The sequence below is a fragment of the Oncorhynchus kisutch genome, linkage group LG26, assembly GCF_002021735.2.
Source record: "Oncorhynchus kisutch isolate 150728-3 linkage group LG26, Okis_V2, whole genome shotgun sequence".
NCBI classification, from domain to species: domain Eukaryota; kingdom Metazoa; phylum Chordata; class Actinopteri; order Salmoniformes; family Salmonidae; genus Oncorhynchus; species Oncorhynchus kisutch.
The window spans coordinates 21,567,741-21,692,957 of record NC_034199.2 but is presented as its reverse complement, the minus strand read 5'-3'; the positions used below and the strand labels follow the sequence as shown (position 1 = coordinate 21,692,957).

At 42.7% G+C, this 125,217-nt stretch overlaps 6 protein-coding genes across 22 annotated transcripts; 3 read left to right on the top strand and 3 right to left on the bottom strand.

Annotated features, from left to right (window-relative positions):
- Nucleotides 1–20,058: 20,058 nt before the first annotated feature.
- LOC109870690 (tripartite motif-containing 13) lies at nt 20,059–24,252 on the bottom strand. 5 transcript variants are annotated; one of them, XM_020461279.2, is made up of 2 exons: nt 22,793–22,914; nt 20,059–22,094 (listed from the first exon to the last, which is right to left on the bottom strand). In XM_020461279.2, the coding sequence occupies exons 1-2, from the start codon at nt 22,868–22,870 to the stop codon at nt 20,934–20,936; spliced, it is 1,239 nt and encodes a 412-aa protein (XP_020316868.1). In that variant the 5' UTR covers nt 22,871–22,914; the 3' UTR covers nt 20,059–20,933. The 5 variants fall into 5 exon arrangements, with proteins under 5 accessions (XP_020316868.1, XP_020316870.1, XP_020316873.1 ...); XM_020461281.2 differs by having other exon boundaries at nt 22,177–22,847; XM_020461284.2 differs by having other exon boundaries at nt 22,655–22,836.
- A 28-nt stretch (nt 24,253–24,280) lies between these two features.
- On the top strand, nt 24,281–53,613 carry LOC109870692 (SPRY domain-containing protein 7). Its single transcript, XM_020461287.2, has 5 exons — nt 24,281–24,646; nt 24,817–24,933; nt 38,796–38,962; nt 52,277–52,379; nt 52,780–53,613. Exons 1-5 carry the CDS (start codon nt 24,550–24,552, stop codon nt 52,875–52,877), a joined length of 582 nt encoding a protein of 193 aa, XP_020316876.1. The 5' UTR covers nt 24,281–24,549; the 3' UTR covers nt 52,878–53,613.
- Nucleotides 28,647–34,164, bottom strand: LOC109870691 (uncharacterized). Of its 2 annotated transcripts, none has more exons than XR_004205620.1 (9): nt 34,097–34,164; nt 31,058–31,119; nt 30,640–30,893; nt 30,440–30,547; nt 30,200–30,294; nt 29,628–29,816; nt 29,287–29,517; nt 29,009–29,161; nt 28,647–28,933 (listed from the first exon to the last, which is right to left on the bottom strand). XR_004205620.1 is itself a non-coding variant. In XM_031805616.1 (9 exons), the coding sequence occupies exons 2-7, from the start codon at nt 31,113–31,115 to the stop codon at nt 29,408–29,410; spliced, it is 825 nt and encodes a 274-aa protein (XP_031661476.1). In that variant the 5' UTR covers nt 31,116–31,119; nt 34,097–34,141; the 3' UTR covers nt 28,647–28,933; nt 29,009–29,161; nt 29,287–29,407. The 2 variants fall into 2 exon arrangements, 1 of the variants encoding a protein (XP_031661476.1); XM_031805616.1 differs by having other exon boundaries at nt 30,200–30,305; nt 34,097–34,141.
- A 5,759-nt stretch (nt 53,614–59,372) lies between the features above and the next one.
- LOC109871384 (importin subunit alpha-4) lies at nt 59,373–74,762 on the top strand. The gene is made up of 17 exons (XM_031805552.1): nt 59,373–59,578; nt 65,236–65,280; nt 67,893–67,982; nt 68,607–68,636; nt 68,775–68,827; nt 68,925–69,020; nt 69,634–69,719; nt 69,839–69,925; nt 70,063–70,232; nt 70,698–70,742; nt 71,930–72,061; nt 72,412–72,540; nt 72,731–72,835; nt 72,933–73,004; nt 73,258–73,420; nt 73,508–73,602; nt 73,694–74,762. The coding sequence occupies exons 1-17, from the start codon at nt 59,510–59,512 to the stop codon at nt 73,790–73,792; spliced, it is 1,566 nt and encodes a 521-aa protein (XP_031661412.1). The 5' UTR covers nt 59,373–59,509; the 3' UTR covers nt 73,793–74,762.
- A 7,846-nt stretch (nt 74,763–82,608) lies between these two features.
- Nucleotides 82,609–90,022, top strand: LOC109871042 (RCC1 and BTB domain-containing protein 1). Of its 11 annotated transcripts, none has more exons than XM_031805544.1 (13): nt 82,609–82,806; nt 82,908–82,936; nt 84,153–84,381; nt 84,536–84,686; nt 84,863–85,029; nt 85,532–85,690; nt 85,847–85,954; nt 86,034–86,176; nt 86,279–86,367; nt 86,549–86,675; nt 87,237–87,388; nt 87,609–87,739; nt 87,971–90,022. In XM_031805544.1, exons 1-13 carry the CDS (start codon nt 82,684–82,686, stop codon nt 88,109–88,111), a joined length of 1,749 nt encoding a protein of 582 aa, XP_031661404.1. In that variant the 5' UTR covers nt 82,609–82,683; the 3' UTR covers nt 88,112–90,022. The 11 variants fall into 11 exon arrangements, with proteins under 11 accessions (XP_031661404.1, XP_031661403.1, XP_020317403.1 ...); XM_031805543.1 differs by having other exon boundaries at nt 82,610–82,806; nt 86,276–86,367; XM_020461814.2 differs by having other exon boundaries at nt 82,612–82,806; nt 86,279–86,469.
- Nucleotides 90,023–93,483: 3,461 nt separating this feature from the next.
- On the bottom strand, nt 93,484–105,384 carry LOC109870633 (uncharacterized). Of its 2 annotated transcripts, none has more exons than XM_020461200.2 (17): nt 104,994–105,384; nt 103,574–103,678; nt 103,274–103,407; nt 103,078–103,112; nt 102,553–102,629; nt 100,858–100,928; nt 100,689–100,738; nt 100,491–100,555; nt 100,354–100,376; nt 100,069–100,133; nt 99,863–99,941; nt 98,529–98,563; nt 98,389–98,435; nt 96,377–96,449; nt 95,841–96,230; nt 95,627–95,698; nt 93,484–95,406 (listed from the first exon to the last, which is right to left on the bottom strand). In XM_020461200.2, exons 1-17 carry the CDS (start codon nt 105,111–105,113, stop codon nt 95,330–95,332), a joined length of 1,518 nt encoding a protein of 505 aa, XP_020316789.1. In that variant the 5' UTR covers nt 105,114–105,384; the 3' UTR covers nt 93,484–95,329. The 2 variants fall into 2 exon arrangements, with proteins under 2 accessions (XP_020316789.1, XP_031661410.1); XM_031805550.1 differs by having other exon boundaries at nt 94,984–95,406; nt 96,377–96,461; nt 104,994–105,368.
- Nucleotides 105,385–125,217: the final 19,833 nt, after the last annotated feature.

Here is a 125,217-nt window from a genome sequence, read left to right as displayed (position 1 = left end):
GGAAGAAATAGTCAATTCTGGGGTATTATACAAACCAAACAGCAATCCAGCAATCCATGTTACCATCATCATTGGTTACCACCCTATGTAGGCTATTCCTACAATTCTGCATAAGGTTATATACAATGCATTCGGAAGTATTCAGACCCCTTGACTTTTTCCATATTTTGTTACGTTATTCTAGAATGCATTAAGTAAATGTTTTCCCTCATCAATATACACACAATATCTATCACATAATGACAAAGTGAAAACAGGTTTTTTGACATTTTTGCACGTTTATTAAAAACAGAAATACCTAAAATACATAACTATTCAGACCCTTTGCTATGAGACTCAAATTTTTTTAGCTCAGGTGTATCCTGTTTCCATTGCTCATCCTTGAGATGTTTCTACAACTTGATTGGAGTGGACCTGTGGTAAATTCAATTGACTGGACATGATTTGAAATGGCACACAACTGTTTATATAAGGTCCCACAGTTGACAGTGCATGACAGAGCAAAAACCAAGCCATGAGGCCAAAGGAATTGTCCATAGAGCTACAAGACAGGATTGTGTCGAGGCAAAAAATCTGCAGCATTGAAGGACGCCAAGAACACAGTGGCCTCCATCATTCTTAAATAGAGGATGTTTGGAACCACCAAGACTCTTCCTAGAGCTGGCCGGCCGGGGAAACTGAGCAGGGCCTTGGTCAGGGAGATGGGAGAACCTTCCAGAAGGACAACCATCTCTGCAGCATTCCACCAAACAGGCCTTTATGGTAGAGTGGCCAGACAGATGCCACTCCTCAGTAAAAGGCACATGACAACCCACTTGGAACAAATATTCTGTGGTATGATGAAACCAAGATTGAACTCTTTGGCATGGCTGCCAAACATCACGTCTGGAGGAAACCTGGCACCATCCCTACAGTGAAGCATGGTGGTGGCAGCATAATGCTTTGAGGATGTTTTTCAGTGGCAGGGACTGGGAGACTAGTCAGGATCGAGGGAAAGAGGAACTGAGCAAAGTACAGAGAGATCCTTGATGAAAACCTTCTCTAGAGCGCTCAGGACCTCCGACTAGGGCAAAATGTTCACCTTCCAACAGTATAATGACCCTAAGCACAGCCAGAGCCGAACTTGAACCTGATCAAACATCTCGGGAGAGACATGAGAATAGCTCTGCAGCGACGCTCTCCATCTAACCTGACAGAGTTTCAGAGAATCTGCAGAGAATAACAGGAGAAACTCACCAAATGTAACAGTGCCAAGCTTGTAGCATCATACCCAAGAAGACTCGAGGCTGTAATCACTGCCAAAGGTGCTTCAAAAAAATACTGGTTACAGGGTCTGAATACTTATACAAATGTGATATTACTATTGTTATTTTTTTATACATTTGCAAAAATTTATACAGGTTGTTTTTGCTTTGTCATTATTGGGTATTGTGTGTAGGTTGATAAGGGGAAAAAACAATTACATTTATTTTAGAATAAGGTTGTAATGTAACAAAATGTGGAAAAAGTCAAGGGGTCTGAATACTTTCCGAATGCACTGGAATAGGCCTCTCACTCACTCTTACACACACTCTCTCTCTCTCTCAGTTAAAAAGTGGTTGTGCTTATAGAATAAGGCTATCTGACAATTTAAGTGAATAATGTATCTAAACTTATTTAGCATTGTGTGCTATAAGCAGGCGGCAAGCGAATGGATCCTGCAAAGTCGCTCAGTCAGTCTCGGCTACTCAAGCCTATCCTAAACTTGCGCAATAGGCTGGTGTCTGTTCAAATAGCCTATCGTTGTTCCTTGAGAACTCCGTCGATCTTTCATGTGTCTGCGAGAAAGTGTACACTTCATAGCAGCCTTACAAATTATGCAGCGGTTCAAGTTGCCATGGCAGGAGTGACTGAGAGGCGACCAGTCTCTCCACCAAACCAATGACTGTAAAAAATAATTGACAAAGCCATCGATCACGTGACAACATTCATTCTTATGCGAAGACTCAATAGCACATTGAAGCCAAATTCAGTCAATTAAGATGGCATCTCATGGAGACATAACATGCGCAGTTTGAGCTACTCCAGGAAGTGACATTGCAGGCTCTCCGTGCTGCCCCCTCTCATTGAGTAACTGTATTTGAAGGCCGAACAGGGTACTGCAGGCTGCCATTAGTAACTAAATTATCCTTATAACTGCTTCTTAGTGCGATACTTTTTTTCGGTCCAAGGACATGCATCTAGTGCATTAGAAGCAATTATTGGTACTATGATTGTCTTCTAAACATTTCTTTATTTACTTATTTACAGAAAGATTGACCACGAAGATTGCCATTCCCATATTCACAATATGGGGGATCACGTTTTCTGCAAACAATGCCTGCAGCACGGCGTTCGCGGCCTTTCACTCCGGTGGCTTTAATGAGAGTTGGCAACCCCCCCCCCCCCCCCACCCCCCCCTCCAACTGAGCTGCGCTGCTGCTATGTTTAGTTGGGGAGACTGCAGGTCTTTCCCTTAACTTTCTGTTAGGCAGAAAGCTTTTGACTTTCCCTATCACCGAAATGTGCCCAAACCAGAGAAGACACAAGCCACAAGATGTGCTTTCTTTGAAAGTCTACATCCATGAGCGCCACAGACTATGCCCCCCCCCGCCATAATGTAGTCCGGCAGTTGCAGTCTCCTGAGTCTTTCATTCAAAGGAAGCTTAGAAAAAAAGACATGATTTTTAGTCAAAGTGTTGCCTACTGAAAATCAATTGCGTAAGCCAAAAACATCCGATTTGTCGAAAGGTTTAAAAGTAGCTTGAATCCATACCCCCGTGCCTAAAATCGGGTTATTTTATCACCCGTTCGCATTGTCAGGATGGATTTCGTATAGGTAGCGTATCGTACTCTTTTGCTGTTGACATCGAAACTGGAAAATATTCGCTTTTTTAATCTGAATTCTTATCTTTCAAACGCCTCATCTTTACTTGAGTAATACGTCTGTGTTCAAAGGGACCATTTGTGTTTAAGTGTGACAGTATGACTATATAGGATTTTATACGTTTTAAAACGGGCTGTAACATTTTCTTTCGGAGCCTAAAGTGTTAATTCCCCCCCCTCCGTTGGCCATAGAAGAGAACGCTGCGTGGGCTGCAAGATCATTTGAGAGTGCATTTTGTTTCTCCTCCAATCCGATACACAGAGCTCAATCCCGATATGCCCAATGGGAAGAAGGGGTGGCTCTAACGAATTTGAATGAAGAGAGTATCTTTCGGCGCCATTTTCGAGTGAGCTGCGTTTGCTTCAACAGCTGTGAGGAGCGGCTGCTGAGAGTAGGCGAGTCGAGCGCTGGAGCTGTCGAAAGAGAAGAAAATGATTTCCAGACACTCAAAAAATATCACAAACATATTAAAATTATCCCGGAAAAAGAACACCGATGGATGGTGGACGAATTAAAGGAAAATAAGTCAAATAGTACGTCGTATCGCCCGGTGGAGACGTTAAATGGTTAGCTAGTGGATGCTAGCGAGAAGAAAGGGGTGTCTGACTTGGCTACCTTGAGAAATGCAACATTTAGAAATACATTTGCGACAAATTAGTGGACCTTTCTAAAAAATAATTTAAAAATTGAGAAATTATTTCAGGGTCAAGTGAGTGGAGTATGACCGGTGGAATGTGGATTTGTTACAGTTATAGTCCGTTTTTGTTACGTTCAGTTTGAGCGGGAGGCGCTGAACGGGCTGTCGGCGCGGCTGTCAACATGCACGGCAAGCTGTGGCTTTATCGCTCCCTTTTGAAGACGATACAATGATTTACATTAAGGGTTGTAAGGCTGAGGACACCGTTTTATATGTTATCCACTTTTTTCTATTTTTGAGGAATATAAGTATAAGTAGTCGCTTACCTACTAATTTGCTCATGTTTTCTAGTTAACGTTAGTGGATTCGCCTGATGGAAAGCTTTTCACAACCTCTTATGGTAAGTGTGTGTGTTGATTGCTGTTTCAACTAACAAGAACGTTTAATAACCTGCCACCAAATTGACAATTCTACCAGCTTGTGATACGTCTATTTGCTCATTGATTGTCTCGTTTGTTTTGACATCCCGATGTTTTTAGCCTAATGAATAACTAGCTACGTTGTGTAGGTAGTCTAATTGTCTGTCCGAACAGTTGCCAGTTTTGCTATCGTTTTAATGTATCTTGACTTAACATCTTATTTCCAAAGCGACCAAAATAAAAATCAGCTGGCCTAGTTAGCACTTTTTTTCCTATGAATGAGATGGTGTTTGCTCAGTCAGTCGTTACAATGTGGCGCTCGCCTGTGATTGCAACATACGGTTTAACTTTTACCAAACTGTCTACTGTAGTCAGTACGTGAGTTAAGACAATTAAAATGTACAAGCGGTGTTGTCAAGGCTGCGTGAATGTCTGATACAATGCTATGTTTCAGTCTTGATTGACTTGCACTAGGTAGCCAGAATATTAATCGCATTGAATAATAATAGTATGCTATAATGTAACGTTTGTTACCAGAGTGAGTCCTTTACTGCAGTTTAAACTACCAATTAATTTACTTGTGCGCTTTATTCCGTGGCGGGGGAGGCGGCTTGCTGACACTAGACCGATGCAATATGGTAGGCTCTAATACGAGTCATACTATTTTCGTCCTGTCGTTCACTGTACTGAAATCGTGGCGCTGTGTAAAACTTTATCCAACTAGAAAAAAAGCGTGTCGTATTGTTAGGCCTGCTCAACAAGGAAATTATATTATTTCCCCACGAAATATACACTTCAGTTCTTTTAATCCTGCCCCACCATGGCCTTTAGCTACTACAACTCTTCATACAGAATAACCTACTTATTTCAGTTTACTTTTTAATCCTGAGCTCCTTTCCACCAAGCAATTATAGTCATCTGATTATGTTTTGTAGCCTACCAAACTACTCAGAATTCCCCCTTCCTTGTCGACAAAACTAAAAGTGGCGACTGGTCTGCTGCAGTAGGGGTCAAATGTCTTAATTGATGTAAAGGTTTCTACTCTTGTCATGTGATGTCAAAATGGGGTTAACAAGAATTAAAACTTGGGCCAGTTTCCACGTCTCTTGGTCCCAAGCACATTGCATTTAGACAAAGTCTCCCCTCGGGAACTCTACCTACTCTAGAGTTGAGGCTTTTCTAATTGTATTCATTCGAAATTGAATATGACCTACTCTTGCCATTTATTTTTCTCAAGGAATTTCCCCCCAAAAACAGAAGGTTTGATTGCTTTTCTTTTAAAATATTTTTGATTTGGTGCAACCCTGTCCCTGGGTTTTCTAAACTGCTCACGACTTCTACAGCATAACCAAATATCTATTGAAATGGCTCCTGTTGAATCCATGTATTAAGTGACAGCCTGACTCGTATGTACAGGGAAATATCAATTATACTTTAACTTAAGACAAAATGTCTATTGTTACTAGCTACCATTGTAGCAGAACAGAGAGGATAGAGATGTATTTGATTTTGTATCAATTAGGCCACCCTATGGTCAGTTAAAGCAGATGGGAGTTAGTTTTAAACCCTGGGCTTAGACAGGAGTAGTTCTAATATAATTTTGTTCCTGTGATCTCTGCTAAACCTACCGTGAGGGGAAAAACCCTCAAAACCACATTGTGGAGGTGGTAATGCATGAAGCTTTTTTCAGTTTTTTATTTATTTTTTACAAGCCCAATCTTGAGCATATGAAGTTCTCACGTTGTCATTCTATAAGGAAAGGCATCAGAACTTGAACTTTTGGGTTTGTAGAATGCACCATGTGAAATACACATTACTGTTTTGAGTGCTATCAAGTGAACATTTTCCCCCAATGTCGATTATTGGTATGTTTGTGTTGACTTAAACTGGCAAGTGCAGACTGGTGTCAAGTATTCATTTGCCCAGTTTAACTCTGTTCTCCAGAGAGAAAGGGGAAAAAGAGACCCTCCAATGCAACATGAGTGTAGTTGTGAGTGTCATATGCAGCCCATATCATGCCCACTACGGTAGTTTTGTCTTGCAAATTTTTATGAAGAAGTGATACTGAAGTTAGCAGTGCAGCATTTGCAGGAAGTAGACACAGTGGCATAGGAAACATTTTTAATTATCTGCATCAACAAAAAATGTAGGCTAATGGATATGGTTGGATGTCAAATATTGGTGCTAGCTATATCATTGCTGAGAAAAGGGATATATCTGACCAAGTGTTAGTCAGGTGAGCCCGGTAGTGAAACACAAGTGTTTGTGTAGTTCTAGAACGTTAATGACATTTGGTGACTCATCATTCTGTATTCTCAGGCCCCTCTGGCAAAATGGGCTCCCACCCCCATTTCCTGGTGGAGTTGTGCCTCTGCTCTCCCGGCCTGCTCACACGTGTGATAGCCGGTCTGTAGAGAACCACCCCATGCAGCACAAACTCTGTAGTATTTAAATTCACCATGATGCGAGCAGGTTTTTACAGGTTTTGTTGGTTATTTTCAAGGACACTGTCGGAGTGTGGTTCCACAACTATGCCATGTCTAAGGCAGGCCATAAAGAGGCAATAGTGGTGACTCCCTCATAAAACAGGATACTACTTCACAAGTCCTGATAGTTTTTACTCTTAACTGGTTCACTGTGGGGAATCCATGTTTGAAATTATTTGTTGAGTATTATGGTATTATGTAAAATGTAGTATTGATATGTTCTCCCCACAAAATGTATGGTTGATGTCACAAGTGCTTATATAATGTGGAGCGTATTAAGTTGCTTCTGTCATGCATACATTTTTCCTGACTTGTTTTGCATTGGCGTCAGTCTTTGCATAGGCCACAGTGCATCCTAGTGTCACATTTGCACACGGCAGATTATTACACCTGCCCCTTCTACTAAATGACGATTCCTGTAGTGTAGGCCTACTAAAAACGATATCTCAGGATGGTGTGATGGGCAAATATCTTAGTGTTACTTTTTTATGCTGATGAACTGGCAATGCCACATGTATATCAGTGAGGGCTTTGAAAAATGTTGGTGAAGTTTGTGCAGTTATTTAGTGTGTGTGTATATCTATATCACACAGTCCCTTCAGATAGTCACACCCCTAGACTTTTTACACATTTTGTTGTTAGACTGAATTTAAAATGGCTGAAATTGAGATTCACTGGCCTATAGACAATACCCTATGTCAAAGTGGAATTATGTTTACAAATTAATAAAAAATGAAAAGCTGAAGTGTCTTGTGTCAAGTATTCTACCCCTTTTATGGGAAGCCTCTAAGTTCAGGAGTAAAAATGTGCTTAAGTTTCATGGACTCACTCCGTGTGCGATAATAGTGTTAAACATTTTTTTGAATGAATACCTCATCTCTACCCCACACACAATTATATGTAAGTTCCCTCAGTCGAGTAGTGAATTTCAAATACTGATTCAACCACAAAGACCAGGGAGGTTTTACAATGCATCACAAAGAAGGGCAGCTATTGGTAGATGGGTTCTGAAAATAAATAACAGACATTGAATATCCCTTTGAGCATGGTGACATTATTAATTACACTTGGTATCGATACACCCAGTCACTACAAAGATGGAAGTCCCTCCTAACGTAGTTGCCAGAGAGGAAGAAAACTGCTCAGGGTTTTCACCATGAGGCCAATGGTGAATTAAAAACCTTTAGTTTAATGGCTGTGATGGAAGAAATTGGATGATGGATCAACAACATTGTAGTTTTTCAACAATACTAACCTAATTGACAGAGTGAAAAGAAACCCTGTACGGAATAAACATGTTCCTAAACATTCATCCTGTTTGAAATTGGGCACTAAATTGCGGCAAAGAAATTAATTTAATGTCCGGAATACAAAATGCTATGTTAGGGGCAAATCAACACTAAGTCTTGAGTACCACTCTTCATATTTTCAAGCATGGTGGTGGCTGCATCATGTTATGGTGAAACTTTTAATCCTAGAGCGAAAACCTGGTTGTCTGCTTTCCACCAGAAACTGGGAGATGTATTCACCTTTCAACAGGACAATAACCTAAAATGTGGCCAAATTGACACTGGATTTGGTTATCAATAAGCTGGTGAATGTTCCTGAGTGGCCAAGTTAGTTTTGAATTACATCTATTTTAAAATCTACGGCCGAACCTGGAAATGGTTGTCTAGTGATGATCAACAACCAATTTGACAGCTTGAATAATTTTTTGTTTAAGAATAATGTGCTAATGTTGCACAACTCAAACTCACAACTGTAGTCGCTGCCAAAGGTGCTTCTGAAAAGTGTTCACTTGGGTGTGTATTTCATTTTCAATAAATGTGCAAACATTTCTAAAAACATGTTTTCACTTTGTCATTATGGGGTAGTGTGTGTGGATGGGTGAGGAGAAAACATTGAATACATTTTGAATTCAGACTAACACAACAAAATGTAGAATAAGTCAAGGGGTATGAATATTTTCTGAAAGCTGTCTGTGTGGGGATATAGTACTGTGCAGTGCAAAACTTTTTATATCCCAGTAAATATTGCTCAGTCTGTATGGACAACATAATGTGTTGTGGTCACTAACGCTGTAATTCTATGGCTTTGCTGTGCGGACACCTTATGGTGGTTGTATGGATGTGCTAGACTGCTGATATTTCTAAATGCAGTATTTAATGTATTAGTGATGCCGATAACATCACTCATTACATTTGAACTAATGCTGTCTGGTTGCACCATTTTTAAATCCTCCACAATAAGTTTGACTCCATCCTATTGAAACACATGGTGTATTTTACAAGTCAATTCAGGCTTGACTTAAGGGAAGCTACTGGTAAACATGGCTGCCCCACTTAAGATACTCATACTTACAGAATATTATGTCGTAACATTTTAAAATATCGTTGTCCTTTTTAGCTTCAGCCTTCCAGTTAGGCTTTTCACTTTCTTTTTTACGCTGGTTGTAGTCAAACGGTTACAAGCGGTCCTTGAGCATAATTGTGTAAAGATATCATTCATATTGTTTGTATGGGTGCCAGTCCACACAACTGTAAGATGGCTATGGGATATAGTCACTCTCTTTAGGCCACATCAAATGAAATATCTTATCAGTCAGTCAACTGCGTGGGGGAGATGTGAGAATGTAACCATAGTGGCACTCTGCTGGGCCTCTTTTCCTCTGGGTTTGGGGTTGTTTCATGATGTCCCCACTCCACCGGCCCCCAGCATCACATAGCGGCATAGCCCTCTTTACACGTCACGAACGGGAACTGTGGATAAATATTTTTTTTTGTATCAATGTGTCTCTTGTAGTTATATTTTGGGGCCCTATGCTAAACCTAGCTTGTGGGATGGGGAGGGAGAGACTGTCATAGGACTCAAATGTGGGAATGCATCGCAGAACAGCTTAACTGTAAGTTGGGGTTTGTGTGTGAATTTAGACACTTGTCAGAATGGAGAGTGAGTTTTGGCCCAAGCGTGTTGATGGGGTGCACTGTGTACGTGTGAGAGTGCTTTGAATACACTGGGGGTGTGTCTCTTAAATCCACACACCCCTCTTTTCCTCTTTCTCTCACACACCCCTCTTCCTCTTTCTCTCACACACACTGAGCTTGGATCCTAATCTCCCTCACTGCTAGTTCTCTGGCCTGCTCCTCTCATGGAGAGATGACTCATGTTGATTACTAATGCGACAGGCGTTGGTTTGGTGTCAGTGTTTATGGCCGGGTGAGGGTTGTTTCTCTGTCATTTCTCTGTGGGTCCAGTGCCGAGGAGGCGTCGGTCGGGACTTAGCTCTGAAATGGCCGGCGTCACACTGCTTCTGCTTTGTCTACTTCCTGTTGATGGCTTTTCTGGCCCTGCAGTGGGGAGATGGAGCAGCTCTATTGAAGTGGTGAGTAGTCAAGAGAAACACCTAGTTCTAGTGTTTTGGTAGTTAACCAAGTTTTGTGTACAATGTACATTCATGTGTTTGGTTTACCGTACAGGCAGGGCAGGTGTGAGCCTGGGATTTTCTACAGTTCTACACTGGGATGTTTGCTATGTGAGGGGACGGGTGTGTGGGGCATGCTTTTTCTCCAGACGCATGCTGGTCATGGGAATAGTTGTATGGGAAGCCCTCTCCCTAACCTTGACTGGATGTCTCCCCCCCCCAGTTTACTATACATGCATCTGGACTGGTATGTAGAGTTGAGATAAGGCTGGTTGTGTTAAGGTTTTCAATTGGGTTTTATGTTTTCCACATACAACCGGGTTTGAATTTTGTTTATACCTCTCCTCTTCTGCATTATCAGATGGTCGGCCTGCCAGGATTTTTTTCTCATCCCTAGTGTTCTCAGTCCTCAACATTAATTGACTTAAATATATTGTGTAGTGTTTTCCAGTTGATCTTTTTCCTTTATTTTCTCTAGTGCTGTGTTGGAGTGAGGAGGGCCCTATTGTAACAGACCCGCCTGACCGTGAATGGGGAGATTGCACACTGGGCTGATTGGTGCTCTGAGGTCACTCGCAAGTCTCCATTAGTGGAGTCGCGTGAAATGAACAAACTGTGTAGGCTTGGTTTGTGTGAGTGTGTACCTTCTCTGACATTGGTGTTGTGCAGAGGGAACCCCAGTCAGTCAGTTAGCTCTGTGGTCACTCTGCCTGCCTTGTGCTCTACTGGGCATGTGTTGTGTGTTGGACAAGTGGGAACGGACTGCTGGAGTTTTTGCAGGATTAACACCCACAACTGCATGACTGGTGTTTCTATGGCTCAGAAGGGATCCTATTTATAGATGTCAGGCCTGGTGTAAATTACTATAAACAATAAACTGAACCTCTACCTCCCTGCCTGCACACACCCCTGTCCAAAACAGTTACCTCTGGCTAGTTACTCACCACATTAAACTCTACTATTTTAGGGTGAAATTAACTCTCTAAAATACATGAATACACCCAAACCAAGTGTGGAATGGTCAGCTTTAAGTCCCTAACCATTCTAGATGAATGCTGAGAATTGTGATTTTGGTTTAATGTGACTGGATTTTGGTAGTTGGGTTCTGTTAATAGTGATTATATTCTGTTCAATTTATTGTAATGATTTTATGAAAAATGCAGTGTCATGTGTGTGGGAGAGGGATAGTATGAAATGTGTTTGTAGGTTCTGTGTCATTGAATTCAAATGTAGGCCTATATTATATTTTAAAGTGATTGTCATCTATAAAAAGTCAAACATTCTTAGATAATGGACAAGAACATGCCTCCATACACAAGTACCCAGTTCTGCCAACTTCAGTCTAGTTACACCATGTAGTTACACCATGTCATGGTGTAACTAGACTAAAGTTGGAAGTACATCTGGGTTATTGTGTATGGAGGGATGTCCTTGAAAATAAAGCCATAGCTAAGGAAATTGCCCTATTATGTTGAGTTTGACTTTAAAAAATAAATAAATAATAATATTTATCTAGTGTGACATCTAAAATGGATGTGAAGTTGCATGGGACTGCTTTCAAAACTAAAATCCTTTCCCAGAATGTAATATCAGGCATGTATAACTTGTCCAGTTATTTGAAATGTATTTGCATGTTTGGTACTAGTTGCTGTCTAAACTGAATTATGATGTAACTGCTTTTTATACTCGACAGCATTGTGCATACAATCCTCATAACCTACTTAAAATAATCAAAGAAATTATAACTTTTCCATTAACTAAAGTCTGGATGTATCAACTCTAATCAAATAAATTATTTAAATGATAATCATTCTCCCATTGAATAACAAAGCAACATTTTAACATTTACATAAAACAATTGTCAGTATAGTTTAGAAACTTCTTAGAAATGTACCATATAGCCTACACAACATACACACATAGCAGAACAGACTTGTGTTACAAATGAGGCTAAACTAAATTTGCTCTTGACAAGAGAAGGGTTTGTGATGGGGGGGGGGTCTAGAGCGTCCTGCCCCTGTGGAAGGGGGTCACTCGACCTTTGCCCCCAGAGTCAGGTCACTCTGAGTTGCTTATTCAGGGTGCGAGCCATAGGAACTGGTTAAAAGGCTGAGGAACAGAGGTGACAATGGGAGAGAGCAGGGAAAGGTTAAAGCCATAATGGTGTGTGTGTGTGGATATTGGGTTGTAGTGACAACTGGTCAAGGCTCCTCTTGGCCCACTGATGCAGTCTGAGGCCTCATTCAATCACCTGGTTCGTGAGTTAATTTATGATTTTTCATGAAGGTAAAGCGGGAGCGAGAGAGACCCAGAGAGTGAATATCTCAAGGAGTGGGAGTGGTATGTGTGTGGAGTGCACAAGTGTATTATTTTTCTTTCTTTAGATCAAATCGGGTTAGATTTATTTTTCAATCAACCGGGAGAGCGGGAATGCAATTTAATTAGACAAATATGACATGCCTGACGTGAAATGTAATCAACTGAAATGAAGTAAGTCTATACTGTAGTTGCTGGTATGGAAAGTGGGTAAAGTGGTACAGATAGTTTAATTCTTTATTACGATGTACACGAGTCTGAAGCATTAATATTATTCAGGCAATAATTAACACTTCTCATGTTTGTATTTATATAGTGACCAGAATACACCTTTGCTACCGCAGATCTTCAATAGAAAATGTCTATGGATTTTCACATTTAATTAGTGTTCTAGATAAACCACTATAAAACTTGGACCTTATATTTCTAGTTTTCTTGTCAGCGTCATGAAATATAGGCCAGTTGCAATTGAGGCCCCCATTTCAAAACCTCTTTTAAAAAGGACATATTTAAGTGACCTATCTAGAAGTCATTTGTGGTTTGCTTTGCTGCACATTTAGTTGTCAGTGGCTATTTAACATTCTCTGAGAAAATTTGTATTCAGTATGAGGGAAACGGAAATCTATTAATCATTAGTTTCCTTGCGTGTCTTTTGACACACCTTGTCCAAATTAATATTTGTGCCTCAGAGAGGGAGAGTGTATTTGTATCCCTCGCTCACACTCTGTCCTGGTTAAGTACTTTCTGTTCTATGAACACTTAGCAGAACACAATGGAGCAGGCATGATCTCTTTAAGCCAAAAGTACTCCGCCACAGAACACCTGGGATACTGCCATCAATGATCAACACTATCCCCTGGTCATGTAGATTTTGTGTATCATATTTCCTGTGGAGTCTTGTACAGGTGAAAAGGCTTCAAGTTGAGGCTCACCAAAATCTTAACTGAAATGGTAAAAAATATGAAATACTGAAAAGATTGTGTTAGGAGGCCATAGGCTGTGTTTTAATTTATTAGAATTTCAGATCGTTGCGTCCTATCAGCTGTTTAGTCCTATTTCACCTTTTTGGGGTGGTAAATGACTAACTAAAGATATAATTTCTCATATGGTGTAACTTGAGTGAAAATGAAATCCTGTAAGAAAATCCTAGGCCAAATGTCTTTTTAGCTAACTGGCAGTGCTGCTGTTAATTTAGAAGTTGTAGTGTAATTAAACTGTAAGATGCCAAATGTGTTTGTTCACTTCTCTGCTCCCACCCTGTAATACCAGGGCCCATCTCCCGACACAGCACTGTTAACGCTGGGTTATTTCCTTATACACCCACAGTTGCCCAAGATGGCGTCATTGTTTGTTAATCATTATAAACACCCGCTTAGAGAATAGAAAAACCACACATTATTCTCTCATTTCTGATGTGTTTTCCAAATGCTTTATTTTAAACTCTGACAAGGTCCAGTTGTAATTCATGGTGATGGACTTCATATCCTTGGATTTTGGATGCCTCTGTTGTACACACAGATTTGTGGTCATTTTTCACACACAACCCAGTCCCCTTCTAATAAGTTACACCAATCATTTATGAAGATGCTATCGCTGGCCAGGGGGGAGTGGATCATCAACTAATTAATGGTCTTCCAGACGTCCCTTTTTTTCTGTTGGTGACATTGATCAGAGTTGTTGAATTGTGCCATAGTGCATTAGTGATATTACCAGAGTGGTTATCGGACCTGATCAAATCAGCGGAAGCAGGCGATATTTGGAAACTAGGGTAACCATAATTGTGCCTATGATGCTAGTTAATACCACACCATAACTGGTGTATCACATTATAAACCCTGTTTGTTTGCTGCTCTACTTTTCAATAGGTTCCCCTTTGACCAGATGGAAGTTGAAGGTTGTTTCATTCAAACAGCAGTCAACCATGTTTTTTTCCCCCAGTATAATAAATGTGACTTAGCAGAGTTGGGGACTAGTCTGTCAAGTGACTTGGACATTGACATTGTGATTAGATATTTCTGTCCCTTTGTCATGCTGTGGTTCAGTCTAATATTACTTATGTTCTACTGATCTTAGGGGATATAGTGAGTAATGAATTTTCATTCTTGAACTGACTGATTACTTTCAAAATGGGCATTTTCTAGCAATTGCCAGATTTTTATTGTTGAATAATTAAGATGTACATGTCTGAGCTGTAATATTTGTAATTTTGGAAACAAAATGCTGTATGCAGATTATTTACTCTAACCCAAGCCTTGGGGCCAGATTTATAAACGTGGCACTATAGTTTAGCTAAGTATAACTGGCCTGATGTGCGATTTGAAAGTGAAGTGATTGAAACTGCATCACCCCTTCAATTTAGCTGATTCAGTCTCAACCTGTCATAATACACAAACACACGTGATCTGTTGTAGAAGAGAGAAAAGGTACAACCTCAGTACTTTGCCTTTTTTATTTAGCTGATTATTTACCCACATTCTCTTCTGTGATTTTCAGATGGTTTGAGAGTCCTGGAGTTCCTTTCAGACACTGATAGGCCATCTGGATGCTGCTTTCGGGTGATTCCTCACAACTTGAGAAATTATTATTTTAATTTCCACAATGTAATCCATATAATGTTCCTTTGGAGGAAGTATTGTTGGCATATATTTGACATTTTGTATCTAAAAGCATATTTGAGAAATAATCGATCCGTGTTGGCCTACCCAGACACCATAACTGTTGCTCTATATGGGGCACAAACATAATCTTCATGTCATTTAAAACCTCATTGTGTGCTCTAAAATGAACATTTACATAATTAAATCTATTAGGATTTTGAAAAGTATGAAAATGATACATTTCTCATTGTGTTTTATGGACTGTTTTACTGACACAGAAGGTAAGAGTGGGATCTCTGGGACTTTTTGTTGTTGTTAGTTATGACCAAATATATGTGGGGTATGTAGAACTCCATTCTTCCTATTGCGAGTATATTATACTGTACTGAACGCTACTCTGCTGTTCTGTACTGGCAATAGAAAGAATGGAGTTTACATACCCCACATATATTTGGTCATAACTAACAAAAAAAAGTCCCAGATATCCCACTCTGTAACAGTCTGTCAGTAAAATATGAGAAATTGAAGTCTCTATTTGTGATACTTTTCAAAATATGAAATGTACATTAATCTTGCATAATGAAATGTTTTACTCATTTTAGTGGACACAATGAGGTTTCAAATGACAAGGTGCATTTTGTACCCCATATAGATCAACAGTTATGGTATCTTGCAATGCTTCTGGGTAGGGCTGAAATGTCAAATATGCTAACTTGGATTAATTATTTCTAAAAGCTTCTAAATACACATTTCAAATATATGTCAACAATACATCATCCAAAGGACCATTTTTATGGATAAAATTGTGACAATCCCAAAAAAATCCCTTTTGTTCTAGTTTCATGTGGAATTACCGTTTCTTTCTCCGAAGTGTGAGGGGGAGAGAGTGAGCCAGAGGATGAGGGTATGCAGGAGAGGGAGTTGGAGAGGATGTGTGTGTGTATGCAGGGAGTGAGAGGTGTGTGTGTGTGTGTGTAAGGGAGAGAATCAGATGATGAGAGATGGAGCTGGTTGTGGTGGTGCTGTAGCAGCACAGAATGGTTTGTGGGTTACACAGAGATGCAGGCCGTACTGTGCTGCCGCAGTAACGCCTGGACAGACAGCATCTGTGGAACTACCCGGAAGAGTGTGTGGGAGAGTGTGTGTGGGATCCGACTGCCTCATCACTGGCTGCCTTGCTGTAGCAGCACGTAAATATTGGAGTTAAAACTACTGCTGAAGCCTCCAGTATTGAACGTGCTGCTGAAGCAAAGCTGACCGCTTACCACCGTTAACTTATGGCGAGTCTGCATGCATCAGTCCCTCTACTGCGCATCGCAGGAGAACGGTGCACAGGAGAAGACACCGAATGGAGAGGGACGCTGTGTGTCGTCATAATGACAGGTACATAATTATTAGGTTAAGCAATTGTTTTTGTCTATTTAACTTTTTTACATGTATGTTGTATTTTATAGTTCATTTTTTGGGGATTATGTTCATATATTTGTATATACATGAACATTTTATTTGCACATTAAATCATACAAACAAGTAATAATTTAGACTGGCCCGTGTTTTTTTTGTATTGAAACGCATTTGTATTGCATTCTCTAATAAACGTTTTTGAAATTATGCACGTTTTCCTTTTTTATATTCTCACTATATTAAGTTCGCACTTCGCAGTGTTTTAAAGTTACCGTACAACAATAGACCATCATGGTGTTAATGTGTATTTTCAAGCCAAATGCTAATTATATCTCCATGCACTTATCTTCAGAGAAAATCCAATTATTGAAACGATACAAATAAGCAACTTAATTTATCAATTGACCATATATTTGAATTCTATGAAGGTTGTGTATAGGCCTCTTGCACCAGCTTTTGGTAAAACGTTTTACTGTGCTGTAACAAAATCTAGTTTTTCAACCGCCTACAATGCCTTTTTGTGGGAGAAGAATACACATTAGAACCTTCACCTTTGCACTGCTGAGCAAATCAATTTAGCATTATTTTGGTCAAGATAGGCCTTGAACAAGAGTTAGTAAAACGAAGTAGCCTCCTAGCCTGTGTATAGGCCTCAAGTGAGCCGCACTGTACGTTCCACTCTCTAATTTACATCCATTCAGTTTGACTAACAGGCTATATCGGCCTATTCGGGTAAATTAGCTTTTTGGTTTCTGGGAATATTCCAAACACTAATTTCCAGCTGATCCGTTTTAAATGTAAACTTCATGTGTATAATAATTGAACCCTAATTTCGAAGCTTTTGGGGGTGGTTGCCTATTTTGACAATTAAATGAGGCGGAGACAAATAGGCTTATTTGGCTTAAGTGAGAGGAATTTTGCAATTGGCTTGTATATTTTAGCAAGTTATGGGCAACCGAAGACTCGTAAACTTGTCCAACTCATTGTGGCTCGCCTTCAATTAGCTTATATTTATAGCACCAGTCTTGTGTCAACACCTAAACAATCGCGAATGTTACCTGCGAGTTTCACATCACACAGCGAGTTTCACACCTGTATATAGCGGTAAGGTCACCGAATAGGCGTATTGGGACTGACAGATCTGTGGCTAATCGTGGGCAGAAAGGCATGCTATACTGTAGCGTAGCATATATGCTACTGATGATAGGCATAACTTTGATAAAGGCCAGTGATATATTTACAAGCCATGGCCTACGAGTTCCTGCAAGGCCATGCATGGTCACACTCGCCAACTTGCAATCTACCGAGGCTAACGCTTGATCTATACTTTTTTTTGTCAATGTCCTTCAGATTATTGTGGCGTTGCAGCGCGTGATCAGCCTATTAAGTGTTCCTTCCAGGGAATTTGGCCAATTTGAAATGTACCAATGATATTCCCTAAGTGACCTGTCTATTGGCCTATAGCGTGTCTATATTATCAGCAATTTAAAAGAGGATAATCTACATAGATAATATATTGTGCCAGCTAGCATAAACAAATCAATTTGATAAATTCCTATATACAATCAATTATCACACATGGAATAAACCCCGTCGCCTGTTATCAAGATGAGTCCCATTATATATCACTTGTGGCCTAAAATCTCATTTAAAGTTCCAGGCTAATGCAGTCAACCACCAAACCACGCCCTATATTCTAGTGTGTATTTTGTATTATTGTGAAACTTTAGCAAAATGATTTCGTGATCTCTGGCTTGCCTATAACAGGCTTGATTTTTGGGCCACCGTTTTTGTAGCCTCTACCAGACTTTCAACGTGAGCGAGGCCTGGAAGCCGAGGATACGGTTATTGTGACAAGCAAATGGTGCAGAGGATATGCATGGTTTGAGTCCATATCTTATTTTAGGCTTATTCTAACTTTTTAAAGCAAGAATATAAAGCAATATGTTAATTTAGTATAATACACACATAGGCCTAGCCTACACACATTGCACTATAGACTACCATCCCGAGATGATCCGTGTCCCACACGTTTTTATAAGGCTATTTAAATCATATTTAAATGATACATATGATACATTTTTTTGCAATTAAATGCTTAGCCTAAAAACTTAATTGCTAAATTACTTCTACAGACCTATTTCGGGTATCGACTTTTGGTGGGTTTTCAGGGGAGTTTACTTAATGTAGGCAGTTGGTGTATAGAATGCTTTACACTGGTCAAAAATAGTTCTATGCATTTATCATTTACTTCCCAAACTTTGTCACTGCACATAATTAGCGAAAAAAACATTGCCATTTTAATTACGGGTATTTTCTCTTAACTATTTTGAAGAGCACCCATCCCTTTGTCATGACTTTTCCATGCTTTATTTTGTGAAATTATTCGACAATATTTAGTGAGAGGCCCTAATTGTACGTCTGAAGATGGAGTGCCTTTCAAATATAAAATAACATGTCTGTCTGGGAATAGAAAAGTGTTGGCCACGCATTATAACCTCTCGTTGCGCGTTTGGATTTAAGTGCGCATCTGTTCCTTCATATAAGACAAATCATTTTACTTTAGAAATAATACAATTCACTAGTCAGACTCGGCCTAAACTATTGCATATTCTTAAACACCTAGTGTTCATCATAATATAAACTAAATATCTACATTTGGTCGATAACTTTTTGGGGGTTATAAATATTTCAGTGGACATGTTTTATTGTAAACAAAGGCCTCTGAGACACAGTTCTGTTGATTGCGCAATTTGCGCACCATATGCAATTAGAGGTATAGCGTATATCAGCATTTCCCAACCTCGGTCCTCTGATCCCAAGTGGTGCACGTTTTTTTTTTTTTTTTTTTACCCTAACACCACACAGCTGATTCAAATGATCAAAGCTGGATTATTAGTTGATTATTTGAATCAGCTGTGTAGTGTTAGGGAAAAAACAAAACGTGCACCACTTGGGATCCGAGGACCAAGTTTGGGAAACCCTGGCCTATATGTTATTCCCACGGAATGTTATCCAATATGTTGAATTTAGTTGGATTATGAATAATTAATTGGAATTGTTAGAAAATGATTGTTATGTAAGATCATTATGCATGCAGGCACCATTTCATCAGGTCATGTCATCACCCAATATTTTGGGTGCATCATTATGCCTAATTATATAATATATAGGTATATTTGCATTTGTTTGAAGTCGTATTAGTTATATTAATTTAGTTATTATAGGAAAGAGAAAGACCAACTTTACATTTTCATACCTTATTTGCCCGGCAACAGTCGGGCTATATATATACATGCTGTGACGTTGGTCCTGAATTGTGGTCAGTGCTTACATCATAGGTTCATGATAGGTTTGTTGTCTGATCACGGGATTTCCGTCAGGATTTCGTTCCTTCAGAAAAGTCCAAACTGCAGGACATGACCAATGGACAGTAGAGCCTGCACGTGCATTTTTATTGGACCTATATACATGCAGTGCTGCAAACTTCAATTGAAAAGTTGTAGGCCTATGACATGGTTTGTTTTCTATATGTTGGAATAAAAAAAATGCGATGAGTTCTAAGAATTGCTCTTTTGTGATCCACTCGCAACATGCATGGATTGCATAGTTGCCCAGTGTAGGCAACAAGTGCCATCTATGACAACCCATGACATTCAAAGTTGAGCACACATTGACAGGGACTGGTACAGTTGAGTCTATCTGTATTTCATCCCAGATGTGTAGGCTATAATTTATTGTTGCCTTTCAATTTTGCAAAAATATAAAGTCTGCATAAGCCAAAACGTTTTTTTTTAATAATGAAAATTAAATTGCTATATAGCCTAACGTGATATTTAGACAAACCATGACGATGTCTGTATAGTTATACAACATTCAACCTTGCCCCCCGTGGAGGTTAAATCGCACAGTGATGACGGATCCACAGGGAAGGCCAGCATCAAGCAATAATTTAGAACGCCTGAGCCGAGTGCATGGCATTTCATAATGTCAGTATTTCATCTCACTTGAGCAGTGTGCACACCAATAGAGAAGGCTTCACTTCTGACGTTTACCGGGAAAAGTGCACGTGCATAAAACAGCAGGACAATTTTTGTGAAACCCCCTCAGTCACTCAAAAATAAGGATGTAGAAAAAGACCAAATTGAAGTTTTATTTTTGGCAAAAGATGAGGCTGGTGACACGGGATGTGGCGTTATGACAACAACAGACTGTCCGTAAAACTTAAGGCAAAAAAATAAATCAAACTCAGACTTTCTAGGTGTAAATATTAGGCCTTTGCTAAGTAATCTAGCCTATGGCATGATCGTTATTTACTTTAATATGCACATGAGGTGACTCAGGCTTTGACTTGTAGTTGTTAAAGTGTGTGATCATATGGCTTGGAGAAGGATGGCTGGTGCTCCAGGACAGAGCCGCTGCTTAACATTCACCAAACAAGCTGTTCTCAAATCTGACAACATTCAATGTACTGCAATAGTGTTTTGATTCTCGTTAAGTGTTATGGTTGTTCTGTTTATATATTCTATATAAAATACTAAAATCATGATACATATGTGCTTGTAAATACTTGAATAGCTTTCTAGTGTTTTATATAAATCTACTTAGGCTTATAACTTTTACATATAGGCTTTCTATCAGACTGCTGCAGATTGCTTCAGATCCAAAAATAACATATTTGGAAATCTAAAGCAACCTACTACGTCAAAGAAATTAGCCAGTTGTGTGAAAGAGGTTCAGGATACATTTCAGCCACGCACCCACCAGGCATCCACTACCTCTCTCCAGCACTGCCACGCACCGGTAGCAATCTCCAGCCAGCCAGATAGCACGGGCAGGCAACTATGGCAGAGCGAGGAGACTTGGGCTGACACCACGGTCAGGCTGTCCAGCTGCGGAAGCACCAGGGCGTATAGTAACAGGCACACAACAATCATGATGACTCTCCCCAGCGTTCTGCCGCTGGCACGCTGGGTCGTTGAGCAATACGCGCTACTCTCTTGGGGGACCGAGAGCTTGTCCAAATCTTTGAGCTTCACCGAGTCCCAATTTTTGACGTCGAAGTTCCGGACCATGTGACCGACATCCATGTCTATCCGGGAGGGTAGCGTCGTTTCCCGGACAACGCGCAACTTCTCCCTGAACTCCTGCATCTGCTGGAGGAAGCAGAGGGGGTCAGTCACATTCCTGAAGGACTCAGCGATGCTGAGCGCGCGTCTCTGCTCCTCCAACGCAGCGCTTAGTTTGTTAATCTCGGGATCGTAGGCTTGCATCACCACCAACTTCAGCGTCTCGAAATCAGAGAGGATCTCGTTCTTTTTGTGGTCCAGGGTGCTGATCAGTTTGATGAAATAGTCCGTTACTTTCTCTGCATCCCTGGAAACTAACTGCAGTGCATTCTTCTTACTGGCTTCCAGTGTCTCCAGGCAGGTTATGGTATCTGCGCTGCGCCAGTTCTCCACTCCCTGGAACAGCTCCTCAAACGCAGCTTTCTCCTGCTCATATGCGTCTTCCAGGGCACAGAATTTATGTCCTTTATGGTCGCCAGTTGTTATGCAAAATCCACAAATAAGTTTAAAGTCTGTGGCACAAAATATATTAAGCGGTTGACCACTGTGGTGTTTGCACAGCACCATCCTGGGTAAAAGTCTGATTTTGTTGTATTTCTCTACAATTCCGCGTAAGGAGTAGTTGATCTGGAGGGTGTTTATGCCGTTTTGAGGGGTCTCCTTGCGGCAACTGGGACATTTGAATGGGGGTCTCCAAACAGGTCCTCGGTTGTTCCCCTCCAGAATCCCCTCCAAGCACTTCTTGCAGAAGCTGTGTGAGCACAGCAGAACTCGCGGGTCCTCAAAGAGACAGCAGCAAATTGGGCAGGTGAGATCCTCCTCGAGAAGCTCCATGGTGTTCTGAAAAAAAGAGACAACCAGGATTGAGTGGAGAACTAATCGAAAATAATAGGTCAATACACTATTCATCAATCATACATACCCGTTTATCTACATCACCTAGCAGCGCAATGATTCAGAGCCAGTGATGGTGGAAATGCACATCACTAGAATTACACACAACACTGGCTAAAACGCACGAAACTCCTGCGACTGGTGTTAAAATTCAGCCACCGTCAAAATGAGAAGCGTCGATGTGTCCGCGTAAAGATGAAAATAGAAAGCGCTGTGGAACATCATGCCAGTTACATTGGCTATTTGTCTGAAAGACGCTTCGCCACGGACCCTTGCCTAAGTTCAACGACCTACTTTTTAGTGTTCACGCTAGATTTGTTTTGTTTTCTGAGACGACATATCACGCAATCGTTAAAGTTGCACGCACAACACAACCGTTTCATCCAATTGTTCTATATGCAGAAGAGATGGTAACGATTAAAGTTCCCTGCCTCAACGGTAAAAGCCCGCTGAAACGTTTCCTTAGCAGTAGAAGCTATGCTACATAAACACAAACTTACACTTACGATTACCACTCAGTATAAACGAGTTGCAGTGTATAATTTAGATCACACACGAGTATGTCCTATTGGCAAGGTATTGGGTATGGTTATGACAGCTTTTGCAGGCGTAAAGCAACATGCAACTGGGGGGGAAAACCTCACCAGCTGCTGAGACGCACAGTCCAACATACTTCTTGTTGCTGTGCAGACTTCGCCCTTTCCGGGAGAAAAATTAACCATTTCATGATCACAGTGCTATGCTGTAGTGAACCTTCCAGCTCCAAATAGCGCCCGATACAAGGGGCGCGCAGAAAATGAAACCATCTCAGTAATATTAATGGACAACGGTTTTACGCACACATTTTTTAACGTTTCACAAACAAGATGCGTTTTCTTTTTCAGTACGAAAAATGCAGAGGATCCCTGCAAGTTGGAGTTGGGAGGGGGACTGTTGCCATGCAAAACATTACAGCATGAAAGACTGTCACAACCACTGTTTTTAGTCACCCGGTTTTTGTTCACTGTGTCTATCGCCCCACTTTTATACATCATTATGAAGTAATAACGATCATCTATTAAAGCAATAAGGCACGAGGGGGTGTGGTAATTGGCCAATATACCACGGCTAAGGGCTGTTCTTATGCACAACACAAAGTGGAGTGCCTGGATACAGCCCTTACCCGTGGTATATTGGCCATGTACCACAAACCCCCGAGGTGCCTTATTGCTATTATGAACTGGTTAGAAACGTAATTAGATCGGTACAAATAAACGTTTTGTCATACCCGTGCTATATGGTCTCATATACCACGGCTTTTATACCACGGCTTTCAGGCAATCAGCATTCGTATGTATATATATATATGTGTGTGTGTATGTATGTATGTATGCATGTATATATATGTATGTATGCATGTATATATATGTATGTATACGTATGCACGCGTATATATGTATATATATATGTATACATATATACATGTGTATATGTATATAGGTGTATATATATATGTATGTATATATATGTATGTATATATATGTATACATATATATGTACATATATATATATATAGATAGATAGATAGGTAGATAGAGATATATGTATATATATATGAACATCAGGTATGAGTTTAAGTTTGTAAATTAATGTTCAACTCCACCATTGAGTTTGAGTTTGTAAATGAATGTTCAACTCCACCAATGCTCAGTGCATGGATACAAAGTAGCCAATTGGAAGCACTATCAAAGGACTTAGTGATATGCTACTGAAAGTGCTCCTTACATTTGAAAAAAAAAACTCACTACATATAGGTCTACCCAGCAACATTAGGGGTGTTCATTGTAGGCATTTTCCCCTTTTTTTTGGCAGGAGATGGAATTGCCACTCCACACACGATCATGTCATGTGTCCCAATGCTTGACACATTGATAACCAATAGCTACTAAGTCACGTGTAAAAAAAAAAATATGTTGACCTTGATTTTCTTCCCTTGTTTCCATGCCATCAGGAGCATCTGCGTATCTTCGCAAGCAATGCGATTGGACGCATTTGAGAGGAGAGTATGTTTGGCTCATGACACTGTGTTATGGATCCCACCAGGTGTCCCTGTTTCATAATGATGGTAGCTTTTCTCATGAGCTCTTTCAGAGCTCGTTGACTTCGTCGATGTGACTCTGTTTCCGGATAATATTTCAGCTCAAGGAAGGTTTCCACTAGTTACCACAGCCACAAATTGTCTATATCGTAAAATTCATGAAAACTAAAATTTGCTTTGTGTTCTTAATTTAAGGTTAGGCATAAGGTTAGCAGTATAGTTTAGGTTTAAAAATCACATCTAAAGAAGTTACATTGTAGAAATACACGAGGTTTATGACTTTGTGGCTGTGGTAAGTAGAAGAGACCGTGTAAAATTGCTGCAATGTTTACGTGTTGTCTGGGATGCTGCGGAGATGGGGGAACGGGGCATCTTCCTCTCAAAGAAATGCCCACCGTCCAGTTAGACACGCATCATATGGGTGAGAGGCAAAAACTTTCCGACGGTTGTTTTTTAAGCTGTAAAGGCCGGTCTGGTTAGCCTAACTTGGCTAACAAATCAACGTAGCTTGCCAGGGGTCTAACATCCACCTGGCTGTTTTCGGCACTGCAGTCGTAAATACAAAAATATTTAGATTTCTTTCTCCTTTAGGCACCGATGTAGTCATAGTGAAGAGTGGCCGGAGAATATGTGGCACCGGTTGTTGCCTTGCCAACGCTCCCCTGCACCAAAACAAGAGTTACTTTGAGCTCAAGATCCAGTCCACAGGTAAGTAAATGATTGAAAATGTGTCCATATACTGTCCACCTGTCTGTCCAGTTGCGATATTAGCATGTAACACTTTTTTTAATGTATGCCAGCAAAGCCACTACACAACACAACACTAAACAATACATGAATTGCACTATTTTTGTAATTATTAGTATTTTTTTATTTTATTTATCCGTTATTTTACCAGGTAAGTTGACTGAGAACACGTTCTCATTTACAGCAACGACATGGGGAATAGTTACAGGGGAGAGGAAGGGGATGAATGAGGCAATTGTAAACTGGGGATTATTAGGTGATCTTGATGGTTTGAGGGCCAGATTGGGAATTTAGCCAGGACACCGGGGTTAACACCCCTACTCTTACGCCATGGGATCTTTAATGACCTCAGAGAGTCAGGACACCCATTTAAGGTCCCATCTGAAAGACGGCACCCGACACAGGGCAGTGTCCCTATAATGTTGACAAACAGTGCCCACAAACTGTTAGGGCCTTAATAAAACTGTCCCAACAGCAGAGTCCCAACACCTTACCACTGCTACACCTGGCTATCAGCGGAGCCTTGTCTGACAGCGAAACAGTTAATTTAGCCTCATTTTCTGCCTGTCAGAAACGTAGGATAAATAAAGGGGGCATATACGCAGACAATGAAAGTGCTTACAATATTAGATGACATTTCTTTAAAACAGGCTATAGGCTACATGTGCACCACCAAGTCAGAACAGTAGGCTAAATTGAGGGTTAAAGGGACCAAATTATAAGGGTGAGAAGCATGGGCTACTAACAGCTTACTACACAACAAACACTTATGTATACTGTAGCTATGAAAGTAATACTATCTCCCTGGCATATTACATGATTTATGTAGCAGCATACAAGACATTTCTGGACTCACTTTGTGAGTGTGCTCACTTTAAAAGGAAGGTAACGCGGCAGTCCTTAGTGGGCAAATTTTGTCATCAAAGTCTGGCATTCTCTGAATTTATGGTGCTTTAAACACAACTGGGAACTAGGAAATAAACAATGTTGAATCATGATTGCATCAGTGAATCCACAGATTACGAGTTGAAGATAAATACTTTTACTTAGAGTATTAGTATATTAGTAATTGACTGACCCGGTCTCTCCAGATCTCCTAACAGTACTATTTCTAGGGTCAATTTTAGATCAATGCTATGCATTTTCAGCCATTCCTGAACCTGAGGGCAATACCAAAATAAATGGTTTATTGATTCTGTATCCTCACAACAAAATCTGCAGAGCTTTGATGATTTTATGCCCAAAATATTCAACATTTTGTTGGTGGCAAGAATTCAATATAATAATTTTAGCTGAAAAGCATGACGTCTTGATTCTTGTGTTGTTTTATATATCAACTCATACACCCTGTACCATGGAATCTGTACATAAAAAATCTCTTCCCAACTATTTTGCAATCTGTATGGCACAGTTGTCAACATCCTGGTCCTCAAATTAAACTGGTATGCTTTCCTATTTATGCTATTTTTATTCCTCCGCAAGTTTTGATCCTTTATATTGGGCAGACAGACCAGTTCCCTACCACCTCCCGCTGCCACCCGCCTCCTCCATTTTTGGGGTAATGCTGTAATCAGTTGGCTGTACTCTTGGATTGAGCAGACCTTCCTGTACAATTCTGATAACTCCATGAAGGACACAACTATAACATTCCAATTTACAATATCATTTAAGATCAAAATACCCTTTTCAAACATCTTTCCCATAAATACAGGTATTTTATCAACCAGCACATTTGAGTTCAGCCATAATATTTGTTGTAATATTTGTTCCGTCTTTTCAGGGTGATGAAATTGAAATTGTAGCCAGCTCTGCAATTCTTGTTTGAAAAAGAGAGACTTTTTTCAAAATATCATTTTCAATAAATCAAAAATGAGACATGGCAATCTGCACAAAGGAGAAAATACCCTTTTTAAACAATGGATGAGCTTTTCTTATTAATCTACTTGAGAACCATTTAGGGTTCAAGTTAAACTTTTGAATAAGTGAAGCTTATAGAGAGGTTTAGTGCTTTTATATTCAATAATCTAAACCCACCCAATTCATATACATTATATAGATAGGCACGCTTTATTTAGTCTGGTTTAGCGTCCCAGATAAAGCAAAATATGTTTTGCTCATATGATTTGAAAAACGAATCATCAGGAGTAGGCAGTGCCATAAGTGAGTAAACTGAGATATGACTAAGGAGTTAATCAGGGCAATTTTTCCATAAATAGACAGGTATTTACCTCTCCATGGTTGCAGGATCTTGTCTATTTTTACAACTTTTCTATTGAAATTCATTGTGGAGAGCTTATTTATATATTTTGTGATATGAATACCGAGTATGTCTACTTCACCATCAGCCCATTTTATAGGTAAACTGCAGGGTAATGTAAAAGTTGTATTTTTTAAAGATCCAATACGTAATATTGTACACTTATCAAAATGAGGTTTTAGTCCAGAGAGTCCAGAAAAGTTATCTAGATCTTCAATGAGACATTGCAGGGATCTAGCGTTCGGACTTATTATACAACTTGAGTCATCGGCATACATGGACACCTTTGTTTTTAAGCCTTGGATTTCAAATCCTCTGTTATTGGATCTGATTTTAATAGCTAGCATTTCGATGGCCATAACGAATAGATATGGTGACAGCGAACACCCTTGTTTAGCTTCTCTTGACAATTCAAAACTATGATTAAGTAGCCATTATTTACTATTTTACACCTGGTGTTGCCATACATTATTTTTTACAAATTTTACAAGAGAATCACTGAAATTGAAAAAAATCCAGGCATTTATAAATCAAATCCAATCTTAATTTATCAAATGCCTTTTCAAAATCCCCTATAAATACCAGGCCTGGCTTCTTAATGTTTCATAATGTTCTATTATTTCTAGTAGTTGTCGTATATCATGTCTTCCTTAATTGACCCCCTTATGAACAGAACAGATTTATACCAGTTGTGTCAGGCCACGTATTGACTCATCCAGCTGTAACGCATAGAATTCACTGGCTTGTATGCAAAGCAGTAATAGTTTCAAAACATCTCCTGCCATGTCACTGATGCGACACGGCAATGAAGGCATTGTCTGTATCGTTTTTTGGGGGGCCTTTCCCAGCCATATCTGCGGCGGCAGGAAGAATTAAGTCCTCCACAATAGTATGGGGCTTGCCTGTCCTAGCCACTCGGTAGCTCACCATATAAGACGCTTCTAGCCCCTTCTTATTAATGGTATGTGTTGCTTTTATTCATGTCGTACTCCTCGAAAGTTGTCTTTATTTTCACTCAAACTCCTGTGGCTCATTTTTCAAATGGTCATGTTTAGTTTCTAAATGTCTGTGCAAGAGTGAAGGTTTCCCGTGAGAGAGTAACAGTTAATGTGATTGGAAGTTAATTATTTGACTAGGCTACCTGTATTTGACATTTCGCTGATTACTAGATGGTTGAATTTTATTTTGGGCAGTGAAAAGAGGCTACTCAGGCGAGAAAAAAACCCAAATGTAAAGCCCCGTTGAAAATATTAATGTACTGTTAGAATTTTTTTTTTATAATATATTTTTTTATGTGAATCACATTTTTATTTGGCGTACCCCCGACTGCATTGCGCATACCCCCCCAGTTTGGGAATACCTGGTATACAGGATGCAATTTAAGTGCTGCAGCTATCTAAAGAAACAGAGACATTTCTGAAATAAAAAGTTTATCTTGACAAAATTAACAGAGGAACATTTGACTGAACATGAATTAGTCCACTAATTCATGTTCCTCACAAAAGAGTGTTGGAAATCTCTTTCCAGATTCTGACGACAACCTATTTCTGACATAGTTTACAGCCTTTGTCAGAGCACATTGTTCTATTGGGCTTTCGGGAAAAAGATTTCCAACGACCTGCCTCGAAGCTCCTTGTTGGGGGTGGCTGTTGATGAAGAGCTGCATGCAGGTAGCTAGATGCTGTTCCTCAAGTCTGTTTTGACCTGAAATAACAGAAAGAATAATAAGAGATGGGTGAGGGACAAAGATGATCTACTTTCACATTTAAATATTCTTACTTGTTGCATTGCAGAGAAGTCCCTCTCACAATTAACGGAAGACACTGGTATAGTCAGTGCGATTGCTACCAGCTGGGTAAGACGGCGCTAGAGCTGCCCCCAATCATCAAACTGCGAGGCCAGCTTTGTCTTTGCCGTCAGCTGGTCCAAGCCCTGAAACACAAAAAGATGTACAACATTAAAGAAGAGCCAACAGAGTGGGAGTTCAACAGCAAAAAGGGTTGGGCAACACTGGCCTAAAATGTTGTCTTCAAAAGATTATCACACTCATGCCATACCTTGAATGCTCCAACTAGCACATGTTGCTTGTAAGAGGGCCACTCTTGCAGCATAGCAGCCTCTGGCGCTTGCAAGAACTGCCTGGAGAGGAGGGTCAGGTTAAAGGTGTTTATCTTCTCACTAGAGAACACAGCCTGAGGTCCCAACACACTGAAGGCCCCCAGAATCTCCAGGTGCTGGAACCTCCAGTCTAGGCTGTCCTTGAGGCCAACAAGATATGGATTCATGACCTAATTACAGCACAAAACAGAAATTGAGTGATTAATAGCTGTTTTAGTTTATCCAACACAATTGATGTAACATTGTTTTCATCACAACATTTGAAAACAAATGTTTTTACCTCCTCTCTGAACCGAGCCCAGAATTGCTCCCTGGTCTTGGTCTTCTCCAACGGGCCTCTCCCTCTCCTCGATGTTGAGTTTGCCCAGACCCATTGGGTCATCGAGGTCCTGGTGGACTTGGCTCAGAAATGACCCCTGGGAGCACCAGAATGTTTTATGGCGAGGAGTGATGCCATTGTCACAGGGACCTACAACACAAGTTGTTTTGCTTGAAGTTATTATAATGAAGTGTCAATATGTAACAGTATAACTTTAGACCGTCCCCTCGCCCATACCCGGGCGCGAACCAGGGACCCTCTGCACACATCAACAACAGTCACCCACGAAGCATCCTTACCCATCGCTCCACAAAAGCCACGGCCCTTGCAGAGCAAGGGGAACTACTACTTCAAGGTCTCAGAGCAAGTGACGTCACCGATTGAAACGCTATTTAGCGCGCACCGCTAACTAAGCTAGCCGTTTCACATCCATTACAAATAGTGCTTAAATATTTCATTGCGTAGTGCTGTCCTGTGACTGTTAAACCGACACATTTGTACATGTTTGAACATGAAGATAGAAAATAATGTACCTGCTCTTTTATGGCCAAGAAGTTTACATCCTCCTTTCAGAATACTTTTGAAAGCCGCGTCAGGCGTGGCAGCACGTCCCCCTGCAGGTAAAGTGCTGCCACAAATCTGAGAGTTAGAAAAGTTTGTCACTCCACAATGATACATCAATTGACAATAGAAAACAGGTTTTAAAAGCCACATTGTCGACCACTCAAATACAGTTTTGAGTCCACTATAATCTATAATACATGTAGGCCTACCAGCGTAGCAGTTGGGCACCGGTTCACCTCAGCCATTACTGCGCTGAGGTTTCGCTGAAGATTAGCCACGGCCAGGTGCTGGGACAGCCAGCAAACATCTTTCACTTCCTGCAAAATACATGTATTTTTAGTGTAGATGCAGTAGGTAAACAAGAGGAGACCAGAGTAGCCAAGTGAAGAAATGTGATGCATAATCTCACCTTCACTTTTAAGTACTGAAGTCCCAAGGTCGCTGAAGCAGCTTTCAAGACTTCTGTCTTGTTACTGCTTTTGGCAAAGTAACTATGGAGCTGCTGCAGGTGCTCCTTGATAGTGTCCATATAGGGGACCTCAGCTGATGCATCTTTACAGGCCAGAGCAATGCAGTGGGCAGCACAAGCCACAGGCACCGTCCACAGGAAGGCATCCTGTTTTGCCACACCACTAAGTTGTCCTGTTTGTATCACAGGACATACTGTGAAAAAAAAAATGGAAGAAATTGTTAATGCTAAGACTTTGTGTTGTGTCCATACCAGTCATCACTGCAGCCCCATCAGTGCCCAGGACGTACAATCTCTGTTGGTATCTTTTTGATGTGCAGCACCACCTTGATGGCGGCAACGATGGTGTCTGCCTTACCATCAGAGACTGAGACCAGGTCGAGGAAATGGTTGTAAAGGTGTCCCTCTTGATCCATGTATCTGGAAAACATACAAAAATCCATACACAATTGCATTATTACTCATGGATGACTGTAGAATATCACAACTAAAAATAATTGTACAACTCTAATTGAAATAATACCTGACATGTAAAATCCAGGTACTTATTAGTTGCCACATCTGTAGTTTCATCAGGGTCCAGGCCATTGGCTACAGATGTCTCTTATTAGAGGTCGACCGGTTATGATTTTTCAACGCCGATACCGATTATTGGAGGACCAAAAAAGCGGATACCGATTAATCGGCCCATTATTTATTTATTTATTTATTTGTAATAATGACAATTACAACATTATTAACACTTATTTTAACATAATATAAAACATAAATAAAATCAATTTAGCCTCAAATAAATAATGAAACATGTTCAATTTGGTTTAAATAATGCAAAAACAAAGTGTTGGAGAAGCAAGTGATATGTGCCATGTAAAAATGTGTGCCATGTAAAAAAGCTAACGTTTAAGTTCCTTGCTCAGAACATGAGAACATATGAAAGTTGGTGGTTCCTTTTAACATGAGACTTCAATATTCCAAAGTAAGAGGTTTTAGGTTGTAGTTAATATACACTGCTCAAAAAAATAAAGGGAACACTTACACAACGTAACTCCAAGTCAATCACACTTCTGTGAAATTAAACTGTCCACTTAGGAAGCAACACTGATTGACAATAAATTTCACATGCTGTTGTGCAAATGGAATAGACAACAGGTGGAAATTATAGGCAATTAGCAAGACACCCCCAATAAAGGAGTGGTTCTGCAGGTGGTGACCACAGACCACTTCTCAGTTCCTATGCTTCCTGGCTGATGTTTTGGTCACTTTTCAATGCTGGCGGTGCTTTCACTCTAGTGGTAGCATGAGACGGAGTCTACAACCCACACAAGTGGCTCAGGTAGTGCAGCTCATCCATGATTGCACATCAATGCAAGCTGTGGCAAGAAGGTTTGCTGTGTCTGTCAGCGTAGTGTCCAGAGCATGGAGGCGCTACCAGGAGACAGGCCAGTACATCAGGAGACGTGGAGGAGGCTGTAGGAGGGCAACAAGCCAGCAGCAGGACCGCTACCTCCGCCTTTGTGCAAGGAGAAGCAGGAGGAGCACTGCCAGAGCCCTGCAAAATGACCTCCAGCAGGCCACAAATGTGCATGTGTCTGCTCAAACGGTCAGAAACAGACTCCATGAGGGTGGTATGAGGGCCCGACGTCCACAGGTGGGGGTTGTGCTTACAGCCCAACACCGTGCAGGACGTTTGGCATTTGCCAGAGAACTCCAAGATTGGCAAATTTGCCACTAGCGCCCTGTGCTCTTCACAGATGAAAGCAGGTTCACACTGAGCACATGTGACAGACGTGACAGAGTCTGGAGACGCCATGGAGAACGTTCTGCTGCCTGCAACATCCTCCAGCATGACCGGTTTGGCGGTGGGTCAGTCATGGTGTGGGGTGGCATTTCTTTGGGGGGCCGCACAGCCCTCCATGTGCTCGCCAGAGGTAACCTGACTGCCATTAGGTACCGAGATGAGATCCTCAGACTCCGTGTGAGACCATATGCTGGTGCGGTTGGCCTTGGGTTCCTCCTAATGCAAGACAATCGTAGACCTCATGTGGCTGGAGTGTGTCAGCAGTTCCTGCAAGAGGAAGGCATTGATGCTATGGACTGGCCCGCCCGTTCCCCAGACCTGAATCCAATTGAGCACATCTGGGACATCATGTCTCGCTCCATCCACCACAGACTGTCTAGGAGTTGGCAGATGCTTTAGTCCAGGTCTGGGAGGAGACCCCTCAGGAGACCATCCGCCACCTCATCAGGAGCATGCCCAGGTGTTGTAGGGAGGTCATACAGGCACGTGGAGGCCACACACTACTGAGCTTCATTTTGACTTGTTTTAAGGACATTACATCAAAGTTGGATCAGCCTGTAGTGTGGTTTTCCACTTTAATTTTGAGTGTGACTCCAAATCCAGACCTCCATGGGTTGATACATTTGACTTCCATTGATAATTTGTGTGATTTTGTTGTCAGCACATTCAACTATGTAAAGAAAAAAGTATTTAATAAGAATATTTCATTCATTCAGATCTAGGTTCTTTTAGTGTTCCCTTTATTTTTTTGAGCAGTGTAGTATTTATAGGACTTTCTCTCTATACCATTTGTATTTCATATACCTTTGACTATTGTATGTTCTTATAGGCACTATAGTATTGCCAGTGTAACAGTATAGCTTACGTCCCCCTCCTTGCCCCTACCTGGGCTCGAACCAGGAACACAGACAACAGCCACACTCGAAGCATCGTTACCCATCGCTCCACAAAAGCCGCGCAAGGGAAATAACTACTCCAAATCTAAAAGCGAGTGATGTTTGAAACAGTATTAGCGCACACGCAGCTAACTAGCTAGCCATTTCACATTGGTTACACCAGCCATTAGGCTGATAGGCTTGAAGTCATAAACAGCGCTGTGCTTGCGAAGAGCTGCTGGCAAAACGCACAAAAGTGCTGTTTGAATGAATGATTACGGGCCTGCTGCTGCTCAGTCAGACTGCTCTATCAAATCAGACCTAATTATAACATAATAACACACAGAAATACGAGCCTTTGGTCACTAATATGATCGAATCCGGAAACGATCATTTCGAAAACAAAAGGTTTATTATTTCAGTGAAATACGGAACCGTTCAGTATTTTATCTAACGGGTGGCATCCCTAAGTCTAAATATTCTTGTTACATTGCACAACCTTCACTGTACGTCATAATTACGTAAAATTCTGGCAAATTAGTTCGCAATGAGCCAGGCAGCCCAAACTGTTGCATGTACCCTGACTCTGCGTGCAATGAACGCAAGAGAAATGACACAATTTCACCTGGTTAATATTGCCTGCTAAACTGGACCAGTAGTTATAACTAGTGATTATGATTTACTGTTTTTTATAAGATAAGTTTAATGCTAGCTAGCACTTTACCTTGGCTTCTACTGCATTCGCGTAACAGGCAGGCTACTCGTGGAGTGCAATGGTTAGAGCATTGGACTAGTTAACTGTGCGGTTGCAAGATTGGAACCCCTGAGCTGACAAGGTGAAAATCTGTTGTTCTGCCCCTGAACAAGGCAGTTAACGCACAGTTCCTAGGCAGTCATTGAAAATAAGAATGTGTTATTAACTGACTTGCCTAGTTAAGTAAAAAGGTATTCCAAAAAAGTATAATAATAGTAATCGGAAATCGGCGCCCAAAAATACAGATTTCCGATTGTTATGAAAACTTGAAATCGGCCCTAATTAACTACATAAGCTAGCTATAACATAAAAACTCTACTAACATAATTTAGATCTATAATATTAGTGATAGAAACATGGTTAACAAACGTTACTAGTCTAGCAAGTTAGCTAGTTAATTTGGAAGATTCAAGTGCAAGCAAGATGGCTACATTTATCGGTCCTCGATTCGATTTTTTCCCCTCATTAGTTTATTGAAATATTTCCCGCCACAGCAACGAAAGAGAAATGGGGCACAGAGACAAGTGTCATTTAACAACTTAGCTAGCTGTCAAATCAGCCTGAATTAAATTAAACTTTATTTAGTTAGCTAACTCTTTAAAATCTTAAGCTATCGTTTTTATAAGTGTATGGCTTACTGTACTTGACAGAGAAGAGGCAGAATCCCGGGAGTGAGGTAGGGATGCATGAGGGACAGAGTGGAGCAGAGGAGTGAGCCAGGAGGGGAGATGGAAGGATAGGAGAGAGGAGTAAGGCCTACAGCATTATGTGTAGTTTTGTAATGCTTGCTATCTTTAGTAGGTATTGCCCCAGACACCAGTAATTCCACTGAACTACACTCTAAATGTCTTCTAATGTAAAATATGTTTCAGATTGTGCACTAACCTTGGCTCAGTAATAACGCATTATGTCTGTTGCTGTTCACATGCTCCAGAACTGCTGGACCTTGCCGAATTGCTGGGTTCTGACTACTTCACAAACACTCAAGGTGTTTTTGTTCATATTTTCTTCACTTGTTATTTAAATGTCACCTGACTTATTTCACATTGTTCTCATTTACTTGAAGATTGGCAAGAACACAAACTACAGGTCACACAATAGTGGACGAAATGTTGAAGATTCTGGCTCAAGTTGTGGAGGAGCCTATCCTCCATGCCATCCAGACTAGAGGTCGACCGATTAATCGGAATGGCCGATTAAGTTGCAGGCTGCCTGCCACAGCTCACAGAGCTAAATAACCTTTAGAACTATGTTGAACCCAGACAGGTTATCTATTTACCAAGAAAAGCGAATGTGCTTTACAGAACTTTATTGAAACTGTTTGGTAGAAATAGGATGTTTATTTTTGTGTAGCGGCAATGATTCTGCCCTGGCATAGCGCCACACGTAAATGAACGCAGAGGAAACACTGATGATGTCATTGATATCATTTTATCTGTGGCCAATGAATTTGAGCCTTTTGGATGGGCACTTCTAACTCTGGTAGGTTTTTGCGGTGGCGTAGTGTTCCCCTGAGTGACAGAACACTGAGCCAATCACGGCGCAACTAGAGAACATTACCAACCCCTATGCTCCGTATTTTCAGTTGGCTGCCCCACCACCACAGAGCTAGTCTGAAACACCTGTATTTTGGAGCTGCCTTACTCAAGAAAGCAAAAAAGAGACCATGTTTGTATGTGGCTTAATTAACTCAATGATTATTATATATTTTTTTTTACATTGTTTGCAAACTGATATGTGACACGCATGCATATCACACAGTTAGAATTATTTTTTTAAGCTAAACAGGTGGGGCTCTACCTGCCTTGAATGACTGGTCGCCACGGTGTCTGTCTATGTGTGGGAGATAAAATAGATAAGTTACTACGGGTAATGTATTTTGGTGTGGGTGTGCGTGCACAGAAGGCAGGGTATGTACTATGTACCCCATTCTTACTTTAGATGCTAACTGTTTTAGCACCTATTGACAATAGTAGCTTCTGACCGGGGGTGTTTTGTTAAGCACCCCGATGCTAGTCTAAACATTAACACCCATCGCTTGCGATACATTCCTTATGCTTCCAAAAACGTATCTTTCATATCAGTGTGAAATCATTTTCAAAAAAACAAAAGGATCCTTGACTACATACCTTTTTTATAGGGTATGGTTAGTGTTCCCACACGGCCATATTCCATGTCACATCGCTTGGTTACAGATAGAATACATAGGCGGCTACCTGTGCTAATTGGCTCTGTAGCCTGCTCTGAACACCTGTGTGTAAGAGTAACTGTAGAGGAAGTGTAGTTCATCAACTTCTTTGGTATAAAGGCATTCGTAACAATATGTGCGTTCCGCCACCTACTGTGCGGGTGGATAATAAAGATCCCCAACATGAAATAATGCAGGGTAAAAAATGAATAAATTATAGTATGGAATTGCAGTTGAAGTCAGAAGTTTACATACACCTTAACCAAATATATTTAAATTCAGTTTTTCACAATTCCTGACATTTAATCGTAGTAAAAATTCCCTGTCTTAGGTCAGTTAGGATCACCACTTTATTTTAAGAATGTGAAATATCAGAATAATAGTAGAGAGAATGATTTATTTTAGCTTTTAATTTGTCCATCACATTCCCAGTGGGTCAGAAGTTTACATACACTCAATTAGTATTTGGTAGCATTGCCTTTCAATTTTTTTTACTTGGGTCAAACGTTTCGGGAAGCCTTCCACAAGATTCCCAATCCTAATTGAGTCAGGTTTGTAGGCCTTCTTGCTCGCACACGCTTTTTCAGTCCTGCCCACACATTTTCTATAGGATTGAGGTCAGGGCTCTGTGATGGCCACTCCAATACCTTGACTTTGTTGTCCTTAAGCTTTTTTGCCACAACTTTGGAAGTATGCTTGGGGTCATTGTGTGTACAAATAGTGTTTAACAGGATTTTGTAACAACTACCTCATCTCTGTACCCCACACAAACAATTATCTGTAAGGTTCCTCAGTCGAGCAGTGAATTTCAAACACAGACTCAACCACAAAGACCAGGGAGGTTTTCCAATGCCTCCCAAAGAAGGGCACCTATTGTTAGATGGGTAAAACATTTTTTTAAAGCAGACATTTGAATATCCCTTTAAGCATGGTGAAGTTATTAATCACTCTTTGGATGGTGTATTAATACACCCAGTCACTACAAAGATACAGGCGTCCTTCCTAACTCAGTTGCCGGAGAGGAAGGAAACCGCTCAGTTATTTCACCATGACTTTAAAGAAATGTTTGTTTCAGAGTTTAATGGCTGTCATAGGAGAACTGAGGATGGATCAACAACATTGTATTTACTCCACAATACTAACCTAATTTACAGAGTAAAAGGAAAGGAAGCCTGTACAGAGCAAAAATATTCCAAAACATGCATCCTGTTTGCAACAAGGCACGGAAATAATACTGCAACAAATGTGGCAAAGCAATTAACTTTTGGTCCTGAATGCAAACTGTTGTGTTTGGGGCAAGTCTAATACCACACATTACATTACAGAATACCACTCTCCATATTTCAAGCATAGTAGTGGCTGCCTCATGTTATGGGTATGCTTGTAATCGTTAAGGACTGGGAAGTTTTTCAGGATAAAAAAAGAAACAGAATAGAGCTAAGCACAGGCACAATCCTATTGAAAAACCTGTTTCAGTCTGCTTTCCAACATACACTGGGAGACAAATTCCCTTTTCAGCAGGACAATAAGCTAAAACACAAGGCCAAATATACACTGGATTTGCTTACCAAGATCACATTTACTGTTCCTAAGTGGCCTAGTTACAGTTTTGACTTAAATCTACTTAAAAATATATGGCAAGACATGAAAATGGTTGTTTAGCAAAGATCAACAACCAATTTGACAGAGCTTGAAGAATTCTGAAAATAATAATGGGCAAATATTGTACAATCCAGGTGTGGAAAGCTCTTAGAGACCCAGAAGAGAGGCTCTTAGAGACCCAGACTCACAGACTCACAGCTGTAATCACTGCCAAAGGTGATTCTTGTCACGCCCTGACCTTAGAGATCCTTATTAATTCTCTATGTTTGGTTAGGTCAGGGTGTGACTCGGGTGGGAAAGTTGATGTTTTCTATTTCTTTGTTTTTGGCCGAGTGTGGTTCCCAATCAGAGGCAGCTGTCTATCGTTGTTTCTGATTGGGGATAATATATAAGTTGTAATTTTTGTTTTCTGTTTAGTTTCTTAGCCTTACAGAACTGTGCGCTTTCGTTTTTTGTCTTTGTTATTTTGGTGTCATCAATAAAAAGACATTGTACGCCTACCATGCTGCGCCTTGGTCCACTCTTCATTCTACAAACGAGCGCTGTTACAATTCTAACACGTATTGATTCAAGGGTGTGAATACTTATGTAAATGTTATTCTGTATTTCATTTTAAATACATTTGCAAATATTTTTAAAAACATGTTTAGTTTGTCATTATGGGGTATTGTGTGTAGATGGGTGAGAGAAACATCTATTTAATCCATTTTGAATTCCGACTGGAACACAATAAAATGTGGATTAAGTCAAGTGGTATGGATACTTTCTGAAGGCACTGTATTTGCACCTCTGTAAACTTCTTGTGAAATGGTTTAAAAAGCAGCACAGTACGGTTTGTGTTGGGGAACTTGTTTTTAAGGTTCTGAACTCTGTGTGCAGGTATATGGGGGATAGGTGTGGCCACTCAGAAGGTGAACCTGAACCAGGTCCCCATGGGGCGGGACATCAACAGCCTTGTCTTGAGGCATGATGGCTCGGTGTACCACAACAACGAGGAGAAAAACCGCCTGCCTGCCAACAGTCTTCCACAGGAGGGGGACATCATGGTGAGTGGACTGGTTTGGTGGAGCGTAACAAAGTCATACTAAACACACTCAAGGTCTATATAAAGTGTCAATAAACATGAGCTATAACAACTCAAGCAAGGAAAGCACATGGCATACTTGACAAACATAGGCATATTATTATTTTCTAATAAACAAAAGGAAGTACTCAACTCCAGATACATAGGCAAAAAAACTTACTCAATAATGCATCCAGGTAATGAAGGTAATAAACTTCAAAAGGTAAGAACTATAAACTAACAGTGCAAATATCATGGAACATGATATGGGTGGTTGTTGTCCTTGATTATCTTTTTGTTGGCCTTCCTGTGACATCGGGTGGTGTAGATGTCCTGGAGGGCAGTTAGTTTGCCCCTGTGATGCGTTGTGCAGACCTCACTACCCTCTGGAGAGCCTTATGGTTGTGGGTGGAGCAGTTGCCGTACCAGGCGGTGATGCAGCCCGACAGGATGCTCTCGATTGTGCATCTGTAAACGTTTGAGTGTTTTTGGTGACGAGCAAAATTTCTTCAGCCTCCTGAGGTTGAAAAGACGCTGTTGCGCCTTCTTCACCACGCTGTCTGTGTGGGTGGACCATTTCTGTTTCTCCGTGATGTGTTTGCCGAGGAACTTAAAACTTTCCACCTTCTCCACTACTGTCCTGTCGATGTGGGTAGGGGGGTGCTCCCTCTGCTGTTTCTTGAAGTCCACGATCATCTCCTTTGTTTTGTTGATGTTGAGTGTGAGTGTGAGGTTATTTTCCTGACACCACACTCCGAGGGCCCTCGCCTCCTCCCTGTAGGCCGTCTCGTCGTTGTTGGTAATCAAGCCTACCACTGTAGTGTCGTCTGCAAACTTGATGATTGAGTTGGAAGCGTGCATGGCCACGCAGTCATGGGTGAACAGGGAGTACAGGAGAGGGCTGAGAACGCACCCTTGTGGGGCCCCAGTGTTGAGGATCAGCGGGGTGGAGATGTTGTTTCCTACCCTCACCACCTGGGGGTGGCCCATCAGAAAGTTCAGGACCCAGTTGCACAGGGCGGGGTCGAGACCCAGGGTCTCGAGTTTGGAGGGTACTATGGTGTTAAATGCTGAGCTGTAATCGATGAACAGCATTCTTACATAGGTATTCCTCTTGTCCAGATGGGTTAGGGCAGTGTGATTGCAATTGCGTCGTCTGTGGACCTAGTGGGGCGGTAAGCAAATTTGAGTGGTCTAGGGTGTCAGGTAGGGTGGAGGTGATATTATGATCCTTGACTAGTCTCTCAAAGCACTTCATGGTGACTGAAGTGAGTGCTATGGGGCGTAGTAGTTTAGCTCAGTTACCTTAGCTTTCTTGGCAATAGTAACAATGGTGACCCTCTTGAAGCATGTGGGAACAGCAGACTGAGATAGGGATTGATTGAATATGTCCGTAAACACACCAGCCAGCTGGTCTGCGCATGCTCTGAGGACGCGGCTAGGGGTGCCGCCTGGGCCGGCAGCTTTGCAAGGGTTTTTTACTCACATTGGCTGCGGTGAAGGAGAGCCTGCAGGTTTTGGTAGCAGGCTGTGTCAGTGGCACTGTGTTGTCCTCAAAGTGAGCAAAGAAGTTGTTTAGTTTGTCTGGGAGCAAGTCAATGGTGTCCGCGACGGGGCTGGTTTTCTTTTTGTAATCCGTGATTGACTGTAGACCCTGCCACATACGTCTCGTGTCTTGAATTGCGACTCTACTTTGTCTCTATACTTACGCTTAGGTTGTTTGATTGCGTTGCGGAGGGAATAGCTACACTGTTTGTATTGGGTCCTGTTTCCGATCGCCTTGCCATAATTAAAAGCAGTGGTTCACGCTTTCAGTTTTGCACGAATGCTGCCATCAATCCACAGTTTCTGGTTTGGGAAGGTTTTAATAGTCACTGTGGGTACAACATCACCAATGCACTTGCTAATGAACTCGCTCACCGAATCAGCATATACATCAATGTTGTTGTCTGAGGCTGTCCGGAAGATATCCCAGTCCACGGGATCGAAGCAATCTTGAAGTGTGGAATCAGTTTGGTCGGACCAGCGTTGAAAAGACATGAGCACGGGCGCCTCCTGTTTTAAGTTTCTGGCTATAGGCTGGGAGCAAAAAAATAGAATCGTAGTCAGATTTGCCGAAGGGAGGGCTTTGTATGCCTCGGAAGTTAGAGTAGCAATGATCCAGAATTCTGCCAGCCCGGGTCGCACATTCGATATGCTGATACAATTTAGAGAGCCCTGTTTTCAGATTAGCCTTGTTAAAATCCCCAGCTACAATAAATTCAGCCTCAGGATATGTGGTTTCCAGTTTACATAGAGTCCAATGAAGTTCTTTTAGGGCCGTCGAGGTGTCTGCTTGGGGGGGATATACACGGCTGTGTTTATAATCTAAAATAATTCTCTTGGTAGATAATGCGGTCGGCATTTGATTGTAAGGAATTCTAGGTCAGGTGAACAAAAGGACTTGAGTCCCTGTATGTTGTTATGATCACACCACGACTCGTTAATCATAAGGCATACACCCCGCCCTTCTTCTTACCAGAGAGATGTTTGTTTCTGTCAGTGCGATGCGTGAAGAAACGGGGTGGCTGTACCGAATCTGATAAGGTATCCCGAGTGAGCCATGTTTCCGTGAAACAGAGAATGTTACAATCTCTGATGTCTCTCTGGAAGGCAACCCTTGCTCGAATTACGTCTTCCTTGTTGTCAAGAGACTGGACATTGGCGAGTAGTATACTCGGGAGCGGTGAGTGACGTGCCCGTCTACGGAGCCTGACCAGAAGACCGCTCCGTCTGCCCCTTCTGCGGTGCCGTTGTTTTGGGTCGCCTACTGGTATCCGATCCATTGTCCTGGGTGGTGGTCCAAACAGAGGATCCGCTTCGGGAAAGTAATATTCCTTTTTGACGTTGCTCTTATATCCAATAGTTCTTCCTGGCTGTATTTGATAAAACTTAAGATTTCCTGGGGTAACAATGTAAGAAATAATACATAAAAAAACGAAACAATGCATAGTTTCCTAAGAACGCAAAGCGAGGCGACCATCTCTGTCGGCGCCATCCTACTGTAAGATAAATGATAGTCCCACTAAGCGCAAACCAGATGGGATAGCATATCGCTGCAGAATGCTGTAGTAGCCATGCTGGTTAAGTGTGCCTTGAATTCTAATTAAATTACTAGCAAAGCACTCCCACACCATCACACCTCCTCAATGCTTCACGGTGGGAAACACACATGCAGCGATCATCCGTTCACCTACTCTGTGTCTCACAAAGACACAACGGTTGGAACCCAAAATCTCACATTTGGACTCATCAGACCAAAGGACAGATTTCCACCTGTCTAATTTCCATTGCTTGTGTTTCTTGGCCCAAGGAAGTCTCCTCTTCTCATTGGTGTCCTTTAGTACTGGTTTCTTTTCAGCAATAGACCATGAAGGCCTGATTCATGCAGTCTCCTCTGAACAGTTGATGTTGAGATGTCTGTTACTTGAACTCTGTGAAGCATTTATTTGGGCTGCAATCTGAGGTGCAGTTAACTCTAATTAATGTATCCTCTGCAGCAGAGGTAACTCTGGGTCTTCCTTTCCTGTGGCGGTCCTCATGAGAGCCAGTTTCATCATAGCGCTTGATGTTTTTTGCGACTGCTCTTGAAGAAACTTTCTAAGTACTTGAAATTTTCTGCATTGACTGGCCTTCATGTAATGATGGATTGTAATTTTTCTTTGCTTATTTAAGCTGTTCTTGCCATTAATATGGACTTGGTCTTTTACCAAATAGAGCTATATTCTGTATACCCAGCCCTATCTTGTCACAACATAACTGATTGGCTCAAATGTATTAAGAAGGAAAGACATTTCACAAATTAACTTTAACAAGGCACACCTGTTACCTGAAATGCATTCCAGGTGACTACCTCATGAAGCTGGTTGAGAGAATGCCAAGTGTGTGGAAAGCTGTCACGAGGCCTCTTAAGTATCTGCCTCTTTTTTTTCAATATTCACCTAAAATGACATACCCAAATCTAACTGCCTGTAGCTCAGACCCTGAAGCAAGGATATGCATATTCTTGGTACCATTTGAAAGTCAACACTTTGAAGTTTGTGGAAATGTGAAAGGATTGTAGGAGAATATAACACAATAGATCTGGCTAAAGATAATACAATTATTTATTTAATTTTATGTTTTTTTGTTGTTGTTTTTTTTGCACTGTCATCTTTGAAATGCAAGAGAAAGGCCATAATATATTATTACAGCCCAAGTGCAATTTTGGCACCTAGATGGCAGCAGTGTATTTTCAAAGTTTTAGACTGATCCAATGAACCATTGCATTTCTGCTCAAAATGTTGTATCAAGACTGCCCAAATGTGCCTAATTTGTTTTATTAATAACTTTTCATGTTCAAAATTGTGCACTCTCCTCAAACAATAGCATTATATTATTTCAGTGTAATAGCTACTGTAAATTGGACAGTGCAGTTAGATTAACAAGAATTTCAGCTTTCTGCCAATATCAGATATGTCTGTCCTGGGAAATTTTCTTGTGACTTACAACCTCAGGCTAATACGATTAGCATATGTTAGCTCAACCATCCCGGGAAAGGGACACCGATCCCGAAGAAGGTTTACATGTTATTTCATAGTTTTAATGTATTCACTATTATTCTACAATGTAGAAAATAGTAAAAATAAAGAAAAACCCTTGAATGAGTAGGTGTATCCAAACTTTGGCTGGTTCTGATTATGGCAGATGCTGGATGACAACTTGTTTTTAACCAAGACATAAGAATTTATAACTTACTTTTTCTGACATAACATAGGTACAGCAGACCCCCATATTGTATGGGACACTTTTAAATGTGCCTTTAGAGGCCATGTAATTCAATACTCATCTTTAAAATAAAAACAATTTAGGTCAAAATAGTTCTAACAGATAGATAGCGATAACTGTAAAAGAGGCACAGAATAAGGTAGAGGAAAAGCAAAAAGAAAGAGGAACTTAATAAAGAACGATCAAGTGTAATATATTATAAAAAATAAAGCCAACAAGATGGAATATAGGGAAAAATGGAAAACAGGCCTCGTATTCATAGCTAATTTTGAAAAAGCCTTTGATAAAGTATGACTAGAATTTATATATAAATGCATGGACTATTTTACTTTTGGACAATCTCTTATACAATGGGTTAAAGTTGTGTATAGTAACCACAGTTGTAAAATAGTAAATAATGGCTACTTCAAAGTATTAAATTGTCAAAAGGAGTTGAACAGGGTTGTCCACTATCGGCATATCTATTTATTATGGCCATAGAAATGTTAGCTATTAAAATAAGGTCCAACTAATATCAAGGGGCTGGAAATCCAGGGCTTAAAGACAAAGGTGTCATTGTATGCTGACGACTCATGTTTTCTTTTAAATCTGCAAAATGGATACCTGCACAGGGTCATAGATGATCGCAATCATTTTTCTAACCTCTCTGGATTACGACCAAACTTTGATAAGTGTACCATATTACCTATTGGATCGCTAAAAAATACAACTTTGACATTACTGTGTAGTTTATAAATAAAATGGTTAGACGGTGAAGTGGACATACTCAGTATTCTATCCCGAAAGAAAGAAATTCTCAATACAATACATTTTCACAGAAAGTTAGCAAAAGTAGATAAAATCTTGCTATCATGGAAAGGTAAATACTTGCCTAGTTGTGGAAAAATCAACCTGATTTAATTATTTTGTCATATCCCAGTTTACCTGTTTACTCATGGCCCTGCTTACACAGGACAACTTGTTTTTTTAATTATATGAGCAAAACCTGTTCCACTTTATTTGGAACGGCAAGCCAGACAAAATTAAACAGGTTTATGTATATAATTCATATAAATTCAGAGGGCTAAAATGTATTAAATATTAAAACATTGAACATCTCACTAAAGGCTTCAGTCAAAATAAAGTTATCCAAACTGGTTCTCCAGCAGATTAGTAAGAATGGCTCACCCTATGTTCAAAAATGGCCAGATTCAGATTACAACCTCTCCCTAGTATCATTATTAAATATCACACCTGCAAAATATCACTAAAGCTGGTTGAAATCTCAGTAATCCACCAGAAAATACATATTAGATATTACCACAAATATTATTGTTCAATATTCTGGTCAAACTCAAATAGACTAGCTGACAAACCATTATACTGACAAAAAACGGTATCATCTTTGTTAATGATATTAAAAATAGGACTGGGGAATTGTCACACATGCAGCTAACAGAAATATATGCAAATGTTTGCTCTATCCAAAATTACAACCAACTTTTTGCAGCATTACCACAAAAATGGCAGAGGGAAGGGGGAGAAGGTAAGGAACTTGTTTGTCAGTCCTGTATTAAAGGCCAAAAGTAAAGGTATTAAAAAAAGATGATAAAGAAAGAAAGTATACCAGTTCCATTTAAGGACCAAAATATTGACAGCTGTGCCATACAAGTTATTTGGCAATTAGAAATCAAGGCTGGATGTTTTTTTAGAGATAGATGGGAGCTGTTGATGGTAGCCGTAGTGTGGGATAAATAATAAAAACAACTAATGTCAAATGTACCGTGTCCGTAAAATGTATATGGTATGTTTAAGCTGGAAGTGGAAGCCTAAGTATTGTTGTTCGTTAGTTTACTCCAATGAGGGGAGATAGGGTTAAAAGAAAATAAAGGGGAAAAAAGAATATATATATTTATATACACACACATATACAGTGGGCTCCAAAATTACTGGCACCCCTGACTGGCAATGCACAAACAATACTTAAAAATATAAACAATATAATTATAGAGAGAAACTCAAAATAACAAAGTGAAAAATACTGTACTTTATTAATGTTTCAATGGAACCCAACAAAATCATTTATTGATTTAATTAACAGTCTATGTCCTCCAAATCAAGGTTTCACAATGAATGGCACCATTAAATATTATTGTAAATAACATCTACCAAAATTAAACCAGGAATGAAATTCCACTTATTTAAGTTTATCTAAGTGTTAAGAAAATATATTGAGTCACTATATGTAACAAACTTCTTCTTCGTCTGATGATGAGTAGGAAGGATCAGACCAAAATGCAGCGTTGTAAGTGTCCATGATAATTTATTATATCAGAACACGAGAAAATACAAAATAACAAAGTGAAGGAAAGAAATGAAAATCGAAACAGTTCTGTATGGTGAAAACACAGACACAGAAATCAACTACCCACAAACACCAGATGGGAACAGGCTACCTAAGTAAGGTTCTCAATCAGAGACAACCATTGACAGCTGCCTCTGATTGGGAACCATACCAGGCCAAACACATAGAACTATAACACACAGAACAAACAGAATGCCCACCCCAACTCACGCCCTGACCAAACTAAAATAGAGACAAAAAAGGAACCAAGGTCAGGACGCTATATCACTTTCTTTTTCACTAGGGTGTAAAAATGAGGTAACACCAAGAAGAAAAGAACTGGCAGTTCAAAAGAGACAGATGGTCGTAGACCTTCATAAATCTGGTAATGGCTACAAGAAGATCCACAAACGATTGAATATACCACTGAGCACTGTCAGGACAATTATTAAAAAATTCAAAAGATATGGAACAGTTGAAAACCTCACGGTAGAAGACGCAAATGCATTTTGCCCCCAGGATAGGGAGGAGGATGGTGAGAGAAGAATCACAGGCCTTGGTGGTGTCTTTGGGTCACCAGGTTTAAAAAAGCACCATCAGACGCCACCTCCACAACCACAGGCTCTTTGGAAGGGTTGCCAGAAGAAAGCCCTTAAGCCCTCAAGACACAGACGCAAGCATTTGGAGATTGCCAAATGTAATTTAAATTATGATTGGAAGAAGGTGCTCTGGTCAGATGAGACCAAAATTGAACGTTTTGGTCAGATACAACATCGGCATGTTTGGTGTCGAAACAGAGATGCATACAAGGAGAGGCACCTCATACCCACGGTGAAATATGGTGGTGGGTCAGTGATGTTTTGGGGCTGCTTTAATTCCAGAGGTCCAGGGGCACTGGTTAAGATTGATGGCATAATGAATTCCACCAAGTACCAGGCAATTTTGGCTGACAATCTGGTTGCCTCTGCTAGAAGGCTGGGACTTGACCATATGTGGACTTTCCAACAAGACAATGACCCAAAACATACCTCAAGATCCACACAGAAATGGTTCTGTGACAACAAAATCAATGTTTTGCCATTCAGTCGCCGGACCACAATCCAATTGAAATCCTGTGGGCTGAGTTGAAGAGGGCAGTTGATAAGCGCAAACCCAAGAATGTGAAGGATCTTGAAAGGATCTGCATAGAGGAATGGTCCAAAATCTCTCCAAATGTGTTCCTTAATCTTGTCGAACATTACAGGAAAAGATCATGCTGTTATCCTTGCCAGAGGTGGTGGCACTAAGTATTAAATGAGGAGTGTCAATAATTATGAAACCTTGATTTTGGTGAAATGTATTTTGTATTAAATAATTATATGAATTTGGTGGGTTCCATTGAAACATTAATAAAATACAGTATTTCTCACATGTTGGTATTTTGAGTTTATCTCTATAATTATATTGTTCATATTTTCTTAAGTATTGTTTGTGCATTGCCAGTCAGGGGTGCCAGTAATTTTGGAGCCCACTGTAAACACACACACACACACACACACACACACACACACACACACACACACACACACACACACACACACACACACACACACACACACACACACACACACACACACACACACACACACACACACACACACACACACACACACACACACACACACACAGTGCCAGTCAGTCAGAAGTTTGGACACATCTACTCATTCAAGGGTTTTTCTTGATTTTTTAAAACTATTTCCTACATTGTAGAATAATAGTGAAGATATCAAAACTATGAAATAACATTATGTAGTAACCAAAAAAGTGTTAAAAAAAATATTTTTGATTCTTCAAAGTAGCCACCCTTTGCCTTGATGACAGCTTTGCACACTCTTGGCATTCTCTCAACCATCTTCACCTGGAATGCTTATCCAACAGTCTTGAAGGAGTTCCCACATATGCTGTTCACTTGTTGGCTGCTTTTCCTTCACTCTGCCTTCAACTCAACTCCGCCAACCCTGATGTCCTTGCCGTGTCTGAATCCTGGCTTAGGAAGGTCACCAAAAATTCTGAAATGTCCATACCCAACTACAACATTTTCCGTCAAGATAGAACTGCCAAAGGGGGAGGAGTTGCAATCTACTGCAGAGATAGCCTGCAAACTTTCCAGGTCTGTGCCCAAACAGTTCGAACTTCTAATTTAAAAAATGAATCTCTCCAGAAATAAGTCTCTCACTGTTGCCGCCGGTTATAAACCCCTCTCATCTCCCAGCTGTGCCCTGGACACCATATGTGAATTGATTGCCCCTCATCTATCCTCAGAGTTCGTTCTGTTTGGTGACCTAAACTGGGATATGCTTAACACCCCGGAGGTCCTACAATCTAAGATAGATGCCCTCAATCTCACACAAATCATAAAGCAACCAACCAGCTACAACCCTAAATTCGTAAACATGGGCACCCTCATAGATATCCTGACCAACTTGCCCTCCAAATACACCTCTGCTGTTTTCAATCAGGATCTCAGCGATCACTGCCTCATTGCCTGCATCCGCTATGGGTCTGCGGTCAAACGACCACCCCTCATCACTGTCAAACTCTCCCTAAAACACTTCTGCGAGCAGGCCTTTCTAATCGACTTGCCCTGGGTATCCTGGAAGGATATTGACCTTATCCCGTCAGTAGAGGATGCCTGGTCGTTCTTTAAAAGTAATTTGCTCACCATCTTAAATAAGCATACCCCTTTCAAAAAAGGTAGAACTAAGAACAGATATAGCCCTTGGTTCACTCCAGACCTGACTGCCCTTGACCAGCACAAAAACATCCTGTGGCGGACTGCAATAGCATCGCATAGTCCCCGCGATATGCAACTGTTCAGGGAAGTCAAGAACCAATACACACAGTCAGTCAGGAAAGCAAAGGCTAGCATTTTCAAACATAAATTTGCATCCTGTAGCTCTAACTCCAAAAGGTTTTGGGACACTAAAGTCCATGGAGAACAAGAGCACCTCCTCCCAGCTGCCCACTGCACTGAGGCTAGGTAACACGGTCACCACCATATTGTCCAAGATCCCTAAAGATTGGAAAGCTGCCGCGGTCATCCCCCTCTTCAAAGGGGGTGACACTCTAGACCCAAACTGTTATAGACCTACAGTGCGGCAAAAAGTATTTTGTCAGCCACCAATTGTGCAAGTTCACCCACTTAAAAAGATGAGAGAGGCCTGTAATTTTCATCATAGGTACACTTCAACTATGACAGACAAAATTAGAAAAAAAATCCAGAAAATCACATTGTAAGATTTATTTAAGATTTAAGATTTGTAAAATAAGTATTGTGTTAATCTGCTAAATTGTACTATAGGCTACTATGGCCTATTTATTGCCTACCTCCTCACGCCATTTGCACACACTGTATATAGACTTTCTTTTTTTCTATTGTGTTATTGACTGTACGCTTGTTTATTCCATGTGTAACTCTGTGTTGTTGTTTGTGTCGCACTGCTTTGCTTTATCTTGGCCAGGTCGCAGTTGTAAATGAGAACTTGTTCTCAACTAGCCTACCTGGTTAAATAAAAAAATAAAACATTGTAAACCATCTCAATTGGGTTGAGATTGTGGAGGCCAGGTCATCTGATGCAGCACTCCATCACTGTGTGGATTTATTGAGTGACATGATCATTCCAATTTTGAGACATACACATAACTGAGGCGTGGCTCCAAATTGAGGCTTAAAAGTGTTTGTTATGGTGCACCATGGAAATAATTCCCTGGAACCCGAGGTAGTAGGAGCATATCACCGTTCATGCTAATCGATAACCAGGGTAACTCTGCTAGCTGTTGTCGTGTCTTTACTATCATTAAATGAAGACTTTTAGTTTTATCTAAGTTTCTCTATAATTAGTATTACGCGATCAAACTGATTAATCATGTAACTGTTATTAACTAGGAAGTCGGGGACCAAGGAAAATATTCAGATTAAAGTTATTATTTCCTAAAAGAACTTTTCAGATATTTTCATATCTGATCAATAGTCTTCTGAATAATTAATTATTTACTTTACCTCACGTTAGTCTCATTCCAAACGTCATAAATGCACGAACCCAGTCTTCATTTTGAGTCATCCATACATCAACTGTCTTAAATCATTTATTTATTACTAACTAAGTAATTCACAGAAATGCATAAACAAACAAACAAAGTCAATATGGTCACAAGAAATGACAGGAGAATGTGCCCTAGTGGGCTAAACCGGCATGGCGGCTTGTTAGACAAAAGGGGGAGTGGGGTTCACCTGAGAAGTCACTACAGAGTTAATAATTATAACAATTGAAATGCTAATCCCTTGCACATGAACGCTCACTCATTCGGGAACAATTGCAATCAATATATATTTTTATGGTCAGTGTGTCGTCTTGATCGCAGTTGAAAAGTTTATTTCTTTTGTAGAATTGTCCATCTCTCTCTCTCTCTCTCTCTCGTGGTTAGAAGGGATAGTTCAGAGCGACATTCATTAATGTTGTTGTAGAATGGATGTTTTGGTTGTCGTTCTTCATGTTCAATGATACAGAATTCCTAGCTACAGACTAGTAATTAATATCAAAGACTTGTTCTTATTCTGTCGGTATCAATAGTCTAAGAGTTTAACCACGTGTTATGGTTAAAAGATTCAGCAATGGTCTGCAACCTTTGTCCCCTCGTAATGGAGAAAAACATGGTCTACTTGAGGAATTCTCAAGATTGGGGTTTTATTCGGAATTGCCGAAAAGGGGCTGTCCCAGGATGCCTGACCCTAACTGGGCTCGTGGGCGGTCCTCTGATTTAGTTGAACTCAAAATGGAATTGGAGTTTCCTTCATTAAACAGTCCAAAATCGCATTACACAATTTTACAAACCGTATCATACTCACTCATTCATCTTATACAACAATTAGATGTAAACCTCATATCTGAGGCTATTATATAAACAGCGTTATGGTTAATGTGGCCGCACCATCTCCCATGAGCTTCTCCAAGTTGTAACAAACGGACCAGTTCGTAGCTGGATTCTTCACCCATCTTTTATACCTTCTCCGGAACGTAAACGTTGTTCAGACCTCAAGTTCTGTGAGGTGGAAAAAATTCCTTTGTTCTCTATGAAGCTTCACTCTATCTCTATACTGTGTGGCCATGAGGCAGGGTCTTCCCTAGGAATTTATGACCTCACTGACCACAGCAGCCTGGTTGAAGGAGCTGAGAGCGGGGGATGGTGCTCGCTGTACCCAAAGAGGGCAACGCCATGACACTGTCCTGTAACACGTTATACACTGTGCACAAATGTCTTCAAATAGAAAAGGTAAACACGCCATCAAAGGCAGTTGATGATGTATGTTGTGGTTGTGCAGAACACTATCCCAGTAAAAATTACAAGCAGTCTTTTCCGTACCAATGGCAGTGGTGCAGAACAATGGGCACAAGCACTGTTTCTATGGGCACAAGCACTGTTCATGACAAACTGTTCACACCTTTTGCATGTTTTAAATCTTATTTCCTGCAATTCTACACATTTTGTCATGGGTTGCAGTTTTAAAGCTTATTTTCTTGCCATGTCTAATGTGTATTCATATGATTTTTGAGTGACTCAAACATTAGCTGACATGGGCTAGTTGATCTGGACATTTCTGATAAAGAGCTCTCTAAGGTATACAATGACTGACATGAGAGGAAAACTTGCTGCACTACCCAAATTCTACTATTACAACTTTCAAGAGTATGTCGAAAGCCAGACTGAGTTCCTAAACATTTTTATAATAATACTATTTTTCAGGGGGGTGGGGAAACACAAAAACAATACTGGCCCCCAGATGCAGTACACTTAGATGGAGGTTCTAAGGGTTGCGCTAGATGGTGATGGACTGAGAGATCAGTCAATTAAAACCATTGGATGTTTCGTCTGCTCCTGCCATAGGCTTCTAGTCATGTCCCGTTCTGAGGCGCTCGGACATCAGACATCTCAACAGAGAGAACGGGCCGGTGGGCAAGATTATCAAAGAAATGACCACCAACAAGTTCTCTAATCTAATTCTTACTGAATTGATCACTGATCAGCTGTATTGATGTTTAAATACTTCTAAAGATATGGCCTAAATGAATCAGAATAAACTGACCAACACAAACAACATTGATCTAATCAGTTGTATGTTTTCCATCTCAGGGCATCACATATGACCACGTGGAGATGAATCTCTATCTGAATGGGAAGAATATGCACTGTCCAGCTTCAGGAATCAGAGGCACCGTCTTCCCGGTGGTTTATGGTGAGTGTGTGTGTGTGTGTGTGTGTGTACACTGCTGCATGCACACCAATACCAAATATAAAACCATTTATTTTATGAATGTTGTTTCTCTGAACTTTTATTTACATGATATATATTAACCCATGCTCTACCTTTTAATTCCCAGTGGGAAAAAAACAGGCTCAAATGCCTAGTAAATCTGCCACAAAGTTGTCTTTATGGTTGTGGTATTTTTCTGCCACAAGAGGGCAGTTCGTACATAGCTGAAACTGACATCCTTCTTTTTGGTTGGAAGCATACGATGTAAAAGCAATTGAACACTACTAGTTGTTGTTGTTGCAGTCAGTGAGTTATGCCTGCGAAAGTACCCTCATGAAACACTGACTGAACCAATGTTGATTTGTTGTCTCCTCTGTTCTAGTGGATGACAGCGCCATCTTAGACTGCCAGTTCAGTGACTTCTACCATGCGGCACCGCAAGGCTTCGAGAAAATTCTGTTTGAGCAGCAGATCTTCTGAGCAGCACCTCCGTATACCTCCAGACCTTTATACATACACACACACAACCCTCAGCTAAAAGTGCTCCTTGTTGCTCTGCAGAAATCTGTGACCTCTTCGTTCCGACTGGTTTGAGTATCCCTTTGTGTGTGTGTGTGTGTGTGTGTGTGTGTGTTGCGTTGCGTCCTAGTTACGCTCTGCTTTAATGCTGTTCTGGGTCCATGTGGGTAGTTTAGCTCTTGTTTGATGCCAACACTGGAGCAGTAAGAAAACGGATCCCCAAACAACAGTGTGGTGTGCATTTGCAACTGAAAGTCAATATTTATTTTATTCAGTTATAATCATCCTGATTGCCTCAATCTTTTATGGTTGCTGATTCTTTCAGAAAAGAGAGTTTAAACAATGTTTAGGTGTTTTCTTATTTATATTTATTTGTTAAGCTGACACTAATGTTCAATGTTTTGTTTCCCTGATATTTTGATTTGTTATTTTAATTATGATCTGTCTTTAAAAGTCATTTGTTATGGCTCTGATTGGCATTCCAAATATCAGCAATCTGGCGAAGCTCTGCTCATTGGCTGTATTCGGGGATGTGACATTTTCCGACCCTACTGTATTTCACAGGTCAGATAAATGCATATCCTCCTTTGAAGCGTGAAAACGGTCTTAAATGTTAAATGCTTATTTTTGTTTGCACTAATGAGATGTATGTTGAATATTAAACCAAATACAATAAAGAAACTTGTCTCTGAAAGCATTTCCTCTTTTGGGACTACTTTATTTAATATACTGCAAATGTGTAGCAACCCAAAGGTTGCGTGTTCGAATCTCATCATGGAGAGATTTAGCTACTATATAACTACTTAGCATGTTAGCTAACCCTTCCCCTAACCTAAACCCTTTAACCTAACTCATAACCCTTATCCCTAGCCTAGCTAACGTTAGCCACAAATTGGAATTTGTAATATACACTACCGTTCAAAAGTTTGGGGTCACTTAGAAATGTCCTTGTTTTTGAAAGAAAAGCACATTTTTTTGTCCATTAAAATAACATCAAATTGATCAGAAATACAGTGTAGACATTGTTAATGTTGTAAATGACTATTGTAGCTGGAAACGGCAGATTTATTTTATTTTTATGGAATATCTACATAGGCGTACAGAGGCCCATTATCAGCAAACATCACTCCTGTGTTCCAATGGACAACGTGCCAGTTAGATAATTCAAGTCCATAATTTTGAAAGGCTAATTGATCATTAGAAAACCCTTTTGCAATTATGTTAGCACAGCTGAAAACTGTTGTCCTGATTAAAGAAGCAATAAAACTGGCCTTCTTTAGACTAGTTGAATATCTGGAACATCAGCATTTGTGGTTGCGATTACAGGCTCAACATAGCCAGAAACAAAGAACTTTCATCTGAAACTTGACAGTCTATTCTCATTCTGAGAAATGAAGGCTATTTCATGCGAGAAATTGCCAAGAATACTGAAGATCTCGTACAACGCTGTGTACTTCTCCCTTCACAGAACAGAAACAGGCTCTAATCAGAATAGAAAGAGGAATGGGACACCCTGGTGCACAACTGAGCAAGAGGACAAGTACATTAGAGTGTCTAGTTTGAGAAACGGACGCCTCACTTGTCCTCAACTGGCAGCTTCATTAAATAGTACCCGCAAAACATCCGTCTCAACGTCAACAGTGAAGAGGCGACTCCGGGATGCTGGCCTTCTTGGAAGTTATTTTTGTTATTTTGCCCATCTTAATCGTTTCTTTTAATTGGCCAGTCTGAGACATGCCTTTTTCTTGGCAACTCCGCCTAGAAGGACAGCATCCCGGAGTCGAAACTCCTTTTTTCACAATTCCTGACATTTAATCAGAGTAAGCATTCCCTGTCTTAGGATCACCACTTTACTTTAAGAATGTGAAATGTCAGAATAATAGTAGAGAGAATTATTTATTTCAGCTATTATTTCTTTCATCCCATTCCCAGTGGGCCAGAAGTTTACATACACTCAATTAGTATTGAGTAGCGTTCCCTTTAAATTGTTTAACTTGGGTCAAACGTTCCGGGTAGACTTCTACAAGCTTCCCACAATAATTTGGGTGAATTTTGGCCCATTCCTCCTGACAAAGCTGGTGTGACTGAGTCAGGTTTTTAGGCCTCCTTGATCACACACGCTTTTTCAGTTCTGCCCACAAATGTTCTATAGGATGAGGTCAGGGCTTTGTGATGGCCACTCCAATAACTTGACTTTGTTGTCCTTAAGCCATTTTCCACAACTTTTAAGTATGCTTGGGGTCATAGTCCATTTGAGAGACCAAGCTTTAACTTCCTGACTGATGTCTTGACATGTTGCTTCAAAATATCCACATAATTGTCCTCCTCATGTGCCATCAATTTTGTGAAGTGCACCAGTCCCTCCTGCAGCAAAGCACCCCCACAACATGATGCTGACACCCCTGTGCTTCACAGTTGAGATGGTGTTCTTCGGCTTGCAAGCATCCCTCTTTTTCCTCCAAACATAACGATGGTCATTATGGCCAAACAGTTCTATTTGTGTTTCATCAGACCAGAGGACATTTCTCTAAAAAGTACAATCTTTGTCCCCAAGTGCAGTTGCAAACCGTTGTCTGGCTTTTTTATGGCGGTTTTGGAGCAGTGGCTTCTTCCTTGCTGAGCGGCCTTTCAGGTTCTGTCGATATAGGAATCGTTTTACTGTGGATATAGATACTTTTGTACCTGTTTCCTCCAGCATCTTCACAAGGTCCTTTGCTGTTGTTCTGGGATTGATTTGCACTTTTTTCACCAAAGTACGTTCATCTCTAGGGGACTGAACGCATCTCCTTTCTGAGCGGTATGACGGCTACGTGGTCCATGGTGTTTATACTTGCGTACTATTGTTTGTACAGATGAACGTGGTACCTTCAGGCGTTTAGAAATTGCTCCCAAGGATGAACCAGACTTGTGGAGGTCTACAATTTTTTTTATGGGGTCTTAGCTGATTTCTTGTTATTTTCCCATGATGTCAAGCAAAGAGGCACTGAGTTTGAAGGTAGGCCTTGAAACACATCCACAGGTACACCTCCAATTGACTCAAATTATGTCAATTAGCCTATCAGAAGCTTCTAAAGCCATGACATAATTTTCTGGAATTTTCCAAGCTGTTTAAAGGCACAGTCAACTTAGTGTATGTAAACTTCTGACTCACTGGAATTGTGATACAGTGAATTATAGTGAAATAATCTGTTTGTAAACAATTGTTGGAAAAATGACTTGTGTCATGCACAAAGTAGATGTCCTAACCGGTTTGCCAAAACTATAGTTTGTTAACAAGAAATTTGTGGAGTGGGTGAAAAACAAGTTTTAATGACTCCAATCTATGTGTATGTAAACTTCCGACTTCAACTGTGCTTGTCCTCTTGCTCAGTTGTGCACGGGGGCCTCCCACCCCTTTTTCTATTCTGGTTAGAGCCAGTTTGCGTTGTTCTGTGAAGGGAGTAGTACACAGCGTTGTCTGAGATCTTCCGTTTCTTGGTAATTTTTTGCATGGAATAGCCTTCATTTCTCAGAACAAGAATGGACTGACGAGTTTCAGAAGAAAGGGCTTTGTTTCTGGCCATTTTGAACCTGTAATCGAACCCACAAATGCTGATGCTCAAGATACTCAACTAGTCTAAAGAAGGCCAGTTTTATTGCTTCTTTAATCAGAACAACAGTTTTTAGCTGTGCTAACATAATTGCAAAAGGGTTTTCTAATGATCAATTAGCCTTTTAAAATGATGAACTTGGATTAGCTAACACATCGTGCCATTGGAACACAGGAGTGATGGTTGCTGATAATAGGCCTCTGTACACCTATGTCGATATTCCATTTAAAAAATCTACCGTTTCCAGCTACAATAGTCATTTACAACATTACCAATGTCTACACTGTATTTCTGATCAATTTGATGTTATTTTAATGGACAAAAAATGTGCTTTTCTTTCAAAAACAAGAACATTTCGAAGAGACCCCAAACTTTTAAACGGTCGTGTATATGTTTAGGAAAGTTGTAACTATTGTACGAATTGCAATTCGTATCATATGAATTGTGATTCAAAACATATACTAAATGGATGATGTACATTCACAAATTAATACATATCATACGAATCGTAACACATCATATTCATTGGAGTGTCCCGGATTTATTTTTCACTATGTTACGTCTACCCCAGAGACCAGGTTGCAGCTACATATCATAGACTCTAGACAAATATCTTCTATTGTTTCCCCTTTTTGACAATTTGATGTGAACAGTAAGCACACAAACACTTTACAGGCCTCTCTCTTAGTGCACTAGCTGTGTCATAAACAATATCACTATGTAGTGAATGGGTCAAAATCCTGATGGGAAAAATGTAATTCGCAGTTGCAAATGAAAACTTGTTCTCAACTAGCCTACCTGGTTAAATAAAGGTGAAATAAAACAATTGGTTAGGCCATGGTACATGAATCGTAAAGGTGGATGCATATTTTCAAAATTGTAATGATTTAACCCTTTAGACCCCAATAGAATTATAGAGTGCTGCTGTAGATTACTGAACACTTTCAAGATAAAGATAATTTTGTCACACATTTCAAACAGACATAGTTCAAAAACAAAGAACAAATGACAATTACAAATTACTTTTAAAGAGCACAACCTATTATTTAATATGACACCACATTCATGTCAACAGGAATAACAGTAATTTTGTCTTCCATTGTGTAAAGACAATCACTTTCAAAAAACTATCAGCACGCAACACAACAAAACACTCTGGAGTATTTCGATTGTGGTACATTTGACAAAATTACTCACTCAAAATGTACCAAGTATAATAGATTATAATATATTATATAATATATTATAAATATATATAAATAAATGAAATATCCAAAATGTGACAATGTTCAGAAAGTGTCTCAAAACCCACACAAAGTTGGCTATTTGATTGACAATGATTCTTACTTTTGTAACAATGTAAAAATGCAAACAACTATTCAGAGACTATTTAAAAGTGTAGGTAACCTCTCTCAATAAGATTTAGTACAGACCAGGTCTGACACAAAATTTTGAAATAGAAGCCTACTTTGTCAACAATTCAGTGAATGCAACAAGTATTAGATAGAGACAGATAAAGAGAGAAGATACAAAACACAACAACTGTTCAGAGACAATAGAAGATTTGTAGGAGGAATTGTCTGTAGAGCTCAGAGTCAGGATTGTTTTGAGGCACAGATCTGGACCAAAAAATGTCTGCAGCATTGAAGGTCCCACAGAACACAGTGGCCTTCATCATTCTTAAATGGAAGAAGATTGGTACCATCAAGACTCTTCCTAGACCTGGCCGCCCGGGCCAAATTGAGCAATCGGGGGAGAAGGGCCATGTTAAGGGAGGTGACCAAGCAGCCAATGGTCGCTCTGACAGAGCTCCAGAGTTCCTCTGTGGAGATGGGAGAACCTTCCAGAAGGACAACCATCTCTGCAGCACTCCACCAATCAGGCCTTTATGGTCGAGTGGCAAGACAGAAGCCCATCCTCAGTAAAAGGCACATGACAGCCCACTTGGAGTTTGCCAAAAAACACCTAAAGACTCAGACCATGAGAAACAAGGTTCTCTGGTCTGATGAAACCAAGATTGAAACTCTTTGGCCTGAATGCCAAGCGTCGTGTCTGCAGGAATCCTGGCACCATCCCAACAGTGAAGCATGGTGGTTGCAGCATCATGCTGTGGGGATGTCTTTCAGTGGCAGGGACTGGGAGACTAGTCAGGATCGAGGGAAAGATGAACGGAGCAAAGTACAGATAGATCCTTGATGAAAACCTGACAGAGCTTGAGAGAATCTGCAGAGAACAATGGGAGAAACTCCCAAAATACAGGTGTGCCAAGTTTATAGCATCATACCCAAGAAGACTTGAGGCTGTAATTGCTGCCAAAGGTGCTACAACAAAGTACTGAGTAAAAGGTCTGAATACTTATGTAAATGTGATATTTTTTTTATTTGTAATTAATTTGTAAACATTTCTAAAAACCTGTTTTTGCTTTTTCATGTGTGGTATTGTGTGTAGATTGGTGAGAGAAAAAAACGATTTAATCAATTTTAGAATAAGATGGTAATGTAATAACATGTGGAAGAAGTAAAGGGGTCTGAATATTTTCCGAAAGCACTCTAAGTGTAGGGTTAGTTCGTGGTGCATATTTAAAATGTTCCCCTTTAAAAAATTGTATCACAAAATGTAACGTGATTAACCACACATACCGCACCGGAGAAGTATGGTGACGAACGATCTCTATGTTGGTGATGCTTTTGCCGCGTTCAAATTCCAGTCGGAACTTGGAAACTCGGATATTTCCGACTTGCATTTTTCGTTGAACGCGACACGTGTATAAGTACAACCAGTTAGCATGTCGGACATTTCCGAGTTTCCTAGTTCCGACTGGCATGTCAACATAGCATCTGTCTCTGTGCGACGTCAGCGAGTCCATCAAAAATAGGACAACCGGTCTCCGAGCTCCTCCCTCTCTGCTGCCGTAGCCGCCCACTCGCTGTACTCCGCCGCGTAGTTGCTCTGTCTTTCACTGGAGATCACGAACGCCGGAGTACTCTGAACCAGCAAGCAGCCATGGCAGAAAACGCCGGCTTGGATAACCACCGTATCAAGAGCTTCAAAAACAAGGGACGCGATGTCGAGGTAGGAGTGCACTTGGATAGGGTGGTTTAGACAATGATCCGTGTAGGATTTTATTTTAAGACACCGGCTATCTTCCCCGGCCTTCTCTGCCAATCTTTTGATGAAGCCTGGCTAGTTAACTAAGTTAGCTAGCTATTCGCCGCCAGCCTGCTGTTGTGTGCTGAGTTTATCCGGAATATCCTCCGTTTATTCGTCATCATAACGAACGGGCCTGGTTTACGGCCCTTATTCTCCATCAAATAGTTTGAAATGTCAGCCTGTTTCACCGACAACGAAAAGCTCTAGCCTAGGTAACTAACGTTAGCTGATTAACGTTACCTAACTATCGTACCACCGGTTTTGAAAGCAGACTAACAGAGTTGACAGCCCAACTAGCATAATCCAGAGTAGCTAGAGTATATGTCGATAACTAGCTAATCTAGCTGGGTTGGCTATCTATTAGCTAATTATACCCTGTTGATAACTTGTATTTTTTGCTAGCACCCATATCCAACCATAATTAGACCGATGATTGCGACCCTGCAGTTACGCTTGTTTACATTGACCTACACTGGGGTCGGAACGCAATCAGGGACATACGGCCTAGCAGGTGCGAGATATGGCTCGGAAAACGTACATCAATGTAGGGGATGGGATATACCACTGTACTCCACGTTTTCCTTGATCGAAAATGATACATGGAGAAGATTGAAATACTGCACATTTTTCCAGAACTTCAATTTCCGTCCTCATTGTCATAGCAGTAGCCACAGCAACCATTTTGGAATGGCAGCTTCAGCCAATCCGCTCCTTTGTTGTTCAATGCCATGTGCCATTCCATAATGGCTGCTGTGGCTACTGCGAGCTAGCGTGAGGATGGAATGGCCAGTTTTTTGGGGGAAAACAACCTTTTCGATGTATCAGTTTGGGTAAAGGTAAAATGTACGGTGGTATATCCCATCCCTGCATTGAAGTACATCTTATATCTTGGGTCTGCTCTGCGGTGTCTTAATATGACCTTCCGATCCCAGTGCAGCTCAGTGTAAACAAGAGGCTCAACAGCACAGTCAACTGGTGCAGTACATTAAAATATAATTGTACTCAACATTCTGGCTTCTAAAGCTTGTGAGATTAAATTTTCCAAACAAATGTATGGCATTAATCTGAGGTATCAGTCTGTCAGGCAAGGTCGGAATCATCCTGCCGTAATGAACTGTGAACTAGCAAGCTAGCCAGCTAAAATTGTAATTTGAACAACTGCCTGTGCAGCAAATATTCTTATATAGCTAGCTAACTAGGTGATGATGTTGTTAATAGCTGAATCTGTTTACTTGCTGCTTCCACCATCAATAGCTTGTTATCTGTATCGTTCTGTATCTCGTGGCTGAGTAGTCATCGTCACGAAAGCTGTCATTGTTTTCAGCCGATGCTAGTGGTATTATTAAAAACTATGGCATGCTGACCTCATGCATTGCTAGTAGTTAGCCGTGCCATCTTCGACAATAACACACACATTTCTGTCTTTACAGAAGTGTACAAATAGTAATCTTTGGGATACCCCCACTGTATGAAAGAATGGGTTTTCTGAGTAATTGTTGAATTAGAGTTGATTGTCTTTGGGAGCCATCTAAAACTATGGGAAGTGGACCCGTCTCATAGGTTGTTGTTTTGAAGCTGAGAGCCAACGTGACAAACACATGGCTACTATGACAGACATGACCACGTGCGCCACTGGGGCTATTTCGGGCATCCTGGAGGTCTGGCTTGGGTTCTTACTGGAGGTACAACCCGATCTATGGCCCTCTAGAGGGGCCAGGAGGTAGAAGAAGCCCCTAAGCAGCACTGATCTACGACCTGGGAGTTATGTGTTCCTGCAATGGTTTTTAGGATTGGTAAAGAAATGCATCATCCTCCCTTCAGAATTTAACTTAAGTGTTTCTGCTAGACTTTACAAATAGGCTACTGGGTATGAATACTGTAGCTATTGCTATATGAATGGTAGTCTGTGTGTTTCTGCTCTGGCCAAAGTGCTGTTGTCTTGGCAAGGCAACAATGTAGCTTAGTTGAATACAGAAACAGTCTGGCACCCACTCTATAGTACCTCAGTATGGTTAGTACTGGGAAAATCAATCATTGGGGTTTGATCTAGGTTGAACTTGCTCATAACCACAGATCTAGGATGAGGTTACCTAATCCTGACCTTAACCACTAGGATGATCTGAAACTGCACCAGCAGAAGGGACTATTTTGACCAATTCCTCTGTTCAACAGTTTCTCGATGAGCCTTATGGGATATCATGTGAGATGCAGCCCAGCTTATGGTTGAGCCATGAGCATTACTTATCAGATATCTGTTTTTCCTCTGTAAATTCTAACGGGTTTGAACTTGCTCAGTCAGTGTTCTGTGCCTTAATGTTCACCCCAGTACACCATATCCAGGAGTAACACTTACTGTTGGCTCAGGACACTGCTCACCGGTCAAGCTATGTTTAGACTACAGCCTAATATATGTCCAGTGCCTTCAGAATCTATTCATACCCCTTGACTTATTCCACATTTTGTGTTACAGCCTGAATTAAAAAGGGATGACATATTTTTTTCTCGCCCATCTACACACAATACCCCATGATGACAAAGTGAAAACATTTTTGAAAACATTTAACTAGGCCACTCAGGAACATTCAATGTCATCTTGGTAATCAACTCCAATGTATATTTGGCTTTGTGATTTAGGTTTATTGTCCTGCTGAAAAATGAAAGTTTGTTGGAAAGTGGACTGAACCTGGTTTTCCTCTAGGATTTTGCCTGTGCTTAGCTCTATTCTGGTTCTTTCCATTCTAAACTCCCTAGTCCTTGCCAACGACAAGCCTACCCATAACACGATGCAGCCACCACCATGCTTGAGAATATGAAGCATGGTACTCAGTTACGTGTTGTTGGATTTGCCCCAAACATAACGCTTTGTATTCAATACAAAAAGTTAATTTCTTTGCCAATTTTTTTTGCAGTTTTACTTTAGTGCTTTATTGCAAACCAGATGCATGCGTTGGAATATTATTATTCTGTACAGGCTTCCTTTTCCCTGTCATTTATGTTAGTATTGTGGAGTAACTACAGTGCATTTGGAAAGTATTCAGACCCCTAGATCTTTCCCACATTCTGTTACATTACAGCCTTATTCTAAAATTGAATGCATACATGTTCATTCATCTACACCCAATACCCCATAATGACAAAGCAAAAACATACCTATTTTTAGAAATTTCTGCAGATGTATTAAAAAGAACTGAAATGACATTTTACACACGTACTTTGCTCAGTACTTTGTTGAAACCCCTTTGACAGCAATTACAGCCTTGAGTCTTCTTGCGTATGACACTACAAGCTTGACACCTGTATTTGGAGAGTTTCTCCCATTCTTCTCTGCTGTTCCTCTCAAGCTCTGTCAGGTTGGATGGGGAGCACCGCTGCACTGCTATTTTCAGGTCTCTCCAGAGATGTTAGATTGGGTTCAAGTCCGGACTCTGGCTGGGCCACTCAAGGACATTCAGAGACTTGTCCCGAAGCCACTCCTGCGTTGTCTTGGCTGTGTGATTAGGGTCGTTGTCCTTTTGAAAGTGAACCTTCACCCCAGTATGAGGTCCTGAGCGTTCTGGAGCAGGTTTTCTCTTGTCATCTTCCCTTTGATCCTGACTAGTCTCCCAGTCCCTGCCGCTGAAAAACATCCCCACAGCATGATGCTGCCACGACCATGTTTCACCGTTGGGATGGTGCCAGGTTTCCTCCAGACGTGGTGCTTGGCATTCAAACCAAAGAGTTTCAATCTTGGTTTCATCAGACTAGAGAATCACGTTTCTTATGGTCTGAGAGTATTTTTGGCAAACATCAAGTGGGCTTTCATTTGCCTCTTTTTTTTTTTTTTTACCGGGGAGTGGCTTCCGCCTGGCCACTCGACCATAAAGGCCTGATTGGTGGAGTGCAGCAAGATGGTTGTCCTTCTGGAAGATTCTCCACATATGAACTCTGGAGCTCTGTCAGTGACCATTGGGTTTTTGTTCATCTCCCTGACCAAGACCCCTTTCCCCCGATTGCACAGTCTTGGTGGTTCCGAACTTCTTCCATTTAAGAGTGATGGAGTGGACCTTCAATCCTGTCTCGGAGCTCTATGGACAACATGCACTGTCAACTGTGGGACCGTATATAGATAATTTACCACCGGTGGACTCCAATAAAGTTATAGAAACATCTCAAAGATGATCAATGGAAACAGGATGCACCTGAGCTCAATTTCAAGTGTCATAGCAAAGGGTCTGAAATACTTAGGTAAATAAGGTATTTCAGTTTAAATGTGCAAACATTTCTAAAAAACTCTTTTTGCTGTGTCATTATGGGGTATTGTGTGTAGAGTTGATGAGATTTAGAATAAGGCTGTAACGTAACAAAATGTGGAAAAAGTAAGGGGGTCTGAAGAATTTCCGAATGCACTGTACAATGTTGTTGATCCGTTCTCAGTTTTCGCTTATCACAGCCATTAAACTCTGCAACTGTTTTAAAGTCACGATTGGCCTCGTGGTGAAATCTGAGTAGTTTCCTTACTCTCCGGCAACTGAGTTAGGAAGGACACCTGTGTCTTTGTAGTGACTGGGTGTTTTGAAACACCATCCAAAGTGTAATTCATAACTTCACCATGCTCAAATGGATATTCAATGTTGCCTTTATTTTTTTCCTCCCCATCTACCGATAGGTGACCTATGCGATAGGTTACCTAGGCATTGGAAAAGTGTTTGAAATTCACTGCTCGGCTGAGGGACCTTAAAATTATCTGTATGTGTGGGGTACAGAGATGAGGTTGTCATACAAAACCAATGTTAAACACTATAATTGCACACAGTGAGTCCATGCAACTTATGTGACTTGTTAAGCATGTTTTTACTTCTGAACTTGTTTAGGCTTATCATAACCAAGGGGTTGAATACTTGATTCAAGACATTTCAGCTTTTCATTTTAAGTTAAATCTAAATTCAGCCATGTGGAAAAGTCCAGGGGTGTGAATACTTTCTGAGGGCCTGGATCTGTTAATCATGGTCTTCAATCTGAATCAGGTGTGTTAGTGCTTGGCTATAACAAAGCCTGCACAGACCCACACTTGCCCTCTGCTGATCTAGGTGAGACAGGTGCTCTGAGAGAGACCGGTGCTTTGGCTGGGTCAATGTTAGGTTGTTAGAGAAAGGAGAGGGGTATCCCTCTGGTTCTCTGCTCCCCAGACAGGGTCAAGCCCAGACCAAGGCTGGGAGGATGTGACTGGCACACGTGATGTAAGGGGCTATTTAGGATGGCAATATGAACCGCAGCGCGCAGTCACAAGATCTGAGACCAGCTCACAGTCATGAGTGGACTAATAACACATTACACAAACACACATTGATTAACCTGAACCATTACGATATCAAGTGGTGTGTATAACTTATGCTTTTTTAGCCTATTGCTTACATATTTTACCCCTCAATTCCTATGTTCTGACCTATACCTATATTACTTTCTAGTATGTTTTCATGCTGCTTCCAAAAGCAAATTGTGCCATTTTAAGAAGTCCAGAGAGGGATGTTGTGTTTTTAAAATGTGTTATCAGTGAATTATCGTGTCTGTCTCATATTGCTCCCTGTGTGTTTGTGTTCCAGACTATGAGAAGACATCGAAATGACGTGACAGTCGAGCTGAGGAAGGTGAGAGAAGAAGCCTAATTTTAAATTTTGGTGATGCACAATTTGTAGGTGTACTTCCACGGCTCCCTATAATAATATTGACCTCCCTGCTTACCACACACACACACACACACATCTATAGTTGGGCTGTTCCTTTCTCACCCTGTGTCTTGACACAGACTTGGTATTCGTCTCAATCCATCCAGAATGATTCCTCTATGGGGGCACTAACCTCATTTTCTGACCATGACCCAAACAACATGATATTTCACCTCTCTGGATTGGCCTCTGATCCCTGTAAACTGCCTTCTCCCCTTTTCCATAACCGTAAACTAAGTAGTTAGGTTTCTTTGTTTGGCCCACTGCGGTGATTTGCTGCAGGTAGAAATTGCCTTTGTCATTCAGCTGCTCCCTCTAGGCATGGTCGGTATCCAGATTGTCACACTGACCTTGTGCCGTACCTGTATATTTGGTTATAACTGAACACAAAGGGCGCAATTTTCAACCCCCACTGAGCCTTTTTAATTCGCATGTTAGCAATACTAACAAGTACATGTAAAATCCCATTGAAAATGCTAACTAGCGCTTTGCAAACATTTTATACAGTCTGACCTAAACTATTTTCAGGACAGACATCCCAGTTATACAAGTAACAAAAAAATTCTACCCAGTTTGCTGGACGCACAAAACAAATACTAGACAGCAGGGCATTTAGCACATTTTATACAGTTATCAGATATCTAACAGGGCTAACTGGGCTAGTTGTGAATTCCACACTGTAACTAGATCACCTGGCTCGTGCTGCACAACAGCGGGTGAGTCACAAGGCTCCGGTCTCATTGTTGTGTGCTTGTAAACAAACACCACGTGAACGGGTACTACCGGTAAGCTTCATAATGAAAAATGATGTGACCGGTGAAATGAAGAAGGCAATCTTCTTTATCTCCGAACATATTGCACAAGTTGATTGTAGGTATTCACTTAAAAAGTAGCTACAAATATGCAAGTGTGTAAAAACAAAAGAGTCCAAGGAATAGTTTCAATGGTATTGAAAAACCATCCCGTGGCTATTTCCAAATATACGGTGTACCGTCCCTCCACATGTCCACTACCCTTCGCCTTGATCTGCATACCTATGTAATGTCACTGTACTATCCAGACTTGGTGATCAATAACAGACTACATCGTCAGGATGCTGAAACCTAGATTAGATGGCAGTCCATGGAGATTAGCAGAGATTTACAAGAATATCCAGATGTAATGTATCCCGAGGTGCTCGCTGTGCTTGCCTGTTTGATGTGGATGCCTAAATCGGAACCGTGTAATGGCTACAATACACCCAATTAGTATGGTTGTCATGCATTTACTTACACCTTTGTAATAGGGATGCACAATGAATCAAATTTTAATCGAAATTGCAATATTGACATGTGCAACGCCATGAATGTAACATTCAAATATAATAAGGGTCCCCTGGGAAACGTTGACCAACACTTTGGGTCCTACCCTGTCACAACTCTACCTGTCTTTGTCATTCGTTGTCATGCCACACAATGCCAACCATAGAATCGGAATACCAATTTTATTTTTATGATTCCAACAGTTCACCCAAGTGTTTTGATCAAAATCGCAGTCACAATATATTCTTTAAAAAAAGACTGTTAAATGATGTGCCCATATCGCGCAGCCCTGTGTTGTAAAGAGCAAGAGACTGAAGGGTTTCTCTTCTTCTCTCCGGTGATTGACAGGTATCCCTGTCACTCATACATCCAACCATTCGCTGCTCTCATGTTGACTTGGTGATCTCTCTGACACAAGTCCCCTGGTCATGGCTTTGAATCTTACTTTCCCCTCCCCCTTTCTTCCTCCGTAAAACCCCCTAAGGGCTTTGACACACTCCTCACTCTCCTTCCTCTCCACATGTTTTTTTTCTTTCTCTGAGGTTAAAACAATCGCCTGTAGTCGTTGCTAAGTTACCATTGAGGAAAAGAGGGAGACATGGCTAGAAACTAGTTTAGGGCCTAATTCAGTGAGAGAGCGAAAAAGAAAGAGCCGAGTTAGTGTGCTGCTGTAGTCTGGCTGCACATTCCATTATGCCGGAGCAGAGAGCAGCACCGGGATGGTTCGTCACCAGTAGTGACGCACGGCCCAGCACTGCAGCACACACTGGAATGTAGGCCAAGGGATTCTCCTCCCTCCCTCCCTACCACTGACTCACATGCCGACCGGCTGTGTCTGTCTTTTTCACGCTCTATTCAACACCAATATGGGTGTGTCTCACTGTGCCTGCTCCTCAACTTTCTAGGAGTGTATGCCTTTGTTTTTTCTGTGTTTTAATTGGGGTGTTTTGATTTAGTGTGTCTCTGTAAAGTTTAGTAACTATAGGGGACATCCCCCATAACAACACCGGGTTTGTACTTAGTCTCTCCATACAGGGGACAAAGGTTCCAGAGATGACCCCAACATACACCAGTACACACACACATTCTAGGGATGCGAGGGCCAGCTGTTTTTCGACCTATATCTATCTCAGTCACAAGAAGTTTGCTGTCTGAGTTTGTACTGCTACTCTGTCGCGTATTTGAATATTCATCAGTGTTTTGTTCTCTTGTCCCTCCCCTCTCTTCCGTCAGAACAAACGAGACGAGCATCTCCTGAAGAAGAGGAATGTCCCACAGGAGGACAGTCTGGAGGACTCCGACTTCGACTCCGACTTCAAAGGGGTATGTGGGATGTCTGTGTGTTCCACTTTAGCGACCCATTTGCCATTGCAGTAGGATGAGAGACTTGTTCCAGATAGAGAATCTAGGCAGTAGATTTCTGTCTGTTTGGACAGGGCAGGTGTTGCCATTCCTCCCGAAGAGCTACTGGTATTGGACACTGTCAGCACTAGACAATATATTTCTATGTATGATGTTGTAATCTAGACATGCGTCCTTAAGCCTCCCTGGTCTCTCCAATGCACCCATGGCTTCTCTAGGGTTTGTATAATGTATCGTGCTCAAAGCCTTGTCACCCTGCTGACTGGAGCCCTGTCATTGAGCTAATGAGATGAGGAATAGGGCCTGACCTGACCTAGCTGCTACCAGGTGATGTATGGTTATGATGGAGTAGCATGGCATTCTCAGCCTGTGAGCTCATTCAGCCTCAACCAGCCAGCCAACACAGCACTGTGAAAACACTGGCGTGTGGAGCGAGACCGAGAGGGACAGACTGTGTGTATCAATGACATGTTGACCGATCAGTGTGAAGTAGCCAGATGTTAATGTGAATTGTATCCCCTTCCCCCATGTTGTTGTTCTGTAACTTGGTACTGATTGTGTTCCATCCCTTCCCTCTCTTTGCAGCAAAACGTCACACTAGAGGCGATCTTACAGGTAAGGCTCAACTTTATGTACAAAGAAGTGATAAACTCCTATCTCCTTCGGTGCCATTTGTTCTCCCTCTCATTCTCTCCCTGTCTCCCTCGTCCTGTGAGAGTGTGGTGCTGTAACTTGTTCTCTGTCTCTCTGAAGAACGCCACCAGTGATAATGCTGTGGTCCAGCTTAGTGCCGTACAGGCTGCCAGGTAAGTGTGTGTGAGACCTCTTCTCAGTTTTGAACCTCTCGCCCTGTTTTGTATTCCATGATTGAAACATGACTTTTCCTGTTTTTGTGTGTGTCAGAAAACTCCTCTCCAGTGACCGAAACCCTCCCATTGATGACTTGATAAAGTCTGGCATCCTGCCCATCTTAGTCAAATGTCTGGAGAGAGACGACAAGTGAGTCTGATGCGTTAACCCAATGTCCTCCCCTGAATGGTCTCTACTAATGCACTGTTTGTACAGTTGTTTACTGGAATTACTGAAGACTGGCTAGGATACATGATGTAGAGGGGCTACTAGTGTGTGTGTGTGCGCATGCTGCTTTGTGTGTGTGTGCGAGGCACAGGGTGGTCTGTTGGCCCTGCCGTCCGGTGCCAATCCAAATAAAAGAGCATTCCTGTCCTCTGGATTTCACCCATTCCCAGGACCTAGTTGTGTTCAGGGCCAAACACAAACACACACAGGACCTTGTGGTCATGAAGGGGACAGATGTGCGCACACACCCAGGAGTCAGTACAGGAGGGTGCAGGGGTTGGAGGGTTACTATAGCGATGAGCTGCGGATGCACAGCTGTCATGGCGACTGCTGCAGTCTCTCAGACAGACACTGAAATTCCTGGAGCACAGAGGGCACTGCAACCAAACACACCATTGTTTACACACATTGTGTGTGTTTGTGTGGACTGAAGAGGAGGAAGAAGCAAGGGCAGGGTTAGGAGAAAGATGTGTTCATGTTAATGGAAGCCCTAGAATGATCTTTCTCACTCTCCCCCCTCCTTTCTCTCCTCCAGTCCGTCTCTTCAGTTTGAGGCAGCCTGGGCCCTGACCAACATAGCGTCTGGCACGTCACAACAGACCCAGGCTGTGGTCAAGTCCAGTAAGTTCACCCTGCGGTCATTCTGCTCCGTTGTTATTCTGACTGTCTGGGCTTTGCTAATGTTTATCTTTGTGTGTGTTAAATTGTCAATTCCTAACGGTGTTTGTACTCATGTACAGATGCTGTTCCCCTGTTCCTGCGTCTGCTCCACTCTCCCCATCACAATGTGTGTGAACAGGCCGTGTGGGCGCTAGGCAACATCATAGGTGAGTATGGCTGATACAGTTAACACATCATTAAAGTTATGTTTGTGTGTTTCTTCTGTAATGACTAACCATGTGACCGGACCAGGAAAAACTGGTGCCCCAATGATGGCCTTTGACCTGTGATGCTCCTCCTCCAGGCGACGGGCCACAGTGCAGGGATTACGTAATCTCCCTGGGCGTGGTCAAGCCCCTGCTGTCCTTCATTAATCCCTCCATCCCCATCACCTTCCTCCGTAACGTCACCTGGGTCATTGTCAACCTCTGCCGCAACAAGGACCCACCGCCCCCCATGGAGACAGTACAGGAGGTACGTGTGTGTTCTGATCAAAATGCAAATAGTCTGGGTGGCCATTTGTTCAATTGTTCAGCAGTCTTATCGCTTGGGAGAAACAGTATATCCTTCATGTCAGACTCATTAAAGAAAAAAATCTTTGTCCAGTTCGAGGTGAGTAATCGCTGTTCTGATATCCAGAAGCTGGTTTCAGTCCTAAGAGACGGTAGCAGCAACATTATGTACAAAATAAGTTACAAACGATGTGAAAAAACACACAAAATAGCATAATTGGTTAGGAGCCTGTAAAAATGTCAGTCGTCTCCTCCAGTGCCATTAGGTATTCCAATGTATGAGTAGAGTTATAGTGGTGCTCTCTCCAGCTAGTCAGACAAATCACGTATAACTAGGGGGGATGTTTTACTACATGCCTTTACATGGCCACATTTCCAGTCTGCTTTTGACACTCCTCTCTCCACTTGTTTTTTGTCTCTTTCCCAGCTTCTCCCAGCGCTGTGTGTTCTTATATACCACACAGATATAAATGTAAGTATGAGAGCATACAGTCCCTTCAAAGTATTCACACCCTTTGATCTATTCCACATTGTGTTGATACAGCCTGAATTCAAAATGGATTAAATACTACTTTTTATTTTTTAAATCTCACCCATCTACACACAATACCCCATAATGACAAAGTGAAAACAAGTTTTTAGGCATCTTTGCACATTTATTGAAAATGAAATGCAGGAATATATCTCATTAACATAGGTTTCCACACCTGGATTGTGCAACTTTTGCCCATTTTTTTATTTTTTATTAAAAAATATATATATTTTCAGAATTCTTCAAGCCCTGTCAAATTGATTGTTGATCATTGCTAGATAACCATTTTCAGTTCTTGACATAGATTTTTAAGTAGATTTAGGTCAAAACTGTAACTCGGCCACTCACTACAATGTTGTTGATCCATCCTCAGTTTTCTCCAATCACAGCCATTAAACTCTGTAACTGTTTTAAAGTCACCATTGGCCTCATGGTGTAATCCCTGAGCTGTTTCCTTCCTCTCCGGCAACTGAGTTAGGACGCCTATATCTTTGTAGTGACTGGGTGTATTGATAACTTCATAATGCTCAACGGGATATTCAATGTCTGCTTTTATTTTTCACCCATCTACCAATATTCTTTGCGAGGCATTGGAAAACCTCTCTGGTCTTTGTGGTTGAATATGTGTTTGAAATTCCCTGCTCTACTAAGGGACCTTAAAGATAATTGTATGTGTTGGGTACGGAGATGAGGTAGTCACATTAAACACTATTATTGCACACAGTGAGTCCATGCAACTTACGTGACTTGTTAAGCAAGTTTTTACTCCTGAACTTATTTAGGCTTTACATAACAAAGGGGTTGAATACCTATTGACTGAAGACATTTCAGCTTTTAATTTTTTATTAATTTGTAAATGTTTTGAATAAGTTAATTTCACTTTGACATTATGGGGTATTGTCATGTGTAGGCCAGTGACAAATGTCAATTTAATACATTTTGACTGTAACAACAAAATGTGGAAAAAGTCCAGGGGTGTGAATACTTTCTGAAAGCACTGCACGTTTATTACAACTAAATGAACGGTTTGCCATAAGTTTGACATCATCATGTTAAGCCCTACCATACTCAGCTGCTTTTGTGAACAACACTTATTGGACTCCTTGGTTTACACTGTGTGTTTGTAGATCCTTGTGGACACGGTGTGGGCTCTGTCTTACCTGACAGACGGTGGGAACGAGCAGATTCAGATGGTGATAGACTCTGGCGTGGTCCCCTTCCTTGTCCCCCTGCTCAGCCACCAGGAGGTCAAAGTTCAGGTAAGGAGTCAACTGATAACATTGTGATTTTTAGAAGACCGTAACAAACTTTGGTGTGGTGTACTTATAAAATGCATAATTTCCTACCTCCTTCCTAGCTGGAAGAAGAAAGAAACACTAATTTACTAAGATTGGATTGATTAAAGCAACAAATCTTGGATCTACCGATCACTATGGGTAGGAGTTTTTGCAGAAAAATGCTGCCATATGTTCAGGAAAAGCTCAGTGATTTTATTTCAAGGGAAAGAGGAAATTATGCATTTTATAAGTAATACATTCAGGGTGTTCTATGCATTTTCTGAAACGCTGACATTGTGGGTGTGGACTTGCTGTGATGTCACTTCCTGCAGACGGCTGCTCTGAGGGCGGTGGGGAATATTGTGACTGGGACAGACGAGCAGACACAGGTGGTGCTCAACTGTGACGTCCTCTCCCACTTCCCCAACCTGCTCACACACCCCAAAGAAAAGATCAACAAGGTAGAACACGCACGCTCTCCTAGGAGAGGGAACGGGGAAGTCCAGGGAAACGGGGAGGAGGGAGGGTGCTTATGTCAAGGCTTTTCTATGATTGTCCTGCCATTAAGAAGTTGTTTGGTTTGACTGCGTGTGGCTAGACTGTTAACAGAAAGTGTTCTGGCATAACCGCATGTGATTGGTTCGTTTACAGGAAGCAGTGTGGTTCTTGTCCAATATCACGGCTGGGAACCAGCAGCAGGTCCAGGCAGTGATCGACGCAGGACTCGTCCCCTTGATCATCCACCAACTGGCCAAGGTGAGAGCCGTGGTGTGTGGTTGGTGTGAGAGATGATATTTCTGTCATTGCTGTGTGTTGAGTTGTTCTGTAGTGCTGACAGCCTGTGTGTCTGCAGGGGGACTTTGGCACTCAGAAGGAGGCAGCATGGGCCATCAGCAACCTCACCATCAGCGGCAGGAAAGACCAGGAAAGTAACACACACACACACTGCAACCTCCATATCAGCCAGACTATTGACTTGGACAGAGGTACAAGAGGCAGGTACGGGGCTAGCACTGTCAGGCTAGGGCCTCTGTAGCTGGAGCATTCATACCAGTGAGTTTATGAACTAGTAGGCACGCAGTGACTGAACCTGATACAATCACATGTGTCAGGAGCTATTTGTCAGAAATTCTTACTGCTGTATTCAGTTCTGTATTTTCTGATATGTTGATGTGTAGGTGGAGTACCTGGTGCAGCAGAATGTGATCCCTCCGTTCTGCAGCCTGCTGTCAGTGAAGGACTCCCAAGTGGTTCAGGTGGTCCTAGATGGCCTCAAGAACGTCCTTATCATGGCCGGGGACGAGGCCAGCACCATTGCTGAGATCATAGAGGAGTCTGGAGGTGTGTGTGTATATTGTCATCATGGCTGAAGGTGTGTGAGGGGAAAGTTTCTGTTGTCTGACTGTGCCTCCACTGCTCTGCTCTAAGGTCTGGAGAAGATAGAAAATCTGCAGCAACATGAGAATGAGGACATCTACAAATTAGCCTTCGAGATCATCGACCAGTACTTCTCAGGCGACGATGTGAGTTATAAAACAGACAGACAGACAGACAAACACACACACACACACACTCACTCACTCACTCCTCTTACCTTTCTTCTTTCTCCCTCAGATTGATGAGGATCCCAGTTTAATTCCTGAAGCCACCCAAGGGGGGACCTTCAACTTTGACCCCGCCTCAAACCTGCAGACGAAGGAGTTCAAGTTCTAGGAGCCGGTCCATCAAGCAGCACGGGTACTGTCAAACCCACCTCAGACATTCATCCACCTATCTCTCCACCAAACTGGCAACTTGCTACAGAAGGATTGTACACACCTGCTATTACTTCAACATGGTCACCCATCTTGCAATTGAAGGATTCACCCACTGCCACCACCGCCACAATACTCCACCTCTGTACTGAAGGATCCCTAACAACTACCACTATTCATCACAACCTGGTAACCCAGACGGGTCCAGGTAATTCATCCAGCACCAATACAATCTGATCTCAGGCAGTCGTAGCCGATGCTTTGAAATGTCATGTGAAAATCATATGGACGGAAGAAAAAGCCTGTTGGGGCAATATTTTAGAATGGCCAAATATCACGATCTACACGTACACACGCACAAAAACACAGTTGAAGACACTTGGGAAGAATTTGTGCAGACTTGTTTTAGAAGCCAATATATCACAGATGGGGAAAGGATACTGACGTTTGTTTGCGGGTTCGTTTTGTGCTTCACCTCTGGATTGTCCTTGGATTCTCATTCTCCCTCAGTCATGGTCACACGCACGTCGTCAGTCACACGCGCACGTCGTCAGTCACACGCGCACGTCGTCAGTCACACGCGCACGTCGTCAGTCACACGCGCACGTCGTCAGTCACACGCGCACGTCGTCAGTCACACGCGCACGTCGTCAGTCACACGCGCACGTCGTCAGTCACACGCGCACGCCGTCAGTCACACGCGCACGTCGTCAGTCAGGCACGCACGTAGTCAGGGACGCACGTCGTCAGTCAGGGACGCACGTACGTCGTCAGGCACGCACGTCGTCAGTCAGGCACGCACGTCGTCAGTCGCAGGCGCGCGCGTCGTCAGACACACACACACACACACACACACACAGTCACTCTCTCACAGACACACACACAGACACACAGTCACACACACAGTCACACACACAGTCACACACAGTCACACACACAGTCACACACACAGTCACACACACACACACAGTCACACACACACACACAGTCACACACACACACACACACAGACACACACACACACACACACACACACAGACACACAGACACACACACACACAGACACAGACACACACACACACAGACACACACACACACAGTCACACACACAGTCACACACACAGTCACACACACAGTCATACACACAGTCACACACACAGTCACACACACACACACACAGTCACACACACACACACACAGTCACACACACACACACACACAGTCACACACACACACACACACAGTCACACACACACACAGTCACACAGACACACACACAGTCACACAGACACACACACACAGTCACACAGACACAGTCAGACACACACACACACAGTCACTCTCACACACACACAGTCACTCTCTCTCACACACACAGTCACTCTCACACACACACAGTCACTCTCTCTCACACACACACACAGTCACTCTCTCTCACACACACACACAGTCACTCTCTCACACACACACACAGTCACTCTCTCTCACACACACACAGTCACTCTCTCTCACACACACACAGTCACTCTCTCACACACACACACACAGTCACTCTCTCACACACACACACACAGTCACTCTCTCACACACACACACACAGTCACTCTCTCTCACACACACACACAGTCACTCTCTCTCACACACACACAGTCACTCTCTCTCTCACACACACACACACACACAGTCACTCTCTCTCTCACACACACACACACAGTCACACTCAGACACACACACACAGTCACTCTCACAGACAGTCACTCTCTCACACACACACACACACACACACACACACAGTCACTCTCTCACTCTCACAGACAGTCACTCTCTCACTCTCACAGACAGTCACTCTCTCACACACACAGACAGTCACTCTCTCACATACACACACACACAGTCACTCTCACAGACACACACACACAGTCACTCTCACAGACACACACACACACAGTCACTCTCTCACAGTCACACACACAGACACTCTCACAGACACCCACACAGTCACTCTCACAGACACACACACAGTCACTCTCACAGACACACGCGCGGGCGCACACAGAGACGGACGGATGGACAGTCGCGCGCACACAGAGACGGACGGACAGTCGCGCGCGCACACAGAGACGGACGGGCAGTCGCGCGCGCGCGCGCGCACACAGAGACGGACGGGCAGTCGCGCGCGCGCGCACAGAGACGGACGGGCAGTCGCGCGTTCGCACAGAGACGGACGGACAGTCGCGCGCGCACAGACGGACGGACAGTCGCGCGCGCACAGACGGACGGACAGTCGCGCGCGCACAGACGGACGGACAGTCGCGCGCGCACAGACGGACGGACAGTCGCGCGCGCGCGCACAGACGGACGGACAGTCGCGCGCGCGCGCACAGAGACGGACGGACAGTCGCGCGCGCGCACACAGACGGACGGACAGTCGCGCGCGCGCACACAGACGGACGGACAGTCGCGCGCGCGCGCACACAGACGGACGGACAGTCGCGCGCGCGCAGACGGACGGACAGTCGCGCGCGCGCGCACACAGAGACGGACGGACAGTCGCGCGCGCGCGCACACACACAGAGACGGACGGACGGACAGTCGCGCGCACACAGAGACCGACGGATAGTCGCGCGCGCACACACAGACGGACGGAGAGTCGCTCGCGCACACAGAGACGGACGGACAGCCGCGCGCACAGAGACAGACGGACAGCCGCGCGCACAGAGACAGACGGACAGCCGCGCGCGCGCGCGCACAGAGACAGACGGACAGTCGCGCGCACGCACAGAGACAGACGGACAGTCGCGCGCGCGCACAGAGACAGACGGACAGTCGCGCGCGCGCACAGAGACAGACGGACAGTCGCGCGCGCGCACAGAGACAGACGGACAGTCGCGCGTGCGCACAGAGACAGACGGACAGTCGCGCGCGCGCGCACAGAGACAGACAGACGGACAGTCGCGCGCGCGCGCACAGAGACAGACAGACGGACAGTCGCGCGCACAGAGTCAGACAGACGGACGGACAGTCGCGCGCGCGCGTGCACAGAGACAGACGGACAGTCGCGCGCGCACAGAGACAGACGGACGGTCGCGCGCGCGCGCACAGAGACAGACGGACAGTCGCGCGCGCGCGCACAGAGACAGACGGACAGTCGCGCGCGCACAGAGACAGACGGACAGTCGCGCGCGCGCACAGAGACAGACGGACAGTCGCGCGCGCACAGAGACAGACGGACAGTCGCGCGCGCACAGAGACAGACGGACAGTCGCGCGCGCGCGCGCACAGAGACAGACGGACAGTCGCGCGCGCGCACAGAGACAGACGGACAGTCGCGCGCGCACAGAGACAGACGGACAGTCGCGCGCGTGCGCGCACAGAGACAGTCGCGCGCACAGAGACAGGCGGACTGTCGCGCGCGCAGAGACAGAGACGGACAGTCGCGAGCGCGCGCACACAGAGACAGACGGACAGTCGCGAGCGCGCGCACACAGAGACAGACGGACAGTCGCGAGCGCGCGCACACAGAGACAGACGGACAGTCGCGAGCGCGCGCACACAGAGACAGACACACACAGTCGCGCGTGCACACACATAGCCAGGCGCGTGCGCGCACACACACACACAGCCAGGCATGCGCGCGAGACAGACGGACAGTCGCGCGCGCAGAGACAGACGGACAGTCGCGCGCGCAGAGACAGACGGACAGTCGCGCGCGCAGAGACAGACGGACAGTCGCGCGCGCGCGCACAGAGACAGACGGACAGTCGCGCGCGCGCGCACGCACAGAGACAGACGGACAGTCGCGCGCGCGCGCACAGAGACAGACGGACAGTCGCGCGCGCGCGCGCACAGAGACAGACGGACAGTCGCGAGCGCGCACACAGAGACAGACGGACAGTCGCGAGCGCGCGCACACAGAGACAGACGGACAGTCGCGAGCGCGCGCACACAGAGACAGACGGACAGTCGCGAGCGCGCGCACACAGAGACAGACGGACAGTCGCGAGCGCGCGCACACAGAGACAGACACACACAGTCGCGCGTGCACACACATAGCCAGGCGCGTGCGCGCACACACACACACAGCCAGGCATGCGCGCAGACACATACACAGTCACAGGACAGTCAGACCACCAACCCCCCCCCCCCCCCCCCCCCCTCCACTGTCACACTCTGTCTCTCTGTAGTGATGGCCGAGCACCCCAGTGCCCCTCAATTGAAGACGTTAACCCTAGAGCTAAGCAAAGAATAGCCACGGACCCCACACCCCTTCCCAAAGACTTAGGACAGGATAGGGCGGGCTTTAGGCAGGAAGAGGATTCTGTGACTGACTGAAACATTTGATTACTTTTTCCTTTTTTTCCCCTTTTCACTTCTCTTGAGTGGAGTTATTGATTTGTATCTATAAACAAAAAGTTAATTTGTACAAAATATACTTATACCGCAAAACTCGTACATAAAGAAGTATACAATTGTTTTGCAATTTTGCTCTAATTCAGGGGAGAGCAAAATAAAAAAGCAACCTGAAGTTGGAGGAAAATACCTCCGGGTATTGTAATGGAATATCTCTACTGTAGCCCTGTTCCCCAGAGGACATTAAATCCTGCTGCCAAGTGATGTCACGTCCTGTGGAAGGGCGGGTAGTGATGTCTCTGTTGGGATATCCAACAAAGTAGTTGACAGGTGAATATCACCTGAATTCTTCAACACCAGAACAGTCAAACTCAAACAAACCTATATTTGGAAATGCTCAGTGCTATCTGGGATCCTTGGGACGTGCCTACCCTTAACCCTAATCTTAAACATAACCCTTACCCATTTTAAATGTCTACTTCAATGGGGGGGTATTGACGTCCCAAGGATTCCGGCTTGCACAGACCATTTGCCAAATCTGGGATTTTTTGGGGGTTTCTCTTTTTAAATTCTCCCATTCTTTTAAAAATGTACTTTATGTTGAAATTGAAAAATATCTACTTGGCTTGTTCTGGTCCAGGCTATGGAGCTTCCAGATTTGCCATTTTTACTTTTATGATTTCGTTTTATGCACACGTCTGAGAGGTAGTTTTTTTCTCTCTTCCTGCGGAAAGAGACAGATACTGAAGACGGGACTGAGGATAGAACACGACCTCTGACCTTTGCAGAACTTAACTTTTTTGTGGTTTTTATTTTATATTGTCACAACAACCTGAATAATTGTACAAAATGCAATGTGTATCTCTTAAACGAGTCTCTTGAGAATATACAGATATATATTTCCATAATGCCTGTACAAAGCTGCTGCAGCTGACAAGTCATTGTTGGAACTGGACTCACTCTGCAGAACGATAACCTACATACTATCAAAGACGGACGGATGGGGTGTTCAGTTTTTAAAAATGTGTTTTGTCTTTATTTTTAAACATTCTTATGTATTATGATGACATGCTGATGAACCTGCTTGTCTATCTGCAGGGACTGACTGTCATTTTACCATCCCAGAGCCGTCCCAGTTGGTCTCCAGGACCTAGGTCTCTGGTCTGGACTTGTTTTCCTCTGTTTATGACCTGTTCAAACAGTGCACAGCAAAAGCAGGGAAGTTGTTCTTTTCAATGGAAGCCTGGCAGCAGTAGCAATGAGGCATTTCTAGGTGAAGTCTCACCCACGAAAAGTAGGTCCGGTCATCTGGTCACTACTGTAGATGGTCAAATAAGTTGCTACGCTGCCACCACAAGGCATAATACTCTTTTGCAGTTGTGTGTTTGAATGGGCCATTAGGCTGCTAACTACTGATAGACAGTGGGTGGGGGGAGGCAGGACTGGGTTTGGATTAGGGGATGAGGTGGGAAAGGGTCTAGTTTATTGCTAATGAACAAAACCTTGGGGGGGGGGGATGTACAGTCGTGAACTATCCGCCTAGACGGACCGAGCCACTTTAAAGAATTACAATTTCTTTGTCTTGTATCGGAAAACGATACAAGCTTATGTTACTTGCAAGATTTTTACTTGCCGGAGAAAAGTTGTTTTAAATAAGAGAATAGAGAGATAGCAACAGACTGCGTTTTGGCCTCCAATGTTTATATCTTTTTTATACATTTTGATTGAATTCTTCTCTTTAAGGTGGCTCACTGATACTTTCAACTCTTGTGCATATTAAAAAATTGAGAATGAGTTGAAATTCATTGACATTGTGCCTTTTTGTTTTTCATTTCTACGAAACAAACAAGTTTTTTCTCAGATGTATTGTGAACAACAAAAAAATGCTAGAAGCTGTTGGCGCATCTGAAATAGGTGTGTGTGTGATGTCTCCCTAATTACTGGAGTCTGCCATGGGATTAGTCAATGCTGCTCTCTGCTGTAGTGATGGTTCTACTCCTATTTTATTGGCTGAGCCATAGAGATCCTATTAATATTCTAATTCCTAATTCTATGGGCTGAGCATTGTAACCCATTATGACATATCCACCCATACCTACATTCACCACAAACAAACCCATCAATGCCACATTCTGCTAACCAATAATGGGATTATGATATCACTTCCTCCCATCTCGCCCTCAGGACATGGTCTCTGTATTACTGATCCTAACCAAAATAAACTTCCTGTTAGCCGTTGGATCCTCACCGCTGCAAGTGTTCTGATTTGTACACTAAAATCAATCAAGGCATGTGTGTGTCTGGGGGGGAAAAGGGGAGAGCGACTGCGTCGTATTAAGAGACAAAGTGACTGTGTATGCTCGCATGTATGTGATTGAGTTGCTGTCCATGGTACCTAGAGAAATATACCTGATATAAAATACCAATCAATAATCATACGCTTTACTGAAAGTACGACTAAAGGTTTTATTTTAAAGTCATTGTATGTCACCAGTCCCTTCAGACTGGCAGTGTCAATACGTAAATCCGTAGTAACCATTGATCCAACCTACATTACCCAGCAGGGTTGAGTTGTGGTTGATGAGACCACATTGTGGTGTAGAGGGGTAATGCATCTTCTGTAAATGTTACAAATTAGTGGCACTCAAGTGACATTGCTGTGAGGAGATTTGTTTAATGTATAATTGTTACAATGAGCGTAAAAAAGGGTGGATAATCCCATTGGATTTTTGTCCTTTTGATAAGTAGCTATTTCATTCCAATCTTCTCTGACAACAATTCTCGAGTCCTATTTTAACAGTTTCCTTTAGAGTGAATGTCACAACTGGTTCTATATTAAAATAACCTACTGGCCTGATACATTCTGAGGCATGGAGCTAGTTATAGTCATAGGAACACATTATGCTTATGAAAAGCTTCACATCCTCATTGGTTGTGTGCCAACCCTTTTAGCTGTGTGTGAAAGGGCAAGAGGATACTTAGTCAGTTGCACAACTGAAATGTCAACCGAAATGTCTTTTGCATTTAACCCAAACCGTATGGGCATCCGTGCCTCGTCTATTGATCAGTTTGCACTGTGTATTTGTGAATGTGTTTCATATCTGTGTGTGTGTTACCCCTCAGCGGTCTCTGGGTGTGGCCAGTGAGCCCAGGGCATCTGTACCTCCCAGTCTATGTCCCAGGACAGCTCCAGTCCATCCATCCATCACTTCCTGGAGCTCCATGGCCTCAGCGAGCTCCATCTTACTAACCAACACCAAGGGAGACCCCCCCGCACCCTCTCGTCCCCAAGCACTCTCCCCAATGCCTCCCCCAGTCTACTCCGACACCAGGGCATCGCAGCCCTCCATGTGGTCTTTCCAGGGCTTGCGTATCCCCCTATGTCCCACACGGTAAGCTCCGGGCCAGAGTCCAGCTCCAATGAGCCAACATTGAAGGCCATGGTGGGGGTCACCCTTCTGAAGACAGTGGAGGGGTGGACTTCATTGCCAACTAGAACCACTTTGGATGTATGCATGTGAGACTGTCTGCACAGGGCCAGGCCCATCTGCAGATCTCTGTTTGGAGTCCATCCAAGCTTTTCCCTTAATAGTCCAATGAGTGGAGCAGATCAGTCAAGCATCCAAGGCCTTCAAATGTATTATAACAGCTTCAGTTATCAGCAAGGTCCTGATTCCTCTTTGTCGTGTTGGTTTGTGATCCAGTTGCTTGCCATTACACCTCTGTGCTGAAAAGGATGGTCCTACAAGCAGAGCTGAATGCCACTGAACAGTCAACCAAATAAGGAGATAACATCTACTTATTTTCATGTGTTTGCATGCAGCTTTCTTAACCAGCTTTATCTCCCTTGGACTGATCTCCCCAGCTGACTGGGATTTCAATCACTGGGAATGGTAACCATGGCAGTAGCTTCACCTGGTTGTTTGTGTGGTTTGTTTATTTCAGAGCTAAAAAAGAATCACCCACTGAATCACCTGATAACCCCCATGATTAACTGAGAGCAAAACTGGATCAGGAGAGATCAGGCTTCTTGCAAAACCTGAAATGAGGATTATGTTGAGAAATGCAAATGTTTAACATGTGTTTTGGGGGGTGTTTATTTTATGGTCAGACAGCCATCTAGTGACCTTTGTCCTATTTATTTAGGGTATATTGTCAATATACATCTCTCTGCCCCAACAATGGGAGTCATTGTCCACGATCTAGCTCCCTCCTGTCATTTCTATATGTTGGTGGATAACCCTTTTTTGAATTCTCCAAGAGGGTTGTTGGTGTCAACCGCCTGTATTCAATTGAGAGATGCTACTAGCCTCATGTTACGAATATGCATAGCCATCTCGAGACTGATATAAAGTGTTTTTTCCTCAAAGTTGCAGTAATGTCACGTGTCCTACTTCCATCAGTGCACGCGTAACAACCGTGCGAAACAACGAAAAAACTGGAGGGAGACAGATTTCCCATCGAGTTGGGCCTCTCTTGGTTGAATGTTGATCACGTGACATGTATTGGCTCTCACTTCCGGACACACCAACATCAACAACAGAGGGAGCTGCTGACATTATCCGAGAGGCGGCGGCAGGAGAAAGCGGTTCAGTGACCGGGAGGCTAGCTACCCGTCCACCGGTAATAGCACCAAACTAACGCATCTCATAGGTAGGCTTGGTGGTGTGACGCTTTTAAACATACTTTCATTTTGATCTATTTTGTTTTCCTCCCCGGAAAAGTTGTCATTGACTATGGAACGCTCTTGTAGGTCAGTGAATGCACGTTGTTGTCAGCTGGCATACTCGTTTACTAGCAGTAGCTAGTTTAACTACAACTGGAATGTTTTGTTGGCTTGTTTTCTAGATAACGTTATCTAGCCAGGTCCACAGTCATTTAAGGCGAGTGTGTACTGATCACTATATAGGTAACTTTAGATGGCTAACTAATCAGCTAAAGTTCCACTAGCTAACTAGCTACTAATTTCATCAATAGACTCGATAAAAGGTGAATGCGTTTTCGGTTGTAGCATTAACATTATTTACTCTCTTTTCTGATGTACTAAACTGGCTAGTTGAGAGTTTTGCTTGTGTAGAGTCAGAAAATTGACTCGACTTGATTTTTTTCGATTGACGTGTTGTGTGTGTGGTAATCTCTAGGGGTGAGATTAAGGGTCTGCAATCGATCCTAAAGCAAAGCTCTAACTGAGCAACTATTCCCAGCCTAGCTGCCTGCTTTAAAACCGTATCAAGTCTTTTAATTTTTTTTATTTTTACCTATGTCTCAGCTCACTGGATATAGAACTAACCACATGTACGGTCAGTGTTTCCAAATCAGTTCCTAGGATTTATTCCACCCCAACACTAACCCACCGGATTCATATAGTGCTTGGCAATTACTCGGGTTTGTGCTGGGATAGAATACAAATGTGAAACCCTGCGGTTCGTGAGGAACAGATTAAATTATAATCTGGAAACATTTAGAGATTAAAGGCCAGGACAATGGTCTGTTCTGTCTGCTCAATTTCACCAACTCAAAATACTAATGGGAATGAAAGGTGGTCTGAGGTTGCAGAGTATTTGAGTTATACAGTATGTGTGTGTGACTGTTTGTGCCCACATGTGCTCTGATGATTGTGAGTGTGTGTGTGTTCTCTGGTGGTTGTGTGAGCTCTCTATCTGTGTGTTCTCTGGTGGTTGTGTGAGCTCTCTGTCTGTGTGTTCTCTGGTGGTTGTGTGAGCTCTCTGTCTGTGTGTTCTCTGGTGGTTGTGTGAGCTCTCTGTTTGTGTGTTCTCTGGTGGTTGTGTAAGCTCTGTCTGTGTGTTCTCTGGTGGTTGTGTAAGCTCTGTCTGTGTGTTCTCTGGTGGTTGTGTGAGCTCTCTGTTTGTGTGTTCTCTGGTGGTTGTGTAAGCTCTGTCTGTGTGTTCTCTGGTGGTTGTGTAAGCTCTGTCTGTGTGTTCTCTCGATGTCTCTTGTCTAATATTCAGTGTGAAAAGCAGGGATAGCATCACCCACCAAGACCACGCACCTGCTCCTCCCTGTAGCCGGGGACACACCCCTCCACCGTTGCAACGGAGATCAAGGCGCACTATGGTGGATGTGACAAAATGGCCGCTGTTTAGCCTGATGGAAGGCGAGGAGCTCTCGTCCATACGACAGGCCTGTGTGTTTGGAACCTCCGCCAACGAGGTCATCTACATCACCCACAATGATGACGTAAGTGGTCAGATGATTGGTGTAGTCAGTGTGTTTTATCTGGAGTGGTCACTCCTAGGTCTCTCTTCTGGAATACACATGCACTCTGCACAGCACATGCTGACTGGTGTCTGCTTATTTCAAACAGTGACCCATCTCTCTTTCTCTTCCTTAGGTGTATGTGTTTGGGCTAAACTGCAGTAACTGCCTGGGAACAGGGGATAGCCAAAGCACCATCCTACCTAAGAAGCTGGACTTTCTGAGTGGGAGGAAAGTGGTCAGCCTCAGCTATGGCAGCGGACCCCACATCCTCCTGGCCACTGAGGGTACTACAGCACATAACAGGGTTACAACATTCAAGAGGATGGCACAGAATGTTGGACATAGAAATGTCTTCAATAGAGCTGACATGATTCCCTAATCCCTATCCCAGATGCCCGTTCAAAGTATTTCTACCACTATTTGGGGTTTCTAACTCACCGTTTCCTCCATTGTGTGTCAGAGGGCGAGCTGTTTGCCTGGGGCCACAATGGCTACAGTCAGCTGGGGAATGGGACCACCAACCAGGGGGTCGCTCCTGTGCTGGTGTCTGCCAGCCTTCTCAACAAGAGGGTGACGGAAGTGGCCTGTGGTTCACATCACTCCCTGGCCCTGACCAACACTGGAGAGGTGAGAGAAGGAAGGATAGGTGGCTTGTGAGTCCTCACCCCATGATCCCTATTAATGCTGGAGAGGTTAAGGTGAAAGGGTAGAGAGAAAGAGGGGGGGGGGGGGTCTGTGGGGTTCTGCCTATATTGAAAATAACACTTGTGTCTGTCAGAAACATCTGAGGGGCTGGCCAACAACATTCCACAGACCATGGATTGAGAAACACTGCTCTAAGCCCCCTTACCATCGTGCCCTAGTCCAAACCAACCAACTGACCCAGTAAATCCAAGCTCTGATATAAAGGCCCTATTGTTACCCACTGTTCTTTCACTGAGTCGGCTTTATGTCACTGGTCCAGTGACTGGCGCCACTCTAGAGTGAACCTGATGTATTATCAGGGAAGTGGGCTGGACTTGTATTGCTGTTAGATGTGTGATGTTCTATAGTGTTGCACTATATTATTAAACCTAAAGAAAATGATTATATATTCAGTGAAATGTGATTCTCTGACCTCCCTGTCCAGGTGTATGCCTGGGGCTACAATAACTGTGGCCAGGTGGGGTCAGGGTCCACGGCCAACCAGCCCACCCCCAGGAGAGTGTCCAACTGTCTGCAGAACAAGGTGGTCGTCAGCATCACCTGTGGTCAAACCTCCTCTCTGGCTGTGGTCGAGAATGGAGAGGTGAGTGACCACAGTTTGAACGTGGGGTTGATATGAAATATGTTAAGTATTTGTTGTATTCAATCAGCCAGTGTACTTTAACTTAGTAGGTTCACAAGTATGTAGCAACCTTGCAGGACACCTAAGGGAGTGTTTGTGCGCTTGTTTCTTTCTCAGGTGTACGGCTGGGGCTATAACGGAAACGGCCAACTGGGGCTAGGCAACAACGGGAATCAGCTGACACCTTGTCGCCTGGTGGGCTTGCAGGGTCTCTGTGTGCTACAGGTGAGCGTGCGCGCACACACACACACACACACACACACACACGACCTCCACTACCATTAACCCCTCTCTTCCCATCCAGATAGTGTCTGGCTATGCCCACTCCTTGGCCCTAACGGACGAGGGGCTGCTGTATGCCTGGGGGACCAACACCTATGGCCAGCTGGGCACAGGCAACAAGAGCAACCAACTCAGCCCAGTCCAGATCATGGCTGAGAAGGAGAGGTGAGAAATGTGTATATACACAGTACACATCATGGCTGAGAAAGAGATGAGGCAGTCTCTGAATACAGACTGATCTCCTCTCTCCTCTCTCCTCTCCAGCAGGATTGTAGAGATTGCAGCATGCCACTCCACACACACCTCAGCAGCTAAGACTCAGAGTGGCCAGGTGTACATGTGGGGCCAGTGTAGGGGTCAGTCCATCGTCTTGCCCTTCCTCACACACTTCTCCTGCACTGATGACGTTTTTGCTTGCTTTGCCACGCCCTCTGTCATGTGGAGGCTGCTCTCTATGGGTAAGGGTGTGTGACTGAGTACGTCCTCTCCTTTTGGCAGAGCGTGATGACTTTCATTGTGTTTGTGTGTTCTCTCCAGAGCATGATGACTTCCTGACAGTGTCCCAGTCTTTAAAGAAGGAGTTTGACAGCCCAGAGACGGCCGACCTCAAGTTCAGCGTGGATGGCAAATACATCCATGTGCACAAGGCTGTGCTCAAGATCAGGTCAGGCAGGTTGCTCACTGGGCTCTAACACAGCAAGATCAAATTACCCAGCTAACATCAATAAATGCTTTCCAAATCTAAATACTGTTTTGGATTATTGGGAAAGTTTGAAGTTGAATGGTCTATTATTGAGTCAAGTTGTTTTACCAGACCCATTGCAAGTTTATCTTTCCTGGCGAATGAGGAAACGTGGCATTATTTCACAATATTATAGAACACATGCTTTACATTAGGGCTTTTCAAAGACACTTAAGGGATAGTTCAGGATTTTGGTATGAAGCCCCTTACCTACTTCCTCAGTCAGGTGAACTTGTGGATAATATTTCTATGTCTCTGCGTCCAGTATGAAGGAAGTTAGAGGTAGATTTGTGTGCCAATGCTAACTAGCTTGGCACAAAGACTCAAAGTGTTTGGGTACAGCTAGCATGCTTAAATGGTATCAACAAGTTCATGACTCTCGAAGTAGATAATGGGCCTCGTTGCCAAAATTCTGAACTATCCCTTTAAATGGAGGATATTTAGTGACGCTAATAGCTGTCCTCTACCCCTCTCCACTGCTAGGTGTGAGCACTTCAGGTCCATGTTCCAGTCCCATTGGAATGAAGACATGAAGGAGGTGATCGAGATCGACCAGTTCACCTACCCCGTCTACCGCTCCTTCCTAGAGTTCCTCTACACAGACAACATAGACCTGCCCCCAGAGGATGCTATCGGTCAGTCCCCCACCTAGCCATTCCTTACTGACAAGGCAATTAATCAATAGGGGAGGGTTAAAGGCTGTGACAGGGCTACCAGTCAAGCTCATATTGGGGTGTACCTCATCTGTAGACCAATCATTGATTTATAAAAGTCCAGAAACAACACAGATGCAGACATCAATGTATGCAAACATCCCAAGCCAACAGTGATCCAGACTGTCTATGGTTGTGTTAGGTCTGCTGGACCTGGCCACATCCTACTGTGAGAACCGCCTGAAGCGTCTCTGTCAGCACATCATCAAGAGAGGCATCACCATAGAGAACGCCTTCTCTCTGCTCGCTGCTGCCGTGCGCTACGATGCAGAGGTCAGTCCCACTTCCACACCTAGCAACAGGTAACTCTTCACCCAATCTTAACCTTTAGGCGGATTAACACATCTGACCCTGTACAAGTGGCTAGGAGCAACTTCTACCAAGCCTACTCTACCAGGGTTGTGTGCATTGGGGCACACCATAGCAAAGAAAAACTAAAATGAGCGTTTGTTATTGGACAAGTGCTAACTTCATATTTCCTGTTTAACCATGTGGTGTATCTAGGACCTGGAGGAGTTCTGCTTTAAGTTCTGTGTGAACCACCTGACGGAGGTGACCCAGACTGCAGCCTTCTGGCAGATCGAAGGCAACCTTCTCAAAGAGTTCATCAGCCGAGCTAGCCGCTGTGGAGCCTTCAAGAATTGACCGCTGAACCGGCTCATCTCTGTCTCCATCACAGGGGGCTACGCTAGGCTAAACACGCTCTGGTCTGCCATCTGATACGAGCCACCAGGCTCCGTTAGCTGTAGCGTCTGCCAGTGGTTGTCTATTTACTGCAGATGATGGGTGGCAAAGGATGTTAAGTAGTTACCCTAACCCCTGTTACAGAACTGTTCAGAGGGGTTATTAGATATTTATATCGTCTTCCATCTCCCTCTGTGGGTTGGTAGTTACATCTTGCAGCTTTGGAGGCCAGTATTTTGTTTCCCTTCTTGACGAGTGAGGAGCACGTTTGCACTTTCTGATATGGTGCAGTGGGTTCTGGGAAAGCCTGTGTGAGATTGATTATATAACTTGTCACTACTGACAGATAGTGATCTTCAGTGTTCTAATTGAACGGTGGGTCTCAGGTTATTAGATCCAGTCTTAGGGATGGATTCAATCAGATCCGCTTTAGCCAACATCTGCATAGTGGTTGTTTTTGGGGTGTCGGAGGTGGAACTGCGTTAGCTGTCAAATCCACAAGTGGTTCCCGGTCTTCTATCTAAAGCGGACATTGGCTGCACGGAGTCACATTAACATAAATCCCATGTAGGCTTGTTTACAGGTTTGAACACTGGAATGTGAGATGTAATCTTCACCTCGATTAAGACTATAGAAATCCTCATTATTTAGTTGAATGATTTTTCAATTTGACTGCCCACCTTCTTGTTCTGAACTTCTAACAGGACTGGGATGGGTGTGGCTTCATGATAATGATCAAGAGCAGCTGCTCACCGATCTAATGGCTCCAACACATCCACCATGCTGGTGTCGGTTATTGATCCGATTGAACCTAGGCCTTAATCTGTTAGAGCAATAAAAATGTTCTACTTGTGTGAAATCACATCATTCCTAAAAAGAGCAACAACAACAACCTGTGCATGGGGTCAATGTAAACTCTATGACAGAGTTCTTGGAGAACATTGTGTTGGCTGGGTTTTTGAATGCAATATTTTCAGCCTGTTACAGATGATTTCAGATATTTAAGGTATTGTTACTTTTCAGTAATGTTTGCACTATCTCAGCTGTACAGAAATGATAATCACCAATTTTTTATGTTCATTAAAGACAACTTGTAGATATTTAGTTACACACACACACACTGAGTGTGAGAAAGCTGGGTGAAGGCTGCTTTGTTGTGAGGAGCTGCTGAGATTCCAGTTGAGTTTTTATGATTCCAACTGTCAGTAATTAATTTCTATGCCAATTCTATAGAGTGGTGTGCCAGTTACCTTTCCTCAATATGACCTTATTGGATCCTGTTCTGAGGGCAGCACACAGTTGATCTGTTGGATAAAAGCTCTGTGGGCAGAGCCTAAAGTGACAGACCAGTGGGTGGAGTATAAGTGAGTCAAAGAAAAGGGTGGTGGGCTGGAGGTGGGTGTAAGACTGGTTGCAAAACAAGGGCTTAATTCAATCCCACCGCCGAAGTTCAGCGCTATAGTGGTAATTTTCGACTGAGCCGACATATGCAGCGTTTACCGTGTATGCAGTTTCCGCTACCACGGAAATCTTGTGATGCATTTTTTACATGGTTGACATATTGGAGATAAGACAAGTACTGGAAACAGAACATTACCGTGTAGTTTACCAATAAAATGGTCTGACGGTGATGTGGACATACTCCGTATACATTCCCCAAAAGAAAGAAATTAACTCACTCCAATTTTAATAGAAAGTTGGAAAAATCACCCTGATTAACTCTAGTCATATTACAGTTTACATATTTGCTTATGGTTTTACCTACACTTTTTATAAATGACATGAGCAAAAATATTCAACTTTATTTGGAACGGCAAGCCAGACCAAATGAAACGGGCCTATTTATATAATGAATTTGGAGGGCAGAAATGATTAAAGTGTTAGCCCTCACTAAAGGTCTGTCATACAAAAGTTATTATATTCCGAACTGGTTCTCTAGCAGATTATTAAGAATGTCTCACCCCTTGTTCAAGAATGGCCTTTTCCCCTTTATTCAGATTTCTCACTTTCAGTTATTTGAAAATTATTTCACATAACACACTGTTACACTAACATATTGACCAGAAATACTCTTAACAGTCTAAAAAGATGAAGAATCAATTATCTACCATAGTCCAGCACAATTTTCCTATGTATTGTGTCAATGTATATATTGAAATATATACATTGGTTTGCTCAGATAAATTATTCAATTTCTTTATTGCATGGCAGCATGACTACAACAGAAGAACCATATATTTCCACCTTAAAACAATCCTTGCTGCTTTGTTCTGTGCAATCTGTAGCCTCCTAATGTCACTTGCTGATGCATTTCCCTAGACCACAGAACAGTAAGGAGCCTGATTAAAGCGTTAGACCTCTCACTAAAGGTCTGTCACACAAAAGTTATTATAGTTATGCATTAGACCAAAATTGGTTAAAGAAACTTGTGATTAAAAAATATTATATACACCAGTTTCATTTAATTAAGGACCAAAAAAATTGACTGCTGTGCCGTATCGATTGCAAAATATTTGGGAAGACATTTTTGATGTACTGATTCCATGACACATGGTTTATGAACCAATACGCAAAACAACGCCAGATTCAAAACTTTGAATTACACAATTCTTGCAACAAATATAATTAGTTATTTATATATATATAGCACTACTGGGTGATTTGAAAAGTCAAACATTTTTGCCAAAACTATTGACTAATTTACAATCTGTAGAGTGAGAATAGAAAGGTTCAGAACTTTTGTGAAGCAAAACAGCACAGTTGAAAAATATGGCAAATAGAAATAAAACATGGATGGTGTTGAGAGATAGATGGGAGGGGTTGAGTGGAGCTGAAGGGTGGGACTGGATGGTGTTGAGAGATAGATGGGAGGGGTTGAGTGGAGCTGAAGGGTGGGACTGGATGGTGTTGAGAGATAGATGGGAGGGGTTGAGTGGAGCTGAAGGTGGGACTGGATGGTGTTAAGAGATAGATGGGAGGCGTTGAGTGGAGCTGAAGGGTGGGACTGGATGGTGTTAAGAGATAGATGGGAGGGGTTGAGTGGAGCTGAAGGTGGGACTGGATGGTGTTAAGAGATAGATGGGAGGGGTTGAGTGGAGCTGAAGGTGGGACTGGATGGTGTTAAGAGATAGATGGGAGGGGTTGAGTGGAGCTGAAGGTGGGACTGGATGGTGTTAAGAGATAGATGGGAGGGGTTGAGTGGAGCTGAAGGGTGGGACTGGATGGTGTTAAGAGATAGATGGGAGGGGTTGAGTGGAGCTGAAGGTGGGACTGGATGGTGTTAAGAGATAGATGGGAGGGGTTGAGTGGAGCTGAAGGGTGGGACTGGATGGTGTTAAGAGATAGATGGGAGGGGTTGAGTGGAGCTGAAGGTGGGACTGGATGGTGTTAAGAGATAGATGGGAGGGGTTGAGTGGAGCTGAAGGGTGGGACTGGATGGTGTTAAGAGATAGATGGGAGGGGTTGAGTGGAGCTGAAGGTGGGACTGGATGGTGTTAAGAGATAGATGGGAGGGGTTGAGTGGAGCTGAAGGTGGGACTGGATGGTGTTGAGAGATAGATGGGAGGGGTTGAGTGGAGCTGAAGGGTGGGACTGGATGGTGTTAAGAGATAGATGGGAGGGGTTGAGTGGAGCTGAAGGGTGGGACTGGATGGTGTTAAGAGATAGATGGGAGGGGTTGAGTGGAGCTGAAGGGTGGGACTGGATGGTGTTAAGAGATAGATGGGAGGGGTTGAGTGGAGCTGAAGGGTGGGACTGGATGGTGTTGAGAGATAGATGGGAGGGGTTGAGTGGAGCTGAAGGGTGGGACTGGATGGTGTTGAGAGATAGATGGGAGGGGTTGAGTGGAGCTGAAGGGTGGGACTGGATGGTGTTAAGAGATAGATGGGAGGGGTTGAGTGGAGCTGAAGGTGGGACTGGATGGTGTTGAGAGATAGATGGGAGGGGTTGAGTGGAGCTGAAGGGTGGGACTGGATGGTGTTAAGAGATAGATGGGAGGGGTTGAGTGGAGCTGAAGGGTGGGACTGGATGGTGTTAAGAGATAGATGGGAGGGGTTGAGTGGAGCTGAAGGGTGGGACTGGATGGTGTTAAGAGATAGATGGGAGGGGTTGAGTGGAGCTGAAGGGTGGGACTGGATGGTGTTAAGAGATAGATGGGAGGGGTTGAGTGGAGCTGAAGGGTGGGACTGGATGGTGTTAAGAGATAGATGGGAGGGGTTGAGTGGAGCTGAAGGGTGGGACTGGATGGTGTTAAGAGATAGATGGGAGGGGTTGAGTGGAGCTGAAGGGTGGGACTGGATGGTGTTAAGAGATAGATGGGAGGGGTTGAGTGGAGCTGAAGGGTGGGACTGGATGGTGTTAAGAGATAGATGGGAGGGGTTGAGTGGAGCTGAAGGGTGGGACTGGATGGTGTTGAGAGATAGATGGGAGGGGTTGAGTGGAGCTGAAGGGTGGGACTGGATGGTGTTAAGAGATAGATGGGAGGGGTTGAGTGGAGCTGAAGGGTGGGACTGGATGGTGTTAAGAGATAGATGGGAGGGGTTGAGTGGAGCTGAAGGGTGGGACTGGATGGTGTTGAGAGATAGATGGGAGGGGTTGAGTGGAGCTGAAGGGTGGGACTGGATGGTGTTAAGAGATAGATGGGAGGGGTTGAGTGGAGCTGAAGGGTGGGACTGGATGGTGTTAAGAGATAGATGGGAGGGGTTGAGTGGAGCTGAAGGGTGGGACTGGATGGTGTTAAGAGATAGATGGGAGGGGTTGAGTGGAGCTGAAGGGTGGGACTGGATGGTGTTGAGAGATAGATGGGAGGGGTTGAGTGGAGCTGAAGGGTGGGACTGGATGGTGTTGAGAGATAGATGGGAGGGGTTGAGTGGAGCTGAAGGGTGGGACTGGATGGTGTTGAGAGATAGATGGGAGGGGTTGAGTGGAGCTGAAGGGTGGGACTGGATGGTGTTAAGAGATAGATGGGAGGGGTTGAGTGGAGCTGAAGGGTGGGACTGGATGGTGTTAAGAGATAGATGGGAGGGGTTGAGTGGAGCTGAAGGGTGGGACTGGATGGTGTTAAGAGATAGATGGGAGGGGTTGAGTGGAGCTGAAGGGTGGGACTGGATGGTGTTAAGAGATAGATGGGAGGGGTTGAGTGGAGCTGAAGGGTGGGATTAAAAACAAGATAACTCATGTAAAATAGCAGTTAAATATATGGCAAAATAGAAATCAAACTGGATGTGCATCAGAGATAGATGGGTGGGATTAAAAACAAAAAAAAGATAACTATTATAAAATAGATTGTCTGTAAAATGTATATAGTATGTATAAACTGGAAGTAGAAGCCTACGGGTTATTGTTCATTACTTTACTCCAATTAGGAGAGAGGTGGTAGGGTTAGGGGAAAATATATATTTTTATTAAGTACCAGTCAAGACACCTACTCATTCCAGGGTTCTTTATTTTTACTATTTCCTAACATTGTAGAAAAATAGTGAAGATATCAAAACTATGAAATAACATGGAATCATGTAGTAACCAAAAAAGTGTTAAATCAAAATATATTTTATATTTGAGATTATTCAAAGTAAGCCACCCTTTAAGTTGATGACAGCTTTGCACACTCCTTGCATTCTCTCAACCAGCTTCATGAGATAGTCACTTGGAATACATTTCAATTAACAGGTATGGTTGTTAAAAGCTAAATTTGTGGAATTTCTTTCCTTAATTCATTTGAGACAATAAGCTGTGTTGTGACAAGGTAGGGGTGGTATACAGAAGATAACCCTATTTGGTAAAAGACCAAGTCCATATTATGGCAAGTACAGCCCAAATCATCTAAGAGAAACAACAGTCCCTCATTGCAGAACATTAAGAACTTTCAAAGTTTCTTCAAGTGCAGTCACAAAAATCATAAAGAGCTATGGTGAAGCTGGCTCTCATGTGGACCGCCACAGAAAAGGAAACCCCAGTGTTACCTCTGCTGTAGAGGATAAGTTCATTAGAGTTAACTGCACCTCAGATTGCAGCCCAAATTAATGCTTCACAGAGTTCAAGTAACAGACATCTCAACATCAACTGTTCAGAGGAGACAGTGTAAAATCAGGCCTTCCTGGTTGAATTGCTGCAAAGAAACCAGTACTAAAGGACACCAATAATAAGAAGAGACTTGCTTGGGCCAAGAAAACACGAGCAATGGACATTAGACCAGTGGAAATTTGTCCTTTGGTCTGATTAGTCCAAATGTGAGATTTTTGGTTCCAACAGCTATCGTCTTTGTAATACGCAGAGTAGGTGAACGGATGATCTCCGCATGTGTGGTTCCCACTGTGAAGAATGTGATGGTGCTTTGCTGGTGACACTGTCAGTGATATATTTAGAATTCAAGGCAACTTAACCAGCATGGCCACCACAGCATTCTTCAACGATACGCCATCCCATCTAGTTTGTGCATAGTGGGACTATCATTTGTTTTTCCAACAGGACAATGACCCAACACACCTTCAGGCTGTTTGACCAAGAAGGAGAGTGATGGAGTGCTGCATCAGATGACTTGGCCTCCACAATCACCTGACCTCAATCCAATTGAGATGGTTTGGGATGAGTTGAAACGGAGCGTGAAGGAAAAGCAGCCAACAAGTGCTCAGCTTTTGTGTGAACTCCTTCAAGTTTGGTGGAAAAGAATTCCAGGTGAAGCTGGCTGAGAGAATGCCAAGAGTGTACAAAGCTGTCAAGGCAAAGGGTGGCTACTTTGAAGAATCTAAAATATATATTTTGATTTGTTTAACACTTTTTTGGTTACGACATGATTCCATACGTTATTTCCTAGTTGATGTCTTCACTATTATTCTACAAAAAATAATAATCCCCCCCCCCCCAAAAAATAGTACAAATAAAGAAAAACCCTTGAATGAGTAGGCATGTCCAAACTTGACTTGTAGTGTACATTATTTTTTTTTACATTGGTGAAGCTATAAAGTCCCTTTTCTGGCAAGTGAAAAAGCCAGCCTCTTCTTGTTTGACAATTGCTTCTACTAGATATAAAACACGGTAGTAATATAAGATTAGGTTATGTGTTTGGTATTATGATAAGAAAGCAGAACAAGTTTTTTCAAAAAACATTGAGAAATCAAATGATAAATATAAATGAGGAAAGGTGATTTGAACTTTGAAGGCTGTAATTTCTGGCAGTGCCGCTCATCTTTTCAGGGCTGACCTGGCTTCTCTTATGGCTGCCGTAGCTCTCTGTAGCTCCCTTTGCTTCTTCTTAAACTCTGAACAAAGGAGGGAGAATACATTTGATTTATATTTGCATTATATTAGTTGTTTAAAGGCTCACGAAGTGCATGTAGAGCAAATTACAGAGCATACAACAAACAATGGGTCTGGGCTAGAAAAATATGAATACAGGCTTCACAAGCTTTGAAAATAAGAAGCCTTACCATTTGCACAACGCTATAAAAACTCCTCTGTTATTAATCCACTAATTCTTACCTCTCTCCTGCTGTGAAAGCATCTGTGATAATTTTCCAGAGGCCTCAATCACTCTCAGAGAGAGATCATAATCTGTGAAGGAAGACAGAGAACGCAAAAACATACAAAAGAAAATAAATGAAGCCTGCAATTCTGATTATATGCTCCTAACAGTGTTCAATTGGTGACAGTTTTATTTAATATACGAGCCAACCCCCCCAGCCGTTCCACTCACCCTCCTGACTGGCCTGATCTGACAGGATCCTCTTGGAGATGCCGACCATGTCAGAGATGAAGGTGGTGAAGATGGACTCTGTACAGCCTGCTTCGGTACACCTCCTCCAGAACACCCTGCTGGCTGCATTGCCGGAGCCAGAACCACCAGGTGAACCCGGGCCTCCAGGCCTTGCAAGGGGACACTGGGAGACAGCGTGTGGAGAGGGAGTAGAGGGAGATGGAGGAGAGGACACTGGGCCATAACACACAATAGCTGTGCTGGCCAAATTGAGTGGACCAGAGTGGACAGGCAAGATGGGATCAATAGCAGGTCCAGGTGAGCGAGAGCTGCCTTGTGGTGAACCAGGTGAGTGCGGAACAAAACCTTGACAAGACTCAGAACTGCACACTGAGAGGATAGAGAGAACACAGAAGGAGCGAGATGATAGAGAACTCAACAATTTGAGTTTTTCCTTCCTGGCTAGTAGGGAGGGATTATATGTAAGAGTTCATGAAAAGTGAGCGTACAGGTGAGAGGTGAGGAGCTGTAACTACCTGTGGCCTGAGAGGGTTCTTCAGATGCAACACACAGCATCACTGGTAGCAAAAGACTCTGGGACCCAGCATCCTGGAGAAAGATCTAATTCAATTGGTTACATTCTTCATAAACAACAGCTGTTGACTAACAGTGAAATGCTTACTTATGGGTCCTTTCCCCAACAATGCATGGTTAAAGATAAAGATTTGTAAAAAATACAAATAGAAACAGTGACAAGGAATAAATACAGTGAATAACGAGTAGAAATAACATGGCTATGTACAGGGAGTACCAGTACCGAGTCAATGTGCAGGGGTACGAGGTAATAACGTGGCTATGTACAGGGAGTACCAGTACCGAGTCAATGTGCAGGGGTACGAGGTAATAACATGGCTATGTACAGGGAGTACCAGTACCGAGTCAATGTGCAGGGGTACGAGGTAATAACGTGGCTATGTACAGGGAGTACCAGTACCGAGTCAATGTGCAGGGGTACGAGGTAATAACGTGGCTATGTACAGGGAGTACCAGTACCGAGTCAATGTGCAGGGGTACGAGGTAATAACATGGCTATGTACAGGGAGTACCAGTACCGAGTCAATGTGCAGGGGTACGAGGTAATAACATGGCTATGTACAGGGAGTACCAGTACCGAGTCAATGTGCAGGGGTACGAGGTAATAACATGGCTATGTACAGGGAGTACCAGTACCGAGTCAATGTGCAGGGGTACGAGGTAATAACATGGCTATGTACAGGGAGTACCAGTACCGAGTCAATGTGCAGGGGTACGAGGTAATAACGTGGCTATGTACAGGGAGTACCAGTACCGAGTCAATGTGCAGGGGTACGAGGTAATAACGTGGCTATGTACAGGGAGTACCAGTACCGAGTCAATGTGCAGGGGTACGAGGTAATAACGTGGCTATGTACAGGGAGTACCAGTACCGAGTCAATGTGCAGGGGTACGAGGTAATAACATGGCTATGTACAGGGAGTACCAGTACCGAGTCAATGTGCAGGGGTACGAGGTAATAACGTGGCTATGTACAGGGAGTACCAGTACCGAGTCAATGTGCAGGGGTACGAGGTAATAACGTGGCTATGTACAGGGAGTACCAGTACCGAGTCAATGTGCAGGGGTACGAGGTAATAACGTGGCTATGTACAGGGAGTACCAGTACCGAGTCAATGTGCAGGGGTACGAGGTAATAACGTGGCTATGTACAGGGAGTACCAGTACCGAGTCAATGTGCAGGGGTACGAGGTAATAACATGGCTATGTACAGGGAGTACCAGTACCGAGTCAATGTGCAGGGGTACGAGGTAATAACATGGCTATGTACAGGGAGTACCAGTACCGAGTCAATGTGCAGGGGTACGAGGTAATAACATGGCTATGTACAGGGAGTACCAGTACCGAGTCAATGTGCAGGGGTACGAGGTAATAACATGGCTATGTACAGGGAGTACCAGTACCGAGTCAATGTGCAGGGGTACGAGGTAATTGAGGTAGATATGTACATATAGCTAGGGTTAAAGTGATAGATGGACAGTAGCAGCAGCGTATGTGGTGAGTGTGGCGTCAGTATGCATATGTTTATATAAACTGTGTGAGTGAGTGGAGTCCAGTGTGTGCATAGAGTGCAAAAAAAGGGCTAATGCAGGTAGTCCGAGTAGCCATATGATTAGTAGTCTTGTAAAGTAGCCTCATGGTTTGAGGGTAGAAGGTCCTATTGGTTCCAGACTTGGTGGTGCACTGGTACCGTTACCGTGCAGTAGCAGACAGAACAGTCTATGGCTTTGGTGGATGGTGTCAGAAGAATGTTAGGTCCTTCCTCTGACACCGCCTGGTATAGAGGTCCTGGGTGGCAAGGAGCTCGGCCCCAGTGATGTAATGGGCCGTACGCACTACCCTCTGTAGCACCTTATGGTTGAATCAATGGTTTAGGACCAGTATAGAGATACAGTAATGCCACAGAAGACATATTAGACAAGAGTAGTCAGAGAAATAAAGCTATGTAACTCACGGAGTCGATTAATGTACAGTCCCCATCTTCAGGTGCTGGCTGATTTCCTAAGAAAAATGACAGTTGGTTTGATATTATTAGGTTTGATATTAAACATCCTGGTAATGTGGTGTGTTAGTGTGTGTCCTGACATGTTTTACCTGTGGTGGAAGCTATGGGGGTCTCAGCATGATTACTGTGAAGTAAGAGCGCAAAATCAATAATCTTGTATCAACGTGACGCTACAGATGCAGGCAACTATCCCCCTCCTTCCCTTTTTATAGCATTTGACCTACACAGGAAATGCCTCAACACTGAAATGATAACATGCTATTTGAACAACCTTGACAACAGAGAAATTTGTCAGAATAAACCAATAAACCCCCAAACGCGGTTCAATGCCATACAACACTCCTTCCGTGGCCTCCAACTGCTTTTAAAAACTAAATGCATGCTCTTCAATCGATTGTTGCCCGCTAGAACGACTAGCATCACTACTCTGGACGGTTCCGACTTAGAATATGTGGACAACTACAAATACCTAGGTGTCTGGCTAGACTGTAAACTCTCCTTCCAGACTCACATTAAGCATCTCCAATCCAAAATGAAATCTAGAAATCGGCTTATTTCGCAACAAAGCCTCCTTCACTCATGCTGCCAAACATACCCTCATAAAACTGACTATCCTACCGATGCCTGACTTCGGCATGTAATTTACAAAATAGCCTCCAACACTCTACTCAGCAAACTGGTTGCAGTCTATCACAGTGACATCCATTTTGTCACCAAAGCCCCATATACTACCCACCACTGCGACCTGTATGCTCTCGTTGGCTGGCCCTCGCTACATATTCGTTGCCAAACCCACTGGCTCCAGGTCATCTATAAGTCTTTGCTAGGTAAAGCCCCGTCTTATCTCAGCTCACTGGTCACCATAGCAACACCCACCCGTAGGGCGCGCTCCAGCAGGTATATCTCACTGGTCATCCCCAAAGCCAACACCTACTTTGGCCGGCTTTCCTTCCAGTTCTCTGCTGCCAATGACTGGAACGAATTGCAAAAAAATATATAAAACAATAAATAAATCACTGAAGCTGGATACTGATATCTCCTTCTCTAACTTTAAGCATCAGCTGTCTGAGCAGTTTACCAATCCCTGTACACAGTCCATCTGTAAATAGCACACCCATCTACCTCATCCCCATATTGTTATTATAAAAAAATGTTGTTGCTCTTTTGCACCCCAGTATCTGTACTTTGCACACACTGTACATGGATTTTTCTATTGTGTTATTGAGTGTACGTTTGTTTATCCCATATGTAACTCTGTTGTTTTTGCCGCACTGCTTTGCTTCATCTTGGCCAGGTCACAGTTGTAAATGAGAACTTGTTCTTCACTGGCCTACCTGGTTAAAAAAACACACAAAAAAAAACATGCGCTGCCTCCATTGAAAGTAGTTTAATTGAAACTAGATGAGAGCACTATCACCATTACCTGTGTTCAGAGTTGACAAGGTCTTCTAGATTGGACTCCAGAGGGGAAAACTCCATATCAATCCTATTCACATCTCCATCTGTTACAGAACACACCAACATACTAATCAATGCAATGTGTTGCTCATGTCTTTGTATAAACTTTATTTTAAAAAATGACAACAATCAAGGTAGTGAAAAAGGAGGCTACAGGAACAATAAAGCAACCTGAGTCTGAGGAGTTATCCATTATCCTCCTGTGTTTGGACTTTCTTGATGATGTCACTTCCCGTCTGACAAAAAAAGTGAGAACGGGCGCAGTGTTCAGAAAATAGTCCCCAAAGAATCCAGTCCATTTTTTATGAATGAGAGAGACACATTTACTGAACTGTTTGTCAGCAAAAAACATACATAAAGCAGCATGAACTTCACACTCAGAACAGAGCAGGTCAGCTGGACAGAACCAAAGAACCAGACCACCCTACAACATGCATACCTCAATTCCATACTTACTTGCTAGAGGAGTTCAACAGTCTCTGTTTCAAAAGCAAAGAGATTATATGATTCACTATATTTTCATACGATTACATTAAGTGACTTTCTTTACTGCAGAAGATATGCAGCCATTTTTAAAAGCTAAATATAAAGACCTTGGGTGTTTGTGTCTGCCGTTGGTTTTCAGGTGTGTTGTAGTCACTCTTGCAAGATGAGGGTCCTGACAAAGCATGTCCTTTAAAATTACAACATATCCAAAACATACATTTACAAATGTATCTGATCTACAGAGAACACCTTTGTGTAACCCACAACCAAAGGAAGTGCGAGTCAGTGGAGACAAAATTACTTACCATTCAGCTCTTTCTGCAACGACAGTGGTTTATGCTTTTCACAATACAACCTGTGACAGAGGCATACCAGGCTCTAACAACAACATAATAAATCACCCTTACTGACATCAATGATAGAAATTAATGAGCAAAGCCATTGGTTTTGGAATAAAAGACTCCTCAAACTCACTTGAAAATGCCACTGTCGATGTGTTCTAGACTGACGCTCTCCTCTTTCTTTTCACAGATGACACAAAACAGCTGCAATTGGGAATGAATATTGATTAACTTTAGGTTATATTATTTTAGGTTATAAACTCAGCAAATAAAGAAAAGTCCTCACTGTCAACTGCGTTTATTTTCAGCAAACTTAACATGTGTAAATATTTGTATGAACATAACAAGATTCAACAACTGAGACATAAGCTAAACAAGTTCCATGTGACTAACAGAATGGAATAATGTGTCCCTGAACAAAGGGCCGGTCCAAATCAAAAGTAACAGTCAGTATCTGGTGTGGCCATCAGCTGCATTAAGTACTGCAGTGTATCTCTTCCTCATGGACTAGCTCTTACCCTTCAATCCAACAGGTCCCAGACGTGCTCATTGGGATTGAGATCCAGGCTCTTCGCTGGCCATGGCAGAACACTGACATTCATGTCTTGCAGGAAATCACGCACAGAACAAGCAGTAGGACTGGTGGCATTTCCATGCTGGAGGGTCATGTCAGGATGAGCCTGCAGGAAGGGTACCACACGAGGGAGGAGGATGTCTTCCTTGTAACGCACAGCGTAGATTGCCAGCAATGACAACAAGCTCAGTCCAATGATGCTGTGACACACCACCCCAGACCATGACAGACACTCCACCTCCAAATCGATCCCGCTCCAGAGTACAGGCTTCGGTGTAATGCTCATTCGTTCGACGATAGACGCGAATCCGACCATCACCCCTGGTGAGACAAAACTGCGACTCGTCAGTGAAGAGCATTTTTGCCAGTCCTGTCTGGTCCAGCGACGGTGGGTTTGTGCCCATAGGTGACGTTGTTGCCGGTGATGTCTGGAGAGGACCTGCCTTACAACAGGCCTACAAGCCCTCAGTCCAGCCTCTCTCAGCCTATTGCGGACAGTCTGAGCACTGAAGGAGGGATTGTGCGTTCCTGGTGTAACTCAGGCAATTGTTGTTGCCATCCTGCACCTGTCCCGCAGGTGTGATGTTCGGATATACCGATCCTGTGCAGGTGTTGTTACACGCGGTCTACCACTGCGAGGATGATCAGCTGTCCGTCCTGTCTCCTTGTACCGCTGTCTTAGGCATCTCACAGTACGGACATTGTAATTTATTGCCCTGACCACATCTGCAGTCCTCATGCCTCCTTGCAGCATGCCTAAGGCACGTTCACGCAGATGAGCAGGGACCCTGGGCATCTTTTTTTGTGTGTTTTTCAGAGTCAGTAGAAAGGCCTCTTTAGTGTCCTAAGTTTTCATAACTGTGACCATAATTGCCTACCGTCTGTAAGCTGTTAGTGTCTTTAACGAACGTTCCACAGGTGCATGTTCATTAATTGAATATGGTTCATTGAACAAGCATGGGAAAGTGTTTAAACCCTTTACAATGAAGATCTGTGACTTATTTGGATTTTTACTAATTATCTTTGAAAAACAGGGTCCTGATAAAGGGCCGTTTCTTTTTTTTGCTGAGTTTAGTACACTACAGGAGGGAGAAACGTGATTTGTATTCATTTCTGAGCCTTCAGCTAGATGATGTTGTTCAATGATGACCAGAAGACAGGAATATATAGGCCTAGTTATTAACTATCCATTTTCATCAATGACCTGTGTGCGTGTTATTCAATTCTTATTCAAATAGTCAGTGGCATACAGACCTTGGATGACATTTCTCCATTGTTGTTCTTCTCTGTGTCTGAATCACCGTTGCAGGACAAAGATGTACCATTGGATGCTGTGTTGAGACAGACACAATCCTCAAGAACAAGTCAAAGTAACACCTCATTAACTTAGTTTTTTGTTGAAACTGCCAGCTGGACTGGCAGAGGCTGCGTGTTTGTGTACCAAGCCAGGAAGATTTGCCCTGATGGACTAACAGCTATTTAATAAACTAAACACATCCAGATGGGTATCGAGATGGACAATTAATTGATTCCTGCTATAGGCTTGGGTCGTATACTGTGGTATTTTGAAATACAAACGGTATGATTTTCAATACGTGCTTGTTAGCTGTTAGCTTTTTATTTAGTTTAAGAAATAGCGCCCCTTGTGGGCACTGCTGGAAATACCGGATTCCCCAGTATGGTACAGGAGAATGGAATTGAAGGTACGGAAATCTGGATACCACTCAACCCTAGCCTACAGGCAGATGGACACATAAAAATAACCAGCAGCCACCTCACCTCCTAACTCTGGATTATGCTTCTGACAGTACACCCTGTAACAAACAGACACACGGTCATAGAGACCCAGTCAATAACATGTTCATTAACTTTATCTATTAAATTGGTCAGTTGAGACCCATTGTCCTATACAATGAAGTAAAAATATATATTTCACAGTTGTTTAGGAAGAAAAGGTGTTATGCCTTGCACTCACGTATACTTCCCTTCAATACGGTCTTCGACTTTGTGGGCCCCGTCTTCCACAGCACAGGGGTAATGGTAGGACTTCTGACAGCGTTTCACCTCACACCCCACCGTGGCACCCTTCCTCTTACACCTGTAGCAAATCTGGGGGGGGGAGGGATACAGTTTGCTTGTACAGTGACAGTAGGCCAACAAAACCAAAACCATCAGACATTACTGAAACAACACACACGACTTAATTAGTTCAAACAACTATCATGGTTTGAACAACTTATGTCAAACACTAAGGGAAACATTCAAATAACCTCACCAGTCGGTTTCCCCTCCTCATCTCATTCTGGACATCTTTTACAGTGAAACCAAACAAGTCGTCAAACTCTGGCGAGTTCTGGCAAATAACCCCGGATGAATAAAGCTGCAATTCAAAACACATGGAAGAGTTAAAGGGGCAATCTGGGATTCAAACACCAAATGGCAGCCCCAACAGTTTTATTTGATAAATATTATGTAACCAATCAAATTCAAAGATGGACCTATGGATGCATGGACTGGCCATTCATGGGATCAAAATGATAGTTTTTACCATGTTTTGAAGATATACAGTGTTTGTTTACAATCACATTGTATTTCTTTGCTCATAAACAATGTTATTTTGGGTTCTGATGGGGTAAGATAGCTCATAAGGCATGTCAATTATATTATCATGATAGGAAAATCAGTGTCCCCAAACGAGCTGCATTCAGGATTTAAATGGGAAACAACAAAGCCGATCATACAAGGTGAGGTGTACTTCTGTAGTGTTCACTCCCTTTGAGTCAATAGACCAGGGCTTCTCAGGGCTGATATCAACTTCTTCAGGGACCCCCTCAATCAGAACAAAACTCAAGTGAGATAAATAGCATACAAGAAGTTCTACAATGACTGTCAGTGCATGGCCGGACGAACCCAGTCTCGGGCCCTGGGAAGTAACATTCTAAAGTCCCATCTCTTGGCATTGTAGAGACATTATTACAGTTTAAGCTAATATCCTGCAATTCTACACATTTTGTCATACGGCAGAGAGATATTTTGTTGTTGCAGCTTTAAACCTAATATCCTGCAATTCTATACATTTTGTCATGGGGCAGAGAGATATTGTTGTTGTTGTTGCAGCTTTAAACCTAATATCCTGCAATTATACACATTTTGCCATGAGGCAGAGAGAACATTTTTCCGTTTTAAAGCTTACATTACAGTGCATTTATGTTTTAAAAAATACAATAACATTTTGGGGAATACAAGAATGATTTAGCTGTCAAATTAATAATTGGTGGAGTACTGTGGATACCAATATCCCTGTGAGCCTCCCAGGCCCATGTTACCCAGGGTTAATAACATCAATTGTATATTAATAATATTACATTGTATAACACTAAACCTATTCCTAAAATCCCTTTGCCAAAGTTCGTTTAATCTGTTAGTAATATATATTTTTTTAAATGCAGTACCTAGGGTCCGAGAACCCCTGGCTGCAATAGACTAATCATAACACTAGGTAGGGTCCGGGTCAGAACCCCACTGTTAACTGTGTCCATCGACAGCTGTTTTCTACATGCTGTTGTCTACTAAATCTGCTAATTTGATTTACTTGTTTTAGTTCCTTCCCCAAAAATATCGTGGTTAGCCTAGCAGTACCAAAATATTCCCCCAAAGCAAAAGTATAGGTCACGGCAGAGCTTTTCGAATCTTACCAAGCAGTTCTGATGAGCGGTGACAGAATCTTTCGTCGATAATGGTCCAGTTGTCAGATTTTCCTTTGAACTTTTACAAAGTACGCATCGTATGTTCCTACCATGTGGCTCGGGACCCATTCTCCATGTGTTGTTATCTTTAGCAATTTGACAGAAAACCACAGCGTGCTAGAAATGTAAGTATGAGCGGATCGACCTAATCTCCGTCCGTTCGCAACGTCGATTTTTGTTTCGCTTCTTCTACACTAATACAGAAATCACGCGATATGAATCGAATAGTAGGGCCCCGCCTGACTCAGTATTTGTTCAGAAGGGTCAACGTTTCGTATCGTAATTTCCGAGTAGGCAAAAAGAATAGTCCTGCTTCTGCTTCTATGGTGCTTCTGCTTCTATGGTATAATGGCTTTCGCAGACATTAAATGTGCATTCCGCCACCTAATGTGCGGGTGAATAATAAACATCCCAAAAAATGAAAATATTTGGGTAAAATAAAATATAATTCCAACTACCAATTTTTACTAAACAAAATCAATATGCTTTTCTGTATTTTTATTTATTTTTTAAACTCATTTTACTCAGGTCCCAACACAGAGGGGGACATTTCCTAGCGACAAAAGTCCGTAGTGCTTCTGCTGTAAAGTCTTGGAGCCCCAAAAACGTATCGGCTGCTGATATAATGACATCTAGCTTCAAATCAAATCAAATGTTATTTTTCACATACACATGGTTAGCAGATGTTAATGCGAGTGTAGCGAAATGCTTGTGCTTCTAGTTCCGACAATGCCGTAATAACCAACGAGTAACCTAACCTAACAATTCCACAACTAATACCTTATACACACAAGTGTAAAGGGATAAAGAATATGTACATAAAGATATATGAATGACTGATGGTACAGAACGGCATAGGCAAGATGCAGTAGATGGTATCGAGTACAGTATATACATATGAGATGAGTAATGTAGGGTATGTAAACAAAGTGGCATAGTTTAAAGTGGCTAGTGATACATGTATTACATAAAGATGGCAAGATGCAGTAGATGGTATCGAGTACAGTATATACATATGAGATGAGTAATGTAGGGTATGTAAACAAAGTGGCATAGTTTAAAGTGGCTAGTGATACATGTATTACATAAAGATGGCAAGATGCAGTAGATGGTATCGAGTACAGTATATACATATGAGATGAGTAATGTAGGGTATGTAAACAAAGTGGCATAGTTTAAAGTGGCTAGTGATACATGTATTACATAAAGATGCAGTAGATGATATAGAGTACCATATATACATATACATATGAGATGAGTAATGTAGGGTATGTAAACATTACATTAAGTGGCATTGTTTAAAGTGGCTAGTGATACATTTTTTTGCACCAATTTCCATCAATTTCCATTATTAAAGTGGCTGGAGTTGAGTCAGTATGTTGGCAGCAGCCACTCAATGGACGTGCTACCTGTCCCAGACCTATTATTTGACCATGCTGGTCATTTATGAACATTTGAACATCGTGGCCATGTTCTGTTATAATCTCCACCCGGCACAGCCAGAAGAGGAATGACCACCCCATATAAACTGGTTCCTCTCTAGGTTTCTTCCTCGGTTTTGGCCTTTCTATGGAGTTTTTCCTAGCCAACGTGCTTCAACACCTGCATTGCTTTCTGTTTGGGGTTTTAGGCTGGGTTTCTGTACAGCACTTTGAGATATCAGCTGATGATAAGAAGGGCTATATAAATACATTTTATTTTATTTTATGGCCATGAAGCTGTTTTTCAGTCTCTCGGTCTCTGCTTTCATGCACCTGTACTGACCTCGCCTTCTGGATGATAGCGGGGTGAACAGGCAGTGGCTCGGGTGGTTGTTGTCCTTGATGATCTTTATGGCCTTCCTGTGACATCGGGTGGTGTAGGTGTCCTGGAGGGCAGGTAGTTTTCCCCCGGTGATGCGTTGAGCACTACCCTCTGGAGAGCCTTACGGTTGTGGGCGTAGCAGTTGCTGTACCAGGCGGTGATACATCCCGAAAGGATGCTCTAGATTATGCATCTGTATAAGTTTGTGAGTGCTTTTGGTGACAGGCCGAATTTCTTCAGCCTCCTGAGGTTGAAGAGGCGCTGCTGCGCCTTCTTCACAATGCTGTCTGTGTGGGTGGACCAATTCAGTTTGTCTGTGATGTGTACGCCGAGGAACTTAAAACTTACTACCCTCTCCAATACTGTCCCGTCGATGTGGATAGGGGGGTGCTTCCTCTGCTGTTTCCTAAAGTCCACAATCATCTCCTTTGTTTTGTTGACGTTGAGTGTGAGGTTATTTTCCTGACACCACACTCCGAGGGCCCTCACCTTCTCCCTGTAGGCCGTCTCGTCGTTGTTGGTAATCAAGCCTACCACTGTAGTGTTGTCCTCAAACTTGATGATTGAGTTGGAGGCTTGCATGACCACGCAATCGTGGGTGAACAGGGAGTACAGGAGAGGGCTCAGAACGCACCCTTATGGGGCCCCAGTGTTGAAGATCAGCGGGGTGGTGATGTTGTTACCTACCCTCACCACCTGGAGCCGTCCCGCCAGGAAGTCCAGTACCCAGTTGCACAGGGCGGGGTCGAGACCCAGGGTCTCGAGTTTGATGACGAGTTTGAAGGGTACTATGCTGTTAAATGCTGAGCTGTAGTCGATGAACAGCATTCTCACATAGGTATTCCTCTTGTCCAGATGGGTTAGGGCAGTGTGGTTGCGATTGCATCGTCTGTGGACCGATTGGGACGGTAAGCAAATTGGAGTGGGTCTAGGGTGTCAGATAGGGTGGAGGTGATATGGTCCTTGACTAGTCTCTCAAAGCACTTCATGATGACAGAAGTGAGTGCTACGGGGTGGAAGTAATTTAGCTCAGTTACCTTAGCTTTCTTGGGAAGAAGAACAATGGTGGCCCTTTTGAAGCATGTGGGAACAGCAGACTGGGATCAGGATTGATTGAATATGTCCGTAAACACACCAGCCAGCTGGTCTGCGCATGCTCTGAGGACGCGGCTGGGTATGCCGTCTGGGACTGCAGCCCTGCGAGGGTTAACACGTTTAAATGTTTTACTCACTTTGGCTGCAGTGAAGGAGAGTGTGCAGGTTTTGGTAGCAGGCTGTGTCAGTGGCACTGTATTGTCCTCAAAGCGAGCAAAAAAGTTAGTTAGTCTGTCTGGGAGAAAGACATCCTAGTCCGCGATGGGGCTGGTTTTCGTTTTGTAATCTGTGATTGACTGTAGACCCTGGCACATACCTCGTGTCTGAGCCGTTGAATTGCGACTCTACTTTGTCTCTATACTGCCTTGCGGAGGGAATAGCTACACTGTTTGTATTCGGTCATGTTTCCGGTCACCTTGCCCTGGTAAAAAGCAGTGGTTTGCGCTTTCAGTTCCGCAAGAATGCTGCCATCAGTCAACGGTTTCTGGTTTGGGAATGTTTTAAACTTTGCTGTGGGTATAACATCGCCGATGCACTTTCTAATGAACTCGCTCACCGAATCAGGACGCAATGCGGAACATATCCCAATCCACGTGATCGAAGCAGTCTTGAAGCGTGGAATCAGATTGGTCGGACCAGCGTTGAACAGACCTGAGCATGGGATCTTCTTGTTTTAGCCTCTGTCTGTAGGCTGGAAGCAACAAAATGGAGTCGTGGCCAGCTTTTCCGAAAGGAGGGCGGGGGAGGGTCTTATATGCGTCGTGGAAGTTAGAATAACAATGATCCAGCGTTTTACCAGCCCTGGTTGCGCAATTCATATGCTGATAGAATTTAGGGAGCCTTTCCAGTTTACATAGAGTCGAATAAAGTTTGTTCAGGGCCATCGATGTGTCTGCTTGGGGGGGAATATATATGGCTGTGATTATACCTGAGACAAGGCAGAGTATAGCCCACAAAGATCTCCGCCACAGCACAACCCAAGGGGGGGTGCCAACCCAGACAGGAAGATCACGTCAGTGACTCAACCCACTCGAGTGACACACCCCTCCTAGGGACGGCATGGAAGAGCACCAGTAAGCCAGTGACTTAGCCCCTGTAATAGGGTTAGAGGCAGAGAATCCCAGTGGAGAGAGGGGAACCGGCCAGGCAGAGACAGCAAGGGCGGTTCGTTGCTCCAGAGCCTTTCCGTTCACCTTCACACTCCTGGGCCAGACTACACTCAATCATATGACCCACTGAAGGGATGAGTCTTCAGTAAAGACTTAAAGGTTGAGACCGAGTATGCATCTCTCATGGGTAGGCAGACCATTCCATAAAAATGGGGCTCTATAGGAGAAAGCCCTGCCTCCAACTGTTTGCTTAGAAATTCCAGGGACAATTAGGAGGCCTGCGTCTTGTGACCGTAGCATACGTGTAGGTATGTACGGCAGGACCAAATCAGAGAGTTAGGTAGGAGCAAGCCCATGTAATGCTTTGTAGGTTAGCAGTAAAACCTTGAAATCAGCCCTTGCTTTGACAGGAAGCCAGTGTAGGGAGGCTAGCACTGGAGTAATATGATCAAATCTTGGGGTTCTAGTCAGGATTCTAGCAGCCGTATTTAGCACTAACGGAAGTTTATTTTGTGCTTTATCCAGGCAGCCGGAAAGTAGAGCATTGCAGTAGTCTAACCTAGAAGTAACAAAAGCATGGATGAATTTTTCTGCATAATTTTTGTACAGAAAGTTTCTGATTTTTGCAATGTTACGTAGATGGAAAAAAGCTGTCCTTGAAACAATCTTGATATGTTCGTCAAAAGAGAGATCAGGGTCCAGAGTAACGCCGAGGTCCTTCACAGTTTTATTTGGTACGACTGTACAACCATCAAGATTAATTGTCAGATTCAACAGAATATCTCTTTGTTTCTTAGGACCTAGAACGAGCATTTTGTCCGAGTTTAAAAGTAGAACGTTTGCAGCCATCCACTTCCTTATGTCTGAAACACAGGCTTCTAGCGAGGGCAATTTTGGGGCTTCACCATGTTTAATTGAATTGTACAGCTGTGTGTCATCCGCATAGCAGTTAAAGTTAACATTATGTTTTCGAATGACATCCCCAAGAGGTAAAATATATAGTGAAAACAATAGTGGTCCTCAAACGGAACCTTGAGGAACACCGACATTTACAGTTGATGTGTCAGAGGACAACCCATTAACAGAGACAAACTAATATCTTTCCGACAGATCAGATCTAAACCAGGCCAGAACTTAACTTGTCCATGTAGACCAATTTGGGTTTCCAATCTCTCCAAAAGAATATGGTGATCAATGGTATCAAAAGCAGCACTAAGGTCTCGGAGCACGAAGACAGATGCAGAGCCTCGGTCTGACGTCATTTAAAGGTAATTTACCACCTTCACAAGTGCAGTCTCAGTGCTATGATGGTGTCTAAAACCAGACTGAAGCATTTCTTATACATTGTTCGTCTTCAGAAAGGCAGTGAGTTGCCGCGCAACAGCTTTTTCTAAAATATTTGAGAGGAATGGAAGATTCAATATAGGCCGATAGTTTTTTATATTTTCTGGATCAAGGTTTGGCTTTTTCAAGAGAGGCTTTATTACTGCCACTTTTAGTGAGTTTGGTACACATCCGGTGGATAGAGAGCCTTTTATTATGTTCAACATAGGAGGGCCAAGCACAGGACGCAGCTCTTTCAGTAGTTTAGTTGGAATAGGGTCCAGTATGCAGCTTGAAGGTTTAGATGGCATGATTATTTTCATCATTGTGTCAAGAGATATAGTACTAAAACACTTGAGTGTCTCTCTTGATCCTAGGTCCTGGCAGAGTTGTGCAGACTCGGGACAACTGAGCTTTGGAGGAATACGCAGATTTAAATAGGAGTCCGTAATTTTATTTTATGCGAAGCACAACTTCCTACCCATAACTGTCTTTAGATTCCCTATTAGAAAATAATTGAGTGCAAGCAAAATAACTCCACTAGTCATGCATTATGTTAGATACCTATGTGTCCTATGTATCAGATCATTTAAATGTAATTCATATTATATCTTCATTTAGAATAAATCAAACTTAATTGTCATTGTCTTGTTTTTCTTGACCGATGCCATCTTTTAGAAGAAAAAGAGGCCTTCTGCTTTACAGAGACCTGACTAGAGGAGTGATAGTGTGTACACCCCTGCCATCAACTTGGATCAGTGAGAAAGTTGCTTTGTTCAGTTCTGTTCAACATAACCAGGCTAGTCCACTCAATAACAATTGTCACTACTCTCCAGGGAGTACTGGAAGAACAGAGCCGGTTCCCTCTGCAGCAGAAGTTGTGCCCAGCTGCAGTGATGCACCTCCTCCACCAACATAAAAAAGTAAGACACCGGATGTTGAGGCCTGGAAGGGGTTGAGGGAGCTACTCCACATGCCTGCAGTGGAGCTGGAATGTCCTCCACCGAAAGCCATCTGCAGTGTGTGTAGAGATTTGGAGGAGGCTGAGCTATGGCACTGTGGGGATTGCGGCTCAGATAAATATTTCTGTGCCACCTGTGCTGTGAGAACACACAGCGCTCCCAACATTGTCCACCATTTGGTGTTATGGAACAAACCTGTCAACTTCTGGCTTACAAATATTGCTTCCCAGTCAAAAATGTTGATCATGTACGTACAATTCAGTTTCTATAATCTGTTACAGTTCTCTGCAGCAGTAAAGTTAATGTGACAAAATCTGTTGTGCCTAGCACCGAATTGATTTAGAATTTTCTAACAACTTGAGCGATGAAATATTCCCCTGATAGTGTAGTTTCAAATCTGAAACTACTGTAGTCTGTTCTACAACAGATTTGTGTCTGTCTGTCTGTCTGTTTTAGTCAATATAGAAATAGAAAACTGACATCTGGCCCTTTTACCATCTTGCAAACTGTATCAGAGCATCAAGCGTAGCAGCACCATGCACAGAGACAGTTACTCCCTCCAAGTCATAAGACTGTTGATGAACTGACTCTTTGCTGCTATGGCAACTACTGCACTGTACTTAATATATTGGGACTGTAGTTATCTACTTATTTCATTGTATTGTGCACACTACACTGTATTCCTGCGCAAATGACAACTTTGATTTAGATTTCATTTGATCTATATTACCATAACCCTGTTCGCTCTGTTGTTATGATGAAAATATGGAGTCTTTTCGAAAGAGACATGCATCGCACCAACATCGGATCTAATGTTTAGTAATGCAACCTAAGAAACGGAATATCCTCATTTCAGGATGAGCTCATGACATCTGGCTACAGTTTTGCAGCTGTGAGCTGGAACCTGTCTGATCCCCCACAGACTCTCCCCCCCCCCCCCCCCCAGCCGCAGACAGCAATTACAGTGGACCTCCTGCGCCAGTTTACAGCCCTGCAGCTGTGTGTGGGGTGTCTTTGAGGGGGATTACCTTGGCTTTCCATAAATCCAGTATGGTAGTATTCTTATTTGAATTCAGTGTTGTTCATCATTGATAAGGGGAAATATACCCAACCTCAGTTGTCTTTGTTATATATATTCTATCATTTCCAAACAGTAGTAATGTTATGCGGCAATACCATTGCAAGCCTCTCAAAAACCCACCACCTCATCCAAGTTGTGGAAGGCGGAAACAGATAAAGTACAGGATTGCCAGACAGAGCAAAGTTTTGTGGGTGGCTATGCCACCCAGGTCGTTACGGTTGCCATGAAGGCCTGTCTGGATCCACAACATGCTGGATAACGGGGCTTTGGTAAAGCTTGGTGGACCAATCACTTGCTTAGTGGTTACTACAGATTACAGATACATTCACAAAGAAACTACAGAGTAAATGACCTATTCTTCCCAAAGAGCAAAAGGGTTTAAGTAATGCCCTTGCAAATGTCCCTTCCCTGTATCCCTAATAATATTGTATAATTCATTATTTGCATTCATCAAATTATTGCAACTGATGCCCTATTTGGGCTTGCCAGGAAAAGATCATCTGGGACCAGCATTGAGGGTCCCAAACATGCTGGGCAGTTCTTTTGTGACTAAGACAAAGTCAACTGCTTTGTAGGAAGAGCATCCGACACACCAACTGAGGTATACTGGATTTTGAAGAATGGGATGTATCTCGCAATCAGTTAGTTTCACTAGCCCTCTTCTGTTTGACTTGTATCTGCTTTGTAATCATAAGTAATGTTTTACACAAAAATGCACAAAAGAACTGCTCGTACACTAAATTAATTTGACATTTTGAAAAACAGTCCCGATCTGATGGTAGACACCATATTTGCAGTGCCAGCCTTTCATGCCTATGCTCATGATGCTGACTATCAGGTAACAAATCTTTTTTTCTTTATCATTTATTCGGTTAAACACCACTTCTTTGTAGTTGTAGACAGTTACCCTGACAGTATTAAGAAACATCTAGTTGTAATTTGTTCTAGTCCCTTAATTAATCATCATCACCCATTGTAATACTCATTATGTTTTCTGATTGTACTTCACATTTCAGGCCACTGATGGTACCAGGTATGTGACTGGTAGTGGGCTTGCTGACAGAGAACAGATGGAGAGGTTATGGTCCTACCTTTAAAAATGTGGGAAGATCATAAAAGAGATGACACTGTCTCATTGTGTTGACAGCCTCACTGATAAATACAATTTGGGCCCATATTGACATTTCTAAGACTGAAAACAGAAAGCTCCACTCCACACACATCCTGTCAAACGCCTTCTCAGCATCCAGTGAAGCCAGCAGGACAGGCGTCTTCTGTGCGTTTACTTGATCTATAATATCAAAAAGACGGCGAATGTTATCAGACAAGTATCTGTCTCTAATAAATCCAGTTTGGTCCGCTTTTATTATTTTAGGAAGAAGAGTGTTTAGTCTTTTGGTGAGCAATTTGGTAATTATTTTGTAGTCGAAGTCCAACAAGCTTATGGGCCGGAAGGATGAGCAGGATAGAGGGTCCTTGTCTATTTTGAGCAACACTGTAATGCGAGCTGTGTGCATAGAGTCTGGGATAACTTTGTTTTTGCAAAAATCATTAAATTCATTAAAAAACCTACAATGTGATTTTCTGGATTTTTTTTCTCATTTTGTCTGTCATAGTTGAAGTGTACCTATGATGAACATTACAGGCCTCTCTCATTTTTAAGTGGGAGAACTTGCACAATTGGTGGCTGACTAAATACTTTTTTGCCCCACTGTAGTTTGCAGTAAAAATCATGAAAAGTTAAATTGATATTTTTTGGGTCATATGTGACCTCGTCCTCTGCTGTTCGGATAGCCATGATTGTACGCTCTGACTGCTCTTTTTTAAATTGGTAAGCAAGCAATCTACTGGGCCTATTGCTATACTCATGGTATTTCTGTTTAGTAAAGAAGAAAAAAAAGTTATCTCCCGAGTGTAGTCCAAATTCAGTTTGGCTTTGGCTGCTTTAAGATGACTCCAGGAGGTGCTGTCTAGGGAATGTTTATGTATTTTTTCACATCATTCCAGCTCCCTCTCAAGATTTAGCCTGTGTGCTTCCATTGCTTTTTTCTTAGAGGAAGCATATGCAATTAGATGACCTCTTAGTGTGGCTTTAGCAGTGTCCCACATTGTGGCCGGAGAAACAGGAGAATCTTTGTTGTCTTGTGTGTAGTTGTCTATCCATGTAGTTACCAATGTATGGAACGCTTCGTTTGATAACATGGAGGTGTTGAATTTCCAGCTCTTTGACCTCGGGATGTTTTTGCCCCGAGCGGAGGTGGACAAAGGCGTGATCTGAAAATGCTATGGGTCCGATTGCACACGTGTCTGAATTTATAAAACTCTTTGAGGTAAAAATGTAATCTATACGGGAGTAGGTGTTATGGACATTAGAGTAGTATGTATAGTCCATAGATGAGCTATTAGTCTCTCTCCAGATATCTATCAGTCCCATCTCTTTAGTAAGAGAGTTCAACATCTTTGCAGATCTAGGATTTGTGGTGGGGACTTGAGATGATTTGTCTTAAGGGTTGGGTTAAGGGTACAATTAAAATCTCCGGCCACCACGCCAAAGGTAACACAATGCTCATAGTACAGGGTTTTCATTTTTGATATGAAAGCAGGAGTATCTGTGTTAGGGGCGTATATATTTAAGATAGTAATTGGTTGACCATACAGTGACCCAGTTATCAAAATAAATCTCCCCTCCGGATCAGATATGTTTTTGTCAATTATGAATGGAACATTCTTCTGGATAAGTATGGCTGTACCTCTACTGTTTGATTTGAAAGATGAGAAATACACCTGTCCCACCCAAGCTCTGTGGAGTTTGGCATGTTCGGCATCACAGAGGTGTGTCTCTTGTAATAGCGCAATGTCTGCTTTTGCCTTTTTTAGAGCACATAGTATCTTTTTCCGTTTTATTGCATGCCCTAGACCAGGCAGTTCCATGTCAATAGATTTAAGGTACTAGCCATCGTCATCGAACAGTAATCGAACTTTAGTGCAAGTCATCTCTGGGTAAAAGTGGATAGTAGTTACAGCTGCGTTCACATAAAAGGAAAATAAATGGTGTACATAAAATAATCATCTCTGAACACCCCAGCCGCGTTCCCAAACAACTCGACACATCCCGTTGGATCTATTACCCCCCCCCCCCTCCTCCCCCGCTCAGTCTCAATTCTGTGTTCCGGAAAAAAAAAAAAAAAACGGGAACAGTTAGCAAAGCACGTCTCCCTCTCCCCACCAAAGAAATGCCTCAACCTCTCCTCTCCGCCCCGCATTGAGTAAATGACAACGTAGCCCACGTCCAGACCACATTAAAAGAGGGAGAATATAAAAGCAATAGCCCAGTCTACATATACCTCCCCCAAGGGACATAAGGAGACCTCAAGTAATAATAGCAACAAAAAGATGGAAATAAAAGTAGGCTGAAATGTTAGCAGGCCTAGGTTAGGCTATAGAGCCTATCCCTCTCAGTTAAAGGAAAATAAATATAAATTGGACGGTTATAATGACATTTAGCGGGGCGAGTGGGTCTTTGGATATTGGCTATATGTTGCCTTACCTCCTTTAGTAATAGCATTAATCACATTTAGTCATTGGTCCGTTATTCATCGACCATCGATTGTCTTTCAAAAAACGTTTTGCCTCTTCGGGAGTTTTGAAGTGTCGCAGGGCTCCTTGGTGAAGAATCCTGAGCTCGTTTGGGTATTTGAATCCCCTGAAGATGCCTCGGTCAATGGAGTATTTCTTCACCTCGTCAAACTCTCGGCGCTTTCGGCATATTCCAGCTGACAGGTCCTGGTGTAAAGTGAGTTTGGCGTTTCCCACTGTGATGGTGTTGATTTTCGCCGCCTGTAGGACTCGTTCCTTGTCGGTGAATCTCAGGAAACGTATGCTGATTGGGCGCGGTGGTTGTCTGGCTGCTGGTGGGGGCCTCAGTGCTCGGTGAGCTCTCTCGAGTTCTATGGGCCTGTCGGTGGACAGGTGGAGCCACTCCGGAAGTTTGTCTTGCAGGTAGCGGATCAGTAGCATGTTTCCCTGTTTTTTTTTGCCCAGATTTAATATTATTCCTTCGCCCCGTTTTCCAGGTCCTCTGTTTTCTCTTCCAGATGCTCTATTTTATTTTTAGCATATGCTATTGTTTCCATGTTATCTGTCAATAAGTTTTCCATGGATAGGATTCGCCCCTCTGCCTCGTCCAGGCGCCCCGCGTTTATGGTTATCTTGTTGTTGATGTCAGGCAAAGCGTTTTCCAGGATTGTCACCATGCCCCCTATCGCACTGAGCTGAGAGTTAATGGCATCAATTTAATGTTGAGTTCTGTATGTTGGGATCTCAACTCAGAAAGGATGTCTTCGACAGAGTGTGAGGTTGGGCCTCGGGGGGGTATGGGTCCTCTTGCTCCTGGCTAATGGTGCTAGCTTTTTTCTGAAGCTAGATTCTTCTTGGAGGCTTTTTCCGTCGCTAATGCTCGAGTCCGGGTAAGAATGTCACCTGTAGTGTCACTTTTTGTAGCCGCCATTACTTTTTTTTTACTAAAGATAAAGGAGTTTAAACTTGACGTGGAGGTAAGATTAGGAATTGGAAACTACTTCTACGAAGCGGAGCTCTTAGTTCACGCGGCCATCTCGTTCAAGGGTCACGTGATCCCCCAAGGCTAGCTTTTTCAAACAGAAATTTGCATCTTGTAGCACAAACTCCAAAAAGTTGTGGGACACTGTAAAGTCCATGGAGAATAAGAGCACTTCCTACCAGCTGCCCACTGAGGCTAGGAAACACTGTCACCACCGATAAATCTACGATTATCGAGAATTTCAATCAGCATTTTTCTACTGCTGGCCTTGCTTTCCATTTGGCTATCCCTACCCCGGTCAACAGCTCTGCACCCCCCACAGCTACTTGCCCAAGCCTCCCCCATTTCTCCTTCACCCAAATCCAGATAGCTGATGTTCTGAAAGAGCTGCAAAATCTGGACCACTACAAATCAGCTGGGCTAGACAATCTGGACCCTCTCTTTCTAAAATTATACGCCGCAATTGCTGCAACCCCTATTACTAGCCTGTTCAACCTCTCTTTCGTATCGTCTGAGATCCCCAAAGATAGGCAAGCTGCTGCGGTCATACCCCTCTTCAAAGGTGGAGACACCTATCCTACCCTGCCTTTCTAACGTCTTTGAAAGCCAAGTTAACAAACAGATCACCGACCATTTCGAATCCCACCGTACCTTCTGCTATGCAATCTGGTTCCGTCCTACATGTAGTGTTGGACATTGGAATATTCAAGGTCCTAAACGATATCATAATCGTCATCGACAAAAGACAATACTGTGCAGCCGTATCCATCAACCTGGCTTTCGACTCTGTCAATCACTGCATTCTTATCGACAGACTCAACAGCCTTGGTTTCTCAAATGACTGCCTCACCTGGTTCACCACCTACTTATCAGATAGAGTTCAGTGTGTCAAATGGGAGGGCCTGTTGTCCGGACCTCTGCCAGTCTCTATGGGGGTGCCACAGGGTTCAATTCTCGGGCCGACTCTTTTCTCTGTATACGTCAATGATGTCGCTCTTGCGGCTGGTGATTCTCTGTATACCATTCTGTATACTTCTGGCCCGTCTTTGGACACTGTGTTAACTAACCTCCATACGAGCTTCAATGCCATAAAACTCTCCTTCCGTGGCCTCCAACTGCTCTTAAATGCAAGTATAACTAAGTGCATGCTCTTCAATCGATCGCTGCCCACATCTGCCCACTCGCCTAGCATGACTACTCTAGACGATTCTGACTTAGAATATGTGGACAAATATCTAGGTGTCTGGTTAGACTGTAAACACTCCTTCCAGACTCATATTAAGCATCTCCAATCCAAAATTAAATCTAGAATCGGCTTCCTATTTCACAATTACAGTTTTTCTCAGTCGCTTTGGTGCATTTCTTAGATCAAAATTGCAATTCTTGATACTATTTCTACAAATTCCAAATCATATAGTCACTTGTGTACATCATTAAAGCCATTTCTTATTCCTTTGAACAAATTGCAATTGATAATGTACAAGTGTCAGCTTTTTTCCACATTATCAATTGCTCATGTCATGTTGATCAAAATATAGTAGATGGTTCTCTGTTGAATAGTCTTACCCCTCAAAACATCTAGGCATTAGTTCCTTGCATAAGCCATTACATGCAAAATTGTTGAACTATTTCTCATAAACTGTCAAGCATAGTTTTACACACATTTCTATTAGACCTTTTGTACAAACACGTGAATTGATGAATCGTGCAGGTGAAATTGACCCTCACTCATGAAGGAATGTAAAGTGTTAGTTCAACCAACAATCAACCAGTTGTCTAAATTGCTCAAATGTGCATCTCATGAAGAATCAATTGGCAAGCATATATAGACAGACCACAACACAGAGTTGCAATTTTCCAATAATGGATGGACCAGGAAACGAACAGGGTCAACAGCCAAGAGGAGGAAGAAGAGGAGCAAGGATGCGTGGTGGAAGGCAAAACAGAGGAAGAGGCAGAAGAGGACATAGGCGCATATCTGATGACATAAGGGCCACTATTGTAGACCATGTTGTCAATCATGGCCTTACAATGGCTAAGGCGGGTCGAAGGGTGCAGCCGAATATTGGGAGATCAACTGTGTTCTCAATAGTTAAAACGTTTCGAAGAGAGAACAGGTATGTCCACCAATGTACAGTGCACTGTTAATGTAAATAAGCAGTATACTGTATACTTCATACAATGCTTCATATTACAGTAGTCTTCTTGTATTTCACAGCATACAGAAAATGTGTGTTCGCATAGTTTTTGTCTATGTGAAAGTGTGCGATGCATCACTGCATTTTTCCCCACATAGGACTGCAAGATTACCTCAAACCGGTGGCAGAGGACGCCTTTTCACACCTCAACAGGAGGAGGCTATTTGCACCATGTTCCGAGCAAACAATGCCATGAGACTCAGGGAAATACAAAAGGACCATTATAGAAGACAACGATGTCTTTGAAAACATCCATTCGGTTAGCATCTCAACCATCGACAGGGTGTTGCATAGAAACCAGATGATTATGAAACACCTGTACCGTGTACCATTCCAAAGGAATGAGGACAGAGTTAAGGAGCTACGGTACCAGTATGTACAGGTAAAACATATCTATGTAACTACTTTACAGCAACATGTTATAGTGATACATAGTACAGTAAGCATAAACTGCACACATTTCCATTGCTGTGGAAGGATCATGCAATATATGTACATGTTATGTCACTCTTCCTTACCAAAACAAATTCAACTGTGTGTTCTGGGATATAGTTTATAATGGAGTTGGAATCAAGTGAACCCTCTCACAACTTTGTATACGTGGATGAGGCTGGCTTCAACCTGACCAAATGCAGAAGGCGGGGTCGGAATATCATCGGTCACAGGGCTACTGTGGATTTGCCAGGCCAACGGGGAGGAAATATCACCATGTGTGATGCTATTTCGGAGCATGGTGTCCTAACCCATATCCCCCTTATAGGGCCATACAACACCCAGCATCTACTCAACTTTTTAGAGACTCTCTACAGGGCTCCCTGATGATGAGAGGGGTCTGTTTAGAGAGGATTTTTTCAAAGTATGTGGGCATTTGTGATAATGTGAATTTCCATTGATCAAACATCATAAGACAATGGTTTGTGACCCACCCGAGGATGCTCATAGAATTCCTCCCACCTTATTCACCATTCCTTAACCCAATTGAGGAGTTATTTTCAGCATGGAGGTGGAAGGTGTACGATCGTCAGCCACACACACAGATGACCCTGCTGGCTGCAATGGATGCAGCATGTGAGGACATCACAGTAGACGCCTGCAGAGGATGGATAAGGCATTCCAAAAGATTCTTTCCATGTTGCATTGGAAGAGAAAATATCCGGTGTGATGTGGATGAGAATATGTGGGCCGACAGACAGGAACGTCTGGATGTGTAGAGACAGCACAACAGTGCTGCGGGCAAAGTTGTGCCTTAGGGGTGGTTTCCTGTGTTTCTTTCTAATTTAGTTTTTTTTCCTTTGTGCCCCTTTGGTTGTCCAGTCTCTTTCAATCAATAACCCACATACAGTAATATGTAAATAGTACTGTTGAATTTGATATATGCCATAGAAGTGTCGCCTTGTGCATTTTCAATACAGTAACTGTCATCCAAACTGTAGCCTAAGTTTACATCAGGTAATACTGTCAAAGTACACAGTTACATTGACAACATGCCTAAACATTTTGACGACCTTGTTCGTGAACAATGACTCAATGACTTATCATTCTGATGACACTGACATGATCATTGGCATGAATATTTACTTTTGAGAGATGTACTAAGGATTTTTAGTGACTGACTAGCTTTAGAAACATATCTATTGTATATTGCAGTTTGTACAAATTGTTCTGAGAAATGCACTTGTTATTTTGCACATGTTAGGGCTGATGTGAAAAATGCACCAAAGCGACTGAGAAAAACTGTAAGCATCTTTCACTCATGCTGCCAAACATACCCTCGTAAAACTGACCATCCTACTGATCCTTGACTTTGTCGATGTCATTTACAAAATAGCCACCAACACTCTACTCAGCAAATTGGATGCAGTCTATCACAGTACCATCCGTTTCGTCACCAAAGCCCCATATACTACCCACCACTGCGACCTGTATGCTCTCGTTGGCTGGCCCTCGCTTCATATTCGTCGCCAAACCCACTGGCTTCAGGTCATCTATAAGTCCTTGCTAGGTAAAGCCCCGCCTTATCTCAGCTCACTGGTCACCATAGCAGCACCCACCCCTAGCACACGCTCCAGCAGGTATATTTCACTGGTCACCCCCAAAGCTAATTCCTCCTTTGGCCGCCTTTCCTTCCAATTATCTGCTGCCAATGACTGGAACGAATTGCAAAAATCACTGAAGCTGGAGACTCATATCTCCCTCACTATCTTTAAGCATCAGCTATCAGAGCAGCTTACAGATCATTGCACCTCTACGTAGCCCATCTGTAAATAGCCCATCCTACTACCTCATCCCCATATTGTTACTTATTTTATTTAAATGTTTTGCTCCTTTGCACCACAGTATCTCTACTTGCACATTCATCTTCTGCACATCTCACTCCAGTGTTTATTTGCGAAATTGTAATTATTTTGCCACTACGGCCTATATATTGCCTTACCTCCCTAATCTTACTTCATTTGCACACACTGTATATAGACTTTTCTATTGTGTTATTGACTGTACGTTTGTCTATTCCATGTGTAACTCTGTGTTGTTGTTTGTGTCGCACTGCTTTGCTTTATCTTGGCCAGGTTGCAGTTGTAAATGAGAACTTGATCTCAACTGGCTTACCTGGTTGAATAAAGGTGAAATAAAGAAATACTGTATGTGGGAATGTCTTATGTCCGTCCTACATGTAGTGTTAGACATTGGAATATTCCTCAACTGCATATATCATAAATTGCTAATGCAAATAGAAGTATTATGTTCAACAACTGACATTTTCAGATATTATTTTGACAAACACACTTTGGTGCTTACAATTCATTCTCTATTGTCATAGATTTGGTGGGCACTGTCATCTGTGATCTTTGTGATATGACTTTCTTTAAGCACGTACTGATGAAACTGTCACTTAATATGTTTTCTTAAAGTCTACAAATGCTCTACATTTATTCACTCTGTGATAGCGTTGGATCCTATATGCTACTTTTATTATTGTCCTGTAAATGGTTCAGTGCCTATAATTTAAGCTGTGTGTAGAATGGGACATAAAGGAAATGACCACTAATAATAAATTACTACTAGATTATAGTGATAAGGAAAACAGCATACAAATTTGTCTTGTGTATTAATTTGCCTTAAACTAATCATAATTCCATTATTTTTACATAAAAAAAGAGAACACTTCAAAATGAGAAGATCCTGCCATGGAAAAGATGACTGTGGGGACATAAAGTGGAAAGGAGGGGAAATAACTCCCACCATGCAGCAGGACACCTTCAGCTGCTGGGTCTTTGTAATGCAGGTTTGATCGTTATATTTTCAATAATGAATGGTTAGCTGTTATGTGACAATTAGGTCAAAAATTCTATTTTATTTTTTGGTGTAGATGGCCAAGGAAGTTGCACAGAACTTCCCCAACATCCCTTCTCAAATTCATATGGAACCTTCAAAAACATATGGAGCAACTGCGAAAAGAAATGGCTGAGGATATACTAAAAATGTCTGGTATGTAATGACATTTAATTCAAAGTAAATGTAAATTCTTTATTTTTATGTAGTTGTGTGGGACAGCCATATGATTTCAGAGTTCAACAAAGCCAACAACTGCTTCATGAGTGCCACTGATAAAGAACCTGGATGTGGCACAAAGACTGACTGGGTTAGTAACTTTATTTAACATGTTTATAATCTTTTGACAACAGTGACGGCATGTAAGACCATTTATGATATAACACAATGGACAGCTAATTTGTCATTCGTCATACTGCATTGATATTTGATATTATTTATAACGTGTTACGCTTTGTTTTGTTTTGATTGAATGTTTTGCATGCCAACGGTGGTTCCAATTTGCTGTGCCTAGGAATGAAGACAAAAGAGTTCAACAGAGTAAAGAACACAAACTGGAAGTGCAGTCTTTGTTGTAAATGTATGCTATACCCCATCCACACTGAAGAGGCTCTGACATGTACATCAACCAGGGATAATGTATGCTATACCCCATCCACACTGAAGAGGCTCTGACATGTACATCAACCAGGGATAATGTATGCTATACCCCATCCACACTGAAGAGGCTCTGAAATGTACATCAACCAGGGTTAATGTCTGCTATACCCCATCCACACTGAAGAGGCTCTGACATGTACATCAACCAGGGATAATGTATGCTATACCCCATCCACACTGAAGAGGCTCTGATATGTACATCAACCAGGGATAATGTATGCTATACCCCATCCACACTGAAGAGGCTCTGAAATGTACATCAACCAGGGTTAATGTCTGCTATACCCCATCCACACTGAAGAGGCTCTGACATGTACATCAACCAGGGTTAATGTCTGCTATACCCCATCCACACTGAAGAGGCTCTGACATGTACATCAACCAGGGATAATGTATGCTATACCCCATCCACACTGAAGAGGCTCTGACATGTACATCAACCAGGATTAATGTCTGCTATACCCCATCCACACTGAAGAGGCTCTGACATGTACATCAACCAGAGATAATGTATGCTATACCCCATCCACACTGAAGAGGCTCTGACATGTACATCAACCAGGGTTAATGTATGCTATACCCCATCCACACTGAAGAGGCTCTGAAATGTCCATCAACCAGGGTTAATGTCTGCTATACCCCACCCACACTGAAGAGGCTCTGACATGTACATCAACCAGGGATAATGTATGCTATACCCCACCCACACTGAAGAGGCTCTGACATGTACATCAACCAGGGTTAATGTCTGCTATACCCCATCCACACTGAAGAGGCTCTGACATGTACATCAACCAGGGTTAATGTCTGCTATACCCCATCCACACTGAAGAGGCTCTGACATGTACATCAACCAGGGATAATGTATGCTATACCCCATCCACACTGAAGAGGCTCTGACATGTACATCAACCAGGGTTAATGTCTGCTATACCCCATCCACACTGAAGAGGCTCTGACATGTACATCAACCAGAGATAATGTATGCTATACCCCATCCACACTGAAGAGGCTCTGACATGTACATCAACCAGGGTTAATGTATGCTATACCCCATCCACACTGAAGAGGCTCTGAAATGTCCATCAACCAGGGTTAATGTCTGCTATACCCCACCCACACTGAAGAGGCTCTGACATGTACATCAACCAGGGATAATGTATGCTATACCCCACCCACACTGAAGAGGCTCTGACATGTACATCAACCAGGGATAAAGAGACAGTTAACACTGTGAAATGTTTCATACTTAATTTAAGTTGTGTCTGTTGACATGTTGGAAAAGATTAAAGATCTACAATTTTTGTTTAATTTGTCAATATTACATCTTTATTCATTGATTTACTGGCCACTATTACTGTGGTTACATGTTCAGTATATGTATTGACCAGCAAACCCACTGCAGCCTACCTCACTAGCTCACTCTCTGCTGTTGGTGGACATAAAAGACAACTATAGGCGAATATCCCACCTGAAACTGGCTTTACCTCGGGAAGGAGGTATTGGCCTCAGTTAAAGGCCAATAAATCATCTGAACCAATTATGCTAATCTGTTATGTTAACTATCCAAGCGTTGTAGTACACCCATAAATTAAGAGGCAATTAAATCCAGCTGGAATGCGCCCGCGGGCTAGCAATGTCAGTCAAGCTAGCCAGCTGAACACGAGTTGCCGGAGCTCGTTCAGAGGTAACATAACATTAAACTATGTTTTAATTCATTTATGAGCTGCAAATGCAATGCTCATTTATTTCTTAATTGCCATTTTGCGTCCTCGGTCAACGAAGGTCCTCTTGTCGGCCATGCTGGAAATGTGATCTCGCGTTAATGTCATTGTCAATACAGTAAATATACACCACGATATGAAATGTTGATTTGATGATAGTTCTCGATTATACCGACTGATTGCTATTGCATGGTGTGCTCTGACAAGTCTGGGCTGGGGCTAGTTTCAGTATACTTGGGTGTAAGAGGGCGTTGTGCCAACCAAAGTAATATCTCAAACGCTGCTACTACAACCACAATATTTGCTACTAGGCTAATTGCTGTCAAACTA

Coding starts and splice junctions, on each gene's coding strand:
- LOC109870691 (XM_031805616.1), bottom strand. CDS start 31,115: ATGGATCAAGAGGGACACCTTTACAACCATTTCCTCGACCTGGTCTCA. Junction 30,548..30,639: donor TTCAGTACTTAAAAGTGAAG/GTGAGATTATGC, acceptor TGTATTTTGCAG/GAAGTGAAAGATGTTTGCTG. Junction 29,817..30,199: donor TCTTGGCCATAAAAGAGCAG/GTACATTATTTT, acceptor CTTGTGTTGTAG/GTCCCTGTGACAATGGCATC.
- LOC109870692 (XM_020461287.2), top strand. CDS start 24,550: ATGTTTACGTGTTGTCTGGGATGCTGCGGAGATGGGGGAACGGGGCAT. Junction 24,647..24,816: donor GTTAGACACGCATCATATGG/GTGAGAGGCAAA, acceptor TTTCTCCTTTAG/GCACCGATGTAGTCATAGTG. Junction 38,963..52,276: donor CACAGGAGGGGGACATCATG/GTGAGTGGACTG, acceptor TTTCCATCTCAG/GGCATCACATATGACCACGT.
- LOC109871042 (XM_031805542.1), top strand. CDS start 82,684: ATGTATTGGCTCTCACTTCCGGACACACCAACATCAACAACAGAGGGA. Junction 85,030..85,531: donor CCCTGACCAACACTGGAGAG/GTGAGAGAAGGA, acceptor CTCCCTGTCCAG/GTGTATGCCTGGGGCTACAA. Junction 85,955..86,033: donor AGGGTCTCTGTGTGCTACAG/GTGAGCGTGCGC, acceptor CTTCCCATCCAG/ATAGTGTCTGGCTATGCCCA.
- LOC109870690 (XM_020461279.2), bottom strand. CDS start 22,870: ATGGTTAATTTTTCTCCCGGAAAGGGCGAAGTCTGCACAGCAACAAGA. Junction 22,095..22,792: donor ACTGTGCGTCTCAGCAGCTG/GTGAGGTTTTCC, acceptor TCTTTTTTTCAG/AACACCATGGAGCTTCTCGA.
- LOC109870633 (XM_031805550.1), bottom strand. CDS start 105,113: ATGGGTCCCGAGCCACATGGTAGGAACATACGATGCGTACTTTGTAAA. Junction 103,113..103,273: donor CGTATTGAAGGGAAGTATAC/GTGAGTGCAAGG, acceptor TGTTTGTTACAG/GGTGTACTGTCAGAAGCATA. Junction 98,564..99,862: donor CTTGTCAACTCTGAACACAG/GTAATGGTGATA, acceptor CTTACTTCACAG/TAATCATGCTGAGACCCCCA.
- LOC109871384 (XM_031805552.1), top strand. CDS start 59,510: ATGGCAGAAAACGCCGGCTTGGATAACCACCGTATCAAGAGCTTCAAA. Junction 65,281..67,892: donor TGACAGTCGAGCTGAGGAAG/GTGAGAGAAGAA, acceptor CTCTTCCGTCAG/AACAAACGAGACGAGCATCT. Junction 72,062..72,411: donor ACCAGGAGGTCAAAGTTCAG/GTAAGGAGTCAA, acceptor CACTTCCTGCAG/ACGGCTGCTCTGAGGGCGGT.